This window comes from Carcharodon carcharias (genome assembly GCF_017639515.1).
Source record: "Carcharodon carcharias isolate sCarCar2 chromosome 29 unlocalized genomic scaffold, sCarCar2.pri SUPER_29_unloc_17, whole genome shotgun sequence".
Taxonomy (NCBI): domain Eukaryota; kingdom Metazoa; phylum Chordata; class Chondrichthyes; order Lamniformes; family Lamnidae; genus Carcharodon; species Carcharodon carcharias.
The window spans coordinates 229,948-374,126 of record NW_024470662.1 but is presented as its reverse complement, the minus strand read 5'-3'; the positions used below and the strand labels follow the sequence as shown (position 1 = coordinate 374,126).

Here is a 144,179-nt window from a genome sequence, read left to right as displayed (position 1 = left end):
ACAAGGACAATGCAGCCCCGAATTCTGTAACGGGGTAAGGAAAATGCAGCCCCGAATTCTGTAATGGGACAAGGACAATGCAGCCCCGAATTCTGTAATGGGGCAAGTTCCCTATCGACAATCGGTCCTGGGACAAGGACAATGCAGCCCCGAATTCTGTAAAGGTACAAGGACAATGCAGCCCCGAATTCTGTATTGGGACTAGGACCATGCAGCCCCGAATTCTGTAATGGGACAAGGCTAATGCAGCCCTGAATTCTGTAATGGGACAAGGACAATGCAGCCCCGAATTCTGTAATGGGACAAGGACAATGCAGCCTCGAATTCTGTAATGGGGTAAGGACAATGCAGCACCGAATTCTGTAATGGGACAAGGACAATGCAGCCCTGAATCCTGTAATGGGGTAAGGACAATGCAGCCCCGAATTCTGTAATGGGACAAGGACAATGCAGCCTCGAATTCTGTAATGGGACAAGGACAATGCAGCCCCGAATTCTGTAATCGGCCAAGTTCCCTAGCGACAATCCGTCCTGGGACAAGGACAATGCAGCCCCGAATTCTGTAATGGTACAAGGACAATGAAGCCCCGAATTCTGTAATGGGACTAGGACCATGCAGCCCCGAATTCTGTAATGGGGCAAGAACATTTCAGCCCCGAATTCTGTAATGGGTCAAGGACAATGCAGCCCCGAATTCCATTCTGGGGTAAGGACAATGCAGCCCCGACTTCTGTAATGTCACAAGTACAATGCGGCCGCGAATTCTGTAATGGGACAAGAACAATGCAGCCCGAATTCTGTAATGGGACAAGGAGAATGCAGCCCTGAATTCTGTAATGGGACAAGGCCAATGCAGCCCTGAATTCTGTAATTGGACAAGGACAATGCAGCCCCGAATTCTGTAATGGGACAAGGACAAGGCAGCCTCGAATTCTGTAATGGGGTAAGGACAATGCAGCCCCGAGTTCTGTAATGGGACAAGGACAATGCAGCCCTGAGTTCTGTAATGGGGTAAGGACAATGCAGCCCCGAATTCCATTCTGGGATAAGGACAATGCAGCCCCGAATTCTGTAATGGGACAAGGACAATGCACCCCCGACTTCTGTAATGGCGTAAAGACAATGCAGAACCGAATTCTGTAATGGGGTAAGGACAATGCAGCCCCGAATTATGTAATGGGTTAAGGACAATGCAGCCCCGAATTCTGTAATGGAACAAGGACAATGCAGCCCCGAATTCTGTAATGGGACAAGGACAATGCAGCCCCAAATTCTGTAATGGGGTAAGGACAATGCGACCCCGAATTCTGTAATGGGACAAGGACAATGCAGCCCCGAATTCAGTAATCGGGCAAGTTCCCTATCGAAAATCTGTCCTGGGACAAGGACAATGCAGCCCTGAATTCTGTACTGGTACAAGGACAATGCAGCCACGATTTCTGTAATGGGACTAGGACCATGTAGCCCCGAATTCTGTAATGGGGCAAGGAAATTTGAGACCCGAATTCTGTAATGGGTCAAGGACAATGCAGCCCCGAATTCTGTAATGGGACTAGGACCATGCCGCCCCGAATTCTGTAATGGGACAAGGCCAATGCAGCCCTGAATTCTGTAATGGGACAAGGACAATGCAGCCCCGAATTCTGTAATGGGACAAGGACAATGCAGCCCCGAATTCTGTAATGGGACAAGGCCAATGCAGCCCTGAATTCTGTAATGGGACAAGGACAATGCAGCCCCGAATTCTGTAATGGGACAAGGACAATGCAGCCCCGAATTCTGTAATGGGACAAGGACAATGCAGCCCCGAATTCTGTAATGGGGTAAAGACCATGCAGCCCCGCATTCTGTAATGGGGCAAGGACATTTCAGCCCCGAATTCTTTAATGGGTCAAGGACAATGCAGCCCCGAATTCTGTAATGGGGTAAGGGCAATGCGGCACCGAATTATTTAATGGGGTAAGGACAATGCTGCCCCGAATTCCATTCTGGGGTAAGGACAATGCAGCCCCGACTTCTGTAATGTCACAAGGACAATGCAGCCGCGAATTCTGTAATGGTACAAGAACAACGCAGCCCCGAATTCTGTAATGGGACAAGGACAATGCAGCCCCGAATTCTGTAATGGGACAAGGAAAATGCAGTTTCGAATTCTGTAATGGGACAAGGACAATGCAGCCCCAAATTCTGTAATGGGACAAGGAGAATGCAGCCCCGAATTCTGTAATGGGACAAGGCCAATGCAGCCCTGAATTCTGTAATTGGACAAGGACAATGCAGCCCGAATTCTGTAATGGGACAAGGACAATGCATCCTCGAATTCTGTAATGGGGTAAGGACAATGCAACCCCGAGTTCTGTAATGGGACAAGGACAATGCAGCCCTGAGTTCTGTAATAGGGTAAGGACAATGCATCCCTGAATTCTGTAATGGGGTAAGGACAATGCAGCCCCGAATTCTGTAATGGGACAAGGACAATGCAGCCCCGAATTCAGTAATCGGGCAAGTTCCCTATCGAAAATATGGCCTGGGACAAGGACAATGCAGCCCTGAATTCTGTAATGGTACAAGAACAATGCAGCCCCGAATTCTGTAATGGGACAAGGACAATTCAGCCTCGAATTCTGTAATGGGGTAAGGACAATGCAGCCCCGAATTCTGTAATGGGGTAAGGACAATGCAGCCCCGAATGCTGTAATGGGGTAAGGACAATGCAGCCTCGAATTCTGTAATGGGGTAAGGACAATGCAGCCCCGAATTCTGTAATGGGACAAGGACAATGTAGCCCCGAATTCAGTAATCGGGCAAGTTCCCTATCGAAAATCTGTCCTGGGACAAGGACAATGCAGCCCTGAATTCTGTAATGGTACAAGGACAATGCAGCCCCGAATTCTGTAATGGGACTAGGACCATGTAGCCCCAAATTCTGTAGTGGGGCAAGGAAATTTCAGCCCCGAATTCTGTAATGGGTCAAGGACAATGCAGCCCCGAATTCTGTAATGGCGTAAGGACAATGCGGCCCCGAATTATGTAATGGGGTAAGGACAATGCAGCCCTGAATTCTGTAATGGGACAAGGACAATGCAGCCCCGAATTCTGTAATGGGACAAGGACAATGCAGCCCCGAATTCTGTAATGGGACAAGGACAATGCAGCCCCGAATTCTGTAATTGGACAAGGACAATGCAGCCCCGAATTCCATTCTGGGGTAAGGACAATGCAGCCCCGAATTCCATTCTGGGGTAAGGACAATGCAGCCCCGAATTCTATAATGTCACAAGGACAATGCAGCCCCAAGTTCTGTAATGGGACAAGGACAATGCAGCCCCGAATTCTGTAATGGGACAAGGACAATGCGGCCCCGAATTCTGTAATGGGACAAGGACAATGCGGCCCCGAATTCTGTAATGGGACAAGGACAATTCAGCCTCGAATTCTGTAATGGGGTAAGGACAATGCAGCCCCGAATTCTGTAATGGGGTAAGGACAATGCAGCCCCGAATGCTGTAATGGGGTAAGGACAATGCAGCCTCGAATTCTGTAATGGGGTAAGGACAATGCAGCCCCGAATTCTGTAATGGGACAAGGACAATGTAGCCCCGAATTCAGTAATCGGGCAAGTTCCCTATCGAAAATCTGTCCTGGGACAAGGACAATGCAGCCCCGAATTCTGTAATGGGGTAAGGACAATGCAGCCCCGAATTCTGTAATGGGGTAAGGACAATGCAGCCCCGAATTCCATTCTGGGGTAAGGACAATGCAGCCCCAAATTCTGTAATGTCACAAGGACAATGCAGCCCCGAGTTCTGTAATGGGACAATGACAATGCAGCCCTGAATTCTGTAATGGGGTAAGGACAATGCAGCCCCGAATTCTGTAATGGGACAAGGAAAATGCAGCCCTGAATTCCTTAATGGGACAAGGACAATGCAGGCCCATATTCTGTAACGGGACAAGGAAAATGCAGCCCCGAATTCTGTAATGGGACAAGGACAATGCAGCCCCGAATTCTGTAATGGGACTAGGACCATGTAGCCCCGAATTCTGTGATGGGGCAAGGAAATTTCAGCCCCGAATTCTGTAATGGGTCAAGGACAATGCAGCCCCGAATTCTGTAATGGGGTAAGGACAATGCGGCCCCGAATTATGTAATGGGGTAAGGACAATGCGGCCCCGAATTCTGTAATGGGACAAGGACAATGCAGCCCCGAATTCTGTAATGGGAAAAGGACAATGCAGCCCCGAATTCCATTCTGGGGTAAGGACAATGCAGCCCCGAATTCTGTATTGTCACAATGACAATGCAGCCCCGATTTCTGTAATGGGACAAGGACAATTCAGCCCCGAATTCTGTAATGGGACAAGAACATTGCAGCCCTGAATTCTGTAATGGGGTAAGGACAATGCAGCCCCGAATTCTGTAATGGGACAAGGAAAATGCAGCCCCGAATTCTGTAATGGGACAAGGACAATGCAGGCCTATATTCTGTAATTGGACAAGGAGAATGCAGCCCCGAATTCTGTAATGGGACAAGGCCAATGCAGCCCTGAATTTTGTAATGGGACAAGGACAATGCAGCCCCGAATTCTGTAATGGGACAAGGACAATGCAGCCTCGAATTCTGTAATGGGGTAAGGACAATGCAGCCCCGAGTTCTGTAAAGGGACAAGGACAATGCAGCCCTGAGTTTTTTAAGTGGGTAAGGACAAAGCAGCCCCCAATTCCATTCTGGGGTAAGGAAAATACAGCCCTGAATTCTGTAATGGGACAAGTACAATGCAGTCCCGAATTCTGTAATGGGACAAGGACAATGCAGCCCCGAATTCTGTAATGGGACAAGGACAATGCAGCCCCGAATTCTGTAACGGGGTAAGGAAAATGCAGCCCCGAATTCTGTAATGGGACAAGGACAATGCAGCCCCGAATTCTGAAATGGGGCAAGTTCCCTATCGACAATCGGTCCTGGGACAAGGACAATGCAGCCCCGAATTCTGTAAAGGTACAAGGACAATGCAGCCCCGAATTCTGTATTGGGACTAGGACCATGCAGCCCCGAATTCTGTAATGGGACAAGGCCAATGCAGCCCTGAATTCTGTAATGGGACAAGGACAATGCAGCCCCGAATTCTGTAATGGGACAAGGACAATGCAGCCTCGAATTCTGTAATGGGGTAAGGACAATGCAGCCCCGAATTCTGTAATGGGACAAGGACAATGCAGCCCTGAGTCCTGTAATGGGGTAAGGACAATGCAGCCCCGAATTCTGTAATGGGACAAGGACAATGCAGCCTCGAATTCTGTAATGGGACAAGGAGAATGCAGCCCCGAATTCTGTAATCGGCCAAGTTCCCTAGCGACAATCCGTCCTGGGACAAGGACAATGCAGCCCCGAATTCTGTAATGGTACAAGGACAATGAAGCCCCGAATTCTGTAATGGGACTAGGACCATGCAGCCCCGAATTCTGTAATGGGGCAAGAACATTTCAGCCCCGAATTCTGTAATGGGTCAAGGACAATGCAGCCCCGAATTCTGTAATGGCACTAGGACCATGCAGCCCCGAATTCTGTAATGGGACAAGGCCAATGCAGCCCTGAATTCTGTAATGGGACAAGGACAATGCAGCCCCGAATTCTGAAATGGGACAAGGACAATGCAGCCCTGAGTCCTGTAATGGGGTGAGGACAATGCAGCACCAAATTCTGTAATGGGACAAGGACAATGCAGCCTCGAATTCTGTAATGGGACAAGGACAATGCAGCCCCGAATTCAGTAATCGGCCAAGTTCACTATCGACAATCCATCCTGGGACAAGGACAATGCAGCCCCGAATTCTATAATGGTACAAGGACAATTCAGCCCCGAATTCTGTAATGGGACTAGGACCCTGCAGCCCCGAATTCTGTAATGGGGCAAGGACATTTCAGCCCCGAATTCTGTAATGGGTCAAGGACAATGCAGCCCCGAATTCTGTAATGGGGTAAGGACAATACGGCCCCGAATTATTTAATGGTATAAGGACAATGCTGCCCCGAATTCCATTCTGGGGTAAGGACAATGCAGCCCCGACTTCTGTAATGTCACAAGTACAATGCGGCCACGAATTCTGTAATGGGACAAGAACAATGCAGCCCGAATTCTGTAATGGGACAAGGACAATGCAGCCCTGATTTCCGTAATGGGGTAAGGACAATACAGCCCCGAATTCTGTAATGGGACAAGGAAAATGCAGTTTCGAATTCTGTAATGGGACAAGGACAATGCAGCCCCAAATTCTGTAATGGGACAAGGAGAATGCAGCCCTGAATTCTGTAATGGGACAAGGCCAATGCAGCCCTGAATTCTGTAATTGGACAAGGACAATGCAGCCCCGAATTCTGTAATGGGACAAGGACAAGGCAGCCTCGAATTCTGTAATGGGGTAAGGACAATGCAGCCCCGAGTTCTGTAATGGGACAAGGACAATGCAGCCCTGAGTTCTGTAATGGGGTAAGGACAATGCAGCCCCGAATTCCATTCTGGGATAAGGACAATGCAGCCCCGAATTCTGTAATGGGACAAGGACAAGGCAGCCTCGAATTCTGTAATGGGGTAAGGACAATGCAGCCCCGAGTTCTGTAATGGGACAAGGACAATGCAGCCCCGAATTCTGTAATGGGACAAGGACAATGCAGCCCCGAATTCTGTAATGGGACAAGGCCAATGCAGCCCTGAATTCTGTAATGGGACAAGGAGAATGCAGCCCCGAATTCTGTAATGGGACAAGGACAATGCAGCCTCGAATTCTGTAATGGGACAAGGACAATGCAGCCCCGAATTCTGTAATGGGGTAAAGACCATGCAGCCCCGCATTCTGTAATGGGGCAAGGACATTTCAGCCCCGAATTCTTTAATGGGTCAAGGACAATGCAGCCCCGAATTCTGTAATGGGGTAAGGGCAATGCGGCACCGAATTATTTAATGGGGTAAGGACAATGCTGCCCCGAATTCCATTCTGGGGTAAGGACAATGCAGCCCCGACTTCTGTAATGTCACAAGGACAATGCAGCCGCGAATTCTGTAATGGTACAAGAACAACGCAGCCCCGAATTCTGTAATGGGACAAGGACAATGCAGCCCCGAATTCTGTAATGGGACAAGGAAAATGCAGTTTCGAATTCTGTAATGGGACAAGGACAATGCAGCCCCAAATTCTGTAATGGGACAAGGAGAATGCAGCCCCGAATTCTGTAATGGGACAAGGCCAATGCAGCCCTGAATTCTGTAATTGGACAAGGACAATGCAGCCCGAATTCTGTAATGGGACAAGGACAATGCATCCTCGAATTCTGTAATGGGGTAAGGACAATGCAACCCCGAGTTCTGTAATGGGACAAGGACAATGCAGCCCTGAGTTCTGTAATAGGGTAAGGACAATGCATCCCTGAATTCTGTAATGGGGTAAGGACAATGCAGCCCCGAATTCTGTAATGGGACAAGGACAATGCAGCCCCGAATTCAGTAATCGGGCAAGTTCCCTATCGAAAATATGGCCTGGGACAAGGACAATGCAGCCCTGAATTCTGTAATGGTACAAGAACAATGCAGCCCCGAATTCTGTAATGGGACAAGGACAATTCAGCCTCGAATTCTGTAATGGGGTAAGGACAATGCAGCCCCGAATTCTGTAATGGGGTAAGGACAATGCAGCCCCGAATGCTGTAATGGGGTAAGGACAATGCAGCCTCGAATTCTGTAATGGGGTAAGGACAATGCAGCCCCGAATTCTGTAATGGGACAAGGACAATGTAGCCCCGAATTCAGTAATCGGGCAAGTTCCCTATCGAAAATCTGTCCTGGGACAAGGACAATGCAGCCCTGAATTCTGTAATGGTACAAGGACAATGCAGCCCCGAATTCTGTAATGGGACTAGGACCATGTAGCCCCAAATTCTGTAGTGGGGCAAGGAAATTTCAGCCCCGAATTCTGTAATGGGTCAAGGACAATGCAGCCCCGAATTCTGTAATGGCGTAAGGACAATGCGGCCCCGAATTATGTAATGGGGTAAGGACAATGCAGCCCTGAATTCTGTAATGGGACAAGGACAATGCAGCCCCGAATTCTGTAATGGGACAAGGACAATGCAGCCCCGAATTCTGTAATGGGACAAGGACAATGCAGCCCCGAATTCTGTAATTGGACAAGGACAATGCAGCCCCGAATTCCATTCTGGGGTAAGGACAATGCAGCCCCGAATTCCATTCTGGGGTAAGGACAATGCAGCCCCGAATTCTATAATGTCACAAGGACAATGCAGCCCCAAGTTCTGTAATGGGACAAGGACAATGCAGCCCCGAATTCTGTAATGGGACAAGGACAATGCGGCCCCGAATTCTGTAATGGGACAAGGACAATGCGGCCCCGAATTCTGTAATGGGACAAGGACAATTCAGCCTCGAATTCTGTAATGGGGTAAGGACAATGCAGCCCCGAATTCTGTAATGGGGTAAGGACAATGCAGCCCCGAATGCTGTAATGGGGTAAGGACAATGCAGCCTCGAATTCTGTAATGGGGTAAGGACAATGCAGCCCCGAATTCTGTAATGGGACAAGGACAATGTAGCCCCGAATTCAGTAATCGGGCAAGTTCCCTATCGAAAATCTGTCCTGGGACAAGGACAATGCAGCCCCGAATTCTGTAATGGGGTAAGGACAATGCAGCCCCGAATTCTGTAATGGGGTAAGGACAATGCAGCCCCGAATTCCATTCTGGGGTAAGGACAATGCAGCCCCAAATTCTGTAATGTCACAAGGACAATGCAGCCCCGAGTTCTGTAATGGGACAATGACAATGCAGCCCTGAATTCTGTAATGGGGTAAGGACAATGCAGCCCCGAATTCTGTAATGGGACAAGGAAAATGCAGCCCTGAATTCCTTAATGGGACAAGGACAATGCAGGCCCATATTCTGTAACGGGACAAGGAAAATGCAGCCCCGAATTCTGTAATGGGACAAGGACAATGCAGCCCCGAATTCTGTAATGGGACTAGGACCATGTAGCCCCGAATTCTGTGATGGGGCAAGGAAATTTCAGCCCCGAATTCTGTAATGGGTCAAGGACAATGCAGCCCCGAATTCTGTAATGGGGTAAGGACAATGCGGCCCCGAATTATGTAATGGGGTAAGGACAATGCGGCCCCGAATTCTGTAATGGGACAAGGACAATGCAGCCCCGAATTCTGTAATGGGAAAAGGACAATGCAGCCCCGAATTCCATTCTGGGGTAAGGACAATGCAGCCCCGAATTCTGTATTGTCACAATGACAATGCAGCCCCGATTTCTGTAATGGGACAAGGACAATTCAGCCCCGAATTCTGTAATGGGACAAGAACATTGCAGCCCTGAATTCTGTAATGGGGTAAGGACAATGCAGCCCCGAATTCTGTAATGGGACAAGGAAAATGCAGCCCCGAATTCTGTAATGGGACAAGGACAATGCAGGCCTATATTCTGTAATTGGACAAGGAGAATGCAGCCCCGAATTCTGTAATGGGACAAGGACAATGCGGCCCCGAATTCTGTAATGGGACAAGGACAATGCGGCCCCGAATTCTGTAATGGGACAAGGACAATTCAGCCTCGAATTCTGTAATGGGGTAAGGACAATGCAGCCCCGAATTCTGTAATGGGGTAAGGACAATGCAGCCCCGAATGCTGTAATGGGGTAAGGACAATGCAGCCTCGAATTCTGTAATGGGGTAAGGACAATGCAGCCCCGAATTCTGTAATGGGACAAGGACAATGTAGCCCCGAATTCAGTAATCGGGCAAGTTCCCTATCGAAAATCTGTCCTGGGACAAGGACAATGCAGCCCCGAATTCTGTAATGGGGTAAGGACAATGCAGCCCCGAATTCTGTAATGGGGTAAGGACAATGCAGCCCCGAATTCCATTCTGGGGTAAGGACAATGCAGCCCCAAATTCTGTAATGTCACAAGGACAATGCAGCCCCGAGTTCTGTAATGGGACAATGACAATGCAGCCCTGAATTCTGTAATGGGGTAAGGACAATGCAGCCCCGAATTCTGTAATGGGACAAGGAAAATGCAGCCCTGAATTCCTTAATGGGACAAGGACAATGCAGGCCCATATTCTGTAACGGGACAAGGAAAATGCAGCCCCGAATTCTGTAATGGGACAAGGACAATGCAGCCCCGAATTCTGTAATGGGACTAGGACCATGTAGCCCCGAATTCTGTGATGGGGCAAGGAAATTTCAGCCCCGAATTCTGTAATGGGTCAAGGACAATGCAGCCCCGAATTCTGTAATGGGGTAAGGACAATGCGGCCCCGAATTATGTAATGGGGTAAGGACAATGCGGCCCCGAATTCTGTAATGGGACAAGGACAATGCAGCCCCGAATTCTGTAATGGGAAAAGGACAATGCAGCCCCGAATTCCATTCTGGGGTAAGGACAATGCAGCCCCGAATTCTGTATTGTCACAATGACAATGCAGCCCCGATTTCTGTAATGGGACAAGGACAATTCAGCCCCGAATTCTGTAATGGGACAAGAACATTGCAGCCCTGAATTCTGTAATGGGGTAAGGACAATGCAGCCCCGAATTCTGTAATGGGACAAGGAAAATGCAGCCCCGAATTCTGTAATGGGACAAGGACAATGCAGGCCTATATTCTGTAATTGGACAAGGAGAATGCAGCCCCGAATTCTGTAATGGGACAAGGCCAATGCAGCCCTGAATTTTGTAATGGGACAAGGACAATGCAGCCCCGAATTCTGTAATGGGACAAGGACAATGCAGCCTCGAATTCTGTAATGGGGTAAGGACAATGCAGCCCCGAGTTCTGTAAAGGGACAAGGACAATGCAGCCCTGAGTTTTTTAAGTGGGTAAGGACAAAGCAGCCCCCAATTCCATTCTGGGGTAAGGAAAATACAGCCCTGAATTCTGTAATGGGACAAGTACAATGCAGTCCCGAATTCTGTAATGGGACAAGGACAATGCAGCCCCGAATTCTGTAATGGGACAAGGACAATGCAGCCCCGAATTCTGTAACGGGGTAAGGAAAATGCAGCCCCGAATTCTGTAATGGGACAAGGACAATGCAGCCCCGAATTCTGTAATGGGGCAAGTTCCCTATCGACAATCGGTCCTGGGACAAGGACAATGCAGCCCCGAATTCTGTAAAGGTACAAGGACAATGCAGCCCCGAATTCTGTATTGGGACTAGGACCATGCAGCCCCGAATTCTGTAATGGGACAAGGCCAATGCAGCCCTGAATTCTGTAATGGGACAAGGACAATGCAGCCCCGAATTCTGTAATGGGACAAGGACAATGCAGCCTCGAATTCTGTAATGGGGTAAGGACAATGCAGCCCCGAATTCTGTAATGGGACAAGGACAATGCAGCCCTGAGTCCTGTAATGGGGTAAGGACAATGCAGCCCCGAATTCTGTAATGGGACAAGGACAATGCAGCCTCGAATTCTGTAATGGGACAAGGACAATGCAGCCCCGAATTCTGTAATCGGCCAAGTTCCCTAGCGACAATCCGTCCTGGGACAAGGACAATGCAGCCCCGAATTCTGTAATGGTACAAGGACAATGAAGCCCCGAATTCTGTAATGGGACTAGGACCATGCAGCCCCGAATTCTGTAATGGGGCAAGAACATTTCAGCCCCGAATTCTGTAATGGGTCAAGGACAATGCAGCCCCGAATTCTGTAATGGCACTAGGACCATGCAGCCCCGAATTCTGTAATGGGACAAGGCCAATGCAGCCCTGAATTCTGTAATGGGACAAGGACAATGCAGCCCCGAATTCTGAAATGGGACAAGGACAATGCAGCCCTGAGTCCTGTAATGGGGTGAGGACAATGCAGCACCAAATTCTGTAATGGGACAAGGACAATGCAGCCTCGAATTCTGTAATGGGACAAGGACAATGCAGCCCCGAATTCAGTAATCGGCCAAGTTCACTATCGACAATCCATCCTGGGACAAGGACAATGCAGCCCCGAATTCTATAATGGTACAAGGACAATTCAGCCCCGAATTCTGTAATGGGACTAGGACCCTGCAGCCCCGAATTCTGTAATGGGGCAAGGACATTTCAGCCCCGAATTCTGTAATGGGTCAAGGACAATGCAGCCCCGAATTCTGTAATGGGGTAAGGACAATACGGCCCCGAATTATTTAATGGTATAAGGACAATGCTGCCCCGAATTCCATTCTGGGGTAAGGACAATGCAGCCCCGACTTCTGTAATGTCACAAGTACAATGCGGCCACGAATTCTGTAATGGGACAAGAACAATGCAGCCCGAATTCTGTAATGGGACAAGGACAATGCAGCCCTGATTTCCGTAATGGGGTAAGGACAATACAGCCCCGAATTCTGTAATGGGACAAGGAAAATGCAGTTTCGAATTCTGTAATGGGACAAGGACAATGCAGCCCCAAATTCTGTAATGGGACAAGGAGAATGCAGCCCTGAATTCTGTAATGGGACAAGGCCAATGCAGCCCTGAATTCTGTAATTGGACAAGGACAATGCAGCCCCGAATTCTGTAATGGGACAAGGACAAGGCAGCCTCGAATTCTGTAATGGGGTAAGGACAATGCAGCCCCGAGTTCTGTAATGGGACAAGGACAATGCAGCCCTGAGTTCTGTAATGGGGTAAGGACAATGCAGCCCCGAATTCCATTCTGGGATAAGGACAATGCAGCCCCGAATTCTGTAATGGGACAAGGACAATGCACCCCCGACTTCTGTAATGGCGTAAAGACAATGCAGAACTGAATTCTGTAATGGGGTAAGGACAATGCAGCCCCGAATTATGTAATGGGTTAAGGACAATGCGGCCCCGAATTCTGTAATGGAACAAGGACAATGCAGCCCCGAATTCTGTAATGGGACAAGGACAATGCAGCCCCGAATTCTGTAATGGGGTAAGGACAATGCGACCCCGAATTCTGTAATGGGACAAGGACAATGCAGCCCCGAATTCAGTAATCGGGCAAGTTCCCTATCGAAAATCTGTCCTGGGACAAGGACAATGCAGCCCTGAATTCTGTACTGGTACAAGGACAATGCAGCCACGATTTCTGTAATGGGACTAGGACCATGTAGCCCCGAATTCTGTAATGGGGCAAGGAAATTTGAGACCCGAATTCTGTAATGGGTCAAGGACAATGCAGCCCCGAATTCTGTAATGGGGTAAGGACAATGCGGCCCCGAATTCTGTAATGGGACAAGGACAATGCAGCCCCGAATTCTGTAATGGGACAAGGAAAATGCAGCCCCGAATTCTGTAATGGGACAAGGACAATGCAGGCCCATATTCTGTAATGGGACAAGGAGAATGCAGCCCCGAATTCTGTAATGGGACAAGGCCAATGCAGCCCTGAATTCTGTAATGGGACAAGGACAATGCAGCCCCGAATTCTGTAATGGGACTAGGACCATGCCGCCCCGAATTCTGTAATGGGACAAGGCCAATGCAGCCCTGAATTCTGTAATGGGACAAGGACAATGCAGCCCCGAATTCTGTAATGGGACAAGGACAATGCAGCCCCGAATTCTGTAATGGGACAAGGCCAATGCAGCCCTGAATTCTGTAATGGGACAAGGACAATGCAGCCCCGAATTCTGTAATGGGACAAGGACAATGCAGCCTCGAATTCTGTAATGGGACAAGGACAATGCAGCCCCGAATTCTGTAATGGGGTAAAGACCATGCAGCCCCGCATTCTGTAATGGGCAAGGACATTTCAGCCCCGAATTCTTTAATGGGTCAAGGACAATGCAGCCCCGAATTCTGTAATGGGGTAAGGGCAATGCGGCACCGAATTATTTAATGGGGTAAGGACAATGCTGCCCCGAATTCCATTCTGGGGTAAGGACAATGCAGCCCCGACTTCTGTAATGTCACAATGACAATGCAGCCGCGAATTCTGTAATGGTACAAGAACAACGCAGCCCCGAATTCTGTAATGGGACAAGGACAATGCAGCCCCGAATTCTGTAATGGGACAAGGAAAATGCAGTTTCGAATTCTGTAATGGGACAAGGACAATGCAGCCCCAAATTCTGTAATGGGACAAGGAGAATGCAGCCCCGAATTCTGTAATGGGACAAGGCCAATGCAGCCCTGAATTCTGTAATTGGACAAGGACAATGCAGCCCGAATTCTGTAATGGGACAAGGACAATGCATCCTCGAATTCTGTAATGGGGTAAGGACAATGCAACCCCGAGTTCTGTAATGGGACAAGGACAATGCAGCCCTGAGTTCTGTAATGGGGTAAGGACAATGCAGCCCCGAATTCCATTCTGGGATAAGGACAATGCAGCCCCGAATTCTGTAATGGGACAAGGACAATGCACCCCCGACTTCTGTAATGGCGTAAAGACAATGCAGAACTGAATTCTGTAATGGGGTAAGGACAATGCAGCCCCGAATTATGTAATGGGTTAAGGACAATGCGGCCCCGAATTCTGTAATGGAACAAGGACAATGCAGCCCCGAATTCTGTAATGGGACAAGGACAATGCAGCCCCGAATTCTGTAATGGGGTAAGGACAATGCGACCCCGAATTCTGTAATGGGACAAGGACAATGCAGCCCCGAATTCAGTAATCGGGCAAGTTCCCTATCGAAAATCTGTCCTGGGACAAGGACAATGCAGCCCTGAATTCTGTACTGGTACAAGGACAATGCAGCCACGATTTCTGTAATGGGACTAGGACCATGTAGCCCCGAATTCTGTAATGGGGCAAGGAAATTTGAGACCCGAATTCTGTAATGGGTCAAGGACAATGCAGCCCCGAATTCTGTAATGGGGTAAGGACAATGCGGCCCCGAATTCTGTAATGGGACAAGGACAATGCAGCCCCGAATTCTGTAATGGGACAAGGAAAATGCAGCCCCGAATTCTGTAATGGGACAAGGACAATGCAGGCCCATATTCTGTAATGGGACAAGGAGAATGCAGCCCCGAATTCTGTAATGGGACAAGGCCAATGCAGCCCTGAATTCTGTAATGGGACAAGGACAATGCAGCCCCGAATTCTGTAATGGGACTAGGACCATGCCGCCCCGAATTCTGTAATGGGACAAGGCCAATGCAGCCCTGAATTCTGTAATGGGACAAGGACAATGCAGCCCCGAATTCTGTAATGGGACAAGGACAATGCAGCCCCGAATTCTGTAATGGGACAAGGCCAATGCAGCCCTGAATTCTGTAATGGGACAAGGACAATGCAGCCCCGAATTCTGTAATGGGACAAGGACAATGCAGACTCGAATTCTGTAATGGGACAAGGACAATGCAGCCTCGAATTCTGTAATGGGGTAAAGACCATGCAGCCCCGCATTCTGTAATGGGGCAAGGACATTTCCGCCCCGAATTCTTTAATGGGTCAAGGACAATGCAGCCCCGAATTCTGTAATGGGGTAAGGGCAATGCGGCACCGAATTATTTAATGGGGTAAGGACAATGCTGCCCCGAATTCCATTCTGGGGTAAGGACAATGCAGCCCCGACTTCTGTAATGTCACAATGACAATGCAGCCGCGAATTCTGTAATGGTACAAGAACAACGCAGCCCCGAATTCTGTAATGGGACAAGGACAATGCAGCCCCGAATTCTGTAATGGGACAAGGAAAATGCAGTTTCGAATTCTGTAATGGGACAAGGACAATGCAGCCCCAAATTCTGTAATGGGACAAGGAGAATGCAGCCCCGAATTCTGTAATGGGACAAGGCCAATGCAGCCCTGAATTCTGTAATTGGACAAGGACAATGCAGCCCGAATTCTGTAATGGGACAAGGACAATGCATCCTCGAATTCTGTAATGGGGTAAGGACAATGCAACCCCGAGTTCTGTAATGGGACAAGGACAATGCAGCCCTGAGTTCTGTAATAGGGTAAGGACAATGCATCCCTGAATTCTGTAATGGGGTAAGGACAATGCAGCCCCGAATTCTGTAATGGGACAAGGACAATGCAGCCCCGAATTCAGTAATCGGGCAAGTTCCCTATCGAAAATATGGCCTGGGACAAGGACAATGCAGCCCTGAATTCTGTAATGGTACAAGAACAATGCAGCCCCGAATTCTGTAATGGGACAAGGACAATTCAGCCTCGAATTCTGTAATGGGGTAAGGACAATGCAGCCCCGAATTCTGTAATGGGGTAAGGACAATGCAGCCCCGAATGCTGTAATGGGGTAAGGACAATGCAGCCTCGAATTCTGTAATGGGGTAAGGACAATGCAGCCCCGAATTCTGTAATGGGACAAGGACAATGTAGCCCCGAATTCAGTAATCGGGCAAGTTCCCTATCGAAAATCTGTCCTGGGACAAGGACAATGCAGCCCTGAATTCTGTAATGGTACAAGGACAATGCAGCCCCGAATTCTGTAATGGGACTAGGACCATGTAGCCCCAAATTCTGTAGTGGGGCAAGGAAATTTCAGCCCCGAATTCTGTAATGGGTCAAGGACAATGCAGCCCCGAATTCTGTAATGGCGTAAGGACAATGCGGCCCCGAATTATGTAATGGGGTAAGGACAATGCGGCCCTGAATTCTGTAATGGGACAAGGACAATGCAGCCCCGAATTCTGTAATGGGACAAGGACAATGCAGCCCCGAATTCTGTAATGGGACAAGGACAATGCAGCCCCGAATTCTGTAATGGGACAAGGACAATGCAGCCCCGAATTCCATTCTGGGGTAAGGACAATGCAGCCCCGAATTCCATTCTGGGGTAAGGACAATGCAGCCCCGAATTCTATAATGTCACAAGGACAATGCAGCCCCAAGTTCTGTAATGGGACAAGGACAATGCAGCCCCGAATTCTGTAATGGGACAAGGACAATGCGGCCCCGAATTCTGTAATGGGAGAAGGACAATGCGGCCCCGAATTCTGTAATGGGACAAGGACAATTCAGCCTCGAATTCTGTAATGGGGTAAGGACAATGCAGCCCCGAATTCTGTAATGGGGTAAGGACAATGCAGCCCCAAATGCTGTAATGGGGTAAGGACAATGCAGCCTCGAATTCTGTAATGGGGTAAGGACAATGCAGCCCCGAATTCTGTAATGGGACAAGGACAATGTAGCCCCGAATTCAGTAATCGGGCAAGTTCCCTATCGAAAATCTGTCCTGGGACAAGGACAATGCAGCCCTGAATTCTGTATTGGGTAAGGACAATGCGGCCCCGAATTCTGTAATGGGACAAGGACAATGCAGCCCCGAATTCTGTAATGGGACAAGGACAATGCAGCCCCGAATTCTGTAATGGGACAAGGACAATGCAGCCCCGAATTCCATTCTGGGGTAAGGACAATGCAGCCCCAAATTCTGTAATGTCACAAGGACAATGCAGCCCCGAGTTCTGTAATGGGACAATGACAATGCAGCCCTGAATTCTGTAATGGGGTAAGGACAATGCAGCCCCGAATTCTGTAATGGGACAAGGAAAATGCAGCCCCGAATTCCTTAATGGGACAAGGACAATGCAGGCCCATATTCTGTAACGGGACAAGGAAAATGCAGCCCCGAATTCTGTAATGGGACAAGGACAATGCGGCCCCGAATTATGTAATTGGGTAACGACAATGCGGCCCCGAATTCTGTAATGGGACAAGGACAATGCAGCCCCGAATTCTGTAATGGGACAAGGACAATGCAGCCCCGAATTCTGTAATGGGACAAGGACAATGCAGCCCCGAATTCCATTCTGGGGTAAGGACAATGCAGCCCCGAATTCTGTAATGTCACAAGGACAATGCAGCCCCGCGTTCTGTAATAGGACAGGGACAATGCAGCCCCGAATTTTGTAATGGGACAAGGACAATGCAGCCCTGAATTCTGTAATGGGGTAAGGACAATGCAGCCCCGAATTCTGTAATGGGACAAGGAAAATGCAGCCCCGAATTCTGTAATGGGACAAGGACAATGCAGGCCCATATTCTGTAACGGGACAAGGAGAATGCAGCCCCGAATTCTGTAATGGGACAAGGCCAATGGAGCCCTGAATTCTGTAATGGTACAAGGACAATGCAGCCCCGAATTCTGTAATGGGACAAAGACAATGCAGCCTCGAATTCTGTAATGGGGTAAGGACAATGCAGCCCCGAATTCTGTAATGGGACAAGGACAATGCAGCCCTGAGTTTTTTAAGTGGGTAAGGACAAAGCAGCCCCGAATTCCATTCTGGGCTAAGGACAATACAGCCCTGAATTCTGTAATGGGACAAGTACAATGCAGTCCTGAATTCTGTAATGGGGTAAGACAATGCAGCCCCGGTTTCTGTAATGGGGTAAGGATAATGCAGCCCCGACTTGTGTAATGGGAAAAGGACAATGCAGCCCCGAATTCTGTAATGGGACAAGGACAATGCAGCCCCGAATTCTGTAACGGGGTAAGGAAAATGCAGCCCCGAATTCTGTAATGGGACAAGGACAATGCAGCCCCGAATTCTGTAATGGGGCAAGTTCCCTATCGACAATCGGTCCTGGGACAAGGACGATGCAGCCCCGAATTCTGTAATGGTACAAGCACAATGCAGCCCCGAATTCTGTATTGGGACAAGGACAATGCAGCCCCGAATTCTGTAATGGGACTAGGACCATGCAGCCCCGAATTCTGTAATGGGACAAGGACAATGCAGCCCTGAATTCTGTAATGGGACAAGAACAATGCAGCCTCGAATTCTGTAATGGAACAAGGACAATGCAGCCCCGAATTCAGTAATCGGCCAAGTTCCCTATCGACAATCCGTCCTGGGACAAGGACAATGCAGCCCCGAATTCTGTAATGGTACAAGGAAAATGCAGCCCCGAATTCTGTAATGGGACTAGGACCATGAAGTCCCGAATTCTGTAATGGGGCAAGGACATTTCAGCCCCGAATTCTGTAATGGGTCAAGGACAATGCAGCCCCGAATTCTGTAATGGGGTAAGGACAATGCTGCCCCGAATTATTTAATGGCGTAAGGACATTGCTGCCCCGAATTCCATTCTGGGGTAAGGACAATGCAGCCCCGACTTCTGTAATGTCACAAGGACAATGCAGCCCCAAATTCTGAAATGGGACAAGGAGAATGCAGCCCTGAATTCTGTAATGGGACAAGGCCAATGCAGCCCTGAATTCTGTAATTGGACAAGGAAAATGCAGCCCCGAATTCTGTAATGGGGTAAGGACAATGCAGCACCGAATTCTGTAATGGGGTAAGGACAATGCAGCCCCGAATGCTGTAATGGGGTAAGGACAATGCAGCCTCGAATTCTGAAATGGGACAAGGACAATGCAGCCCTGAGTCCTGTAATGGGGTGAGGACAATGCAGCCCCAAATTCTGTAATGGTACAAGGACAATGCAGCCCCGAATTCTGTAATGGGACTAGGACCCTGCAGCCCCGAATTCTGTAATGGGGCAAGGACATTTCAGCCCCGAATTCTGTAATGGGTCAAGGACAATGCAGCCCCGAATTCTGTAATGGGGTAAGGACAATACGGCCCCGAATTATTTAATGGTATAAGGACAATGCTGCCCCGAATTCCATTCTGGGGTAAGGACAATGCAGCCCCGACTTCTGTAATGTCACAAGTACAATGCGGCCGCGAATTCTGTAATGGGACAAGAACAATGCAGCCCGAATTCTGTAATGGGACAAGGACAATGCAGCCCTGATTTCCGTAATGGGGTAAGGACAATACAGCCCCGAATTCTGTAATGGGACAAGGAAAATGCAGTTTCGAATTCTGTAATGGGACAAGGACAATGCAGCCCCAAATTCTGTAATGGGACAAGGAGAATGCAGCCCTGAATTCTGTAATGGGACAAGGCCAATGCAGCCCTGAATTCTGTAATTGGACAAGGACAATGCAGCCCCGAATTCTGTAATGGGACAAGGACAAGGCAGCCTCGAATTCTGTAATGGGGTAAGGACAATGCAGCCCCGAGTTCTGTAATGGGACAAGGACAATGCAGCCCTGAGTTCTGTAATGGGGTAAGGACAATGCAGCCCCGAATTCCATTCTGGGATAAGGACAATGCAGCCCCGAATTCTGTAATGGGACACGGACAATGCACCCCCGACTTCTGTAATGGCGTAAAGACAATGCAGAACCGAATTCTGTAATGGGGTAAGGACAATGCAGCCCCGAATTATGTAATGGAACAAGGACAATGCAGCCCCGAATTCTGTAATGGGACAAGGACAATGCAGCCCCGAATTCTGTAATGGGACATGGACAATGCAGCCCCGAATTCCATTCTGGGGTAAGGACAATGCAGCCCCGACTTCTGTAATGGGACAAGGACAATGCAGCCCTGAATTCTGTAATGGGGTAAGGACAATGCAGCCCCGAATTCTGTAATGAGGTCAAGGAAAATGCAGCCCCGAATTCTGTAATGGGACAAGGACAATGCAGCCCCGAATTCTGTAATGGGGTAAGGACAATGCAACCCCGAATTCTGTAATGGGACAAGGACAATGCAGCCCCGAATTCAGTAATCGGGCAAGTTCCCTATCGAAAATCTGTCCTGGGACAAGGACAATGCAGCCCTGAATTCTGTACTGGTACAAGGACAATGCAGCCACGATTTCTGTAATGGGACTAGGAACATGTAGCCCCGAATTCTGTAATGGGGCAAGGAAATTTGAGACCCGAATTCTGTAATGGGTCAAGGACAATGCAGCCCCGAATTCTGTAATGGGGTAAGGACAATGCGGCCCCGAATTCTGTAATGGGACAAGGACAATGCAGCCCCGAATTCTGTAATGGGACAAGGAAAATGCAGCCCCGAATTCTGTAATGGGAAAAGGACAATGCAGGCCCATATTCTGGAATGGGACAAGGAGAATGCAGCCCCGAATTCTGTAATGGGACAAGGCCAATGCAGCCCTGAATTCTGTAATGGGACAAGGACAATGCAGCCCCGAATTCTGTAATGGGACTAGGACCATGCCGCCCCGAATTCTGTAATGGGACAAGGCCAATGCAGCCCTGAATTCTGTAATGGGACAAGGACAATGCAGCCCCGAATTCTGTAATGGGACAAGGACAATGCAGCCCCGAATTCTGTAATGGGACAAGGCCAATGCAGCCCTGAATTCTGTAATGGGACAAGGACAATGCAGCCCCGAATTCTGTAATGGGACAAGGCCAATGCAACCCTGAATTCTGTAATTGGACAAGGAAAATGCAGCCCCGAATTCTGTAATGGGGTAAGGACAATGCAGCCCCGAATGCTGTAATGGGGTAAGGACAATGCAGCCTCGAATTCTGAAATGGGACAAGGACAATGCAGCCCTGAGTCCTGTAATGGGGTGAGGACAATGCAGCCCCAAATTCTGTAATGGGACAAGGACAATGCAGCCTCGAATTCTGTAATGGGACAAGGACAATGCAGCCCCGAATTCAGTAATCGGCCAAGTTCCCTATTGACAATCCATCCTGGGACAAGGACAATGCAGCCCCGAATTCTGTAATGGTACAAGGACAATGCAGCCCCGAATTCTGTAATGGGACTAGGACCCTGCAGCCCCGAATTCTGTAATGGGGCAAGGACATTTCAGCCCCGAATTCTGTAATGGGTCAAGGACAATGCAGCCCCGAATTCTGTAATGGGGTAAGGACAATACGGCCCCGAATTATTTAATGGTATAAGGACAATGCTGCCCTGAATTCCATTCTGGGGTAAGGACAATGCAGCCCCGACTTCTGTAATGTCACAAGTACAATGCGGCCGCGAATTCTGTAATGGGACAAGAACAATGCAGCCCGAATTCTGTAATGGGACAAGGACAATGCAGCGCTGATTTCCGTAATGGGGTAAGGACAATACAGCCCCGAATTCTGTAATGGGACAAGGAAAATGCAGTTTCGAATTCTGTAATGGGACAAGGACAATGCAGCCCCAAATTCTGTAATGGGACAAGGAGAATGCAGCCCTGAATTCTGTAATGGGACAAGGCCAATGCAGCCCTGAATTCTGTAATTGGACAAGGACAATGCAGCCCCGAATTCTGTAATGGGACAAGGACAAGGCAGCCTCGAATTCTGTAATGGGGTAAGGACAATGCAGCCCCGAGTTCTGTAATGGGACAAGGACAATGCAGCCCTGGGTTCTGTAATGGGGTAAGGACAATGCAGCCCCGAATTCCATTCTGGGATAAGGACAATGCAGCCCCGAATTCTGTAATGGGACAAGGACAATGCACCCCCGACTTCTGTAATGGCGTAAAGACAATGCAGAACCGAATTCTGTAATGGGGTAAGGACAATGCAGCCCCGAATTATGTAATGGAACAAGGACAATGCAGCCCCGAATTCTGTAATGGGACAAGGACAATGCAGCCCCGAATTCTGTAATGGGACATGGACAATGCAGCCCCGAATTCCATTCTGGGGTAAGGACAATGCAGCCCCGACTTCTGTAATGGGACAAGGACAATGCAGCCCTGAATTCTGTAATGGGGTAAGGACAATGCAGCCCCGAATTCTGTAATGAGGTCAAGGAAAATGCAGCCCCGAATTCTGTAATGGGACAAGGACAATGCAGCCCCGAATTCTGTAATGGGGTAAGGACAATGCAACCCCGAATTCTGTAATGGGACAAGGACAATGCAGCCCCGAATTCAGTAATCGGGCAAGTTCCCTATCGAAAATCTGTCCTGGGACAAGGACAATGCAGCCCTGAATTCTGTACTGGTACAAGGACAATGCAGCCACGATTTCTGTAATGGGACTAGGACCATGTAGCCCCGAATTCTGTAATGGGGCAAGGAAATTTGAGACCCGAATTCTGTAATGGGTCAAGGACAATGCAGCCCCGAATTCTGTAATGGGGTAAGGACAATGCGGCCCCGAATTCTGTAATGGGACAAGGACAATGCAGCCCCGAATTCTGTAATGGGACAAGGAAAATGCAGCCCCGAATTCTGTAATGGGACAAGGACAATGCAGGCCCATATTCTGTAATGGGACAAGGAGAATGCAGCCCCGAATTCTGTAATGGGACAAGGCCAATGCAGCCCTGAATTCTGTAATGGGACAAGGACAATGCAGCCCCGAATTCTGTAATGGGACTAGGACCATGCCGCCCCGAATTCTGTAATGGGACAAGGCCAATGCAGCCCTGAATTCTGTAATGGGACAAGGACAATGCAGCCCCGAATTCTGTAATGGGACAAGGACAATGCAGCCCCGAATTCTGTAATGGGACAAGGCCAATGCAGCCCTGAATTCTGTAATGGGACAAGGACAATGCAGCCCCGAATTCTGTAATGGGACAAGGACAATGCAGCCTCGAATTCTGTAATGGGACAAGGGCAATGCAGCCCCGAATTCTGTAATGGGGTAAAGACCATGCAGCCCCGCATTCTGTAATGGGGCAAGGACATTTCAGCCCCGAATTCTTTAATGGGTCAAGGACAATGCAGCCCCGAATTCTGTAATGGGGTAAGGACAATGCGGCACCGAATTATTTAATGGGGTAAGGACAATGCTGCCCCGAATTCCATTCTGGGGTAAGGACAATGCAGCCCCGACTTCTGGAATGTCACAAGGACAATGCAGCCGCGAATTCTGTAATGGTACAAGAACAACACAGCCCCGAATTCTGTAATGGGACAAGGACAATGCAGCCCCGAATTCTGTAATGGGACAAGGAAAATGCAGTTTCGAATTCTGTAATGGGACAAGGACAATGCAGCCCCAAATTCTGTAATGGGACAAGGAGAATGCAGCCCCGAATTCTGTAATGGGACAAGGCCAATGCAGCCCTGAATTCTGTAATTGGACAAGGACAATGCAGCCCGAATTCTGTAATGGGACAAGGACAATGCATCCTCGAATTCTGTAATGGGGTAAGGACAATGCAACCCCGAGTTCTGTAATGGGACAAGGACAATGCAGCCCTGAGTTCTGTAATAGGGTAAGGATAATGCATCCCTGAATTCTGTAATGGGGTAAGGACAATGCAGCCCCGAATTCTGTAATGGGACAAGGACAATGCAGCCCCGAATTCAGTAATCGGGCAAGTTCCCTATCGAAAATATGGCCTGGGACAAGGACAATGCAGCCCTGAATTCTGTAATGGTACAAGAACAATGCAGGCCCGAATTCTGTAATGGGACAAGGACAATTCAGCCTCGAATTCTGTAATGGGGTAAGGACAATGCAGCCCCGAATTCTGTAATGGGGTAAGGACAATGCAGCCCCGAATGCTGTAATGGGGTAAGGACAATGCAGCCTCGAATTCTGTAATGGGGTAAGGACAATGCAGCCCCGAATTCTGTAATGGGACAAGGACAATGTAGCCCCGAATTCAGTAATCGGGCAAGTTCCCTATCGAAAATCTGTCCTGGGACAAGGACAATGCAGCCCTGAATTCTGTAATGGTACAAGGACATTGCAGCCCCGAATTCTGTAATGGGACTAGGACCATGTAGCCCCAAATTCTGTAGTGGGGCAAGGAAATTTCAGCCCCGAATTCTGTAATGGGTCAAGGACAATGCAGCCCCGAATTCTGTAATGGCGTAAGGACAATGCGGCCCCGAATTATGTAATGGGACAAGGACAATGCTGCCCCGAATTCTGTAATGGGACAAGGACAATGCAGCCCCGAATTCTGTAATGGGACAAGGACAATGCAGCCCCGAATTCTGTAATGGGACAAGGACAATGCAGCCCCGAATTCTGTAATGGGACAAGGACAATGCAGCCCCGAATTCTGTAATGGGACAAGGACAATGCAGCCCCGAATTCTGTAATGGGACAAGGACAATGTAGCCCCGAATTCAGTAATCGGGCAAGTTCCCTATCGAAAATCTGTCCTGGGACAAGGACAATGCAGCCCCGAATTCTATAATGTCACAAGGACAATGCAGCCCCAAGTTCTGTAATGGGACAAGGACAATGCAGCCCCGAATTCTGTAATGGGACAAGGACAATGCGGCCCCGAATTCTGTAATGGGACAAGGACAATGCGGCCCCGAATTCTGTAATGGGACAAGAACAATTCAGCCTCGAATTCTGTAATGGGGTAAGGACAATGCAGCCCCGAATTCTGTAATGGGGTAAGGACAATGCAGCCCCGAATGCTGTAATGGGGTAAGGACAATGCAGCCCCGAATTCTGTAATGGGACAAGGACAATGTAGCCCCGAATTCAGTAATCGGGCAAGTTCCCTATCGAAAATCTGTCCTGGGACAAGGACAATGCAGCCCTGAATTCTGTAATGGTACAAGGACAATGCAGCCCCGAATTCTGTAATGGGACTAGGACCATGTAGCCCCAAATTCTGTAGTGGGGCAAGGAAATTTCAGCCCCGAATTCTGTAATGGGTCAAGGACAATGCAGCCCTGAATTCTGTAATGGCGTAAGGACAATACGGCCCCGAATTATGTAATGGGGTAAGGACAATGCGACCCTGAATTCTGTAATGGGACAAGGACAATGCAGCCCCGAATTCTGTAATGGGACAAGGACAATGCAGCCCCGAATTCTGTATTGGGACAAGGACAATGCAGCCCCGAATTCTGTAAAGCGGTAAGGACAATGCAGCCCCGAATTCTGTAATGGGACCAGGACAATGCAGCCCCGAATTCTGTAATGGGGCAAGTTCCCTATCGACAATCCATCCTGGGACAAGGACAATGCAGCCCCGAATTCTGTAATGGTACAAGGACAATGCAACCCCGAATTCTGTAATGGGGTAAGGACAATGCAGCCCCGAATTCTGTAATGGGACAAGGACAATGCAGCCCCGAATTCAGTAATCGGGCAAGTTCCCTATTGAAAATCTGTCCTGGGACAAGGACAATGCAGCCCTTAAATTCTGTAATGGTACAAGAACAATGCAGCCCCGAGTTCTGTAATGGGACAAGGACAATGCAGCCCTGAGTTCTGTAATGGGACAAGGACAATGCGGCCCCGAATTCTGTAATGGGACAAGGACAATGCAGCCCCGAATTCTGTAAAGCGGTAAGGACAATGCAGCCCCGAATTCTGTAATGGGACCAGGACAATGCAGCCCCGAATTCTGTAATGGGGCAAGGACAATGCGGCCCCGAATTCTGTAATGGGACAAGGACAATGCGTCCCCGAATTCTGTAATGGGGTAAGGACAATGCAGCCCCGAATTCTGTAATGGGACAAGGACAATGCGGCCCCGAATTCTATAATGGGACAAGGACAATGCGGCCCCGAATTCTGTAATGGGACAAGGACAATGCGGCCCCGAATTCTGTAATGGGGTAAGGACAATGCAGCCCCGAATTCTGTAATGGGACAAGGACAATGCGGCCCCGAATTCTGTAATGGGACAAGGACAATGCGGCCCCGAATTCTGTAATGGGACAAGGACAATGCGGCCCCGAATTCTGTAATGGGACAAGGACAATGCAGCCCCGAATTCTGTAATGGGACCAGGACAATGCAGCCCCGAATTCTGTAATGGGGCAAGTTCCCTATCGACAATCCGTCCTGGGACAAGGACAATGCAGCCCCGAATTCTGTAATGGTACAAGGACAATGCAACCCCGAATTCTGTAATGGGACAAGGACAATGCAGCCCCGAATTCTGTAATGGGACTAGGACCATGCAGCCCCGAATTCTGTAATGGGGCAAGTACATTTCAGCCCCGAATTCTGTAATGGGTCAAGGACAATGCAGCCCCGAATTCTGTAATGGGGTAAGGACAATGCAGCCCCGATTTCTGTAATGGGACAAGGACAATGCAGACCCGAATTCTGTAATAGGATAAAGACAATGCAGCACCGAGTTCTGTAATGGGACACACACAATGCAGCCCCAAATTCTGTAATGGGACAAGGACAATGCAGCCCCGAATTCTGTAATGGGACAAGGACAATGCAGCCCCGAATTCTGTAATGGGGTGAGGACAATGCAGCCCCGAATTCTGTAATGGGGTAAGGACAATTTAGCCCCGAATTCTGTAATGGCACAAGGACAATGCAGCCACGAATTCTATAATGGGACAAGGACAATGCAGCCCCGAGTTCTGTAAAGGGGTAAGGACAATGCAGCCCCGAATTCTGTAATGGGACAAGGACAATGCAACCCGTAATTCTGTAATGGGACAAGGACAATGCAGCCCCAAATTCTGTAATGTGACAAGGACAATGCAACCCCGAATTCTGTTCTGGGACAAGGCCAATCCAGCCCCGAATTCTGTTCTGGGACAAGGCCAATCCATCCCCGAATTCTGTTATGGGACAAGGACAATGCAGCCCCGAATTCTTTAATGGCACAAGGCTGCTGTCTAGGGTTCTGCAGCTTCTGAAATGCTGAAGATTCGGCCGCAGATTCTTTCCTGACTCGAAGGCCTAGTGGGGAGAAGACTTGCAGCTGGGCCTGAAGAATGGGCTTTCACGCTGGAAGGTACCAGCTGTTTGGTGTGTGACCCTCTGTGGACTCAGGCAGGCTCTCAGTGCAGAAGTCACTTCATGGACAACAGGAGATGAAGTGGACAATGCATTGTTTCTTTCGGAACTAACATCCGAATACTGCTCAGCCACTATAACCTCAGCTAACTCACCTCAAAAGACAGGAGAACTCCACGCATCAATGGGAAAGATGAATCACCCTCCGGGACCTCAGTCTCCAAGAGATCACTCGGTACTCCAAGGGATTCTTCCTCCTCACTATCTAGGAAGAGCCAATTCCGGTCCAGCAGGTCTTCATGTGGACCATCATCGTCTGCTGCTGTGGTTTCTGAATCTGCCACCTCTGGGAAGATCTGAGAGATTCCTAACTTCAATCTCTGCCCAGGGTCTAGTGGATGGTGGCTGTGTGACAGAGAGGGACTTACTGCTGAGTATATAAACTCCCTCAGCAGCAATAACCCTGCCTTTGATTGGAAGGTCTATGTCGCTTGGACCTTGGAGCTTGATGCCTGATGGATAAAGGCTATTGGCTGAAGCCAGGCGAGGTTGTCTGCTGAACTGTTAGCATCTCCAGTATCAATTTTAAAAGTATAATCAAAGCCTTGAACGTGGACTGTAACTGAGTAGCGGTCTGGATTAAGACCATCTCCTTCCGCCAGGAACCCTGTAATGTCATCTTTTCACTGCCTTTCTATTTCTCGGAAGGAATATGATTCTTAAACACTTTCTGGCCTTCGACTGTGATTAAAACTCTCGGATTTGCAGAAGTGTTTGAAGTGCCCAGTTTTGGCTTACAGGAGGCATCCAGTGCCCTCTGCTGGCCAGTCCTGGCACCGGCGCTGGGTTTTCGAGCCAAAATGCAAGTATCTCGAAAGGGCGGCCAGCACCAGGTTTCCTGCCCCCCCACCGCTTGGTTCCGAAGGCCTCCCTGTGGGTGGAGCCACTGCCTGTGGGCACAACCGACCTACAGAGTCACATGAAGCTTTGGAGTTGCCTTGAACTATAGCCCGATTCAAAGCTCTTAAACCGGGCCTGTTCTGCATACTGGACTGCTTGACCCCAACCTCAGATCATCTTTGCTCTGTGGAAAGTCGGAGCGTTTTTCACCCCTGGTACCCGCGTCTAATCACAAAATAGTTAGTCCTTCAGCGTCCAGCAACCACAAGGTGTAGCTGGGCAATATGTCAGTCAGAAATAATTCAATCCATTCCATTCCACAAGTCACTGCGGGCGCTGCTTAGAATATGCTCATTCCCTTCCTGAGTCTTGCTTTCAGGTAAAATATGTATCAAAGGCTGTAAGAAAGGACTCGAGGACCCCGGTGCTCTGCTACATCCCTTGTTTTGGAACAACATTATCTGCTACTGAACCTATTGCATTAGGAAAGGGATTAACTTGCAGCTTTTGTGTGGAAGCCAGAAGCTGCTGGTGCTGGGGACGATGTTCCATAAGCCGCACCGCTGGCCTTTCTGCTGAAGCTCATGGTGGGGTAAGGGCCGCCTCACCAGGCACAGTCATGGTTAAAAGCAAAGAAACTGCGGACGCTGGAAATCCAAAACAAAAACAAAAATAGCTGGAAAAACTCAGCTGGTCTGGCAGCATCTGCGGAGAGGGACACAGTTAACGTTTCGAGTCTGAATAACACTTCAACAGAACTAAGGAAAAATAGAAGAGAGGTGAAATATAAACTGGTTTAAAGGGAGGTGGGTAGAGCTGGATAGAGGGTCAGTGATAGGTGGAGATAGCCAAAAGATGTCACAGACAAAAGGACAAAGAGGTGTTGAAGGTGGTGATATTATCTAAGGAATGTGATAATTAAGTGCTGGTTACCTCTCTCCAATGCGCCTGCTCCCTATGACTGAAACCTCTAGAGCTGCCTTCAAAGGTTTCTTCACGCAGCGGTTCCAACAATAACACCAATCTGCCCTTTCCATCACTGTCACCATGTTCTGAGATTGGGTGCTGCTATCTTGGACTCGAGGAGTGGGACTAGGTTCCTAGGCAGACTGTAGACATACTCTGGTATCTGCTAAACACTTGATTATTAGTACGACATCTGAATAGGTTAAAGGGTAGGCACATTGATCCCAATCTCTATCTCGGAAGTCTAACAAATAATTGACTTTGAGTTCTGATGAAGAGTCATGCGGAGTCGAAACGTTAACTGTGTTCCTCTGGTGTCAGAGCTGCTGAGTTTTCCAGCTATTTTTGTTTTTGTTATATAACTGACTGATATCACTAGTATATAAACATCAATGTCATACAGTAGCTTATTCCATCAGTTAAAAATTGAGATTATCAAGCGGTTGAATGGAGTGTCATTTCCAACTGCAAAACTGATAGAGCAGTGCAGTGTCGGAGGATCAGTACTGAGGGAGTGCTGCACTGTTGGAGGGTCAGTACTGAGGGAGTGCTGCACTGTCAGAGGGTCAGTACTGAGGGTGTGCTGCACTGTCAGAGGGTCAGTACTGAGGGAGTGCTGCACTGTCAGAGGGTCAGTACTGAGGGTGTGCTGCACTGTCAGAGGGTCAGTACTGAGGGAGTGCTGCACTGTCAGAGGGTCAGTACTGAGGGAGTAATGCACTGTCGGAGGGTCAGTACTGAGAGAGTGCTACACTATTGGAGGGTCAGTGCTGAGGGATTGCTGCACTGTCAGAGGATCAGTACTGAGGGAGAGCTGCACTGTCAGATGGTCAGTACTGAGGGAGTGCTGCACTGTCAGAGGGTCAGTACTGAGGGAGAGCTGCACTGTCGGATGGTCAGTACTGAGGGAGTGCCGCACTGTCGGAGGGTCAGTACTGAGGGAGAGGTGAACTGTCAGGGGGTCAGTACTGAGGAGTGCTGCACTGTCAGAGGGGCTGTACTGAGGGAGTGCTGCACTGTCAGAGGGTCAGTAATGAGGGAGTGCTGCACTGTCGGAGGGTCAGTACTGAGGGAGTGCTGCAATGTCGGATGGTCAGTACTGAGGGAGAGCTGAACTGTCAGGGGGTCAGTACTGAGGGAGAACTGCACTGTTGGAGGGTCAGTACTGAGGGAGTGCTGCACTGTCGGAGGGTCAGTCATGAGCGAGTGCTGAACTGTCAGAGGTTCAATACTGAGGGAGTGCTGCACTGTCAGAGGGTCAGTACTGAGGGAGTGCTGCACTGTCAGAGGGTCAGTACTGAGGGAGCGCTGCACTGTCAGAGGGTCAGGACTGAGGGAGAGCTGCACTGTCAGAGGGTCAGTACTGAGGGAGTGCTGCACTGTCAGAGGGTCAGTACTGAGGGAGTGCTGCACTGTCAGAGGGTCAGTACTGAGGGAGTGCTGCACTGTCGGAGGGTCAGTGCTGAGGGAGTGCTGCACTGTCAGAGGGTCAGTACTGAGGGACTGCTGCACTGTTAGATGTTCAGTACTGAGGGAGTGCTGCACTGTCAGAAGGTCAGTAGAGAGGAAGTGCTGCACTGTCAGAAGGTCAGTAGAGAGGAAGTGCTGCACTGTCAGAGGGTCAGTCCTGAGGGAGTGCTGTACTGTTGGAGGGTCAGTACTGAGGGAGTGCGGCACTGTCGGAGGGTCAGTACATGAGGGAGTGCTGAACTATCGGAGGGTCAGTACTGAGGGAGCGCTGCACTGTCATAGGGTCAGTACTGAGGGAGTGCTGCACTGTCAGAGGGTCAGTACTGAGGGAGTGCTGCACTGTCAGAAGGTCAGTACTGTGGGAGTGCTGCTCTGTCGGAGGGTCAGTACTGAGGGAGTAATGCACTGTCAGAAGGTCAGTACTGTGGGAGTGCTGCTCTGTCGGAGGGTCAGTACTGAGGGAGTAATGCACTGTCGGAGGGTCAGTACTGAGGGAGTGCTGCTCTGTCGGAGGCTCAGTAGAGGGAGTGTTGCACTGTCAGAGGGTCTTAGCTGAGGGAGTGCTGCACTATCGGAGTGTGAATACTAGGGGAATGTTGCAATGTCAGACGGTCAGTACAGAGGGAGTGATCCACTTTCGGAAGTTCAGTACTGTGGGAGTGCTGCTCTGTCGGAGGGTCAGTACTGAGGGAGTAATGCACTGTCGGAGGGTCAGTACTGAGGGAGTGCTGCACTGTCGGAGGGTCAGTACAGAGGGAGTGCTGCACTGTCGGAGGGTCATGTACTGAGGGAGTGCTGCAATGTCAAAGGGTCAGTACTGAGCGAGCGCTGCACTGTCAGAAGGTCGGTACTGAGGGAGTGCTGCACTGTCGGAGGGTCAGTACTGAGGGAGTGCTGCACTGTTAAATGGTCATTACTGAGGGAGTGCTGCCATGTCGGAGGGTCAGAACTGAGCGAGCGCTGCACATTTAGAGGGTCAGTATTGAGGGAGTGCTGCATTGTCAGAGGGTCGGTACTGAGGGAGTGCTGCACTGTCAGAGTGTCAGTGCTGAGGGTGTGCTGCACTGTCAGAGGGTCAGTACTGAGGGTGTGCTGCACTGTCAGAGGGTCAGTATTGAGGGATTGCTGCACTGTCAGAGGGTCAGTACTGAGGGAGTGCTGCACTGTCGGAGGGTCAGTACTGAGGGCGTGCTGCACTGTTGGATGGTCAGTACTGAGGGAGTGCTGCACTGTCAGAGGGTCAGTACTGAGGGTGTGCTGCACTGTCAGAGGGTCAGTATTGAGGGATTGCTGCACTGTCAGAGGGTCAGTACTGAGGGAGGGCTGCACTGTCGGAGTGTCAGTACTGAGGGAGTGCTGCACTGTCGGAAGCTCAGTACTGAGGGAGTGCCGCACTGTTGGAGGGTCAGTACTGAGGGAGTGCTGCATGATCGGAGCGTCAGTACTGAGGGAGTGCTGCACTGTCAGAAGCTCAGTACTGAGGGAGTGCCGCACTGTCGGAGGGTCAGTACTGAGGGAGTGCTGCATGATCGGAGGGTCAGTACTGAGGGAGTGCTGCACGTTCGGAGGGTCAGTACTGAGGGACTGTTGCATTGTCAGAGGGTCAGCACTGAGGGGGAGCTGTACTATCAGAGGGTCAGTACTGAGGGAGTGCTGCACTGTCGGAGGGTCAGCACTGAGGGGGAGATGTACTATCAGAGGGTCACTACTGAGGGAGTGCTGCACTGTCGGAGGGTCACTAATGAGGGAGTGCTGCTCTGTCAAAGTGTCAGTAATAAGAGAAAGCGGGAGTGTCGGAGGGTCAGTACTGAGGGAGTGCTGCTCTGTCGGAGGCTCAGTACTGAGGGATTGTTGCACTGTCAGAGGGTCTTTACTGAGGGATTGCTGCATTATCGGAGTGTGAGTACTGGGGGAGTGTTGCAATGTCAGAAGGTCAGTACAGAGGGAGTGATCCACTGTCGGAAGGTCAGTCCTGAGGGAGTGCTGCACTGTCGGAGGGTCAGTACTGAGGGGATGCTGCACTGTCAGAGGGTCAGTACTGAGGGAGTGCTGCACTGTCAGAGGGTCTGTACTGGGGGACTGCTGCTCTGTCGGAGGGTCAGTACTGAGGGAGTGCTGCACTGTCGGAGGGTCAGTACTGAGGGAGGGCTGCAGTGTCGGAGTGTCAGTACTGAGGGAGTGCTGCACTGTCAGAGGGTCAGTACTGAGGGAGTGCTGCACAATCAGATGGTCAGTACTGAGGGAGTGCTGCACTGTCGGAGGCTCAGTACTGAGGGAGTGCCGCACTGTCGGAGGGTCAGTACTGAGGGAGTGCTGCATGATCGGAGGGTCAGTACTGAGGGAGTGCTGCACGTTCGGAGGGTCAGTACTGAGGGAGTGCTGCACTGTCAGAGGGTCAGTACTGAGGGAGTGCTGCACTGTCAGAGGGTCAGTACTGAGGGAGTGCTGCACTGTCAGAGGGTCAGTACTGGGGGACTGTTGCACTATCAGAGGGTCAGTACTGAGGGGGAGCTGTACTATCAGAGGGTCAGTACTGAGGGAGTGCTGCACGTTCGGAGGGTCAGTACTGAGGGAGTGCTGCACTGTCAGAGGGTCAGTACTGAGGGAGTGCTGCACAATCAGATGGTCAGTACTGAGGGAGTGCTGCACTGTCAGAGGGTCAGTACTGAGGGACTGCTGCACTGTCAGAGGGTCAGTACTGAGGGTGTGCTGCACTGTCAGAGGGTCAGTACTGAGGGAGTGCTGCATGATAGGAAGGTCAGTACTGAGGGAGTGCTGCATTGTCCGAGGGTCAGTACTGGGGGAGTGCTGCACTGTCAGAGGGTCAGTACTGAGGGGGAGCTGTACTATCAGAGGGTCTGTACTGGGGGACTGCTGCTCTGTCGGAGGGTCAGTACTGAGGGAGTGCTGCATGATCGGAGGGTTAGTACTGAGGGAGTGCTGCACGTTCGGAGGGTCAGTACTGAGGGAGTGCTGCACTGTCGGAGGGTCAGTACTGGGGGACTGTTGCACTGTCAGAGGGTCAGTACTGAGGGTGTGCTGCACTGTTGGAGGGTCAGTACTGAGGGAGTGCCGCACTGTCGGAGGGTCAGTACAGAGGGGGTGCTGCACTGTCAGAGGGTCAGTACTGAGGGAGTGCTGCACTGTCGGAGGGTCAGTACTGAGGGAGTGCCGCACTGTCGGAGGGTCAGTACTGAGGGAGTGCTGCACTGTCAGAGGGTCAGAACTGAGGGAGTGCTGCACTGTCAGAGGGTCAGAACTGAGGGAGTGCTGCACTGTCAGAGGTTCAGTACTGAGGGAGTGCTGCACTGTCAGAGGGTCAGAACTAAGGGAGTGCTGCACTGTCAGAGGTTCAGTACTGAGGGAGTGCTGCACTGTCAGAGGGTCAGAACTGAGGGAGTGCTGCACTGCCAGAGGGTCAGTACTGAAGGGGTGCTGCACCGTCAGAGGGTCAGTACTGAGGGAGTGCTGCTCTGTCAGAGGGTCAGTACTGAGGGAGTGCTGCACTGTCAGAGGGTCAGTACTGAGGGAGTGCTGCACTGTCAGAGGTTCAGTACTGAGGGAGCGCTGCACTGTCAGAGGGTCAGTACTGAGGGAGTTCTGCAATGTTGGAGCATCAGTAATGAGGGAGTGCTGCAATGTTGGAGGGTCCGTAATGAGGGAGTGCTGCACTGTCAAAGTGTCAGTAATAAGAGAAAGCTGGAGTGTCGGAGGGTCAGTACTGAGGGAGTGCTGCTCTGTCGGAGGCTCAGTACTGAGGGATTGTTGCACTGTCAGAGTGTATTTACTGAGGGATTGCTGCACTATCGGAGTGTGAGTACTGTGGGAGTGTTTCAATGTCAGACGGTCAGTACAGAGGGAGTGATCCACTGTCGGAAGGTCAGTACTGGCGGTGTGCTGCACTATTGGAGGGTCAGTACTGAGGGAGTGCTGCACTGTTGGAGGGTCAGTACTGATGGTGTGCTGCGCTATCAGAGGGTCAGTACTGAGGGAGTGCTGCACTGTTGGAGGGTCAGTACTGAGGGAGTGCCGCACTGTCGGAGGGTCAGTACTGAGGGAGTGCCGCACTGTCGGAGGGTCAGTAATGTGGGAGTGCTGCACTGTCAGAGGATCAGTACTGAGGGAGTGCTGCACTGTCAGAGGGTCAGTACTGAGGGAGTGCTGCACTGTCAGAGGTTCAGTGCTGAGGGAGTGCTGCACTGTCAGAGGCTCAGTACTGAGGGAGTGCTGCACTGTCAGAGGCTCAGTACTGAGGGAGTGCTGCACTGTCAGAGGTTCAGTACTGAGGGAGTGCTGCACTGTCAGAGGGTCAGTACTGAGGGAGTGCTGCACTGTCAGAGGGTCTGTACTGAGGGAGTGCTGCACTGTCGGAGGGTCAGTATTGAGGGAATGCTGCACTGTCGGAGCGTCAGTATTGAGAGAGTGCTGGACCATCAGAGGTTCAGTACTGAGGGAATGCTGCACTGTCAGAGTCTCAGTACTGAGGGAGTGCTGCAATGTCGGAGGGTCAGTACTGAGGGAGTGCTGCACTGTCGGAGGGTCAGTAATGAGGGAGTACTGCACTGTCAGAGGGTCAGTACTGAGGGTGTGCTGCACTGTCAGAGGGTCAGTACTGAGGGAGTGCTGCAATGTCAGAGGGTCAGTACTGAGGTAGTGCTGCACTGTCAGAGGGTCACTACTGAGGGAGTCCTGCACTGTCAGAGGGTCAGTACTGAGGGAATGCTGCACTGTCAGATTGTCAGTACTGAGGGAGTGCTGCACTATCGGAGTGTGAGTACTGTGGGAGTGTTTCAATGTCAGACGGTCAGTACAGAGGGAGTGATCCACTGTCGGAAGGTCAGTACTGGCGGTGTGCTGTACTATTGGAGGGTCAGTACTGAGGGAGTGCTGCACTATTGGAGTGTCAGTACTGAGGGAGTGCTGCACTGTTGGAGGGTCAGTACTGATGGTGTGCTGCACTGTCAGAGGGTCAGTACTGAGGGAGTGCCGCACTGTCGGATGGTCAGTACTGAGGGAGTGCCGCACTGTCGGAGGGTCAGTAATGTGGGAGTGCTGCACTGTCAGAGGTTCAGTACTGAGGGAGTGCTGCACTGTCAGAGGTTCAGTGCTGAGGGAGTGCTGCACTGTCAGAGGCTCAGTACTGAGGGAGTGCTGCACTGTCAGAGGTTCAGTACTGAGGGAGTGCTGCACTGTCAGAGGGTCTGTACTGAGGGAGTGCTGCACTGTTGGAGCATCAGTAATGAGGGAGTGCTGCAATGTTGGAGGGTCAGTACTGAGGGAGTGCTGCACTGTCGGAGGGTCAGTATTGAGGGAATGCTGCACTGTCGGAGGGTCAGTATTGAGAGAGTGCTGGACCGTCAGAGGTTCAGTACTGAGGGAGTGCTGCACTGTCAGAGGTTCAGTGCTGAGGGAATGCTGCACTGTCAGAGTCTCAGTACTGAGGGAGTGCTGCACTGTCGGAGGGTCAGTAATGAGGGAGTACTGCACTGTCAGAGGGTCAGTACTGAGGGTGTGCTGCACTGTCAGAGGGTCAGTACTGAGGGAGTGCGGCACTGTCGGAGGGTCAGTACTGAGGGTGTGCTGCACTGTTGGAGGGTCAGTACTGAGGGAGAGCCGCACTGTCGGAGGGTCAATACTGAGGGGGTGCTGCACTGTCAGAGGGTCAGTACTGAGGGAGTGCTGCACTGTCGGAGGGTCAGTACTGAGGGAGTGCCGCACTGTCGGAGGGTCAGTACTGAGGGGGTGCTGCACTGTCAGAGGGTCAGAACTGAGGGAGTGCTGCACTGTCAGAGGGTCAGTACTGAGGGAGTGCTGCACTGTCAGAGGTTCAGTACTGAGGGAGTGCTGCACTGTCAGAGGGTCAGAACTGAGGGAGTGCTGCACTATCAGAGGTTCAGTACTGAGGGAGTGCTGCACTGTCAGAGGGTCAGAACTGAGGGAGTGCTGCACTGCCAGAGGGTCAGTACTGAGCGAGTGCTGCTCTATGTGAGGGTCAGTACTGAGGGAGTGATGCACTGTCTGAGGGTCAGTACTGAGGGAGTGCTGCACTGTCAGAGGTTCAGTACTGAGGGAGTGCTGCACTGTCAGATGTTCAGTGCTGAGGGAGTGCTGCACTGTCAGAGGCTCAGTACTGAGGGAGTGCTGCACAGTCAGAGGTTCAGTACTGAGGGAGTGCTGCACTGTCAGAGGGTCAGTACTGAGGGAGTTCTGCACTGTTGGAGCATCAGTAATGAGGGAGTGCTGTAATGTTGGAGGGTCCGTAATGAGGGAGTGCTGCACTGTCAAAGTGTCAGTAATAAGAGAAAGCGGGAGTGTCGGAGGGTCAGTACTGAGGGAGTGCTGCTCTGTCGGAGGCTCAGAACTGAGGGATTGTTGCACTGTCAGAGTGTATTTACTTAGGGATTGCTGCACTATCGGAGTGTGAGTACTATGGGAGTGTTTCAATGTCAGACGGTCAGTACAGAGGGAGTGTTCCACTGTCGGAAGGTCAGTACTGGCGGTGTGCTGCACTATTGGAGGGTCAGTACTGAGGGAGTGCTGCACTATTGGAGGGTCAGTACTGAGGGAGTGCTGCACTGTCAGATGGTCAGTACTGATGTTGTGCTGCACTAATGGAGGGTCAGTGCAGAGCAGCGCCGCAATGTCAAAGGGTCAGTACTGAGGGAGTGCTGCAATGTCAGAGGGTGAGTACTGAGGTAGTGCTGCACTGTCAGAGGGTCACTACTGAGGGAGTCCTGCACTGTCAGAGGGTCAGTACTGAGGGAATGCTGCACTGTCAGATTGTCAGTACTGAGGGAGTGCTGCACTGTCAGAGGGTCAGTACTGAGGGAGTGCTGCACTGTCAGAGGGTCAGTACTGAGGGTGTGCTGCACTGTCTGAAGGTCAGTACTGAGGGTGTGCTGCACTGTCAGAGGGTCAGTACTGAGGGAGTGCTGCACTGTTGGAGGGTCAGTACTGATGCTGTGCTGCACTGTCAGAGGGTCAGTACTGAGGGTCTGCTGCACTGTCAGAGGGTCAGTACTGAGGGAGTGCTGCACTGTTGGAGGGTCAGTACTGAGGGAGTGCCGCACTGTCGGAGGGTCAGTACTGAGGGAGTGCCGCACTGTCGGAGGGTCAGTACTGAGGGAGTGCCGCACTGTCGGAGGGTCAGTAATGTGGGAGTGCTGCACTGTCAGAGGGTCAGTACTGAGGGAGTCCCGCTCTGTCGGAGTGTCAGTACTCATGGGGTGCTGCACTGTCTGATGTTCAGTACTGAGGGAGTGCTGCACGATCGGAGGGTCAGTACTGAGGGAGTGCTGCACTGTCAGTTGGTCAGTACTGAGGGAGTGCTGCACTGTCAGCGTGTCAGTACTGAGGGGGAGCTGCACTGTCAGAGGGTCAGAACTGAGGGAGTGCTGCACTGTCGGAGGGTCAGAACTGAGGGGGTGCTGCACTGTCAGAGGGTCAGAAATGAGGGAGTGCTGCACTGTCAGAGGGTCAGAACTGAGGGAGTGCTGCACTGTCAGAGGTTCAGTACTGAGGGAGTGCTGCACTGTCAGAGGGTCAGAACTGAGGGAGTGCTGCACTGTCAGAGGTTCAGTACTGAGGGAGTGCTGCACTGTCAGAGGGTCAGAACTGAGGGAGTGCTGCACTGCCAGAGGGTCAGTACTGAAGGGGTGCTGCACCGTCAGAGGGTCAGTACTGAGGGAGTGCTGCACTGTCAGAGGGTCAGAACTGAGGGAGTGCTGCACTGCCAGAGGGTCAGTACTGAAGGGGTGCTGCACCGTCAGAGGGTCAGTACTGAGGGAGTGCTGCACTGTCAGAGGGTCAGTACTGAGGGAGTGCTGCACTGTCAGAGGGTCAGTACTGAGGGAGTGCTGCTCTGTGTGAGGGTCAGTACTGAGGGAGTGATGCACTGTCTGAGGGTCAGAACTGAGGGAGTGCTGCACTGCCAGAGGGTCAGTACTGAAGGGGTGCTGCACCGTCAGAGGGTCAGTACTGAGGGAGTGCTGCACGTTCGGAGGGTCAGTACTGAGGGAGTGCTGCACTGTCAGAGGGTCAGTACTGAGGGAGTGCTGCTCTGTGTGAGGGTCAGTACTGAGGGAGTGATGCACTGTCTGAGGGTCAGTACTGAGGGAGTGCTGCACTGTCAGAGGTTCAGTACTGAGGGAGTACTGCACTGTCAGAGGGTCAGTACTGAGGGAGTGCTGCACTGTCGGAGGGTCAGTATTGAGGGAATGCTGCACTGTCGGAGGGTCAGTATTGAGAGAGTGCTGGACCGTCAGAGGTTCAGTACTGAGGGAGTGCCGCACTGTCGGAGGGTCAGTACTGAGGGGGTGCTGCACTGTCAGAGGGTCAGAACTGAGGGAGTGCTGCACTGTCAGAGGGTCAGAACTGAGGGAGTGCTGCACTGTCAGAGGTTCAGTACTGAGGGAGTGCTGCACTGTCAGAGGGTCAGAACTGAGGGAGTGCTGCACTGTCAGAGGTTCAGTACTGAGGGAGTGCTGCACTGTCAGAGGGTCAGAACTGAGGGAGTGCTGCACTGCCAGAGGGTCAGTACTGAAGGGGTGCTGCACCGTCAGAGGGTCAGTACTGAGGGAGTGCTGCTCTGTGTGAGGGTCAGTACTGAGGGAGTGATGCACTGTCTGAGGGTCAGTACTGAGGGAGTGCTGCACTGTCAGATGTTCAGTGCTGAGGGAGTGCTGCACTGTCAGAGGGTCAGTAGTGAGGGAGTGCTGCACTATCAGAGGCTCAGTACTGAGGGAGTGCTGCACTGTCAGAGGTTCAGTACTGAGGAAGAGCTGCACTGACTGAGGGTCAGTACTGAGGGAGTTCTGCACTGTTGGAGCATCAGTAATGAGGGAGTGCTGCAATGTTGGAGGGTCCGTAATGAGGGAGTGCTGCACTGTCAAAGTGTCAAAGTGTCAGAAAGCGGGAGTGTCGGAGGGTCAGTACTGAGGGAGTGCTGCTCTGTCGGAGGCTCAGTACTGAGGGATTGTTGCACTGTCAGAGTGTATTTACTGAGGGATTGCTGCACTATCGGAGTGTGAGTACTATGGGAGTGTTTCAATGTCAGACGGTCAGTACAGAGGGAGTGATTCACTGTCGGAAGGTCAGTACTGGCGGTGTGCTGCACTATTGGAGGGTCAGTACTGAGGGAGTGCTGCACTATTGGAGGGTCAGTACTGAGGGAGTGCTGCACTATTGGCGGGTCAGTACTGAGGGAGTGCTGCACTATTGGAGGGTCAGTACTGAGGGGGTGCTGCACTGTTGGAGGGTCAGTGCAGAGCAGCGCCGCAATGTCAAAGGGTCAGTACTGAGGGATCGCTGCAGTGTCAAAGGGTCAGTACTGAGGGAGTGCTGCAATGTCAGAGGGTCAGTACTGAGGTAGTGCTGCACTGTCAGAGGGTCACTACTGAGGGAGTGCTGCACTGTCAGAGGGTCAGTACTGAGGGAGTGCTGCACTGTCAGAGGGTCAGTACTGAGGGTGTGCTGCACTGTCAGAGGGTCAGTACTGAGGGAGTGCTGCACTGTTGGAGGGTCAGTACTGATGGTGTGCTGCACTGTCAGAGGGCCAGTATAGAGGGTCTGCAGCACTGTCAGAGGGTCAGTACTGAGGGAGTGCTGCACTGTTGGAGGGTCAGTACTGAGGGAGTGCCGCACTGTAGGAGGGTCAGTACTGAGGGAGTGCCGCACTGTCGGAGGGTCAGTACTGAGGGAGTGCCGCACTGTCGGAGGTTCAGTAATGTGGGAGTGCTGCACTGTCAGAGGGTTAGTACTGAGGGAGTCCCGCTCTGTCGGAGTGTCAGTACTCAGGGGGTGCTGCACTGTCAGAGGTTCAGTACTGAGGGAGTGCTGCACTGTCAGAGGGTCAGTACTGAGGGAGTGCTGCACTGTCAGAGGGTCAGTACTGAGGGAGTGCTGCACTGTCAGAGGGTCAGTACTGAGGGAGTGCTACACTGTCGGTGGGTCAGTACTGAGGTAATGCTGCACTGTCAGAGGGTCAGTACTGAGGGAGTGCTGCACTGTCGGAGGGTCAGTACTGAGGGAGTGCCGCACTGTCAAAGGGTCAGTACTGAGGTAATGCTGCACTGTCAGAGGGTCAGTACTGAGGGTGTGCTGCACTGTCAGAGGGTCGGTCCTGAGGGAGTGCTGCACTGTGTGAGGGTCAGTACTGAGGGAGCGCTGCACTGTCGGAAGGTCAGTACTGAGGGAGTGCTGCACTGTGTGAGGGTCAGTACTGAGGGAGTGATGCACTGTCGGAGGATCAGTACAGAGGGAGTGCTGCACTTTCACAGGGTCAGTACTGAGGGAGTGCTGCACTGTGTGAGGGTCAGTACTGAGGGAGAGATGCACTGTGTGTGGGTCAGTACTGAGGGAGTGATGCACTGTCTGAGGGTCAGTACTGAGGGAGTGCTGCACTGTCAGAGTTTCAGTACTGAGGGAGTACTGCACTGTCAGAGGGTCAGTACTGAGGGAGTGCTGCACTGTGTGAGGGTCAGTACTGAGGGAGTGATGCACTGTCTGAGGGTCAGTACTGAGGGAGTGCTGCACTGTCAGAGGTTCAGTACTGAGGGAGTGCTGCACTGTCAGAGGTTCAGTGCTGAGGGAGTGCTGCACTGTCAGAGGCTCAGTACTGAGGGAGTGCTGCACTGTCGGAGGGTCAGTACTGAGGGAGTGCTGCACTGTCAGAGGGTCAGTACTGAGGGTGTGCTGCACTGTCAGAGGGTCAGTGCTGAGGGTGTGCTGCACTGTCAGAGGGTCAGTACTGAGGGAGTGCTGCACTGTTGGAGGGTCAGTACTGATGGTGTGCTGCACTGTCAGTGGGTCAGTATTGAGGATCTGCCGCACTGTCGGAGGGTCAGTACTGAGGGAGTGCCGCACTGTCGGAGGGTCAGTACTGAGGGAGTTCCGCACTGTCGGAGGGTCAGTAATGTGGGACTGCTGCACTGTCAGAGGGTTAGTACTGAAGGAGCGCTGCACTATCGGAGGCTCAGTACTGGGGGTGAGCTGCACTGTCAGAGGGTCAGTACTGAGGGAGTCCCGCTCTGTCGGAGTGTCAGTACTCAGGGGGTGCTGCACTGTCAGAGGTTCAGTACTGAGGGAGTGCTGCACGATCGGAGTGTCAGTACTGATGGTGTGCTGCACTGTCAGTGGGTCAGTATTGAGGATCTGCCGCACTGTCGGAGGGTCAGTACTGAGGGAGTGCCGCACTGTCGGAGGGTCAGTACTGAGGGAGTTCCGCACTGTCGGAGGGTCAGTAATGTGGGAGTGCTGCACTGTCAGAGGGTTAGTACTGAAGGAGCGCTGCACTATCGGAGGCTCAGTACTGGGGGTGAGCTGCACTGTCAGAGGGTCAGTACTGAGGGAGTCCCGCTCTGTCGGAGTGTCAGTACTCAGGGGGTGCTGCACTGTCAGAGGTTCAGTACTGAGGGAGTGCTGCACGATCGGAGTGTCAGTACTGAGGGAGTGCTGCACTGTCAGTCGGTCAGTACTGAGGGAGTGGTGCACTGTCAGCGTGTCAGTACTGAGGGAGTGCTGCACTATTGGAGGGTCAGTACTGAGGGAGCGTTGCAATGTCAGAGGGTCAGTACTGAGGGAGTGCTGCACTGTCAGAGGGTCAGTACTGAGGGAGTGCTGCACTATCAGAGGGTCAGTACTGAGGGAGTGCTACACTGTCGGAGGGTCAGTACTGAGGTAATGCTGCACTGTCAGAGGGTCAGTACTGAGGGAGTGATGCACTGTCTGAGGGTCAGTACTGAGGGAGTGCTGCACTGTGTGAGGGTCAGTACTGAGGGAGTGATGCACTGTGTGTGGGTCAGTACTGAGGGAGTGATGCACTGTCTGAGGGTCAGTACTGAGGGAGTGCTGCACTGTCAGAGGTTCAGTACTGAGGGAGTACTGCACTGTCAGAGGGTCAGTATTGAGGTAGTGCTGCACTGTGTGAGGGTCAGTACTGAGGGAGTGATGCACTGTCTGAGGGTCAGTACTGAGGGAGTGCTGCACTGTCAGAGGTTCAGTACTGAGGGAGTGCTGCACTGTCAGAGGTTCAGTGCTGAGGGAGTGCTGCACTGTCAGAGGCTCAGTACTGAGGGAGTGCTGCACTGTCAGAGGTTCAGTACTGAGGGAGTGCTGCACTGTCAGAGGGTCAGTACTGAGGGAGTGCTGCTCTGTCAGAGGCTCAGTACTGAGGGAGTGCTGCACTGTCAGAGGTTCAGTACTGCGGGTATGCTGCACTGTCAGAGGGTCTGTACTGATGGAGTGCTGCACTGTTGGAGCATCAGTAATGAGGGAGTGCTGCAATGTTGGAGGGTCAGTAATGAGGGAGTGCTGCACTGTCAGAGGGTTGGTACTGAGGGAGTGCTGCACTGTCAGAGGGTTGGTACTGAGGGAGTGCTGCACTCTCAGAGGGTCACTACTGAGGGAGTGATGCACTGTGTGATGGTCAGTACTGAGGGAGTGAAGCACTGTCTGAGGATCAGTACTGAGGGAGTGCTGCACTGTCAGAGGGTCAGTACTGAGGGAGTGCTGCACTGTCAGAGGGTCAGTACTGAGGGAGTGCTGCACTGTCGGACGGTCAGTATTGAGGGAGTGCTGCACTGTCGGAGGGTCAGTACTGAAGGAGTGCTGCACGATCGAAGTGTCAGTGCTGAGGGAGTGCTGCACTGTCAGAGAATCAGTACTGAGGGAGTGCTGCACTGTCAGAGGGTCAGTATTGAGGGGGTGCTGCACTGTCAGAGGTTCAGTGCTGAGAGAATGCTGCACTGTCAGAGGCTCAATACTGAGGGAGTGCTGCACTGTCAGATGGTAAGTACTGAGGGAGTGCTGCACGATCGGAGTGTCAGTACTGAGGGAGTGATGCACGCTCGGTGGGTCAGTACTGTGGGAGTGCTGCACTATTGGAGGGTCAGTACTGAGGGAGTGCTGCACTGTCAGATGGTCAGTACTGAGGGAGCGCTGCAATGTCAAAGGATCAGTACTGAGGGAGCGCTGCAATGTCAAAGGGTCAGTACTGAGGGAGTGCTGCACTGTCGGAGGGTCAGTACTGAGGGAGTGCTGCAATGTCAAAGGGACCCCACTGAGGGAGCGCTGCAATGTCAAACGGCCAGTACTGACGGAGCGCTGCAATGTCAAAGGGCCAGTACTGAGCGAGCGCTGCACTGTTTGAGGGTCAGTACTGAGGGTGTGCTGCACTGTCAGAAGTCAGTAATGAGGGAATGCTATACTGTAGGAGGGTCAGTACTGAGGGAGTACCGCACTGTCGCAGGGTCAGTAATGAGGGAGTGCTGCACTGTCAGAAGTCAGTACTGAGGGAATGCAGTACTGTCGGAGGGTCAGTACTGAGGTAATGCTGCACTGTCGGAGGCCAGTACTGAGGGTGTGCTGCACTGTCAGAGGGTCACTACTGAGGGAGTGCTGAACTGTCAGAGGGTCAGTAATGAGGGAGAGCTGCACTGTCGGAGGGTCAGTACTGAGGGAGTGCTACACTGTCAGAGGGTCAGTACTGAGGGAGTGCTGCACTGTCGGAGGATCAGTACTGAGGGAATGCTACACTGTCAGAGGGTCAGTACTGTGGGAGTCCTGCAATGTCAGAGAGTCAGTACTGAGGGTGTGCTGCACTGTCAGAGGGTCAGTACTGAGGGAGTGCTGCACTGTTGGACGGTCAGTACTGAGGGAGTGCCGCACTGTCGGAGGGTCAGTACTGAGGGAGTGCCGCACTGTCGGAGGGTCAGTACTGAGGGAGTGCCGCACTGTCGGAGGGTCAGTAATGTGGGAGTGCTGCACTGTCAGAGGGTTAGTACTGAAGGAGCGCTGCACTATCGGAGGCTCAGTACTGGGGGTGTGCTGCACTGTCAGAGGGTCAGTACTGAGGGAGTCCCGCTCTGTCGGAGTGTCAGTACTCAGGGGGTGCTGCACTGTCAGAGGTTCAGTACTGAGGGAGTGCTGCACGATCGGAGTGTCAGTACTGAGGGAGTGCTGCACTGTCAGTCGGTCAGTACTGAGGGAGTGCTGCACTATTGGTGGGTCAGTACTGAGGGAGTGTTGCAATGTCAGAGGGTCAGTACTGAGGGAGTGCTGCACTGTCAGTGGGTCAGTACTGAGGGAGTGCTGCACTGTCAGAGGGTCAGTACTGAGGGAGTGCTACACTGTCGGAGGGTCAGTACTGAGGTAATGCTGCACTGTCAGAGGGTCAGTACTGAGGGAGTGCTGCACTGTCGGAGGGTCAGTACTGAGGGAGTGCCGCACTGTCAGAGGGTCAGTACTGAGGGGGTGCTGCACTGTCTGAGGGTCAGTACTGAGGGAGTGCTGCACTGTCAGAGGTTCAGTACTGAGGGAGTGCTGCACTGTCAGAGGGTCAGTACTGAGGGAGTGCTGCACTGTGTGAGGGTCAGTACTGAGGGAGTGATGCACTGTCTGAGGGTCAGTACTGAGGGAGTGATGCACTGTCTGAGGGTCAGTACTGAGGGAGTGCTGCACTGTCAGAGGTTCAGTACTGAGGGAGTACTGCACTGTCAGAGGGTCAGTACTGAGGGAGTGCTGCACTGTGTGAGGGTCAGTACTGAGGGAGTGATGCACTGTCTGAGGGTCAGTACTGAGGGAGTGCTGCACTGTCAGAGGGTCAGAACTGAGGGAGTGCTGCACTGCCAGAGGGTCAGTACTGAAGGGGTGCTGCACCGTCAGAGGGTCAGTACTGAGGGAGTGCTGCACTGTCAGAGGGTCAGTACTGAGGGAGTGCTGCACTGTCAGAGGGTCAGTACTGAGGGAGTGCTGCTCTGTGTGAGGGTCAGTACTGAGGGAGTGATGCACTGTCTGAGGGTCAGAACTGAGGGAGTGCTGCACTGCCAGAGGGTCAGTACTGAAGGGGTGCTGCACCGTCAGAGGGTCAGTACTGAGGGAGTGCTGCACGTTCGGAGGGTCAGTACTGAGGGAGTGCTGCACTGTCAGAGGGTCAGTACTGAGGGAGTGCTGCTCTGTGTGAGGGTCAGTACTGAGGGAGTGATGCACTGTCTGAGGGTCAGTACTGAGGGAGTGCTGCACTGTCAGAGGTTCAGTACTGAGGGAGTGCTGCACTGTCAGAGGTTCAGTACTGAGGGAGTACTGCACTGTCAGAGGGTCAGTACTGAGGGAGTGCTGCAATGTTGGAGGGTCAGTACTGAGGGAGTGCTGCACTGTCGGAGGGTCAGTATTGAGGGAATGCTGCACTGTCGGAGGGTCAGTATTGAGAGAGTGCTGGACCGTCAGAGGTTCAGTACTGAGGGAGTGCTGCACTGTCATAGGTTCCGTGCTGAGGGAATGCTGCACTGTCAGAGTCTCAGTACTGAGGGAGTGCTGCACTGTCGGAGGGTCAGTACTGAGGGGTTGCTGCACTGTCCGAGGGTCAGTACTGAGGGAGTGCTGCACTGTTGGAGGGTCAGGACTGAGGGAGTGCCGCACTGTCGGAGGGTCAGTACTGAGGGGGTGCTGCACTGTCAGAGGGTCAGTACTGAGGGAGTGTTGCACTGTCGGAGGGTCAGTACTGAGGGAGTGCCGCACTGTCGGAGGGTCAGTACTGAGGGGGTGCTGCACTGTCAGAGGGTCAGAACTGAGGGAGTGCTGCACTGTCAGAGGGTCAGAACTGAGGGAGTGCTGCACTGTCAGAGGTTCAGTACTGAGGGAGTGCTGCACTGTCAGAGGGTCAGAACTGAGGGAGTGCTGCACTGTCAGAGGTTCAGTACTGAGTGAGTGCTGCACTGTCAGAGGGTCAGAACTGAGGGAGTGCTGCACTGCCAGAGGGTCAGTACTGAAGGGGTGCTGCACCGTCAGAGGGTCAGTACTGAGGGAGTGCTGCTCTGTGTGAGGGTCAGTACTGAGGGAGTGATGCACTGTCTGAGGGTCAGTACTGAGGGAGTGCTGCACTGTCAGATGTTCAGTGCTGAGGGAGTGCTGCACTGTCAGAGGGTCAGTAGTGAGGGAGTGCTGCACTATCAGAGGCTCAGTACTGAGGGAGTGCTGCACTGTCAGAGGTTCAGTACTGAGGAAGAGCTGCACTGACTGAGGGTCAGTACTGAGGGAGTTCTGCACTGTTGGAGCATCAGTAATGAGGGAGTGCTGCAATGTTGGAGGGTCCGTAATGAGGGAGTGCTGCACTGTCAAAGTGTCAAAGTGTCAGAAAGCGGGAGTGTCGGAGGGTCAGTACTGAGGGAGTGCTGCTCTGTCGGAGGCTCAGTACTGAGGGATTGTTGCACTGTCAGAGTGTATTTACTGAGGGATTGCTGCACTATCGGAGTGTGAGTACTATGGGAGTGTTTCAATGTCAGACGGTCAGTACAGAGGGAGTGATTTACTGTCGGAAGGTCAGTACTGGCGGTGTGCTGCACTATTGGAGGATCAGTACTGAGGGAGTGCTGCACTATTGGAGGGTCAGTACTGAGGGAGTGCTGCACTGTCAGAGGGTCAGTACTGATGTTGTGCTGCACTAATGGAGGGTCAGTGCAGAGCAGCGCCGCAATGTCAAAGGGTCAGTACTGAGGGATCGCTGCAGTGTCAAAGGGTCAGTACTGAGGGAGTGCTGCAATGTCAGAGGGTCAGTACTGAGGTAGTGCTGCACTGTCAGAGGGTCACTACTGAGGGAGTGCTGCACTGTCAGAGGGTCAGTACTGAGGGAGTGCTGCACTGTCAGAGGGTCAGTACTGAGGGTGTGCTGCACTGTCAGAGGGTCAGTACTGAGGGAGTGCTGCACTGTTGGAGGGTCAGTACTGATGGTGTGCTGCACTGTCAGAGGGTCAGTATAGAGGGTCTGCAGCACTGTCAGAGGGTCAGTACTGAGGGAGTGCTGCACTGTTGGAGGGTCAGTACTGAGGGAGTGCCGCACTGTCGGAGGGTCAGTACTGAGGGAGTGCCGCACTGTCGGAGGGTCAGTACTGAGGGAGTGCCGCACTGTCGGAGGTTCAGTAATGTGGGAGTGCTGCACTGTCAGAGGGTTAGTACTGAAGGAGCGCTGCACTATCGGAGGCTCAGTACTGGGGGTGTGCTGCACTGTCAGAGGGTCAGTACTGAGGGAGTCCCGCTCTGTCGGAGTGTCAGTACTCAGGGGGTGCTGCACTGTCAGAGGTTCAGTACTGAGGGAGTGCTGCACTGTCAGAGGGTCAGTACTGAGGGAGTGCTGCACTGTCAGAGGGTCAGTACTGAGGGAGTGCCGCACTGTCAAAGGGTCAGTACTGAGGTAATGCTGCACTGTCAGAGGGTCAGTACTGAGGGTGTGCTGCACTGTCAGAGGGTCGGTCCTGAGGGAGTGCTGCACTGTGTGAGGGTCAGTACTGAGGGAGCGCTGCACTGTCGGAAGGTCAGTACTGAGGGAGTGCTGCACTGTGTGAGGGTCAGTACTGAGGGAGTGATGCACTGTCGGATGATCAGTACAGAGGGAGTGCTGCACTTTCACAGGGTCAGTACTGAGGGAGTGCTGCACTGTGTGAGGGTCAGTACTGAGGGAGTGATGCACTGTGTGTGGGTCAGTACTGAGGGAGTGATGCACTGTCTGAGGGTCAGTACTGAGGGAGTGCTGCACTGTCAGAGGTTCAGTACTGAGGGAGTACTGCACTGTCAGAGGGTCAGTACTGAGGGAGTGCTGCACTGTGTGAGGGTCAGTACTGAGGGAGTGATGCACTGTCTGAGGGTCAGTACTGAGGGAGTACTGCACTGTCAGAGGGTCAGTACTGAGGGAGTGCTGCACGATCGAAGTGTCAGTGCTGAGGGAGTGCTGCACTGTCAGAGAATCAGTACTGAGGGAGTGCTGCACTGTCAGAGGGTCAGTATTGAGGGGGTGCTGCACTGTCAGAGGTTCAGTGCTGAGAGAATGCTGCACTGTCAGAGGCTCAATACTGAGGGAGTGCTGCACTGTCAGATGGTAAGTACTGAGGGAGTGCTGCACGCTCGGAGTGTCAGTACTGAGGGAGTGATGCACGCTCGGTGGGTCAGTACTGTGGGAGTGCTGCACTATTGGAGGGTCAGTACTGAGGGAGTGCTGCACTGTCAGATGGTCAGTACTGAGGGAGCGCTGCAATGTCAAAGGATCAGTACTGAGGGAGCGCTGCAATGTCAAAGGGTCAGTACTGAGGGAGTGCTGCACTGTCGGAGGGTCAGTACTGAGGGAGTGCTGCAATGTCAAAGGGACCCCACTGAGGGAGCGCTGCAATGTCAAACGGCCAGTACTGACGGAGCGCTGCAATGTCAAAGGGCCAGTACTGAGCGAGCGCTGCACTGTTTGAGGGTCAGTACTGAGGGTGTGCTGCACTGTCAGAAGTCAGTAATGAGGGAATGCTATACTGTAGGAGGGTCAGTACTGAGGGAGTACCGCACTGTCGCAGGGTCAGTAATGAGGGAGTGCTGCACTGTCAGAAGTCAGTACTGAGGGAATGCAGTACTGTCGGAGGGTCAGTACTGAGGTAATGCTGCACAGTCGGAGGCCAGTACTGAGGGTGTGCTGCACTGTCAGAGGGTCACTACTGAGGGAGTGCTGAACTGTCAGAGGGTCAGTAATGAGGGAGAGCTGCACTGTCGGAGGGTCAGTACTGAGGGAGTGCTACACTGTCAGAGGGTCAGTACTGAGGGAGTGCTGCACTGTCGGAGGATCAGTACTGAGGGAATGCTACACTGTCAGAGGGTCAGTACTGAGGGAGTCCTGCAATGTCAGAGGGTCAGTACTGAGGGTGTGCTGCACTGTCAGAGGGTCAGTACTGAGGGAGTGCTGCACTGTTGGACGGTCAGTACTGAGGGAGTGCCGCACTGTCGGAGGGTCAGTACTGAGGGAGTGCCGCACTGTCGGAGGGTCAGTACTGAGGGAGTGCCGCACTGTCGGAGGGTCAGTAATGTGGGAGTGCTGCACTGTCAGAGGGTTAGTACTGAAGGAGCGCTGCACTATCGGAGGCTCAGTACTGGGGGTGTGCTGCACTGTCAGAGGGTCAGTACTGAGGGAGTCCCGCTCTGTCGGAGTGTCAGTACTCAGGGGGTGCTGCACTGTCAGAGGTTCAGTACTGAGGGAGTGCTGCACGATCGGAGGGTCAGTACTGAGGGAGTGCTGCACTGTCAGTCGGTCAGTACTGAGGGAGTGCTGCACTATTGGTGGGTCAGTACTGAGGGAGTGTTGCAATGTCAGAGGGTCAGTACTGAGGGAGTGCTGCACTGTCAGTGGGTCAGTACTGAGGGAGTGCTGCACTGTCAGAGGGTCAGTACTGAGGGAGTGCTACACTGTCGGAGGGTCAGTACTGAGGTAATGCTGCACTGTCAGAGGGTCAGTACTGAGGGAGTGCTGCACTGTCGGAGGGTCAGTACTGAGGGAGTGCCGCACTGTCAGAGGGTCAGTACTGAGGGGGTGCTGCACTGTCTGAGGGTCAGTACTGAGGGAGTGCTGCACTGTCAGAGGTTCAGTACTGAGGGAGTGCTGCACTGTCAGAGGGTCAGTACTGAGGGAGTGCTGCACTGTGTGAGGGTCAGTACTGAGGGAGTGATGCACTGTCTGAGGGTCAGTACTGAGGGAGTGATGCACTGTCTGAGGGTCAGTACTGAGGGAGTGCTGCACTGTCAGAGGTTCAGTACTGAGGGAGTACTGCACTGTCAGAGGGTCAGTACTGAGGGAGTGCTGCACTGTGTGAGGGTCAGTACTGAGGGAGTGATGCACTGTCTGACGGTCAGTACTGAGGGAGTGCTGCACTGTCAGAGGGTCAGTACTGAGGGTGTGCTGCACTGTCAGAGGGTCATACTGAGGGAGTGCTGCACTGTCGGAGGGTCAGTACTGAGGGAGTCCTGCACTGTCAGAGGCTCAGTAATGAGGGAGTGCTGCACTGTCGGATAGTCAGTACTGAGGTAATGCTGCACTGTCGGAGGTCACTACTGAGAGTGTGCTGCACTGTCAGAGGGTCACTACTGAGGGAGAGCTGCACTGTCAGAGGGTCAGTAATGAGGGAGTGCTGCACTGTCGGATGGTCAGTGCTGAGGGAGTGCTGCACTATTGGAGGGTCAGTACTGAGGGAATGCTGCACTGTCAGAGGGTCAGTACTGAGGGTGTGTGCAGTATTGGAGGGTCAGTACTGAGGGAGTGCTGCACTGTCAGAGGGTCAGTATTGAGGGAGTGCTGCACTATTGGAGGGTCAGTACTGAGGTTGTGCTGCACTAATGGAGGGTCAGTACTGAGGGAGTGCTGCACTGTTGGAGGGTCAGTACTGAGGGTGTGCTGCACTGCCAGAGGGTCGGTACTGAGGGAGTGCTGCACTGTCAGAGGGTCAGTACTGAGGGAGTGCTGCACTGTCGGACGGTCAGTATTGAGGGAGTTCTGCGCTGTTGGAGGGTCAGTACTGAGGGAATGCTGCACGATCGGAGTGTCAGTGCTGAGGGAGTGCTGCACTGTCAGAGGGTCAGTACTGAGGGAGTTCTGCACTGTCAGAGGGTCATTACTGAGGGAGTGCTGCACTGTCAGAGGGTCAGTACTGAGGGTGTGCTGCACTGTCAGAGGGTCAGTACTGAGGGAGTGCTGCACTGTCGGAGGGTCAGTATTGAGGGAGTGCTGCACTGTCAGAGGTTCAGTGCTGAGGGAGTGCTGTACCGTCAGAGGGTCAGTATTGAGGGAATGCTGCACTGTCAGAGGCTCAATACTGAGGGAGTGCTGCAAAGTCAGAGGGTCAGTACTGAGGTTGTGCTGCACTAATGGAAGGTCAGTGCAGTGGGAGCGCTGGAATGTCAAAGGGTCAGTACTGAGGGAGCGCTGCACTGTCAGAGGGTCAGTATTGAGGGAGTGATGCACTGTCTGATGATCAGTACTGAGGGAGTGATGCACTGTCTGAGGATCAGTACTGAGGGAGTGATGCACTGTCAGAGGGTCAGTACTGAGGGAGCGCTGCACTGTCGGACGGTCAGTATTGAGGGAGTGCTGCACTGTCGGAGGGTCAGTACTGAGGGAGTGCTGCACGATCGGAGTGTCAGTGCTGAGGGAGTGCTGCACTGTCAGAGGGTCAGTACTGAGGGAGTGCTGCACTGTCAGAGGGTCAGTATTGAGGGAGTGCTGCACTGTCAGAGGTTCAGTGCTGAGGGAATACTGCACTGTCTGAGGCTCAATACTGAGGGAGTGCTGCACTGTCGGTGGGTCAGTACTGAGGGAGTGCTGAATGATCGGAGTGTCAGTGCTGTGGGAGTGATGCACGGTCGGTGGTTCAGTACTGAGGGAGTGCTGCACAATTGGAGGGTCAGTACTGAGGTGGGCTGCACTGTCGGAGGGTCAGTACTGAAGGAGTGCTGCACTGTCAGAGGGTCAGTATTGAGGGAGTGATGCACTGTCTGAGGATCAGTACTGAGGGAGTGCTGCACTGTCGGACGGTCAGTATTGAGGGAGTGCTGCACTGTCGGAGGGTCAGTACTGAGGGAGTGCTGCACGATCGGAGTGTCAGTGCTGAGGGAGTGCTGCACTGTCAGAGGGTCAGTACTGAGGGAGTGCTGCACTGTCAGAGGGTCAGTACTGAGGGAGTGCTGCACTGTCAGAGGGTCAGTACTGAGGGAGTGCTGCACTGTCAGAGGGTCAGTATTGAGGGAGTGCTGCAGTGTCAGAGGCTCAATACTGAGGGAGTGCTGCACTGTCAGAGGGTCAGTACTGAGGGAGCGCTGCACGATCGGAGTGTCAGTACTGTGGGAGTGATGCACGCTCGTTGGGTCAGTACTGAGGGAGTGCTGTTCTATTGGAGTGTCAGTACTGAGGGAGTGCTGCACTGTCAGAGGGTCAGTACTGAGGGAGTGCTGCACTAATGGAGGGTCAGTGCAGTGGGAGCGCTGCAATGTCAAAGGGTCAGTACTGAGGGTGTGCTGCACTGTCAGAAGTCAGTAATGAGGGAATGCTATACTGTAGGAGGGTCAGTACTGAGGGAGTGCCGCGCTGTCGGAGGGTCAGTACTGAGGTAATGCTGCACTGTCAGAGGGTACCTACTGAGGGAGTGCTGCACTGTCAGAGGGTCAGTAATGAGGGAGTGCTGCACTGTCCGAAGTCAGTACTGAGGGAATGCAGTACTGTCGGAGGGTCAGTACTGAGGGAGTGCTGCACTGTCGGAGGGTCAGTATTGAGGGAGTGCTGCACTGTCAGAGAGTCAGTAATGAGGGTGTGCTGCACTGTCAGAGGGTCAGTACTGAGGGAGTGCTGCACTGTCGGAGGGTCAGTACTGAGGGAGTGCTACACTGTCAGAAGCCAGTAATGAGGGAATGCAGTACTGTCGGAGGCTCAGTTCTGAGGGTGTGCTGCTCTGTCAGAGGGTCAGTACTGAGGGAGTGCTGCACTGTCAGAGGGTCAGCACTGAGGGAGTGCTGCACTTTCGGAGGGTCGGTACTGAGGGAGTGCTGCACTGTCGGAGTGTCAGTACTGAGGGAGTGCTACACAGTCAGAGGGTCAGTACTGAGGGAGTCCTGCACTGTCAGAGGGTCAGTACTGAGGGTGTGCTGCACTGTCAGAGGGTGAGTCCTGAGGGAGTGCTGCACTGTTAGAGGGTCAGTACTGAGGGAGCGCTGCACTATCGGAGGCTCAGTACTGAGGATGTGCTGCACTGTCAGAGGGTCAGTACTGAGGGAGTTCTGCACGGTCAGAGGGGCAGTACTGAGGGAGTGCTGCACTGTCAGAGGGTCAGTACTGAGGGAGTGCTGCACTGTCAGAGGGTCAGTACTGAGGGAGTGCTGCACTGTCAGAGGGTCAGTACTGAGGGAGCGCTGCACTATCGGAGGCTCAGTACTGAGGGTCTGCTGCACTGTCAGAGCTTCAGTGCGAAGGGAATGCCGCACTGTCAGAGGGTCATTACTGAGGGAGCGCTGCACTATCGGAGGCTCAGTACTGAGGGTGTGCGGCACTGTCAGATGGTCAGTACTGAGGAAGTGCTGCACCGTCAGAGGATCAGTACTGAGGAAGTGCTGCACTGTCGGAGGGTCAGTACTGAGGGTGTGCTGCACTGTCAGAGGCTCAGTACTGAGGGAGTTCTGCACGGTCAGAGGGGCAGTACTGAGGGAGTGCTGCACTGTCAGAGGGTCAGTACTGAGGGAGTGCTGCACTGTCAGAGGGTCAGTACTGAGGGAGTGCTGCACTGTCAGAGGGTCAGTACTGAGGGAGCGCTGCACTATCGGAGGCTCAGTACTGAGGGAGTGCTGCACTGTCAGAGGGTCAGTACTGAGGGAGTGCTGCACTGTCAGAGGGTCAGTACTGAGGGTCTGCTGCACTGTCAGAGCTTCAGTGCGAAGGGAATGCCGCACTGTCAGAGGGTCAGTACTGAGGGAGCGCTGCACTATCGGAGGCTCAGTACTGAGGGTGTGCGGCACTGTCGGATGGTCAGTACTGAGGAAGTGCTGCACCGTCAGAGGATCAGTACTGAGGAAGTGCTGCACTGTCGGAGGGTCAGTACTGAGGGAGTGCTGCACTATCAGAGGGTCAGTACTGAGGGAGTGCTGGACTTTCGGAGGGTCAGTAGTGAGGGAGTGCTGCACTGTCGGAGGCTCAGTACTGAGGGATTGTTGCACTGAGGGTCTTTACTGAGGGATTGCTGCATTATCGGAGTGTGAGTACGAGGGGAGTGTTGCAAAGTCAGAGGGTCAGTACTGAGGGAGTGCTGCACTGTATGAGGGTTAGTACTGAGGGTCTGCTGCACTATTGGAGGGTCAGTACTGAGGGAGTGCTGCACTGTCAGAGGGGCAGTATTGAGGGAATGCTGCACTATTGGAGGGTCAGTACTGAGGTTGTGCTGCACTAATGGATGGTCAGTACTGAGGGAGAGCGGCACTGTCGGAGGGTCAGTACTGAGGGAGTGCTGCTCTGTCGGAGGCTCATTACTGAGGGATTGTTGCACTGTCAGAGGGTCTTTACTGAGGGATTGCCGCACTATCGGAGTGTGAGTACTGGGGGAGTGTTGCAATGTCAGACGGTCAGTACAGAGGGAGTGATCCACTCTCGGAAGGTCAGTGCTGAGGGAGTGCTGCACTATTGGAGGGTCAGTTTTGAGGTTGTGCTGCACTAATGGAGGTTCAGTGCAGACGGAGCGCAGCAATGTCAAAGGGTCAGTACTGAGGGAGCGCTGCAATGTCAAAGGGTCAGTACTGAGTGAGCGCTGTACTGTCGGAGGGTCAGTACTGAGGGAGTGCTGCAATGTCAAAGGGTCAGTACTGAGTGAGCGCTGTACTGTCGGAGGGTCAGTACTGAGGGAGTGCTGCAATGTCAAAGGGTCAGTCCTGAGCGAGCGCTGCACTGTCGGAGGGTCAGTACTGAGGGTCTGCTGCACTGTCAGAGGTCAATAGCGAGGGAGTGCTGCACTGTCAGAGGGTCAGTACTGAGGGAGTGCTGCACTATTGGAGGGTCAGTACTGAGGGAGTGCTGCACTAATGGATGGTCAGTACTGAGGGAGAACGGCACTGTCGGAGGGTCAGTAGTGAGGGACTGCTGCTCTGTCGGAGGCTCAGTACAGAGGGAGTGCTGCACTGTCGGAGGCTCATTACTGAGGGATTGTTGAACTGTCAGAGGGTCTTTACTGAGGGATTGCCGCACTATCGGAGTGTGAGTACTGGGGGAGTGTTGCAATGTCAGACGGTCAGTACAGAGGGAGTGATCCACTCTCGGAAGGTCAGTGCTGAGGGAGTGCTGTACTAATGGAGGGTCAGTACTGAGTGAGTGCTGCACTAATGGAGGGTCAGTGCAGACGGAGCACTGCAATGTCAAAGGGTCAGTACTGAGTGAGCGCTGCACTGTCAGAGGGTCAGTACTGAGGGTGTGCTGCACTGTCAGAGGTCAATAGCGAGGGAGTGCTGCACTGTCAGAAGTCAGTAATGAGGGAATGCTGCACTGTCAGAGGGTCAGTACTGAGGGAGTGCTGTACTGTAGGAGGGTTAGTACTGAGGGAGTGCCGCACTCTCGGAAGGTCAGTGCTGAGGGAGTGCTGCACTATTGGAGGGTCAGTTTTGAGGTTGTGCTGCACTAATGGAGGTTCAGTGCAGACGGAGCGCAGCAATGTCAAAGGGTCAGTACTGAGGGAGCGCTGCAATGTCAAAGGGTCAGTACTGAGTGAGCGCTGTACTGTCGGAGGGTCAGTACTGAGGGAGTGCTGCAATGTCAAAGGGTCAGTACTGAGTGAGCGCTGTACTGTCGGAGGGTCAGTACTGAGGGAGTGCTGCAATGTCAAAGGGTCAGTCCTGAGCGAGCGCTGCACTGTCGGAGGGTCAGTACTGAGGGTCTGCTGCACTGTCAGAGGTCAATAGCGAGGGAGTGCTGCACTGTCAGAGGGTCAGTACTGAGGGAGTGCTGCACTATTGGAGGGTCAGTACTGAGGGAGTGCTGCACTAATGGATGGTCAGTACTGAGGGAGAACGGCACTGTCGGAGGGTCAGTAGTGAGGGACTGCTGCTCTGTCGGAGGCTCAGTACAGAGGGAGTGCTGCACTGTCGGAGGCTCATTACTGAGGGATTGTTGAACTGTCAGAGGGTCTTTACTGAGGGATTGCCGCACTATCGGAGTGTGAGTACTGGGGGAGTGTTGCAATGTCAGACGGTCAGTACAGAGGGAGTGATCCACTCTCGGAAGGTCAGTGCTGAGGGAGTGCTGTACTAATGGAGGGTCAGTACTGAGTGAGTGCTGCACTAATGGAGGGTCAGTGCAGACGGAGCACTGCAATGTCAAAGGGTCAGTACTGAGTGAGCGCTGCACTGTCAGAGGGTCAGTACTGAGGGTGTGCTGCACTGTCAGAGGTCAATAGCGAGGGAGTGCTGCACTGTCAGAAGTCAGTAATGAGGGAATGCTGCACTGTCAGAGGGTCAGTACTGAGGGAGTGCTGTACTGTAGGAGGGTTAGTACTGAGGGAGTGCCGCACTGTCGGAGGGTCAGTAATGAGGGAGTGCTGCACTGTCAGAAGTCAGTACTGAGGGAATGCAGTACTGTCAGAGGGTCAGCACTGAGGGAGTGCTGCACTGTCGGAGGGTCGGTACTGAGGGAGTGCTGCACTGTCGGAGTGTCAGTACTGAGGGAGTGCTACACTGTCAGAGGGTCAGTACTGAGGGAGTCCTGCACTGTCAGAGGGTCAGTTCTGAGGGTGTGCTGCACTGTCAGAGGGTCAGTTCTGAGGGTGTGCTGCACTGTCAGGGGGTCAGTACTGAGGGACTGCTGCACTGTCAGAGGGTGAGTCCTGAGGGAGTGCTGTACTGTTGGAGGGTCAGTACTGAGGGAGTGCCGCACTGTCGGAGGGTCAGTACTGAGGGAGTGCTGCACTGTCAGAGGGTCAGTACTGAGGGAGCGCTGCACTATCGGAGGCTCAGTACTGAGGGTGTGCTGCACTGTCAGAGGGTCAGTACTGAGGGAGTTCTGCACGGTCAGAGGGGCAGTACTGAGGGAGTGGGGCACTGTCAGAGGGTCAGTACTGAGGGAGTGCTGCACTGTCAGAGGGTCAGTACTGAGGGAGTGCTGCACTGTCAGAGGGTCAGTACTGAGGGAGCGCTGCACTATCGGAGGCTCAGTACTGAGGGTCTGCTGCACTGTCAGAGCTTCAGTGCGAAGGGAATGCCGCACTGTCAGAGGGTCAGTACTGAGGAAGCGCTGCACTATCGGAGGCTCAGTACTGAGGGTGTGCGGCACTGTCGGATGGTCAGTACTGAGGAAGTGCTGCACCGTCAGAGGATCAGTACTGAGGAAGTGCTGCACTGTCGGAGGGTCAGTACTGAGGGAGTGCTGCACTGTCAGAGGGTCAGTACTGAGGGAGTGCTGCACTGTCGGAGGGTCAGTAGTGAGGGAGTGCTGCACTGTCGGAGGCTCAGTACTGAGGGATTGTTGCACTGTCAGAGGGTCTTTACTGAGGGATTGCTGCATTATCGGAGTGTGAGTACGAGGGGAGTGTTGCAAAGTCAGAGGGTCAGTACTGAGGGAGTGCTGCACTGTCAGAGGGTCAGTACTGAGAGTGTGCTGCACTATTGGAGGGTCAGTACTGAGGGAGTGCTGCACTGTCAGAGGGGCAGTATTGAGGGAATGCTGCACTATTGGAGGGTCAGTACTGAGGTTGTGCTGCACTAATGGATGGTCAGTACTGAGGGAGAGCGGCACTGTCGGAGGGTCAGTACTGAGGGAGTGCTGCTCTGTCGGAGGCTCATTACTGAGGGATCGTTGCACTGTCAGAGGGTCTTTACTGAGGGATTGCCGCACCATCGGAGTGTGAGTACTGGGGGAGTGTTGCAATGTCAGACGGTCAGTACAGAGGGAGTGATCCACTCTCGGAAGGTCAGTGCTGAGGGAGTGCTGCACTATTGGAGGGTCAGTGCAGACGGAGCGCAGCAATGTCAAAGGGTCAGTACTGAGGGAGTGCTGCAATGTCAGAGGGTCAGTACTGAGGGAGTGCTGCACTGTCAGAAGGTCAGTACTGAGGGTGTGCTGCACTGTCGGAGGGTCAGTACTGAGTGAGTGCTGCACTGTCGGAGGGTCAGTACTGTGGGAGTGCTGCACTGTCGGAGGGTCAGTACTGAGGGAGTGCTGCAATGTCAAAGGGTCAGTACTGAGCGAGCGCTGCACTGTCGGAGGGTCAGTACTGATGGTCTGCTGCACTGTCAGAGGTCAATAGCGAGGGAGTGCTGCACTGTCAGAAGTCAGTAATGAGGGAATGCTGTACTGTAGGAGGGTCAGTACTGAGGGAGTGCCGCACTGTCGGAGGGTCAGTAATGAGGGAGTGCTACACTGTCAGAAGTCAGTACTGAGGGAATGCAGTACCGTCGGACGGTCAGTACTGAGGTAATGCTGCACTGTCGGAGGTCAGTACTGAGGGTGTGCTGCACTGTCAGAGGGTAACTACTGAGGGAGTGCTGCACTCTCCGAAGTCAGTACTGAGGGAATGCAGTACTGTCGGAGGGTCAGTACTGAGGGTGTGCTGCACTGTCAGAGGGTCACTACTGAGGGAGTGCTGCACTGTCAGAGGGTCAGTAATGAGGGAGTGCTGCACTGTCGGAGGGTCAGTACTGAGGGAGTCCTGCACTGTCAGAGGGTCAGTACTGAGGGTGTGCTGCACTGTCAGAGGGTCAGTACTGAGGAAGTCCTGCACTGTCAGAGGGTCAGTACTGAGGGTGTGCTGCACTGTCAGAGGGTCAGTCCTGAGGGAGTGCTGCACTCTTGGAGGGTCAGTACTGAGAGTGTGCTGCACTGTCAGAGCTTCAGTGCCGGGGGAATGCCGCACTGTCAGAGGGTCAGTATTGAGTGAGTGCTGCACTGTCGGAGGGTCAGTACTGAGGAAGTGCTGCACTGTCAGAGGGTCAGTACTGAGGGAGTGCTGCACTGTCGGAGGGTCAGTACTGAGGGAGTGCTGCACTGTCAGAAGGTCAGTACTGAGGGAGTGCAGCACTGTCAGAGGGTCAGTACTGAGGGAGTGCTGCACCGTCAGAGGATCTGTACTGAGGGAGTGCTGCACTGTCGGAGGTCAGTGCTGAGGGAGTGCTGCACTGTCGGATGGTCAGTGCTGAGGGAGTGCTGCACTGTCGGAGGTCAGTAATGAGGGAGTGCTGCACTGTCGGATGGTCAGTACTGAGGGAGTATGCACTGTTGGAGGGTCAGTACTGAGGGATCGCTGCACTGTTGGAGGGTCAGTACTGAGGGAGTGCTGCACTGTCAGAGGGTCAGTACTGAGGGTGTGCTGCACTGTCGGAGGGTCAGTACTGAGGGAGTGCTGCTCTGTCGGAGGCTCAGTACTGAGGGATTGTTGCACTGTCAGAGGGTCTTTACTGAGGGAGTGCTGCACTGTCGGAGGCTCAGTACTGAGGGATTGTTGCACTGTCAGAGGGTCTTTACTGAGGGATTGCTGCATTATCGGAGTGTGAGTACGAGGGGAGTGTTGCAAAGTCAGACGGTCAGTACTGAGGGAGTGCTGCACTGTCAGAGGTCAATAGCGAGGGATTGCTGCACTGTCAGAGGGTCAGTACTGAGGGAGTGCTGCACTATTGGAGGGTCAGTACTGAGCGTCTGCTGCACTGTCAGAGGTCAATAGCGAGGGAGTGCTGCACTGTCAGAGGGTTAGTACTGAGGGAGTGCAGCTCTTTGGAGGGTCAGTACTGAGGGAGTGCTGCACTGTCAGAAGTCAGTAATGAGGGAATGCTGCACTGTCGGAGGGTCAGTACTGAGGGGGAGCTGTACTTTCGGAGGGTCAGTACTGAGGGAGTGCTGTACTGTCAGAATTCAGTACTGAGGGAATGCAGTACTGCCGGAGGGTCAGTACTGAGGGGGAGCTGTACTATCGGAGGGTCAGTAGTGAGGGATTGCTGCAGTGTCAGAGGGTCAGTATCGAGGGAGTGCTGCACTGTCAGAGGGTCAGTACTGAGGGAGTGCTGCACTGTCAGAGGGTCAGTACTGACAGTGTGCTGCACTGTCAGAGGGTCACTACTGAGGGAGTGCTGCACTGTTGGAGGGTCAGTACTGAGGGTGTGCTGCACTGTCAGAAGACAGTAATGAGGGAATGCTGTACTGTCAGAGGGTCAGTAATGAGGGAGTGCTGCACTGTCGGAGGGTCAGTAATGAGGGAGTGCTGCACTGTCAGAAGTCAGTACTGAGGTAATGCTGCACTGTCGGAGGTCAGTACTGAGAGTGTGCTGCACTGTCAGAGGGTCACTACTGAGGGAGAGCTGCACTGTCAGAGGGTCAGTACTGAGGGAATGCCGCACTGTCAGAGGGTCAGTACTGAGGGAGTGCTGCTCTGTCGGAGGCTCAGTACTGAGGGATTGTTGCACTTTGAGAGGGTCTTTACTGAGGGATTGCCGCACTATCGGAGTGTGAGTACTGGGGGAGTGTTGCAATGTCAGACGGTCAGTACAGAGGGAGTGATCCACTCTCGGAAGGTCAGTGCTGAGGGAGTGCTGCACTATTGGAGGGTCAGTACTGAGGGAGTGCTGCACTATTGGAGGGTCAGTACTGAGTGAGTGCTGCACTGTCAGGGGGTCAGTACTGAGGGAGTGCTGCACTATTGAAGGGTCAGTGCTGAGGGAGTGCTGCACTATTGGAGGGTCAGTACTGAGGGAGTGCCGCACTGTCGGAGGCTCAGTACTGAGGGAGTGCTGCACTGTCAGAGGGTCAGTATTGAGGGAGTGCTGAACTATTGGAGGGTCACTACTGAGGTTGTGCTGCACTAATGGATGGTCAGTAACTGAGGGAGTGCGGCACTGTCGGAGGGTCAGTAGTGAGGGAGTGCTGCTCTGTCGGACGCTCATTACTGAGGGATTGTTGCACTGTCAGAGGGTCTTTACTGAGGGATTGTTGCACTGTCAGAGGGTCTTTACTGAGGGATTGCCGCACTATCGGAGTGTGAATACTGGGGGAGTGTTGCAATGTCAGACAGTCAGTACAGAGGGAGTATTCCACTCTCGGAAGGTCAGTGCTGAGGGAGTGCTGCACTATTGGAGGGTCAGTACTGAGGTTGTGCTGCACTAATGGAGGGTCAGTACTGAGGGAGTGCTGCACTATTGGAGGGTCAGTACTGAGGTTGTGCTGCACTAATGGAGGGTCAGTGCAGACGGAGCGCTGAAATGTCAAAGGGTCAGTACTGAGCGAGCGCTGCACTGTCGGAGGGTCAGTACTGAGGGAGTGCTGCACTGTCAGAGGGTCAGTACTGAGCGAGCGCTGCACTGTCGGAGGGTCAGTACTGATGGTTTGCTGCACTGTCAGAGGTCAATAGCGAGGGAGTGCTGCACTGTCAGAAGTCAGTAATGAGGGAACGCTGTACTGTAGGAGGGTCAGTACTGAGGGAGTGCCGCACTGTCGGAGGGTCAGTAATGAGGGAGTGCTGTACTGTCAGAAGTCAGTACTGAGGGAATGCAGTACTGTCGGAGGGTCAGTACTGAGGGGGCGCTGTACTATCGGAGGGTCAGTAGTGAGGGATTGCTGCAGTGTCAGATGGTCAGTATCGAGGGAGTGCTGCACTGTCAGAGGGTCAGTACTGAGGGAGTGCTGCACTGTCAGAGGGTCAGTACTGAGGGAGGGCTGCACTGTCGGAGGGTCAGTACTGAGGGAGTGCTGCACTGTCAGATGGTCAGTACTAAGGGAGTTCTGCACGATCGGAGGGTCAGTACTGAGGGAGTGTTGCAATGTCAGAGGGTCAGTACTGAGGGAGTGCTGCACTGTCAGAGGTTCAGTACTGAGGGAGCGCTGCACTGTCAGAGGTTCAGTACTGAGGGAGCGCTGCACTGTCAGAGGGTCAGTACTGAGGGAGTGCTGCACTATTGGAGGGTCAGTACTGAGGTTGTGCGGCACTAATGGAGGGTCAATACTGAGGGAGTGCTGCACTGTTGGAGGGTCAGTACTGAGGGAGTGCTGCACTGTCAGAGGGTCAGTACTGAGTGAGTGCTGCACTGCCGGAGGGTCAGTACTGAGGGAGTGCTGCACTGTCAGAGGGACAGTACAGACGTGTGCTGCACTGTCAGAGGGTCAGTACTGAGGGAGTGCTGCACTGTCGGAGGTCAGTACTGAGGGTGTGCTGCACTGTCAGAGGGTCAGTACTGAGGGAGTGCTGCACTGTCAGAGGGTCAGTATTGAGGGAGTGCTGCACTATTGGAGGGTCAGTACTGAGGTTGTGCTGCACTAATGGAGGGTCAGTACTGAGGGGATGCTGCACTCTCAGAGGTTCAGTGCGGAGGGAGTGCTGCACTGTCTGCGGGTCAGTACTGAGGGAGTGCTACAATGTCGGAGGGTCACTACTGAGTGAGTGCTGCACTTTCAGAGGGTCACTACTGAGGGAGTGCTGCACTTTCAGAGGGTCACTACTGAGGGAGTGCTGCACTGTCGGGGGGTCAGTACTGAGGGAGTGCTGCACTGTCAGAGGATCAGTACTGAGTGAGTGCCGCACTGTCGGAGGGTCAGTACTGAGCGAGTGCCGCACTGTCGGAGGGTCAGTACTGAGGGAGTGCAGCACTGTCAGGGGGTCAGTACTGAGGGGGCGCCACACTGTCAGGGGGTCAGTACGGAGGGAGTGCGGCATTGTTGGAGGGTCAGTACTGAGGGAGTGCTGCACTGTCAGAGGGTCAGTACTGAGGGAGCGCTGCACTGTCAGAGAGTCAGTACTGAGGGAATGCTGCACTGTCGGGGGGTCAGTACTGAGGGAGTGCCGCACTGCCGGAGAGTTAGTACTGAGGGAGTGCCGCACTGTCAGAGGGTCGGTACTGAGGGCGTGTTGCACTATCGGAGCGTCAGTACTGAGGGAGTGCTGCACTGTCAGAGGGTCAGTACTGAGGGAGTGCTGCCGTGTCACTGGGTCAGTCCTGAGGGAGTGCTGCAGTGTCAGAGGGTCGGTAATGAGGGAGTGCCACACTGTCAGAGGGTCAGTACTGAGCGAGTGCTGCAGTGTCAGAGCATCTGTACTGAGAGAGTGCTGCACTGTCGGAGTGTCAGTACTGAGGGAGTGCTGCACTGTCGGAGTGTCAGTACTGAGGGAGTGCTGCACTTTCGGAGTGTCAGTGCTGAGGGAGTGCTGCACTATCGGAGTGTCAGTGCTGAGGGAGTGCTGCACTGTCAGAGGGTCAGTACTGAGGGAGTGCTGTAGTGTCAGAGCGTCTGTACTGAGGGAGTGCTGCACTGTCAGAGGGTCAGTACTGAGGGAGCGCTGCAGTGTCAGAGGGTCGGTAATGAGGGAGTGCTGCACTGTCGGAGTGTCAGTACTGAGGTAATGCTGCACTGTCGGAGTGTCAGTACTGAGGGAGTGCTGCACTGTCGGAGTGTCAGTACTGAGGGAGTGCTGCACTGTCGGAGTGTCAGTACTGAGGGAGTGCTGCACTGTCAGAGGGTCAGTACTGAGGGAGCGCTGCAGTGTCAGAGGGTCGGTAATGAGGGAGTGCTGCACTGTCGGAGTGTCAGTACTGAGGGAGTGCTGCACTGTCGGAGTGTCAGTACTGAGGGAGTGCTGCACTGTCGGAGTGTCAGTACTGAGGGAGTGCTGCACTGTCGGAGTGTCAGTACTGAGGGAGTGCTTTAGTGTCGGGCAATCAGTGCTGGGCCAGCGCTGCATTAGGACACAAATTATATTTTATGGCTTACTTTGAAAGGAGTTTGCTGTGCCGCTTTATATTCCTCACTCAGCTACGATCATCCAGAACTGATTCGCTCGCCTTGAATTTCATTACTGTGTGTAGAATCTTACTGTGCCCCTAATGGCTGCTGTATAACTCACTCCCGCTCTCAAATGCTCTTCATTTCATATGAAGCAGGCTTCATCTTCTCAGAATTGTGTTTAAGAAGTATTTTCACCCAGGATTCATACAATATTTGGACCAATATAGCGAAGGCTGAAGTGGAATAATATCCGACCTTGTCTTTCTTTTCAGATATATGAGTATGCTTTCCCAGATGTGGACATCGCATATGGTGCGTTTACCAATCGGATTCAGTGGTTAGGGAGCAAGGAGACAGAAGACATCCAGGAAGCCACAATAATTCTGCACAATGTGAGCTTCAGTGATGCTGGGACATACCGCTGCTTCTTCAACAGAACCTTTAACTACCGGAATGGAGAATTCATATTCTTCACTCAAATAAACAAAACCATCAAACTGGATGTGGTGGCCAAAGGTACCGGACGTGCAGCCTAACTGACTGATCTTTTTGTGGGACACTTGATTAATGTAGAGAGTCTCTCAGCACAATTCCAATTGGTAAAGCGAGTAACTATAATCCCACAGGCGGGGGAAAGGAGAGAGCAGGCTGAGCCTCTCAGGCACTGTGAAGGATAAAAGATGGGACCAGGAGAGAGGAGGTGGGGCCAGCAGGGAGGCTAGAGTCGATTGGGGATGGAGTTGGACGTTAGAACATCAGCCTCACCAATCGCTGATGGGGGAGCAGCCAGGACAAGACCCAGAATCGGAGTAAATTTGGGAACTGTCCGATGGGTAAACAGGACAATAAGATTCCAGAAGCAGCGACAGGCAGGGGAAGGTTGTGAGATCCAGAAATGCAGCAGAAAATGAAGGAGAGAAGATGGACGAAGAGATGTTGGTCCCGGAGAGAAGGAGGGATTTCTGTGACTCGCAGGAACAGGGGCTGGGACTGGAAGCTGGGATAGACTCCAGGGAATGTGGATCTTATCCGTCAACACTCCAACCCTCACCCTCAACACTCCAAACCCTCACCCTCAACACTCCAATCCTCACCCTCAACACTCCAACCCTTCACCCTCAACACTCCAAACCCTCACCCTCAACACTCCAACCCTCACCCTCAACACTCCAAACCCTCACCCTCAACACTCCAACCCCTCACCCTCAACACTCCAACCCCTCACCCTCAACACTCCAAACCCTCACCCTCAACACTCCAACCCCTCACCCTCAACACTCCAACCCTCACCCTCAACACTCCAACCCTCACCCTCAACACTCCAACCCCTCACCCTCAACACCCCAACCCTCACTCTCAACACTCCAACCCTTCACCCTCAACACTCCAAACCCTCACCCTCAACACTCCAATCCTCACCCTCAACACTCCAACCCTTCACCCTCAACACTCCAAACCCTCACCCTCAACACTCCAACCCCTCACCCTCAACACTCCAACCCCTCACCCTCAACACTCCAACCCCTCACCCTCAACACTCCAACCCTCACTCTCAACACTCCAACCCTCACCCTCAACACTCCAAACCCTCACCCTCAACACTCCAATCCTCACCCTCAACACTCCAACCCTTCACACTCAACACTCCAAACCCTCACCCTCAACACTCCAATCCTCACCCTCAACACTCCAACCCTTCACCCTCAACACCCCAAACCCTCACTCTCAACACTCCAACCCTCACCCTCAACACTCCAACCCCTCACCCTCAACACTCCAACCCTCACCCTCAACACTCCAACCCCTCACTCTCAACACCCCAACCCTCACTCTCAACACCCCAACCCTCACCCTCAACACTCCAAACCCTCACTCTCAACACCCCAACCCCTCACCCTCAACACTCCAACCCTCACTCTCAACACTCCAACCCTCACTCTCAACACTCCAAACCCTCACCCTCAACACTCCAATCCTCACCCTCAACACTCCAACCCTTCACCCTCAACACTCCAAACCCTCACTCTCAACACCCCAACCCTCACTCTCAACACACCAACCCTCACTCTCAACACCCCAACCCTCACCCTCAACACTCCAAACCCTCACTCTCAACACCCCAACCCCTCACCCTCAACACTCCAACCCTCACTCTCAACACTCCAACCCTCACTCTCAACACTCCAAACCCTCACCCTCAACACTCCAATCCTCACCCTCAACACTCCAACCCTTCACCCTCAACACTCCAAACCCTCACTCTCAACACCCCAACCCTCACTCTCAACACCCCAACCCTCACCCTCAACACTCCAAACCCTCACTCTCAACACCCCAACCCTCACCCTCAACACTCCAACCCTCACTCTCAACACTCCAACCCTACACCCTCAACACTCCAAACCCTCACACTCAACACTCCAACCCTCACTCTCAACACCCCAACCCTCACCCTCAACACTCCAAACCCTCAATCTCAACACTCCAACCCTCACCCTCAACACTCCAACCCCTCACCCTCAACACTCCAAACCCTCACCCTCAACACTCCAACCCTCACTCTCAACACTCCAAACCCTCACCCTCAACACTCCAACCCCTCACTCTCAACACTCCAACCCTCACCCTCAACACTCCAAACCCTCACTCTCAACACTCCAACCCTCACCCTCAACACTCCAAACCCTCACCCTCAACACTCCAACCCTCACTCTCAACACTCCAACCCTCACCCTCAACACTCCAAACCCTCACTCTCAACACTCCAACCCTCACCCTCAACACTCCAAACCCTCACCCTCAACACTCCAAACCCTCACCCTCAACACTCCAAACCCTCACCCTCAACACTCCAACCCTTCACCCTCAACACTCCAACCCTTCACCCTCAACACTCCAACCCTCACTCTCAACACTCCAAACCCTCACTCTCAACACGCCAACCCTCACCCTCAACAATCCAACCCTAACCCTCAACACCCCAAACCCTCACCCTCAACACTCCAACCCTCACTCTCAACACTCCAAACCATCACTCTCAACACTCCAACCCTCACCCTCAACACTCCAAACCCTCACCCTCAACACTCCAACCCTTCACCCTCAACACTCCAACCCTCACCCTCAACACTCCAAACCCTCACCCTCAACACTCCAAACCCTCACCCTCAACACTCCAATCCTCACCCTCAACACTCCAACCCTTCACCCTCAACACTCCAAACCCTCACTCTCAACACTCCAACCCTCACCCTCAACACTCCAACCCCTCACCCTCAACACTCCAACCCTCACCCTCAACACTCCAACCCCTCACTCTCAACACCCCAACCCTCACTCTCAACACCCCAACCCTCACCCTCAACACTCCAAACCCTCACTCTCAACACCCCAACCCCTCACCCTCAACACTCCAACCCTCACTCTCAACACTCCAACCCTCACTCTCAACACTCCAAACCCTCACCCTCAACACTCCAATCCTCACCCTCAACACTCCAACCCTTCACCCTCAACACTCCAAACCCTCACTCTCAACACCCCAACCCTCACTCTCAACACCCCAACCCTCACTCTCAACACCCCAACCCTCACCCTCAACACTCCAAACCCTCACTCTCAACACCCCAACCCCTCACCCTCAACACTCCAACCCTCACTCTCAACACTCCAACCCTCACTCTCAACACTCCAAACCCTCACCCTCAACACTCCAATCCTCACCCTCAACACTCCAACCCTTCACCCTCAACACTCCAAACCCTCACTCTCAACACCCCAACCCTCACTCTCAACACCCCAACCCTCACCCTCAACACTCCAAACCCTCACTCTCAACACCCCAACCCTCACCCTCAACACTCCAACCCTCACTCTCAACACTCCAACCCTACACCCTCAACACTCCAAACCCTCACTCTCAACACTCCAACCCTCACTCTCAACACCCCAACCCTCACCCTCAACACTCCAAACCCTCAATCTCAACACTCCAACCCTCACCCTCAACACTCCAACCCCTCACCCTCAACACTCCAAACCCTCACCCTCAACACTCCAACCCTCACTCTCAACACTCCAAACCCTCACCCTCAACACTCCAACCCCTCACTCTCAACACTCCAACCCTCACCCTCAACACTCCAAACCCTCACTCTCAACACTCCAACCCTCACCCTCAACACTCCAAACCCTCACCCTCAACACTCCAACCCTCACTCTCAACACTCCAACCCTCACCCTCAACACTCCAAACCCTCACTCTCAACACCCCAACCCTCACCCTCAACACTCCAAACCCTCACCCTCAACACTCCAAACCCTCACCCTCAACACTCCAAACCCTCACCCTCAACACTCCAACCCTTCACCCTCAACACTCCAACCCTTCACCCTCAACACTCCAACCCTCACTCTCAACACTCCAAACCCTCACTCTCAACACGCCAACCCTCACCCTCAACATTCCAACCCTAACCCTCAACACCCCAAACCCTCACCCTCAACACTCCAACCCTCACTCTCAACACTCCAAACCATCACTCTCAACACTCCAACCCTCACCCTCAACACTCCAAACCCTCACCCTCAACACTCCAACCCTTCACCCTCAACACTCCAACCCTCACCCTCAACACTCCAAACCCTCACCCTCAACACTCCAAACCCTCACCCTCAACACTCCAAACCCTCACCCTCAACACTCCAAACCCTCACCCTCAACACTCCAACCCTCACCCTCAACACTCCAACCCTTCACCCTCAACACTCCAAACCCTCACTCTCAACACCCCAAACCCTCACTCTCAACACTCCAACCCTCACCCTCAACACTCCAAACCCTCACCCTCAACACTCCAAACCCTCAAACTCAACACTCCAAACCCTCACCCTCAACACTCCAACCCTTCACCCTCAACACTCCAACCCTTCACCCTCAACACTCCAACCCTCACTCTCAACACTCCAAACCCTCACTCTCAACACGCCAACCCTCACCCTCAACATTCCAACCCTAACCCTCAACACCCCAAACCCTCACCCTCAACACTCCAAACCCTCACTCTCAACACCCCAAACCCTCACCCTCAACACTCCAACCCTCACCCTCAACACTCCAACCCTTCACCCTCAACACTCCAAACCCTCACTCTCAACACCCCAACCCTCACCCTCAACACTCCAAACCCTCACCCTCAGCACTCCAACCCTCACCCTCAACACTTCAAACCCTCACCCTCAACACTCCAACCCCTCACCCTCAACACCCCAAACCCTCACTCACAACACCCCAACCCTCACCCTCAACATTCCAACCCTCACACTCAAAACCCCAACCCTCACCCTCAACACTTCAAACCCTCACCCTCAACACTCCAACCCCTCACCCTCAACACTCCAAACCCTAACTCTCAACACTCCAAACCCTCACCCTCAACACTCCAACCCTTCATCCTCAACACTCCAACCCTCACTCTCAACACTCCAACCCCTCACTCTCAACACTCCAACCCTCACCCTCAACACTCCAAACCCTCACCCTCAACACTCCAAACCCTCACCCTCAACACTCCAAACCCTCACCCTCAACACTCCAACCCTTCACCCTCAACACTCCAACCCTTCACCCTCAACACTCCAACCCTCACTCTCAACACTCCAAACCCTCACTCTCAACACGCCAACCCTCACCCTCAACATTCCAACCCTAACCCTCAACACCCCAAACCCTCACCCTCAACACTCCAAACCCTCACCCTCAACACACCAAACCATCACTCTCAACACTCCAACCCTCACCCTCAACACTCCAAACCCTCACCCTCAACACTCCAACCCTTCACCCTCAACACTCCAACCCTCACCCTCAACACTCCAAACCCTCACCCTCAACACTCCAAACCCTCACCCTCAACACTCCAAACCCTCACCCTCAACACTCCAAACCCTCACCCTCAACACTCCAATCCTCACTCTCAACACTCCAAACCCTCACTCTCAACACACAAAAACCCTCACCCTCAACACTCCAAACCCTGACCCTCAACACTCCAACCCTCACCCTCAACACCCCAAACCCTCACCTTCAACACTCCAAACCCTCACCCTCAACACACCAACCCTCACCCTCAACACTCCAACCCCCACACTCAACACTCCAAACCCTCACCTTCAACACTCCAACCCTCACCCTCAACACCCCAAACTCTCACACTCAACACTCCAACCCTCACCCTCAACACCCCAAGCCCTCACCCTCAAAACTCCAAACCCTCACCCTCAACACTCCAAACCCTCACCCTCAACACTCCAAACCCTCACCCTCAACACTCCAAACCCTCACCCTCAACACTCCAGACCTAACCCTCAACACTCCAACCCTCACGCTCAACACCCCAAACACTGACCCTCAACACTCCAAACCCTCACTCTCAACACTTCAACCCTCACCCTCAACATTCTAACCCTCACCCTCAACACTCCAACCCTCACCCTCAACACTCCAACCCTCACCCTCAACTCTCCACCCTCAACACTCCAACCCTCACCCTCAACACCCCAAACCCTCACCCTCAACACACAAAAACCCTCACCATCAACACTCCAAACCCTGACCCTCAACACTCCAAACCCTGACCCTCAACACTCCAACCCTCACCCTCAACACTCCAAACCCTCACCCTCAACACTCCAACCCTCACCCTCAACACTCCAAACCCTCACCCTCAACACTCCAACCCTCACCCTCAACACTCCAAACCCTCACCCTCAACACTCCAACCCTCACCCTCAACACTCCAACCCTCACCCTCCAAACCTTCACCCTCAACACTCCAACCCTCACCCTCAACACTCCAACCCTCAACCTCAACACTCCAAAACTTGACTATCAACACTCCAACCCTGACCCTCAAAACTCCAAACCCTGACCCTCTACACTCCAACCCTGACCCTCAAAATCCAACCCCTAACCCTCAACACTCCCAACCCTGACCCTCAACACTCTAAACCCTGACCCTCAACACTCCAACCCTGACATTTCCCTCTCCAACCCTGACCCTCAATACTCCAACCCTGACCCTCAACACTCCAAACTATGACACTTAACACTCCAACCTAACCCTCAACACTCTAACCCTGACCCTCAACACTCCAGCCCTGACCCTCAACACTCCAACCCTGACCTTTAACACTCCAACCCTGACTCTCAATACTCCAACCTGACCCTCAATACTCCAACACTGACACTCAAAACTCCAGACACTGACCCTCAACACTCCAACCCTGATCCTCAACACTCCCAACCCGGACCCTCAAAACTCCAAACCCTGACCCTCTACACTCCAACCCTGACCCTCAAAATCCAACCCCTAACCCTCAACACTCCCAACCCTGACCCTCAACACTCTAAACCCTGACCCTCAACACTCCAACCCTGACATTTCCCTCTCCAACCCTGACCCTCAACACTCCAAACTATGACACTTGACACTCCAACCCTAACCCTCAACACTCTAACCCTGACCCTCAACACTCCAGCCCTGACCCTCAACACTCCAACCCTGACCCTCAACACTCTAAACCCTGACTCTCAATACTCCAACCTGACCCTCAATACTCCAACACTGACACTCAAAACTCCAAACACTGACCCTCAACACTGCAACCCTGATCCTCAACACTCCCAACCCGGACCCTCAACACTCTAAACCTGACCCTCAACACTCCAACACTGACACTCAAAACTCCAAACACTGACCCTCAACACTGCAACCCTGATCCTCAACACTCCCAACACGGACCCTCAACACTCTAACCCTGACCCTCAACACTCCAAACCCTGACCCTCAAAACACCAACCCTGACCCTCAAAACTCCAACCCTGACCCTCAAAACTCCAACCCTGACCCTCAACACTCCAACCCTGACCCTCAACACTCCAACTCTGATCCTCAACACTCCAACCCTGAACCTCAACACTCCAAACCTGACCCTCAACAATCCAACCCTCACCCTCAACAATCCAACCCTCACCCTCAACACTACAACCCTGCACCTCAAAACTCCAACCCTGATCATCATCACTCCAAACCCTGACCCTCAACACTCCAAACCTGACCCTGAACACTCCAACCCTGAACCTCAACACTCCAAACCTGACCCTCAACAATCCAACCCTCACCCTCAACACTACAACCCTGACCCTCAAAACTCCAACCCTGATCATCATCACTCCAAACCCTGACCCTCAACACTCCAACCCTGATCATCATCACTCCAAACCCTGAACCTCAACATGCCAACCCTGACCCTCAACGCTCCAACACTGACACTCAAAACTCCAAACATGACCCTCAACACTCCAAACCTGACCCTCAACAATCCAACCCTCACCCTCAACACTACAACCCTGCACCTCAAAACTCCAACCCTGATCATCATCACTCCAAACCCTGACCCTCAACACTCCAACCCTGACCCTCAACACTCCAACCCTGATCCTCAACACTCCAACACTGACACTCAAAACTCCAAACCCTGACCCTCAACACTCCAACCCTGACCCTCAAAATCCAACCCCTAACCCTCAACACTCCCAACCCTGACCCTCAACACTCTAAACCCTGACCCGCAACACTCCAACCCTGATCCTCAACACTCCAACCCTGATCCTCAACACTCCAACCCTGACCCTCAACACTCCAAACCCTGACCCTCAAAATTCCCACCCCTGACCCTCATCACTCCAACCCTGACCCTCAACATTCCCAACCCTGACCCTCAACACTCCAACCCTGACCCTCAACACACTCTCCCTCACCCTCAACATCTACCCTGACCCTCAACACCTACACTGACCCTCAGCAAGTACCCTGACCCTCAACATCTACCCTGAATCTTAACAGCCCCCCTGACCCTCAACACCTTCCCTGGCCCTCAACACCCACCCTGACCCTCAACACCTTCCCTGGCCCTCAACAGCCACCCTGACCCTCAACACTCCAACATTGACCCTCAGCAACAACCCTGACCCTCAACACCCACCCTGACCCTCAACATCTACCCTGACCCTCAACCCCCACCCAGACCCTCAGCACCCATCCTCACCCTGAAAACCTATCTTGACTCTCAGCACAGACCCTCACCCTCAACACCAGCCCTCACCCTCAGCAAGCACCCTGACCCTCAACACTCCAACACTGACCCTCAGCAACAACCCTGACCCTCAACACACACCCTGACCCTCCACACACACCCTGACCCTCAACATCTACCCTGACCCTCAACACACACCCTGACCCTCAACACACACCCTGACCCTCAACACCCACCCTGACCCTCAACATCTACCCTGACCCTCAACACATACCCTGACCCTCAACACACACCCTGACCCTCAACCCCCACCCTGACCCTCAACACCCACCCTGACCCTCAACATCTACCCTGACCCTCAACATCTACCCTGACCCTCAACACACACCCTGACCCTCAACACCCACCCTGACCCTCAACATCTACCCTGACCCTCAACACATACCCTGACCCTCAACACACACCCTGACCCTCAACCCCCACCCTGACCCTCAACACCCACCCTGACCCTCAACATCTACCCTGACCCTCAACACCTACACTGACCCTCAGCAAGTACCCTGACCCTCAACATCTACCCTGAATCTTAACAGCCCCCCTGACCCTCAACACCTTCCCTGGCCCTCAACACCCACCCTGACCCTCAACACCTTCCCTGGCCCTCAACAGCCACCCTGACCCTCAACACTCCAACATTGACCCTCAGCAACAACCCTGACCCTCAACACCCACCCTGACCCTCAACATCTACCCTGACCCTCAACCCCCACCCAGACCCTCAGCACCCATCCTCACCCTGAAAACCTATCTTGACTCTCAGCACAGACCCTCACCCTCAACAACAGCCCTCACCCTCAGCAAGCACCCTGACCCTCAACACTCCAACACTGACCCTCAGCAACAACCCTGACCCTCAACACACACCCTGACCCTCCACACACACCCTGACCCTCAACATCTACCCTGACCCTCAACACACACCCTGACCCTCAACACACACCCTGACCCTCAACACCCACCCTGACCCTCAACATCTACCCTGACCCTCAACACATACCCTGACCCTCAACACACACCCTGACCCTCAACCCCCACCCTGACCCTCAACACCCACCCTGACCCTCAACATCTACCCTGACCCTCAACATCTACCCTGACCCTCAACACACACCCTGACCCTCAACACCCACCCTGACCCTCAACACACAGCCTGAGCCTCAATAGCCACCCTGACCCTCAACACACACCCTGACCCTCAACACACACCCTGACCCTCAACAGCCACCCTGACCCTCAACACCCACCCTGACCCTCAGCACCCACCCTGACCCTCAACACCCACCCTGACCCTCAACACCCACCCTGACCCTCAACAGCCACCCTGACCCTCAACACCCACCCTGACCCTCAACATCTACCCTGACCCTCAACACCCACCCTGACCCTCAACACCCACCCTGACCCTCAACATCTACCCTGACCCTCAACAGCCACTCTGACCCTCAACAGCCACCCTGACCCTCAACACCCACCCTGACCCTCAACATCTGCCCTGACCCTCAACAGCCACCCTGACCCTCAACAGCCACCCTGACCCTCAACACCCACCCTGACCCTCAACATCTACCCTGACCCTCAACACCCACCCTGACCCTCAACACCCACCCTGACCCTCAGCACACATCCTGACCCTCAACACACACCCTGACCCTCAACACACACCCTGACCCTCAACACCCACCCTGACCCTCAACCCCCACCCTGACCCTCAACATCTACCCTGACCCTCAACACACACCCTGACCCTCAACACACACCCTGACCCTCAACATCTGCCCTGACCCTCAACACCCACCCTGACCCTCAACACCCACCCTGACCTCAACATCTGCCCTGACCCTCAACACCCACCCTGACCCTCAACACCCACCCTGACCCTCAACACACACCCTGACCCTCAACAGCCACCCTGACCCTCAACATCTACCCTGACCCTCAACCCCCACCCAGACCCTCAGCACCCATCCTCACCCTCAAAACCTATCCTGACTCTCAGCACAGACCCTCACCCTCAACACCAGCCCTGACCCTCAGCAAGCACCCTGACCCTCAACACTCCAACACTGACCCTCAGCAACAACCCTGACCCTCAACGCCCACCCTGACCCTCCACACTCCAACACTGACCCTCAGCAACAACCCTGACCCTCCACACTCCAACACTGACCCTCAGCAACAACCCTGACCCTCAACAGCCACCCTGACCCTCAACATTCCAATACTAACCCTCAACGCCCACCCTGACCCTCAACACTCCAACCCTGACCCTCAACAATCTCAACACTGACCCTCAGCGCCCACCCTGACCCTCAACACTCCAACACTGACCCTCAATGCCCACCCTGACCCTCAACACTCCAACCCTAACCCTCAACACTCCAACACTGACCCTCAACGCCCACCCTGACCCTCAACTCTCCAACACTGACCTTCAACGTCCACCCTGACCCTCAACACTCCAACACTGACCCTCAACACTCCAACGCTGCCCTCAACGCCCACCCTGACCCTCAACACTCCAACACTGACCCTCAACGCCCACCCTGACCCTCAACATCGAACCTGACCCTCCGTACCTGCTGCTGCTGATGGCCCACAGCACCTCATGGATGCCCAGTCTTGAGTTCTTAGATTTGTTTGAAATCTATCCCATTTAGCATGGTGGTAGCGCCACACAACACGATGGAGGGTATCCTCAATGTGAAGGTGGGACTTCGTCTCCACAATGACTGTGTGGTGGTCACTCCTACCGATACTGTCATGGACAGATGCTCTGTGTCAGGCAGGTTGGTGAGGTTGAGGTCAAGTATGTTTTTCCCTCTTGTTGGTTCCCCCACCACCTGCTGCAGACCCAGTCTAGCAGCTATGTCCTTTAGGGCTCGGTCAGCTCGGTCAGTAGTGGTGCGACCGAGCCGCTCTCAGTGATGGACATTGAAGTCCCCACCCAGAGTACATTCTGCCCCCTTGCCACCCTCAGTGCTTCCTCCAAGTGATGTTCAACATGCAGGAGCACTGATTCATCAGCTGAGGGAGGGCAGGACATGATCATCAGCAGGAGGTTTCCCTGCCCATGTTTGACCTGATGCCATGAGACTTCATGGGGTCCAGAGTGGATCTTGAGGACTCCCAGGGTAACTCCCTCCTGCCTGTATCCCACTGTGTCCCCACCTCTGCTGGGTCTGTCCTACTGGTGGGACAGGACATACCCAGGGATGGTGATGGTGGTGTCTGGGACATTGTCTGTAAGGGACATACCCAGAGACATACCCAGGGATGGTGATGGTGGTGTCTCGGACATTATCTGTAAGGGACATACCCAGGGATGGTGATGGTGGTGTCTGGGACATTGTCTGTAAGGGACATACCCAGGGATGGTGATGGTGGTGTCTGGGACATTGTCTGTAAGGGACATACCCAGGGATGGTGATGGTGGTGTCTGGGACATTGTCTGTAAGGGACATACCCAGGGACATACCCAGGGATGGTGATGGTGGTGATCGGACATTGTCTGTAAGGGACATACCCAGGGACATACCCAGGGATGGTGATGGTGGTGTCTGGGCCATTATCTGTAAGGGACATACCCAGAGACATACCCAGGGATGGTGATGGTGATGGTGGTGTCTCGGACATTGTCTGTAAGGGATATACCCAGAGACATACCCAGGGATGGTGATGGTGGTGTCTCGGACATTGTCTGTAAGGGATATACCCAGGGACATACCCAGGGATGGTGATGGTGGTGTCTGGGACATTGTCTGTAAGGGACATACCCAGGGATGGTGATGGTGGTGTCTGGGACATTGTCTGTAAGGGACATACCCAGGGACATACCCAGGGATGGTGATGGTGGTGTCTGGGACATTGTCTGTAAGGGACATACCCAGAGACATACCCAGGGATGGTGATGGTGGTGTCTCGGACATTATCTGTAAGGGACATACCCAGGGATGGTGATGGTGGTGTCTGGGACATTGTCTGTAAGGGACATACCCAGGGACATACCCAGGGATGGTGATGGTGGTGTCTGGGACATTGTCTGTAAGGGACATACCCAGAGACATACCCAGGGATGGTGATGGTGGTGTCTGGGACATTGTCTGTAAGGGACATACCCAGGGATGGTGATGGTGGTGTCTGGGACATTGTCTGTAAGAGACATACCCAGGGACATACCCAGGGATGGTGATGGTGGTGTCTGGGATATTGTCTGTAAGGGACATACCCAGGGACATACCCAGGGATGGTGATGGTGGTGATCGGACATTGTCTGTAAGGGACATACCCAGGGACATACCCGGGGATGGTGATGGTGGGCTCTGGGACATTGTCTGTAAGGGACATACCCAGGGACATACCCAGGGATGGTGATGGTGGTGTCTGGGCCATTATCTGTAAGGGACATACCCAGAGACATACCCAGGGTTGGTGATGGTGATGGTGGTGTCTCGGACATTGTCTGTAAGGGACATATGCAGAGACATACCCAGGGATGGTGATGGTGGTGTCTCGGACATTGTCTGTAAGGGATATACCCAGGGACATACCCAGGGACGGTGATGGTGGTGTCTGGGACATTGTCTGTAAGGGACATACCCAGGGATGGTGATGGTGGTGTCTCGGACATTGTCTGTAAGGGATATACCCAGGGACATACCCAGGGACGGTGATGGTGGTGTCTGGGACATTGTCTGTAAGGGACATACCCAGGGACATACCCAGGGATGGTCATGGTGGTGTCTGGGACATTGTCTGTAAGGGACATACCCAGGGATGGTGATGGTGGTGTCTGGGACATTGTCTGTAAGGGACATACCCAGGGATGGTGATGGTGGTGTCTGGGACATTGTCTGTAAGGGACATACCCAGAGACATACCCAGGGATGGTGATGGTGGTGTCTCGGACATTATCTGTAGGGGACATACCCAGGGATGGTGATGGTGGGCTCTGGGACATTGTCTGTAAGGGACATACCCAGAGACATACCCAGGGATGGTGATGGTGGTGTCTGGGACATTGTCTGTAAGGGACATACCCAGGGACATACCCAGGGATGGTGATGGTGGTGTCTGGGACATTGTCTGTAAGGGACATACCCAGGGATGGTGATGGTGGTGCCTGGGACATTGTCTGTAAGGGATATACCCAGGGTCATACCCGGGGATGGTGATGGTGGTGTTTGGGACATTGTCTGTAAGGTAAGATTCTGTGAGATGACTATGTCAGGCTGTTGCTTGACTAGTCTGTGAGACGCTCTCCCAATGTTGGCTCTAGCCCCCAGATGTTAGTAAGGAGGAGTTTGCAGGTTTGACAGGACTGAGGTCGCCATTGTCGTTTCCGGTGCCTAGGCCCTTTTAGGCTTTTTAGTGGTTTGATACAACTGAGTGACTTGCTAGGCCATTTCACAGGGCAGTTAAGAGTCAACCACATTGTTGTGGGTCTGGAGTGACATGTGGGCCAGACCAGGTAAGGACAGCAGATTTCCTTCTCTAAAGGGCATTAGTGACCCAAATGGGTTTTTATGATTTTTAATTCCCCGGTTTTTATTGAATTCAAATTTCACCATCTGCTGTGGCCGGATTCGAACCCAGGTCCCCACAGCATTACCCTGGGTCTCTGGGTTACCATCTCCCCCATTATAGCCCATCCCTAATTGCCCTTGAGAAGGTGGTGGTGAGCTGCCTTCTTGAGCCGCTGCAGTCCCTGTGGTGTAGGTACACCCACAGTGCTGTTAGGGAGGGAGTTCCAGGATTTTGTCCGTGTGGTGTAGGTACACCCACAGCGCTGTTAGGGAGGGAGTTCCAGGATTTTGTCCCCTGTGGTGTAGGTACACCCACAGCGCTGTTAGGGAGGGAGTTCCAGGATTTTGTCTGTGTGGTGTAGGTACACCCACAGCGCTGTTAGGGAGGGAGTTCCAGGATTTTGTCCGTGTGGTGTAGGTACACCCACAGTGCTGTTAGGGAGGGAGTTCCAGGATTTTGTCCCTGTGGTGTAGGTACATCCACAGCGCTGTTAGGGAGGGAGTTCCAGGATTTTGTCCGTGTGGTGTAGGTACACCCACAGCGCTGTTAGGGAGGGAGTTTCAGGATTTTGTCCCTGTGGTGTAGGTACACCCACAGTGCTGTTAGGGAGGGAGTTCCAGGATTTTGTCCGTGTGGTGTAGGTACACCCACAGTGCTGTTAGGGAGGGAGTTCCAGAATTTTGTCCCTGTGGTGTAGGTACACCCACAGCGCTGTTAGGGAGGGAGTTCCAGGATTTTGTCCGTGTGGTGTAGGTACACCCACAGCGCTGTTAGGGAGGGAGTTTCAGGATTTTGTCCCTGTGGTGTAGGTACACCCACAGCGCTGTTAGGGAGGGAGTTCCAGGATTTTGTTCCCCTGTGGTGTAGGTACACCCACAGTGCTGTTAGGGAGGGAGTTCCAGGATTTTGTCCGTGTGGTGTAGGTACATACACAGCGCTGTTAGGGAGGGAGTTTCAGGATTTTGTCCCTGTGGTGTAGGTACACCCACAGTGCTGTTAGGGAGGGAGTTCCAGGATTTTGTCCGTGTGGTGTAGGTACACCCACAGCGCTGTTAGGGAGGGAGTTCCAGGATTTTGTCCGTGTGGTGTAGGTACACCCACAGCGCTGTTAGGGAGGGAGTTTCAGGATTTTGTCCCTGTGGTGTAGGTACACCCACAGCGCTGTTAGGGAGGGAGTTCCAGGATTTTGTTCCCCTGTGGTGTAGGTACATCCACAGTGCTGTTAGGGAGGGAGTTCCAGGATTTTGTCCGTGTGGTGTAGGTACATACACAGCGCTGTTAGGTAGGGAGTTCCAGGATTTTGTCCGTGTGGTGTAGGTACACCCACAGTGCTGTTAGGGAGGGAGTTCCAGGATTTTGTCCATGTGGTGTAGGTACACCCACAGCGCTGTTCGGGAGGGAGTTCCAGGATTTTGTCCATGTGGTGTAGGTACACCCACAGTGCTGTTAGGGAGGGAGTTCCAGGGTTTTGACCCAGCGACAGTGAAGGAACGGCCGATATATTTCCAAGTCAGGATGGTGAGTGACTTGGAGGGGAACTCCCAGGTGGTGGTGTTCCCCATGTGTCTGCTGCCCTTGTCCTTCTAGATGGTAGTTGTTGTGGATTTGGAAGGTGCTGTCGAAGGAGCCTTGGTGAGTTTCTGCCACCTGTCTTAGGACATAGGAACATAGGAACGAGAAGGCCATTCAGCCCATCGAGCCTGCTCCACCATTCAATAAGACCATGGCTGATCACCCACTTCAATGCCTTTTCCCCCAACATTGTCCCCGTATCCCTTTCCGTCCTTGGTATTGAGGAACCTGTCAATCCCTGTTTTGAACACACTCAGTGACCGAACTCCCACAGTCTCTGGGACAGAGAATTCCAAAGATTCACAACCATCTGAGTGAAGACATTTCTCCCCCTCTCGGTCCTGAGTGTATTCCCCCTTATTTTGAAATTGTATCCCTGGTTCTAGGCTCACAACCCAGGGGGAAACATCTCACCTACACCCACCCTGTCAGTCCCTTTGAGGATTTTGTAGGTTTCAACGAGATCACCTCTCATTCTTCCAAACTCTAGAGAATCCAGGCCCAGTTTCCCCAAACTCTCTTCATAGGACAGTCCCAGCATCCCGGGAACACTGAGGGAGTGCTGCACTGTCAGAGGGTCAGTACTGAGGGAGTGCTGCACTGTCAGAGGGTCAGTACTGAGGGAGTGCTGCACTGTTGGAGGGTCAGTACTGAGGGAGTGCTGCACTGTTGGAGGGTCAGTACTGAGGGAGTGCTGCACTGTCAGAGGGTCAGTACTGAGGGAGTGTCGCACTGTCGGAGGGTCAGTACTGAGGGAGTGCCGAACTGTTGGAGGGTCAGTACTGAGGGAATGCTGCATTGTCGGAGGGTCAGTACTGAGGGAGTGCTGCGCTGTTGGAGGGTCAGTACTGAGGGAGCGCTGCACTGTCGGAGGGTCAGTACTGAGGGAGTGTCGCACTGTTGGAGGGTCAGTACTGAGGGAGTGTTGCACTGTCGGAGGGTCAGTACTGAGGGAGTGCGTCATTGTTGGAGGATCAGTACTGAGGGATCCCTGCATTGTCGGAGGGTCAGTACTGAGGGAGTGCTGCATTGTCGGAGGGTCAGTACTGAGGGAGTGCTGCATTGTCGGAGGGTCAGTACTGAGGGAGCGCTGCACTGTCGGAGGGTCAGCACTGAGAGAGTGCTGCACTGTCGGTGGGTCAGTATTGAGGGAGTGCTGCACTGTTGGAGGGTCAGTACTGAGGGAGTGCTGCACTGTTGGAGTGTCAGTACTGAGGGAGTGCCGAACTGTTGGAGGGTCAGTACTGAGGGAGTGTCGCACTGTTGGAGGGTCAGTACTGAGGGAGTGTCGCACTGTCGGAGGGTCAGTACTGAGGGAGAGCTGCACTGTCAGAGGGTCAATACTGAGGGAGTGCTGCACTGTCAGAGGGTCAGTACTGAGGGAGTGCTGCACTGTCAGAGGGTCAGTACTGAGGGAGTGCTGCACTGTCGGAGGGTCATTAATAAGGGAGTGCTGTATTGTTGGAGGGTCAGTACTAAGGGAGTGCTGTATTGTTGGAGGGTCAGTACTGAGGGAGTGCCAACCTGTCGGAGGGTCAGTGCTGAGGGAGTGCCCCACTGTGGGAGGGTCAGTGCTGAGGGAGTGCTGCACTGTCAGAGGGTCAGTACTGAGGGAGTGCAGCACTGTTGGAGGGTCAGTACTAGGGAGTGCTGCAGTTTTGGAGGGTCAGTACTGAGGGAGTGCTGCACTGTCAGAGGGTCAGTACTGAGGGAGAGCTGCACTGTCGGAGGGTCAGTACTGAGGGAGTGCTGTATTGTTGGAGGGTCAGTGCTGAGGGAGTACTGCACTGTCAGAGAGTCAGTACTGAGGGAGTGCTGCACTGTCAGAGGGTCAGTACTGAGGGAGTGTCGCACTGTCAGAGGGTCAGTTTTGAGGGAGTGCTGCACTGTCGGAGGGTCAGTACTGAGGGAGTGTCGCACTGTCGGAGGGTCAGTACCGAGGGAGTGTCGCACTGTTGGAGGGTCAGTACTGAGGGAGTGTTGCACTGTCGGAGGGTCAGTACTGAGGGAGTGCGTCATTGTTGGAGGATCAGTACTGAGGGATCCCTGCATTGTCGGAGGGTCAGTACTGAGGGAGTGCTGCATTGTCGGAGGGTCAGTACTGAGGGAGTGCTGCATTGTCGGAGGGTCAGTACTGAGGGAGCGCTGCACTGTCGGAGGGTCAGCACTGAGAGAGTGCTGCACTGTCGGTGGGTCAGTATTGAGGGAGTGCTGCACTGTTGGAGGGTCAGTACTGAGGGAGTGCTGCACTGTTGGAGTGTCAGTACTGAGGGAGTGCCGAACTGTTGGAGGGTCAGTACTGAGGGAGTGCTGCATTGTCGGAAGGTCAGTACTGAGGGAGTGTCGCACTGTTGGAGGGTCAGTACTGAGGGAGTGTCGCACTGTCGGAGGGTCAGTACTGAGGGAGAGCTGCACTGTCAGAGGGTCAATACTGAGGGAGTGCTGCACTGTCAGAGGGTCAGTACTGAGGGAGTGCTGCACTGTCGGAGGGTCATTAATAAGGGAGTGCTGTATTGTTGGAGGGTCAGTACTAAGGGAGTGCTGTATTGTTGGAGGGTCAGTACTGAGGGAGTGCCAACCTGTCGGAGGGTCAGTGCTGAGGGAGTGCCCCACTGTGGGAGGGTCAGTGCTGAGGGAGTGCTGCACTGTCAGAGGGTCAGTACTGAGGGAGTGCAGCACTGTTGGAGGGTCAGTACTAGGGAGTGCTGCAGTTTTGGAGGGTCAGTACTGAGGGAGTGCTGCACTGTCAGAGGGTCAGTACTGAGGGAGAGCTGCACTGTCGGAGGGTCAGTACTGAGGGAGTGCTGTATTGTTGGAGGGTCAGTGCTGAGGGAGTACTGCACTGTCAGAGGGTCAGTACTGAGGGAGTGCTGCACTGTCAGAGGGTCAGTACTGAGGGAGTGTCGCACTGTCAGAGGGTCAGTACTGAGGGAGTGCTGCACTGTCGGAGGGTCAGTACTGAGGGAGTGTCGCACTGTCGGAGGGTCAGTACCGAGGGAGTGTCGCACTGTTGGAGGGTCACTACTGAGGGAGCGCTGCACTGTCGGAGGGTCAGCACTGAGAGAGTGCTGCACTGTCGGTGGGTCAGTATTGAGGGATCCCTGCATTGTCGGAGGGTCAGTACTGAGGGAGTGCTGCTCTGTCGGAGGGTCAGTACTGAGGGAGTGCTGCACTGTCAGAGGGTCAGTACTGAGGGAGTGCTGCACTGTCAGAGGGTCAGTACTGAGGGGATGCTGCACTGTCAGATGGTCAGTATTGAGGGAGTGCTGCACTGTCAGAGGGTCAGTACTGAGGGAGTGCTGCACTGTCAGAGGGTCAGTACTGAGGGAGTGTCGCACTGTCGGAGGGTCAGTACCGAGGGAGTGTCGCACTGTTGGAGGGTCACTACTGAGGGAGCGCTGCACTGTCGGAGGGTCAGCACTGAGAGAGTGCTGCACTGTCGGTGGGTCAGTATTGAGGGAGTGCTGCACTGTTGGAGGATCAGTACTGAGGGAGTGCCGCCCTGTTGGAGGGTCAGTACTGAGGGAGTGCTGCACTGTTGGAGTGTCAGTACTGAGGGAGTGCCGAACTGTTGGAGGGTCAGTACTGAGGGAATGCTGCATTGTCGGAGGGTCAGTACTGAGGGAGTGCTGCGCTGTTGGAGGGTCAGTACTGAGGGAGCGCTGCACTGTCGGAGGGTCAGTACTGAGGTAGTGTCGCACTGTTGGAGGGTCAGTACAGAGGGAGTGCTGCACTGTCACAGGGTCAGTACTGAGGGAGTGCTGCACTGTCAGAGGGTCAGTACTGAGGGAATGCTGCACTGTCGGAGGGTCAGTACTGAGGGAGTGCGGCATTGTTGGAGGATCAGTACTGAGGGAGCCCTGCATTGTCGGAGGGTCAGTACTGAGGGAGTGCTGCATTGTCGGAGGGTCAGTACTGAGGGAGTGCTGCATTGTCGGAGGGTCAGTACTGAGGGAGTGCTGCATTGTCGGAGGGTCAGTACTGAGGGAGTGCTGCACAGTCAGCGGGTCTGTACTGAGGGATTGCTGCACTGTCGGAGCGTCAGCACTGAGGGAGTGCTGCACTGTCAGAGGGTCAGTACTGAGGGAGTGCTGCACTGTCAGAGGGTCACTACTGAGGGAGCGCTGCACTGTCGGAGGGTCAGCACTGAGAGAGTGCTGCACTGTCGGTGGGTCAGTATTGAGGGAGTGCTGCACTGTTGGAGGATCAGTACTGAGGGAGTGCCGCCCTGTTGGAGGGTCAGTACTGAGGGAGTGCTGCACTGTTGGAGTGTCAGTACTGAGGGAATGCTGCACTGTCGGAGGGTCAGTACTGAGGGAGTGCTGCACTGTCGGAGGGTCAGTACTGAGGGAGTGCTGCACTGTCGGAGGGTCAGTACTGAGAGAGTGCTGTATTGTCGGAGGGTCAGTACTGAGGGAGTGCTGTATTGTTGGAGGATCAGTCTCGCTATCCCGGGAACAAGTCTGGTGAAGCTTTGTTTCTCTCCCTCTTTGGCAATAATATCCTTTCTGCGGCAAGGGTTAAAACTGCCCTCAGTACTCCAGGTGTGGTCTAACCCAGCGTCTATACAACTGAAGCAAGACTTCACTCCTCCTGTGCTCAAATCCTCTTGTGATAAAGACTAACCTTCCATTAGCTTCCTAACTGCTGCTGCACCTGTATGTTAGCTTCAGGGACTTCTGGACAAGGACACCCGGGTCCCTTTGTACGTCCAGACTTTCCAATCCCTCACCATTTAGGAAATACTCTGCACATCTGTTCCATCTACCAAAGTGGATAACCTCACATTTGTCCACATTATATTCCATCTGCCATGTTCTTGCCCTCTCACTAAGTCTGTGCAAATCCTCCTGTAGCCGCTTTACATCTTCCTCACGACACACATTCGCTCCTGGCTTTGTACCATCCGGGAACTTGGAAATATGACATTTAACCCCCACATCCAGCTGATTGGTACAGATTGTGAACATCTGGAGCCTGAATACTGATCCTTGTGGTACCTGAGCAGTCACAGTCTGTCAACATGGGAATGAGCCGTTTATTCCTCCTCTCTGTTTTCTGCCTGTCGGCCAATCCTTAATCCAGGCCCATATATTGCCTCCGATCCCATGGGCTTTTATCTTGCTCATTAACCTCCTGTGGGGGGGTTTTACCAAAAGCCTCCTGAAAATCCCAAGTATATCACGTCCATCGAATCCCCTTTATCAGTTTTGTTAGCAACATCCTCAAAAAATTGTAACAGGTTCATCGAACCTGATCTCCCATTGGCAGATCCCCACGCCGACTCTGCCCAATCAGATCTACATTTGATTGTGGATGGTACAAAGCCAGGAGCGAATGTGTGTCGTGAGGCAGATGTAAAGCGGCTACAGGAGGATTTGGACAGATTTAGTGAGAGGGCAAGAACATAAGATGGAATATAAGGTGGAAAAATGTGAGGTTATCCACTTTGGTAGATGGAACAGATGTGCAGACTATTTCCTAAATGGAAAGGGATTAGAAAGTGAAGAGTATTATCCAAGGATTATCATATCCTTTCTAATAGATTCTAGCATTTTCCCTGTTACTACGATCTTGTAGATGGTACACACGCTGCTGCTACTGTGTGTCGGTGGTGGAGGGAGTGAATGTTTGTGGATGGGGTGCCGATCAAGCGGGGCTGCTTTGTCCTGGATGGTGTTGAGCTTCTCGAGTGTTGTGGGAGCTGCACTCATCCAGGCAAGTGGGGAGTATTCCATCACACTCCTGACTTGTGCCTTGTAGATGGTGGACAGGCTTTGGGGAGTCAGGAGGTGAGTTACTCACCGCAGGATTCCCAGCCTCTGAACTGCTCTTGTAGCCACAGTATTTATATGGCTGGTCCAGTTCAGTTTCTGGTCAATGGTAACCCCCAGGATGTTGATAGTGGGGGATTCAGTGATGGTAATGTCATTGAACATCAAGGGGCGATGATTAGATTCTCTCTTGTTGGAGATGGTCATTGCCTGACACTTGTGTGGTGTGAATGTTAGTTACCACTTGTCAGCCCAAGTCTGGATATTGTCCAGGTCTTGCTGCATTTGGACATGGACTGCTTCAGTACCTGAGGAGTCGCGAATGGTGCTGAACATTGTGCAACCATCAGCGAACATCCCCACTTCTGACCTTATGATGGAAGGAAGGTCATTGATGAAGCAGCTGAAGATGGTTGGGCCGAGGACACTACCCTGAGGAACTCCTGCAGTGATGTCCTGGAGCTGAGATGACTGACCTCCAACAACCACAACCATCTTCCTTTGTGCTGGGTATGACTCCAACCAGCGGAGAGATTTCCCCCTGATTCCCATTGACTCCAGTTTTGCTGGGGCTCCTTGATGCCACACTCGGTCAAATGCTGCCTTGATGTCAAGGGCAATCACTCTCACCTCACCTCGGGAGTTCAGCTCTTTTGTGCATGTTTGAACCAAGGCTGTAATGAGGTCAGGAGCTGAGTGGCTGTGGTGGGACCCAGACTGGGTGTCAGTGAGCAGGTTATTGCTAAGCAAGTGCTGCTTGATAGCACTGTCGATGTTCTCACTCCTATGCAAAAGTACCAATTCTCTTACCTTCTGCCAAAGTCTCAGTGTTTTATTTTCTGCTGCCTCATTTGAAGTTAGAATGGGTTTAGAGTAAGAAATGCTTTTTTTAAATTTGAGAGCAGTAAAGGATCAGGATTGGGGTTAGGATCAGGATTGGGTTTAGGATTTGGATTGGGATAGGATTCAGATTGGGGATAGGATTAGGATTGGGTTTAGGATTCGGTTTGGGGTTGGGATTCATATTGGGGTTAGGATTCAGATTGGGATTAGGATTCGGATTAGGGTTAGGATCAGGGTTGGCGTTAGGATCAGGATTGGGTTTAGGATTTGAATTGGGATTAGGATTAGGATTGGGTTTAGGATTCGTATTGGGATTAGGATTCGGATTGGGGTTAGGATTCAGAGTGGGTTTAGGATCAGGATTGGGGTTAAGATTCAGATTGGGGTTAAGATTCGGATTGAGGTTGGGATTCGGATTGGATTTAGGATTAGGATTGGGGTTAGGATTCGCGTTGGTTTTAGGATTAGGATTGGGTTCAGGATTAGGATTGGGTTTAGGATTCAGATTGGGATTAGGATTTGGATTGGGATAGGATTAGGATTGGGATTAGGATTCGGATTGGGATAGAATTCGGATTGGGTTAGTATTCAGGTTGGGTTTAGGATTAGGATTGGGTTTAGGATCAGGATTGGGATAGGATTCGGATTGGGGTTAGGATCCGGATTGGGGTTAGGATTTGGATTGGGGTTGGGATTCGGATTGGAGTTAGGATTCGGATTGGGTTTAGGATTCGGATTGAGGTTAAGATTAGAATTGGTTTTAGGATTAGGATTGGTTTTAGGATTCGGATTGGGTTTAGGATTCGGATTGGGTTTAGGATTGGCATTGCGTTTAGGATTCGGATTGTGGTTAGGATTAGGATTGGGGTTAGGATCAGGACTGGATTTAGGATTAGGATTGGGGTTAGGATTCGCATTGGTTTTAGGATTAGGATTGGGTTCAGGATTAGGATTGGGTTTAGGATTCAGATTGGGATTAGGATTCTGATTGGTGTTAGGATTCGGATTGGGGTTAAGATTAGAATTGGGTTTAGGATTAGGATTGGTTTTAGGATTAGGATTGGGTTTAGGATTAGGATTGGGTTTAGGATTAGGATTGGGTTTAGGATTAGGATTGGGTTTAGGATTAGGATTGGATTTGGGTTAGGATGGGTTTAGGATTAGGATTAGATTTAGGATTAGGATTGGATTTAGGATCAGGATTGGGTTTAGGAATTGAATTGAGTTTAGGATTAGGATTGGGTTTAGGATTCGGATTGGGATTAGGATTCGGATTGGGGTTAGGATTCATAGTGGGTTTAGGATCAGAATTGGGGTTAAGATTCGGATTGGGGTTAAGATTTGGATTGAGGTTGGGATTCGGATTGGGTTTAGGATTCGGTTTGGGGTTAGGATTCAGATTGGGATTAGGATTTGGATTGGGGTTAGGATCAGGATTGGGTTTAGGATTTGGATTGGGGTTAGGACCAGGATTGGGTTTAGGATTAGAATTGGGTTTAGGATCAGGATTGGGTTTAGGATTAGGATTGGGGTTAGGATTCGGATTGGAGTTAAGACTGGGATTGGGTTTAGGATCAGGATTGGGGTTAGGACTCAGATTGGGTAAGGATTAGGATTGGGTTTAGGATTCGGATTGGGATTAGGATTCGCATTGGGTTTAGGATTTGGATTGGGTTTAGGATTCAGATTTGGTTTAGGATTCGGATTGGGGTTAGGATTCAGATTGGGGTTAGGATTCAGATTGGGATAGGTTTCGGATTGGGATAGGATTAGGATTGGGATTAGGATTCGGATTGGATTTAGGATTAGGATTGGGGTTAGGATCAGGATTGGGGTTAGGATCTGGATTGGGGTTAGGATTCGGATTGGGTTTAGCATCAGGATTGGGATAGGATTCGGATTGGGGTTAGCAGTCGGATTGGGGTTAGGATTCGGATTGGGGTTGGGATTCGGATTGGTGTTAGGATTCGGATTGGGGTTAGGATTCGGATTGGGGTTAGGATTCGGATTGGGGTTGGGATTCGGATTGGGGTTAGGATTCGGATTGGTTTTGGGATTCGGATTATGTTTAGGATCCGGATTGGGTTTAGGATCATGATTGGGTTTAGGATTTGGATTGGGGTTAGGATTAGGATTGGCTTTAGGATCAGGATTGGGGTTAGGATTAGGTTCGGGTTAGGATTAGGATTTGTTTTAGGATTAAGATTGGGTTTAGGATTAGGATTGGGTTTAGGATTAGGATTGGGGTTAGAATTCGGATTGGAATAGGATTAGGATTGGGATTAGCATTCGGATTGGGATAGAATTCTGTTTGGGTTTAGTATTCAGGTTGGGTTGAGTATTAGGATTGGGTTTAGGATCAGGATTGGGGTTAGGATTCAGATTGGGGTTAGGATTCGGATTGGGGTTAGGTTTCGGATTGGGGTTGGGATTCGGATTGGAGTTAGGATTCGGATTGGGTTTAGGATTCGGATTGTGTTTAGGATTAGACCTGGGTTTCGTATTAGGGTTGGTTTTAGGATTAGGATTGGGTTTAGGATTCGGATTGGGTTTAGGATTCGCATTGCGTTTAGGATTTGGATTGGGGTTAGGATTAGGATTGGGGTTAGGATCAGGATTGGAGTTAGTATTAGGGTTGGGTTTAGGATTAGGATTGGTTTTAGGATTAGGATTGGGTTTAGGATTAGGATTGGGGTTAGGATTCAAGTTGGTTTTAGGATTAGGATTGGGTTCAGGATTAGGATTGGGTTTAGGATTCGCATTGGGTTTAGGTTTTGGATTGTGGTTAGGATTAGGATTGGGTTTAGGATTCGGATTGTGATAGGATTAGGATTGGGGTTTGGATTAGGATTCGGTTTAGGATTAGGATTGGTTTAGGATTAGGATTGGGTTTAGGATTCGGATTGGGATAGTATTAGGTTTGGGTTTAGGTGTAGGATTGGGTTTAGGATTAGGATTGGGTTTAGGATTAGGATTGGGTTTAGAATTAAGATTGGGTTTAGGACTAGGATTGAGTTTAGGATTAGGATTGGATTTAGGATTAGGATTGGATGTAGGATTAGGATGGGTTTAGGATTAGGATTGGATTTAGGATTAGGATTGGGTTTAGGATTAGGATTGGGTTTCGAATTAAGATTGGGTTTAGGATTCGGATTGGGTTTAAGATTCGGATTGGGATAGGATTGGGATTGGGGTTAGGATTCAGATTGCGTTTAGGATTTGGACTGGGATAGGATTCGGATTGGGTTTAGGATTCGGATTGTGGTTAGGATTCGGGTTGGGTTTAGGATTAGGATTGGGATTAGGATTAGGATTGGGTTTAGGATTTGGATTGGGTTTAGGAGTTGGATTGGGTTTAGGATTCGGATTGGGATAGGATTTGGATTGGGTTTAGGATTCAGATTGGGATAGGATTCGGATTGGGTTTGGGATTCGGATTGGGGTTAGGATTCGGATTGGGTTTAGGATTCGGATTGGGGTTAGGATTAGGATTGGGTTTAAGATTTGGATTGGGGTTAGGATTCGGATTGGCGTTAGGATTCAGATTGGGGTTAGGATTCGGATTGGGGTAGGATTCGGATTTGGTTTAGGATCAAGATTCGGGTTAGGATTCGGATTGGGTTTAGGATTTGGATTCGGGTTTAGGATTCAGAATGGGGTTAGGATTCGGATTGTGTTTAGGATTTGGATTATGGTTGGGATTCATATTGGGGTTAGGATTCAGATTGGGATTAGGATTCGGATTAGGGTTAGGATCAGGGTTGGCGTTAGGATTAGGATTTGTGTGAGGATTAGGATTGGTTTTAGGATTAGGATTGGGTTTAGGATTAGGATTGGGGTTAGGATTCACGTTGGCTTTAGGATTATGATTGGTTTCAGGATTAGGATTGGGTTTAGGATTCAGATTGGGATAGGCTTTGCATTGGGTTTAGGATTTGCATTGGGTTTAGGATTTGGATTGTGGTTAGGATTAGGATTGGGTTTAGGATTCGGATTGGGTTTAGGATTCGCATTATGTTAAGGATTTGGATTGTGGTTAGGATTAGGATTGGGTTTAGGATTCGGATTGTGATAGGATTAGGATTGGGATTTGGATTAGGATTGGGTTTTGGATTAGGATTGGGTTTAGGATTAGGATTGGTTTAGGATTAGGATTGGGTTTAGGACTAGGATTGGATTTGGGTTAGGATGGGTTTAGGATTAGGATTAGATTTAGGATTAGGATTGGATTTAGGATCAGGATTGGGTTTAGGATTTGAATTCGGGTTAGGATTAGGATTGGGTTTAGGATTCGGATTGGGATTAGGATTCGGATTGGGTTTAGGATTCAGAGTGGGTTTAGGATCAGGATTGGGGTTAAGATTCGGATTGGGGTTAAGATTTGGATTGAGGTTGGGATTCGGATTGGGTTTAGTATTCTGTTTGGGGTTAGGATTCAGATTGGGATTAGGATTTGGATTGGGGTTATGATCAGGATTGGGTTGAGGATTTGGATTGGGGTTAGGATCAGGATTGGGTTTAGGATTTGGATTGGGGATAGGATCAGGATTGGGTTTAGGATTTGGATTGGGGTTAGGATCAGGATTGGGTTTAGGATTTGGATTGGGGTTAGGATCAGGATTGGGTTTAGGATTAGAATTGGGGTTAGGATCAGGATTGGGTTTAGGATTAGGATTGGGGTTAGGATTTGGATTGGAGTTAGGATTAGGATTGGGTTTAGGATTTGGATTGGGATAGGATTCAGATTGAGGATAGGATTAGGATTGGGGTTAGGATTCGGATTGGGGATAGGATCAGGATTGGGTTTAGGATTCGGATTGGGGTTAGGATTCGGATTGGGTTTAGGATTCGGATTGGGTTTAGGATCAGGATTGGGTTTAGGATTCAGATTAGGGATAGGATTAGGATTGGGGTTAGGATTCAGATTGGGATTAGGATTCGGATTGGGGTTAGGATTAGGATTGGGGAGAGGATTAGGATTGGGGTTAGGATTCGGATTGGGTTTAGGATTCAGATTGGGGTTAGCATTTGGATTTGGGTTAGGATTCAGACTGGGGTTAGGATCAGGATTGGGTTTAGGATTAGGATTGGGGATAGGATCAGGATTGGGTTTAGGATTAGGATTGGGGATAGGATCAGGATTGGGTTTAGGATTAGGATTGGGGATAGGATCAGGATTGGGTTTAGGATTAGGATTGGGGATAGGATCAGGATTGGGTTTAGGATTAGGATTGGGGATAGGATTCAGATTGGGGTTAGGATTAGGATTGGGGTTAGGATTAGGATTGGGGTTAGGATTAGTTTTGGGGTTAGGATCAGGATTGGGTTTAGGATCAGGATTGGGTTTAGGATCAGGATTGGGTTTAGGTTCGGATTGGTGATAGGATTCAGATTGGGGTTAGGATTCGGATTAGGGTTAGGATTCGGATTGGGGTTAAGATCAGGATTGGGTTTAGGATTAGAATTGAGTTTAGGATTAGGATTGGGGTTAGGATTTAGATTGGGGTTAGGATCAGCATTGGGTTTAGGATTCGGATTGGGGTTAGGTTTAGGATTGGGGAGAGGATTAGGATTGGGGTTAGGATTCGGATTGGGTTTAGGATTCAGATTGGGGTTAGCATTTGGATTTGGGTTAGGATTCAGACTGGGGTTAGGATCAGGATTGGGTTATGATTCAGAGTGGGGTTAGGATCAGGGTTGGGTTTAGGATTAGGATTGGGGAAAGGATCAGGATTGGGTTTAGGATTCGGATTGGGGTTAGGATTCGGATTGGGTTTAGGATTCGGATTGGGTTTAGGATCAGGATTGGGTTTAGGATTAGGATTGGGGATAGGATCAGGATTGGGTTTAGGATTAGGATTGGGGATAGGATTCAGATTGGGGTTAGGATTAGGATTGGGGTTAGGATTAGTTTTGGGGTTAGGATCAGGATTGGGTTTAGGATTAGGATTGGGGATAGGATTCAGATTGGGGTTAGGATTAGGATTGGGGTTAGGATTAGTTTTGGGGTTAGGATCAGGATTGGGTTTAGGATCAGGATTGGGTTTAGGATCAGGATTGGGTTTAGGTTCGGATTGGTGATAGGATTCAGATTGGGGTTGGGATTCGGATTAGGGTTAGGATTCGGATTGGGGTTAAGATCAGGATTGGGTTTAGGATTAGAATTGAGTTTAGGATTAGGATTGGGGTTAGGATTTAGATTGGGGTTAGGATCAGCATTGGGTTTAGGATTCGGATTGGGGTTAGGTTTAGGATTGGGGAGAGGATTAGGATTGGGGTTAGGATTCGGATTGGGTTTAGGATTCAGATTGGGGTTAGCATTTGGAATTGGGTTAGGATTCAGACTGGGGTTAGGATCAGGATTGGGTTATGATTCAGAGTGGGGTTAGGATCAGGGTTGGGTTTAGGATTAGGATTGGGGAAAGGATCAGGATTGGGTTTAGGATTAGGATTGGGGATAGGATCAGGATTGGGTTTAGGATTAGGATTGGGGTTAGGATCAGGATTGGGTTTAGGATTAGGATTGGGGATAGCATCAGGATTGGGTTTAGGATTAGGATTGGGGTTAGGATTCAGATTGGGGTTAGGTTTCGGATTGGGGTTAAGATCAGGATTGCGTTTAGGATTAGTATTGGGGTCAGGATCAGGATTGGGTTTAGGATTCGGATTGGGTTTAGGATCAGGATTGGGTTTAGGTTCGGATTGGTGATAGGATTCAGATTGGGGTTAGGATTCGGATTAGGGTTAGGATTCGGATTGGGGTTAAGATCAGGATTGGGTTTAGGATTAGAATTGAGTTTAGGATTAGGATTGGGGTTAGGATTTAGATTGGGGTTAGGATCAGCATTGGGTTTAGGATTCGGATTGGGGTTAGGTTTAGGATTGGGGAGAGGATTAGGATTGGGGTTAGGATTCGGATTGGGTTTAGGATTCAGATTGGGGTTAGCATTTGGATTTGGGTTAGGATTCAGACTGGGGTTAGGATCAGGATTGGGTTATGATTCAGAGTGGGGTTAGGATCAGGGTTGGGTTTAGGATTAGGATTGGGGAAAGGATCAGGATTGGGTTTAGGATTCAGATTGGGGTTAGGATTCGGATTGGGTTTAGGATTCGGATTGTGGTTAGGATTCGGGTTGGGTTCAGGCTCAAGATTGGGATTAGGATTAGGATTGGGTTTAGGATTTGGATTGTGGTTAGGATTAGGATTGGGTTTAGGATTCGGATTGGGTTTAGGATTTGGATTGGGTTTAGGATTTGGATTGGGTTTAGGATTTGGATTGGGATAGGATTCGGATTGGGTTTAGGATTCGGATTGGGATAGGATTCGGATTGGGTTTTGGATTCGGATTGGCGTTAGGATTAGGATTGGGTTTAAGATTCGGATTGGGGTTAGGATTCGGATTGGGGTTAGGATTCGGATTGGGGTTAGGATTAGGATTGGGTTTAGGATTTGGATTCGGGTTTAGGATTCAGAATGGGTTTAGGATTTGGATTGGGTGTAGGATTCAGATTGGGATAGGATTCGGATTTGGTTTAGGATCAGGATTTGGGTTAGGATTCAGATTGGGGTTAGGATCAGGATTGGGGTTAGGATTCGGTTTGGGATAGGATTCGGATTGGGGTTAGGATTCAGATTGGGGTTAGGATTCGGAATGGGTTTAGGATTCGGATTGGGGTTGGGATTCATATTGGGGTTAGGATTCAGATTGGGATTAGGATTCGGATTAGGGTTCGGATCAGGGTTGGCGTTAGGATCAGGATTGGGTTTAGGATTTGAATTGGGATTAGGATTAGGATTGGGTTTAGGATTGTGATTGGGATTAGGAATCGGATTGGGGTTAGGATTCAGAGTGGGTTTAGGATCAGGATTGGGGTTAAGATTCGGATTGGGGTTTAGATTCGGATTAAGGTTGGGATTCGGATCGGGTTTAGGATTTGGATTGTGGTTAGGATCAGGATTGGATTTAGGATTAGGATTGGGGTTAGGATTCGCATTGGTTTTAGGATTAGGATTGGGTTCAGGATTAGGATTGGGTTTAGGATTCAGATTGGGATTAGGATTCGGATTGGGATAGGATTAGGATTGGGATTAGGATTCGGATTGGGATAGAATTCGGATTGGGTTTAGTATTCAGGTTGGGTTTAGGATTAGGATTGGGATTAGGATCAGGATTGGGATAGGATTCGGATTGGGGTTAGGATTCGGATTGGGGTTAAGATTAGAATTGGGTTTAGGATTAGGATTGGTTTTAGGATTAGGATTGGGTTTAGGATTCGGATTGGGTTTAGGATTCGGATTGTGATCAGATTAGGATTGGGGTTTGGATTAGGATTCGGTTTACGATTAGGATTGGTTTAGGATTAGGATTGAGTTTAGGATTCACATTGGGTTTAGGATTCGCATTGGGTTTTTAGGATTTCAATTGGGGTTAGGATTAGGATTTAGTTTAGGATTAGGATTGGGTTTAGGATTAGGATTGGTTTTAGGATAAGGATTGGGTTTAGGATTCGGATTGGGTTTAGGATTCGGATTGTGATAGGATTAGGATTGGGGTTTGGATTAGGATTCGGTTTAGGATTAGGATTGGTTTAGGATTAGGATTGGGTTTAGGATTCGGATTGGGATAGTATTAGGTTTGGGTTTAGGTTTAGGATTGGGTTTAGGATTAGGATTGGGTTTAGGATTAGGATTGGGTTTAGGATTAGGATTGGGTTTAGAATTAAGATTGGGTTTAGGACTAGGATTGAGTTTAGGATTAGGATTGGATTTAGGATTAGGATTGGATGTAGGATTAGGATGGGTTTAGGATTAGGATTGGATTTAGGATTAGGATTGGGTTTAGGATTAGGATTGGGTTTCGAATTAAGATTGGGTTTAGGATTCGGATTGGGTTTAAGATTCGGATTGGGATAGGATTGGGATTGGGGTTAGGATTCAGATTGCGTTTAGGATTTGGACTGGGATAGGATTCGGATTGGGTTTAGGATTCGGATTGTGGTTAGGATTCGGGTTGGGTTTAGGATTAGGATTGGGATTAGGATTAGGATTGGGTTTAGGATTTGGATTGGGTTTAGGAGTTGGATTGGGTTTAGGATTCGGATTGGGATAGGATTTGGATTGGGTTTAGGATTCAGATTGGGATAGGATTCGGATTGGGTTTGGGATTCGGATTGGGGTTAGGATTCGGTTTGGGTTTAGGATTCGGATTGGGGTTAGGATTAGGATTGGGTTTAAGATTTGGATTGGGGTTAGGATTCGGATTGGCGTTAGGATTCAGATTGGGGTTAGGATTCGGATTGGGGTAGGATTCGGATTTGGTTTAGGATCAAGATTCGGGTTAGGATTCGGATTGGGTTTAGGATTTGGATTCGGGTTTAGGATTCAGAATGGGGTTAGGATTCGGATTGTGTTTAGGATTTGGATTGTGGTTGGGATTCATATTGGGGTTAGGATTCAGATTGGGATTAGGATTCGGATTAGGGTTAGGATCAGGGTTGGCGTTAGGATTAGGATTTGTGTGAGGATTAGGATTGGTTTTAGGATTAGGATTGGGTTTAGGATTAGGATTGGGGTTAGGATTCACGTTGGCTTTAGGATTATGATTGGTTTCAGGATTAGGATTGGGTTTAGGATTCAGATTGGGATAGGCTTTGCATTGGGTTTAGGATTTGCATTGGGTTTAGGATTTGGATTGTGGTTAGGATTAGGATTGGGTTTAGGATTCGGATTGGGTTTAGGATTCGCATTATGTTAAGGATTTGGATTGTGGTTAGGATTAGGATTGGGTTTAGGATTCGGATTGTGATAGGATTAGGATTGGGATTTGGATTAGGATTGGGTTTTGGATTAGGATTGGGTTTAGGATTAGGATTGGTTTAGGATTAGGATTGGGTTTAGGATTAGGATTGGATTTGGGTTAGGATGGGTTTAGGATTAGGATTAGATTTAGGATTAGGATTGGATTTAGGATCAGGATTGGGTTTAGGATTTGAATTCGGGTTAGGATTAGGATTGGGTTTAGGATTCGGATTGGGATTAGGATTCGGATTGGGTTTAGGATTCAGAGTGGGTTTAGGATCAGGATTGGGGTTAAGATTCGGATTGGGGTTAAGATTTGGATTGAGGTTGGGATTCGGATTGGGTTTAGTATTCTGTTTGGGGTTAGGATTCAGATTGGGATTAGGATTTGGATTGGGGTTATGATCAGGATTGGGTTTAGGATTTGGATTGGGGTTAGGATCAGGATTGGGTTTAGGATTTGGATTGGGGATAGGATCAGGATTGGGTTTAGGATTTGGATTGGGGTTAGGATCAGGATTGGGTTTAGGATTTGGATTGGGGTTAGGATCAGGATTGGGTTTAGGATTAGAATTGGGGTTAGGATCAGGATTAGGTTTAGGATTAGGATTGGGGTTAGGATTTGGATTGGAGTTAGGATTAGGATTGGGTTTAGGATTTGGATTGGGATAGGATTCAGATTGGGGATAGGATTAGGATTGGGGTTAGGATTCGGATTGGGGATAGGATCAGGATTGGGTTTAGGATTCGTATTGGGGTTAGGATTCGGATTGGGTTTAGGATTCGGATTGGGTTTAGGATCAGGATTGGGTTTAGGATTCAGATTAGGGATAGGATTAGGATTGGGGTTAGGATTCAGATTGGGATTAGGATTCGGATTGGGGTTAGGATTAGGATTGGGGAGAGGATTAGGATTGGGGTTAGGATTCGGATTGGGTTTAGGATTCAGATTGGGTTTAGGATTTGGATTGGGTTTAGGATTCAGATTGGGGTTAGGATCAGGAGTGGGGTTAGGATTCGGTTTGGGATAGGATTCGGATTGGGGTTAGGATTCAGATTGGGGTTAGGATTCGGATTGGGTTTAGGATTCGGATTGGGGTTGGGATTCATATTGGGGTTAGGATTCAGATTGGGGTTAGGATTTGGATTAGGGTTAGGATCAGGGTTGGCGTTAGGATCAGGATTGGGTTTAGGATTTGAATTAGGATTAGGATTGGGTTTAGGATTCAGAGTGGGTTTAGGATCAGGATTGGGGTTAAGATTCGGATTGAGGTTGGGATTCGGATTGGGTTTAGGATTTGGATTGTGGTTAGGATCAGGATTGGATTTAGGATTAGGATTGGGGTTAGGATTCGCGTTGGTTTTAGGATTCGGATTGGGTTCAGGATTAGGATTGGGTTTAGGATTCAGATTGGGATTAAAATTCGGATTGGGATAGGATTAGGATCGGGATTAGGATTCGGATTGGGATAGAATTCAGATTGGGTTTAGTATTCAGGTTGGGTTTAGGATTAGGAATGGGTTTAGGATCAGGATTGGGAGAGGATTGGATTGGGGTTAGGATTCGAATTGGGGTTAGGATTCGGATTGGGGTTAGGATCAGGGTTGGCGTTAGGATCAGGATTGGGTTTAGGATTTGAATTGGGATTAGGATTAGGATTGGGTTTAGGATTCAGAGTGGGTTTAGGATCAGGATTGGGGTTAAGATTCGGATTGAGGTTGGGATTCGGATTGGGTTTAGGATTTGGATTGTGGTTAGGATCAGGATTGGATTTAGGATTAGGATTGGGGTTAGGATTCGCATTGGTTTTAGGATTCGGATTGGGTTCAGGATTAGGATTGGGTTTAGGATTCAGATTGGGATTAAAATTCGGATTGGGATAGGATTAGGATCGGGATTAGGATTCGGATTGGGATAGAATTCAGATTGGGTTTAGTATTCAGGTTGGGTTTAGGATTAGGAATGGGTTTAGGATCAGGATTGGGATAGGATTGGATTGGGGTTAGGATTTGAATTGGGGTTAGGATTCGGATTGGGGTTGGGATTCGGATGGGAGTTAGGATTCGGATTGGGTTTAAGATTCGGATTGGGGTTATGATTAGAATTGGGTTTAGGATTAGGATTGGTTTTAGGATTAGGATTGGGTTTAGGATTCGGATTGGGTTTAGGATTCGCATTGCGTTTAGGATTTGGATTGGGGGTAGGATTAGGATTGGGTTTAGGATCAGGATTGGGGTTAGAATTAGGATTGGGGTTAGGATTAGGATTGGTTTTAGGATTAGGATTGGGTTTAAGATTAGGATTGAGTTTAGGATTCAGATTGGGTTCAGGATTCGCATTGGATTTTTAGGATTTGGATTGGGGTTAGGATTAGGATTGGGTTTAGGATTCGGATTGTGATAGGATTAGGATTGGGGTTTGGATTAGGATTGGGGTTGGGATTCGGATTGGGGTTAGGATTCGGATTGTGGTTAGGATTCGGATTGGTTTTGGGTTTCGGATTATGTTTAGGATTCGGATTGGGTTTAGGATCAGGATTGGGTTCAGGATTCGGATTGGGGTTTAGGATTAGGATGGGGTTTAGGATTAGGATTGGTTTTAGGATTATGATTGGGTTTAGGATTCGTGTTGGGTTTAGGATTCGCATTGTGTTTAGGATTTGGATTGGGGTTAGGATTTGGATTTTGGTTAGGATTCGGACTGGGGTTGGGATTCGGATTGGGGTTAGGATTAGGATTGGGTTTAGGATCAGGTTTGGGGTTAGGATTAGGTTCGGTTTAGGATTAGGATTGGTTTTAGGATTAGGATTGTGTTTAGGATTAGGTTGGGTTTAGGATTAGGATTGGGGTTAGGATTCGGATTGGGATAGGATTAGGATTGGGATTTGGATTCGGATTGGGATAGAATTCTGTTTGGGTTTAGTATTCAGGTTGGGTTTAGGATTCGGATTGGGTTTAGGATCAGGATTGGAATAGGATACGGATTGGGGTTAGGATTCGGATTGGGGTTAGGATTCGGATTGGGGTTGGGATTCGGATTGGAGTTAGGATTCGGATTGGGATAGGATTAGGATTGGGATTTGGATTCGGATTGGGATAGAATTCTGTTTGGGTATAGTATTCAGGTTGGGTTTAGGATTAGGATTGGGTTTAGGATCAGGATTGGAATAGGATTCGGATTGGAATAGGATTCGGATTGGGGTTAGGATTCCGATTGGGTTTAGGATTCGGATTGTGGTTAGGATTAGACCTGGGTTTAGGATTAGGATTGGTTTTAGGATTAGGATTGGGTTTAGGATTCAGATTGGGTTTAGGATTTGCATTGTGTTTAGGATTTGGATTGGGGTTAGGATTAGGATTGGGGTTAGGATCAGGATTGGGGTTAGGATTAGGATTGGGGTTAGGATTAGGATTGGTTTTAGGATTAGGATTGGGTTTAGGATTAGGATTGAGTTTAGGATTCAGATTGGGTTTAGGATTCGCATTGGGTTTTTAAGATTTGGATTGGGGTTAGGGTTAGGATTGGGTTTAGGATTAGAATTGGGTTTAGGATTAGGATTGGGGTTAGGATTAGGATTGGGGTTAGGATTCACGTGGGTTTTAGGATTAGGATTGGGTTCAGGATTAGGATTGGGTTTAGGATTCGCATTGGGTTTAGGATTTGGATTGTGGTTAGGATTAGGATTGGGTTTAGGATTCGGATTGGGTTTAGGATTCGGATTGTGATAGGATTTGGATTGGGGTTTGGATTAGGATTGGGTTTAGGATTAGGATTGGTTTAGGATTAGGATTGGGTTTAGGATTAGGATTGGATGTAGGATTAAGATGGGTTTAGGATTAGGATTGGGTTTAGAATTTGGATTGGGTTTAAAATTTATATTGGGTTTAGGACTAGGATTGAGTTTAGGATTAGGATTGGATGTAGGATTAGGATGGGTTTAGAATTAGAATTGGGTTTAGGATTAGGATGGGTTTAGGATTAGGATTGGATTTAGGAATAAGATTGGATGTAGGATTAGGATGGGTTTAGGATTAGGATTGGATTTAGCCTTAGGATTGGCTTTAGTATTAGGATTGGGTTTAGGATTAGGATTGGGTTTAGGATTAGGACTGGATTTAGGATTAGCATGGGTTTAGGATTAGGATTGGGTTTAGTATTAGGATTGGATTTAGGATTAGGATGGGTTTAGGATTAGGATTGGATGTAGGATTAGGATTGGGTTTAGGATGAGGATGGTTTTAGGATTAGGATTGGTTTTAGTATTAGGATTGGGTTTAGGATTAGGATTGGGTTTAGGATTAGGATTGTTTTTAGGATTAGGGTGGGTTTAGGATTAGGGTGGGTTTAGGATTAGGATTGAGTTTAGGGTTAGGATTGGGTTAGGATTCGGATTGGGTTCGGATTTGGATAGGTTTAGGATTAGGATTGGATTTAGGATTAGGATGGGTTTAGGATTAGGATTGGGTTTAGAATTAGGATTGGATTTAGGATTAGGATTGGGTTTAGGATTAGGATTGGTTTAGGATTCGGATTGGGTTAGGATTTGGATAGGTTTAGGATTAGGATTGGATTTAGGATTAGGATGGGTTTAGGATTAGGATTGGGTTTAGAATTAGGATTGGATTTAGGATTAGGATTGGGTTTAGGATTAGGATTGGGTTTAGGATTAGGATTGGATGTAGGATTAGGATGGGTTTAGGATTAGGATTGGGTTTAGAATTAGGATTGTTTTTAGGATTAGGGTGGGTTTAGGATTAGGGTGGGTTTAGGATTAGGGTGGGTTTAGGATTAGGATTGGATGTAAGATTAGGATTGGATTTAGGATTAGGATTGAGTTTAGGGTTAGGATTGGTTTAGGATTCGGATTGGGTTAGGATTTGGATAGGTTTAGGATTAGGATTGGATTTAGGATTAGGATGGGTTTAGGATTAGGATTGGGTTTAGGATTAGGATTGGATTTAGGATTGGGACTGGGTTTAGGATTAGGATGGGTTTAGGATTTGGATTGGGTTTAGGATTCGGATTGGATTTAGGATTGGGACTGGGTTTAGGATTAGGATGGGTTTAGGATTGGGACTGGGTTTAGGATTAGGATGGGTTTAGGACAGGGATTGGGTTTAGGATTAGGATGGGTTTAGGATAGGGATTGGGTTTAGGTTTGGGATTGGGATAGGATTAGGATGGGTTTAGGATTAGGATTGGATTTAGGATTCGAAGGCAGCTCTACATGACCTTCTCAAGGGCCATTAGGGTTGGGTAATAATTGTTGGCCTAGCCAGCAATGCCCACATCCTGTTTGTAGATGCTGTGGGACACTCCCCAGTTTTTTCCCTTAGCTGATGTTAACCTTGTTGGAGATTCTGGTGATTTTTCTGGCCGCTTAAATGTTTGGTCATTTTTATTTGATACACCTTTTGTTTTTATCCAGAAAACAAAAAACTCGCGTCCATCATTGGAGAAATTATGATGTACTTTCTGAATGTAGTCCTGACGTTGTGGCTGTTTGCAGAGATGCTTTACTGTTATAAAAAGATTGCAGCAGCTGGGGAGGAAGCTATTCAAGAAAATGCGTGAGTATCAAAGTAACAGTGGAATTGGGAGCCATTGGAGCCAAGTTCAGTCTTGGCAATGGACGTGACAGATGTGGCTCAGGTCCATTGTTTACTGGGCAGTTTGATAGAATTCTCATCAGACATTGACATGCAGAAGTGTGGCAAATGAACTATGTATTAAATGTGTTGCTTCAGAATACAGGGGAGCACTGAAAGTGTCTTTAGTGTTTGTTGCTAACAGCTCAAAGATGCTTAATCCTATTGGCAATGATGTATAGCAGAAGCAGTTTGAAAAGAAACCTCAGATATTTTACCCTTACTGCAATTTAAGTTGCATATTGTGCTTTCAGAGTTTCCTATCTCTGTTCATTGCAAGAGTTACATCTGAAATATGTTTGTGACCAGCCTTTATATGAGTTGCCTCTGAATTGACAAGCTGGCTGTTATAATCGATGCAGTTGGTGAAGCGGAGTTATTTAGAAATCCCAGAGGGAAACTTTAAACAACTGTCATAACCTATCATTTTACATGTTATGCTTGAGATGTGACTCTAAGCTCAGGAATCAAAACACCATCTCTCGAGGCTTTATGTTAAACTAATTGAAACTTTTTATGAATTTACACAGGTTAAAATATGTATACACATGGCTACAAATTACTACTATCATAATTTTGAACAAATTTTCAAATTAATCTCTATTAAGGCAACAGCAACCCATAGACTTAGAAAACACCAGGGAAAGCATTTTCACCTGACAAATTCAAAATGAGGTTCTTTTCACTTTGGTTCCAGTGGAGCCAGTTGGAGGTTTACAGCTGCTCTTCATCTCACATTGCATCTGCCCTACACACTCAAAAACTGCTGAAGTTATACCAACCACTACCCATTGAATGTAAATTCCCATTGTATCAACAACCTCTGAACTAAACCTCTCTAACAATAAAACCCCTTTCACAGTACCAATTTGATTAGTAATACAAACAGATTGCTTGGTAGCTGCTAGATAGGTGTCCACTTTCACCCCACTTCTCGAATGCTCTATTCAAAAAATCCAAATGCACACTATCTCTCTTCCATATCAAAACTAGGACCCATCAAAACACCCAGACTCTCTGGCTTTAATCCAATTAAGACACACCTACAAACTAAATCTCTATTTTAAAAGAAAAATATTTTTCAATAATGTTACATAAAGTAATAGCTTCAGGACAGTGTCACCACCTGGCAACCAGGTTTCATCCACAAGACCATGTTTAGTAAGACCCTTGTTTGCGAGGACATTTTGAAGATTAAGGGGCAATCTAATTGAGGGGATTAAGATGATGAAAGGATTCAATAGGGTCGCTAGAGAGAAGCTATTTGCTTTGGGACTGGGGAAGGAGTGAGTCCAGGATAAGGGAGGAAAGGCCTTAAACTCAGACTGAAGTAATTCAGGGTTATGTCAGGAAAGACTCGTTCACGTCATGGGGTGTGCAAATCCGGAATATTCTCCCTCAAAAAGCTATCAGTGCTGGGAGGAGTCAATGGAAAATATGGAAACAAGATTGAAAGTTTTGTTCGGTAAGTTATTTTAATGGTCATGGAGCTAGATCTTTGAGAAGCCACTGAACAGGGGGAGGCTGAATTACCTCTTTCTGGTTTTGTCTTACCATTGGGATGTATTCTAATATTCTAATACCAATTCAGGATTTAAAGGATGTTAAACATTGTAACACTGCGCCGTTTTGGTTCCAGGAATACTTGAAAGTTATCTGCTGACCTTTGTTAACTTATAAGACAGACTTGTTATTTAGCTTGAGCATACAATCTGATATATCTATCTAACAAACTGGCCAGGTGCAATCTAGGGCCAACCCATATACCTTCTACTGTAATGTGGTGGGACAAGGGTATATTATCATCCCTGAAGGTTTGCCTTATTCACCACAGTGTTAAATTTAGCACACAAACTGAACAGGATGTAAGTGAAGTAGCTGCAATTGTGTGGGAGATGAATTTTAAAATTATTTTCTCATGGGATGTGTGCATCACTGGCATGGCCACATATATTGCCCATTCCTAACGGCCATTGAACTGAACGTCTTGCTGGGTCATTCTAGAATCAACCACATTGCTGCAGATCCGGAGTCACATGTAGGCCAGACTGGGTAAGGATGGTAGATTTCCCTCCCTAAAGAGTATTCGTGAACCAGATGAGTTCTTATGACAAATGATGAGTTTCATTGTCCCAATTCCAGCTACCACGAAGGGATTGAAGCCCATGTCCCCTGAATTACGAGTCCAGTGATATGAGCTCTAGGCTACCATCTCCCCCTGAGTAGGTTAAATCGATTTTGGAGATGGCCAAAATTGTAATGATTGTCGTATTGAAAAATACACCAGGAGAGCAGGTTTTTCAACCAATGGAGCCCACATAGCGAAGCAAATAAACAGGTGAATTTATTCTCTTCAAAACATGGGCCATTGGAAAAAGCAGAACCCCACAAGAAACAATTCACATTTACAGATCGATCTAAATCGCTGTGTTTGTGCTAAGTGTGACTCAATGGTAAGTGTTGGGTAATGTTTTGCTTTTCCGCACAGCTCGGATTACTTGGCCATTACATCAGAGAGTAAAGAGAACTGTACAGCAGTGCAGGTGGAGGAATAGCGTCAGCCAGACAACATCACCTTTTCTGAGGATCTTTAAACGTGGGTATGTAGTGGAAAATGCCACAATCCACAGAGTGTCCTTGTGTAATAGAAACATTCACTTCCAGAAGCTCACCACGCTTTTCGAGGATATGCTAAAAGTGTTTCCATTCAAAATGCTTTTCTCAAGTACACTTTGTGCTGTTATTTCAGCCCATTTGCTCACAGCAAAGTTCCACAAACAGTAACTGTGCAAAATGACCACGTGATCTGCTCTCGCTGGTGACTGAGGGGCTGTGCCTAGAGATTAGGGTATCACAGCTTCGTATCTGAAGTTTAGCACTTCAACAATGCAGCACTCCCTCAGAGGTTCCCTGTACATCAACGTAAATTCGAGCTGAGGAACTGGGGCTTGTCCCGGTTCTGAGATGAGAGGGGGGCAACAGTAGAACTTAAGATGCGATCTCATTTGTATCATGTACAGTAGGTGGTGTTAGCAGCAAGGAAGCAATAGTTAGAGGCCAAAGTGACCTAATTTCAACTGATCTCATCACTCGGCTATCAGAAAGTCTGAGTTTCATATTGTGTTCTGACATCGCAGCAATAATCGTCACAGAATCACGGAATTTTAACAGCACAGGAGGAGGCCATTCAGCCCATTGTGTCTGCACCAGCTCTCCATATGAGCATTATGACCTCGTGCCATTGCCCTGCCTTTTCCCTGTACCCCTGCACATTGTTTCTATACAAATAATCATCCACTGCTCTCTCGAGTGCCTCGATTGAACCTGCCTCCTCCACACTTACAGGCAGCGCATTCCAGACCCCAACCACTCGCTGTGTGAAAAAGATTTTTTTCACCTCACATTTGCTCCTTTTGCAAATCACTTTAAATCTGTGCCCTGTCGTTCCTGATCTTTTTACAAGCAGGAACAGCTTCTCCCTATCTACTCTGTCCAGCCCCCTCATGATTTTGAACATCTCTATCAAATCTCCTCTCAGCCTTCTCCTCTCCAAGGAGAACAGTCCCAACCTCTCCAATCTATCCTCATAGCTGAAGTTTCTCATCCCTGGGACCATTCTTGTAAACCTCTTCTGCGCTCTCTCCAATGTGTTCACATCCTTCCTATAATGTGGCACCCAGAACTGTACACAATACTCCAGCTGAGGTCTAACAAGTGTCTTATATAAATTCAGCATAACCTCCCTGCTCTTGTACTCTGTGTCCCTATTAATAAAGCCCAGGATGCTATATACTTTATTAACTGCTCTCTCCACCTGTCCTGCCAACTTCAATGATCTAAGCACATTTACCCCCAGCTCTTTCTGCTCCTGCAACCCCTTCAAAATATCACCCCTTATTTTATATTGTCTGTCCATGTTCTTCCTGCCAAAATGCATCAGCGCACACTTCCCCACATTGAACTCCATCAGCCACCTATCTGCCCTCTCCACCAACTTGTCTGTGTCCTATTGAAGTTCCACACTGTCCTCCTCACAGTTCACAACACTCCCAAGCTTTGTATCATCCACAAACTTTGAAATTGTCCCCTGCACACCAAGGTCTAGATCATTCATATATATCAGGAACAGCATGGGTCCCAATACTGACCCCTGGGGAACTCCACTACAAACCTCCCTCCAGCCCGAACAATACCCATTGACCATTACTCTCTGCTTCCTATTTTGTATCCACATCGCTAGTGCCCCTTTTATTCCATGGGGTATCTTCTAGTGACCTGATCAACGTTCCTTCATCAATCACAAAACAAAGTTCGACATCCTTCTTCCTGTTATTTGGAACTTTGTTCTCTGTCTGCCATCACAGTCAAACAATTATTGAAACTAATTCTGTATATTTGAAACATGTTCAGATGCACATTGCAAGTAGTTCTTTATTCTCAATCTCGATCTCTAGACCAAAGAGAATGGGTTGGATTTTTAGCTTTGATGTGGACACTGGAAGCTGAGAAAATTCCCACTTTAGCTCGTCCACCTCAGGAGAAACACCCACAACGGCTCGATCTTCATTGCTGGGGAGACAGCTGTGGCTGGAGCAGGACCAGCCAGGCTGAGAAGCAGCCACAGGGGCTGCCGGGTGGAGAGCGGACTCTGTAAAATGCTAACCTTGCTGCTGTGGGCCTTTATCTGATTATAATGGTCCTCCAGCCCTCACCACTCACATACTGCCCATGCCCAACACCATGTACCCACCTGCCCCCAATGGCCCCTCATCCCCCCATGCCAAGCTATGGCACCCCACCCACCCACCATGGTCCCTTATGCCCCCAATTTCAAGCAAAATCATAATAAAAGTGTCAATTATCCAGGACCTTTAAAGTATCAATAATAAACACTGAAAGCACTTGAAATTACTTAGTCCTGTATTATCTCTTTCTTCATTTCTCAGCATGTGGATATCACTGGCTGGGCCCAGCATTTATTGCCCATCCCTAATTGCCCCTTGAGAAGGTAGGTACACCCACAGCGCTGTTAGGGAGGGAGTTCCAGGATTTTGTCCCTGTGGTGTAGGTACACCCACAGTGCTGTTAGGGAGGGAGTTCCAGGATTTTGTCCGTGTGGTGTAGGTACACCCACAGCGCTGTTAGGGAGGGAGTTCCAGGATTTTGTCCCTGTGGTGCAGGTACACCCACAGTGCTGTTAGGGAGGGAGTTCCAGGATTTTGTCCGTGTGGTGTAGGTACACCCACAGTGCTGTTAGGGAGGGAGTTCCAGGATTTTGTCCGTGTGGTGTAGGTACACCCACAGCGCTGTTAGGGAGGGAGTTCCAGGATTTTGTCTGTGTGGTGTAGGTACACCCACAATGCTGTTAGGGCGGGAGTTCCAGGATTTTGTCCCGTGTGGTGTAGGTACACCCACAGCGCTGTTAGGGAGGGAGTTCCAGGATTTTGTCCGTGTGGTGTAGGTACACCCACAGCGCTGTTAGGGAGGGAGTTCCAGGATTTTGTCCCCTGTGGTGTAGGTACACCCACAGTGCTGTTAGGGAGGGAGTTCCAGGATTTTGACCCAGCGACAGTGAAGGAACGGCCGATATATTTCCAAGTCAGGATGGTGAGTGACTTGGAGGGGAACTCCCAGGTGGTGGTGTTCCCCATGTGTCTGCTGCCCTTGTCCTTCTAGATGGTAGTGATCGTGGGTTTGGAAGGTGCTGTCGAAGGAGCCTTGGTGTTTTCCTGCAGTGCATCTTGTAGATGGTACACACACTGCTGCTACTGTGTGTCAGTGGTGGAGAGAGTGAATGTTTGTGGATGGGGTGCCAATCAAGCGGCTGCTTTGTCCTGGATGGTGTCCAGCTTCTTGAGAGTTGTGGGAGCTGCACTCATCCAGGCAAGTGGGGAGTATTCCATCACACTCCTGACTTGTGCCTTGTAGATGGTGGACAAGCTTTGGGGAGTCAGGAGGTGAGTTACTCACCACAGGATTCCCAGCCTCTGACCTGCTCTTGTAGCCACAGGATTTATATGGCTGGTCCAGTTCAGTTTCTGGTCAATGGTAACCCCCAGGATGTTGATAGTGGGGGATTCAGTGATGGTAATGCCATTGAACATCAAGGGGCGATGGTTGGATTCTCTCTTATTGGAGATGGTCATTGCCTGTGATGTGAACGTTACTTGCCACTTGTCAGCCCAAGGTTGGATATTGTCCAGGTCTTGCTGCATTTGGACAAGGACTGCTTCAGTATCTGAGGAGTTGTGAATGGTGCTGAAGATTGTGCAATCATCAGCAAACATCCCCACTCCTGATCTTATGATGGAAGGAAGGTCATTGATGAAGCAGCTGAAGATGTGGGCCGAGGACACTACCCTGAGGAACTCCTGCAGTGATGTCCTGGAGCTGAGATGATTCACCTCCAACAACCACAACCATCTTCCTTTGTGCTGGGTATGACTCCAACCAGCGGAGAGTTTTCTCCCTGATTCCCATTGACTCCAGTTTTGCTGGGGCTCCTTGATGCCACACTCGGTCAAATGCTGCCTTGATGTCAAGGGCAATCACTCTCACCTCACCTCAGGAGTTCAGCTCTTTTGTGCATGTTTGAACCAAGGCTGTAATGAAGTCAGGAGCTGAGTGGCCCTGGTGGGACCCAGACTGGGCATCAGTGAGCAGGTTATTGCTAAGCAAGTGCAGCTTGATAGCACTGTCGATGACCCCTTCCATTACTGATGATGGAGAGTAGACTGATGGGGCAATAATTGTCCGGGTTGGATTTGTCCTGCTTTTTGTGTAAAAGACATAGCTGGACAATTTCCCACATAACCGGGTAGGTGCCAATGTTGTAGCTGTACTGTGTGAAGATGGATGTTACTTTCAAAAATATTTGTGGGAATCTGGAGGCATTCTGTAAAGAATGTTTGAGAGAGAGAGAGAGAGAGTGTGTTTGTGTGTGTGTGTGTGTGTGTGTGTGTCCATGGGTAATTAAATTGGGGGAAGGTTAGTAAGACAGCTTGTTTGAGGGAACTGGGAGAGGTAAGGTAAAGGCGCTAGATGCATGCATGTGTAATGAGAGGCTATGGTGAAGTTGGAATTAGAAATACATAAGTTGGGTTTTCAAATTTACATTAGTTGATAGGTAAGGTCTTGAGTTTTTAGTTGTCAACTTTCATAAGGAATTCAAGGGACTCTTACAGCTTACAAAAATTGCATAAGTAACAAGGGAAGCTTATTAACTTTTATTTGACCTGATGGTGGAGGCAAAAGGGAAACATGAAAGATTTTTATATTTTGGAAAATTTGAGTTCAAAGAGGACAATGGGGCCTAGGATGAAAGGGGAAAACAGGGAGATGTTTAATTGAGTTGAGGTGGCTGTACAGGTGGGATATTTAAGGGAGGTGTTCAGCTGAGTTGATGGGACTGTGTGTGGGAGATGTCCTGAAACCAGCGCTGTGCTGAGCAACGTTGTGATTTTGAAGCAGCCACTCAGTTCCAAGCCAGAAACATCGTTGTTTCCAGAAAGCAGCCTGTTTCTGAACTCCCTTCAGGTTTCCACAGCAGAGTGGAAGAGAGTGAGAAGTCGTGTGGTATACTTTATTAAAGCAGCCCCAGTTTTTTTGCTTTGGGTAATATTACTGGATTTTTAAGGTTAATAATCTTTAAGGGAGCTGTTACCATGTAGTTTACATGTGTGTTCTGACCACGTGTGTGTTTTGGGGGAATGTTTTGTAAGGCCATTTGAAATGTGTAATTTTAATCTTTGTGTGTTTAAGTTTTTTTTCTTCTTGTTAATAAATCTTTTACTTTTAAAACCCTAAGAGTGTTACTGGGTTTTTATGCTTTTGGGATCAGTAGTTTTCCTCTCATTTTCAAACAAAAAAGAGCTACGACCAGTAAGTCAAACCTCCTTCTGGGATTTGGCCGGCTCAGTGAATAACTCCAGCTGTGGGTGTAACAAATTCGGGGGCTCTTTGTGGGATTTAAAATTCCTTGGTTGAATTGGGTTTATGGATTTAAAGGATAACGAATATGAGGAGAGTTATCAGCTCAGGAGTTTTGTGTTGAGGGATTTTTTAAAGTGGTTGGACTGCAACACAGCTTTGGCAAGTGCCAAGGCTTTTCTGGGAATGGAAGGTGTGACTGTAGAGTGTTTGAAATCTCGGACTAAAACCTAGCAGAAAGAGCTAGCAGACGCAGTGCAGGTAGAAATCAAAGCAGACTTTCCTGAGGCTGATAGAGTTTAAGTACTGACTCAGCACTTACAGTTGGAGGAAGAGATACCTAGAACTATTCTCTCACAGCTGGGGCTAGGAAGACCTTAGTAGAAAATGAAGCAACTTGTTATCAAAAGTGACAGAGAAAGGCAGAAGTTTGAACTTGACAAAGAAATGGAACTGAAAAGATTTGAATTGGAAGAAAAGCAAAAAGGAAAATGGAAACAATTTGAAAGGAAAAGGATAGATTAAAGGAAATAGAAACAAAAAGCTTCAATGGGAAATGGACGAGTAGGAAAATGCTTTACCTAGTGATGGTGAGAGTGCTAGTAACAAGGACCCAGTTAACGTTGGAAAGGTAGAAGGTAGAGGTGAAGGAAGAAAGGTGAACAACGTTGGACATGCAAGATCAAACTGTTGGAGATTAAATGGGAAAGCAATTGCAGTGATAGAAACTCAGAAGAGTTCTGTAAGTAAAAGTGCTGTGGGTTCCGAGACCCAAGTACAGGACAAACCAGTCACCTTTGTACAGGTGAGAAAGGAAAAGTCAGTGTCAGCCAGGGAGGTGGGAACGTGTTTGCAAAGAAGTTCTGAAGGGCAAGTTTCAGAGATATTTAAAGATTTTCTACGCAAAACGAAAGATATTCCATGTCTTCCAGGAAGAGCAGGAAAGATTTTTAAGAGGGTCTAACTAGTCATTAATATTGTGAGATAGTGCCATCTGCTGCCCAGAAGTGTTATTGCAGGATAAATTGGTAGTGGAATTCATGGAGAGTTTAGGTCTATTTCATTATATAAATTTAAATTTAAGGAGTAATTTGAAAACAGAAGAGGTGATTGTTGGAGTGGTAGAGAAAGTTCCCATTTCAGGTGTTCAGTTTATCCTAGGGAATGAGAAAGCTGGATCACCAATATTGATGATGCCTCCTGTAGTAGAGGAATCAGTTGAGATACAATCAACAGAGGTTTTACAGAAAGAGCCCCCTGAATTGTTTCCAGATTGTGTGGTGACAAGATCACAGATGCACAAACTTCAAGAGGGTGAATTTATAAGACAAGGGGAGGATGCTGACCCTCAGCTGGCTGGATCTTTCTTTGAAAAGATTACTCAGAAAGAGAAGATCAGAGGGGATGAGGCTGTGGTGTTGAGTTCCTTGAAGTTAGTGGAGTTAGTGGAGTAGGATCCTGGCTTAAAGCAGTTATAGCAGGCAGCTCATCCCAAAACTGAGGCAGAATGCATTCCAGAGTGTTATCACATGAAGAACAATGCGTTAGTGAGGAAGTGGAGACTGCCTCATGTTTCAGTAGACGAAAAGTGGGTGATAGTGCACAAAGTAGTGATACCATCTGAGTACCAGAAGTACATTTTGAGAGTGGCTCATGAAATTCCAATGGCTGGATATATGAGAATTAGAAAAACTTAAACTAAGATACAAAATCATTTTTATTGGCTTGGGCTACATAAAGATAATAAATTGGGTTGAAATTTGCATTCGGTGATAAGTAAGGAATTGACTTTTCCGATGCCAATTTGCAAAGAGGGTTTAAGGGGCTTTTAAATCCTTCAAAGGTTTCATAAGTCCTGCACTGCAGGAATTCATTGAGGCTTCTTCAACAGCACCTTCCAAACCCATGACCACTACCATTTCGAAAGATAAGGACAAAGTCACTCATCCTCATGACTTGGAAATATATCACAGTTCCTTCACTGTCGCTGGGTCAAAATCCTGGAACTCCCTCCCTAACAGCACGGTGGGTGTACCTACACCACATGGACTGCAGCGGTTCAAGAAGGCAGCTCACCCCTACCTTCTCAAGCCTCCTCCCCCAGTGAGTTGTTTAATTGTTCACCACCATTCACAATGGATGTGGCAGGACTGCAGAGCTTAGATCTGATCCGTTGGTTGTGGGATCGCTTAGCTCTGTCTATCACTTGCTGCTTATGCTGTTTGGTATGCAAGTAGTCCTGTGTTATAGCTTCACCAGGTTGACACCTCATTTTTAGGTATGCCTGGTGCTGCTCCTGACATGTCCTCCTGCTCTCTTCATTGAACCAGGGTTGATCCCCTGACTTGATGGTAATGGTAGAGTGGGGATATGCTGGGCCATGAGGTTACAGATTGTGTTTGAGTAATAAACATTGTTACCTTGATGGCAGAGATCAGAGAGACAGAGCTGTCAAGCAAACAACGTTTTCTCTGGGACTCAGGTGCTGCAAGATGAGTAAGGGATTTCTGAGCTTTTGGGCAAGCATACATAATGAAGTCAGTGAGCATAGAAATGCCATAGCTTGGCATAAGGGGCATGAAGGGCCATGGGGGATGGGTGGGGGGTTCTACCCTTGGCATGGGGGTCATGAGGAGGACCTTTTGAACATTTTTAAATGGTCCTCTCATACAGACTAGTGTTCACAACTCCTCTGAGGGGCTGTGAATCATGACTCTTTAAAAACCTGGTCCGACTCAATGAAAATTGCAGAGCAGTAGGCAACGAGGACATAAGAGAAAGGAGCAGGAGCTATATACAGCTCATCAAGCCTGCTCCACCTTTCAATATGATCATGGCTGATCCTTGGGATTCAACTCCATTTGCCCCCACTCCACATGTCCCTTAATTCCCTGAGAGACCAACAATTTGTCTATTTCAACCTTAAATATATTCAATGATGGAGCATCAACAATCCTCTGGGGTAGAGAATTCCAAAGATCCACAATCCTTTGAGTGAAGAAATTTCTCCTCATCTCAGTCCTAAATGATCGGCCCCTTATGCTGAGACTGTGCCCCCCTGTTTTAGACTCCCCGACCTGCGGAGACAATCTCTCAGTGCCTATCAAACCCCTTCAGAATTTTATACGTTCCAATGAGATCGCCTCACATTCTCCTAAACCCCAGAGAACATGAGCCCAATTCATCAAAGGCCAACCCCCTCAGCCCAGCGACCAACCTGGTGATCCTTCACACTACCATCTCCAGTACAGATATATCCTTTCTTACATGTGGAGACCAAAACTGCACACGGTATTCCAGATGTGGCCTCACCAAACCCTGTACAACTGCAGCAAGATTTCTTTATTCATGTCCTCCAATCCCCTGCAGTAAAGGCCAACATGCCATTTGCCTTTGTAACTGCTTGCTGTACCTGTATGCTAACTTTCTGTGTTCCTTGTACCAGCACACCCAACATCAACATATTACAAGTTTCAAATCTTTAAAATAAATACTGATTTTCTATCCTTACAACCAAAGTGAGAAACTTCAGACTTCCCCACATTATACTCCATCTGCCACCCTGTTGCCCACTAACCTAACCTGTCTATATCTCTTTGCAGTCTCTCTGTGTCCTCCCCGCAGCTTACCTTCCCACCCAGCTTGCTATTATCAGCAAACTAAGATACAATACTCTCTGTCTCTTCATCCAGGTCATTAATATAACCTGAGGCCCCGGCACTGATCCTTGCGACACTCCACTATTCACTGCCTGCCACCTAGAGAAAGCCCTGTTTCTGCCCACTTTCTGCTTTCTCTCTGTTAACCAATCCTCTGTCCAGGCTAAAATATTGCCCCCAACTCCATGAGCCCTTCTCTTGCTGATTAACCTTTTGTGTGGCTGTGACACCTTATCAAATCCTTTTAGAAATCCAGGTATATTGCATCTACTGGTTCCCCATTATCTACCCTTGTAGTTACATCCTCAAAAGACTCTAATAAATTAGTCAGACAGAATTTCCCTTCAGTAAAACCATTTGTCCTAATCATACTTTGTGTTTCTGAGTGCATTGTGAAGACTTCCTCAATAATAGATTCTAGCATTTTCCCACCAACTGATATTAGGCTAATGGGCCTGGAGTTCCCTGTTTTCTCTCTTCCTTCTTTGGCAGTGGAACATTTGCCAACTTCCAATCGGATGGGACAGTTCCCGAATCTAAGGAAATTTGGAAAATCATAGCCAGCACATCCACTATCTCTGTAGCCCGAGGGTGTAGACCGGGCGATTGGTTGGATTTTAGTCCCTTAAATTTCTTCAAGACCTTTTCTCAGCTGATGTTAGTTTCCTTGATTTGCTCGCTCCATTTAAGCCCTAGGTTACCTTCCATTTCTGGTATGAAACTTGGGTCTCCTCCTGTGAAGACAGACACCAATATTTGTTTAGTATCTTTGTCATTTCCTCATTCCCCATAATAATTTCCCCCATGTCTGCTTCTAAGGGACTTTGTCTTTAGTGTCTCTTTTCCTTTTTATAGATTTATAAAAGCTCTTGCATTCTGATTTTATTTGCTTGGCTCCTTTACTCTCATGTTCTATCTTTTTCCCTTTTTATCAATTTTTGGTGGCCCTTTGCTGGTTTCTAAAACAGCCCCAATCCTCAGACCCGTTAATGTTCTTGCAACATTCTAATATTAATAATATAACCTCAGATTATCCTTAGGCCCTTCGTTGGGCCTTTCTCACTGAGATCTGTTTTTCAGTGGTTTGTATTTTTGTTGAACATTTTGAATTGTCTCTTTAAATGTTCCCCACTGTTCAATTTCCCTCCTTACCTTTTAGTCTATTTACTCAATTGCCCCTAACCAGTTTTCCCTTCAGACCGATGTAATTGGCTTTGTTTAAATTGAAGATTCGGCTGCGACGATCCCCACAATGGAGCCAGCGAGGTCTGGAGTGCTGAGGGCAGGCTACTTCTCCAAACCAGCTGGCACAATTTAAAGGCACAGCTGAACATCAGATTGGGATGGGTCGGGAATTCCTGAATTCCTGAAAAACCTGTCCGCCATTTTTAAAAGACTCCCAAGAACCCCCGGATGTGTGAAAATCCAGCCCAAACTGCTCCGTGGAAGTACATGAGGGGACTTGAGCCTCTCTAACATCTCATCCTCCTGCAGTAACATTAGCCCCTGATGTTTTGCTGCAGACAGAGAGAGAGAGAGGGCTTCGATTGCACCCTTGTGGCACTGAGAGACAGCTGAGTGTAACTTCAAACCTGGGCACAGTTTTTGACACAATCCTTCACCAACCCCTGGCAACACTGGCTCTGAAATTAAACTGGCCTGGATTTTGCTGTAGTAAAGATGGCGAGTCTGCCCTAACCAATAGAATGTACCATCCCATAGTGTCGTTACTATGGTAACCAATAGCGCGTTAACAGCCCACAGTAAAATTACTACAATAATCCTGATTATGTTAATGTCCTGCAATGTAATCCCCACTGTGACCAGTAATATGTTAATGTCCTGCAGTGTAATTACTACAAGCACCAATAATATGTTAATGTTCTGCAGTGTAATTACTACAAGCACCGGTCATATGTTAATGTCCTGCAGTGTAATTACTACAAGCACCAGTAATATGTTAATATCCTGCAGTGTAATTACTATAAGCACCAGTAATATGTTAATATCCTGCAGTGTAATTACTACAAGCACCAGTCATATGTTAATATCTTGCAGTGTAATTACTACAAGCACCAGTAATATGTTAATATCCTGCAGTGTAATTACTACAAGCACCAGTAATATGTTAATGTCCTGCAGTGTAATTACTACAAGCACCAGTCATATGTTAATATCCTGCAGTGTAATTACTACAAGCACCAGTAATATGTTAATATCCTGCAGTGTAATTACTACAAGCACCAGTAATATGTTAATATCCTGCAGTGTAATTACTACAAGCACCAGTCATATGTTAATATCCTGCAGTGTAATTACTACAAGCACCAGTAATATGTTAATATCCTGCAGTGTAATTACTACAAGCACCAGTAATATGTTAATGTCCTGCAGTGTAATTACTACAAGCACCAGTAATATGTTAATGTCCTGCAGTGTAGTTACTACAAGCACCGGTCATATGTTAATAGCCCACAGTGTAATAAATCCAGTAACCCACAGTGTAACGATTGCACTAATCAGTAAGATGGTTTGAGCGGAATCAGAGAGGGTTTAATGCCAGGCCAGAGACAATAGTGTCTAGAAGGCCCAAGTTAGCATTTTTATGTCCCAGTGGTGTAATATTTTCTATGTTTGGAGTTATCAGAGAGCATTGCAAGGATGATGAGTGTTTATTCGTTCCTTCTTTTGCAGATGTTGGGAATAAGAGAGAAAGGACTTGAAAAAGGAAATGACCTGTGGTGTGAGTGATCAGCTCCAGCTTCTGGGAGGAGCTAAATTTCATCATCTTGACTCTTTTATGCAACTCAAGTTTCACTTCCAAGAGAATGTTTAAGACATTAAAACAAGCATGTTCAAATGCACACAGCATTGCACTTGACAAGGTCTTCCTAATTTGCCAGCCTGACTAAGCTGTGGCCTTGGAACTGCACTACAGGGTAGCAATCTAGCAGCTGCCTTGCAATGCAAGTTTGATTTTCTTTTTAAAACTAATTGTTTATGCCACAAAAATGCTTGCAAAAATTTGGACAAAAAAAAGCTGCATTTGTTTTTTTTGGTGAAGTTGCCGGTTTAATTCACTGCAGAGTTTTAGGGTCTGTGCAATGTTCTTGTATAAAATGCATTCCTTGCTTGTTGTGTTAAAGACTTTCACATCATTCATTCATCTCTGTCTCTCTCTTCATTCCTCACTCTCCACAATCACAGGTGGGTTGTCTGGAATGAGATAGAAATGGTAAAGTAAAAAAAAAACCCAAAAAAACCTGTAAATCTGAAATAAACCCAAAGTCCCGGGAACACAAGACAGGTGGATGAGTATTGGTAAGAAGATATTCAAGAAAACGTTTGGCTTATTTCCACTCCTGAAACTCAGTTTTCCAGGATTAGGCCATTAATCTTTTCTCTGTATAATTCTGACAATTTATTTAAATTTCAGTTTATTCCAACTCTCCAATCAGAGAAACCTTCCAAATGTCGTCAGAGGCTTTTAGCAAACTATTTAACTTTTCACATGTAGTACTTCCCAAGGAAATAGGTTACACTCTCAATTAGCAGCTAATTAACACGCCACATCGATTCCTGCTCAGAAACAGTGGGACTGAACCAGGAAGGGGCAGAGCCACATACTGACCTGCAGCTAGCTGTCTGTGTCCCAGACACGGGGGAAAGGGATTGTCCCTTCAACAACAGCATCTTAATTGTTCCTGTACTAACTGATATATTTTGGAGTTATTGGTAATCCCCCATCCTCAAAGTGTATTAATGCCACTGATGACCCTCAGCATGGGCTCCATGAGTGTAACTTGCGTAAGCTACAAGCACAACTATGTTCCTTCGCACAGGCTCCTTGAGTCTGGTTTCAGGATCCAGAGATAGTCTGTCTCTTATCTTAGGTTGCCTATATTGTACACACAGATCCTACCCCGCTTGCTTAGTTATAAGTGCAGACTTGAGGTCCTGGTTGCATGCTCACACTCAGTCTCACTGTCTGGTTACAGGTGCTAGTCCTTTACCCGATTTCAGTCTGTGTTATAAATGGGCAGTTCTTTCAGGCCCAAAGCGACTTCTGGAACCTTCCCAGTCGACTAGCTGTACCACCATGTTTATGCCATGTCCCTTTTAACAGGAGTACATGCTGCCTCCCAGCCCAGTGCATGTGTTGTGATTCAGAAATCGGATTGTCCCCTACCCTAGAGTAAAGGTGTGAAAGGCTGGCAGTTTCTTCATATTATCCAATGGGCTATTGGCCAGAGGTGAAAGTTCAACGTCCCTTGTCCATGTCCTCCTGCACAACAAGCAATGGTTTAATCCGCAAAACAACAATGTTGAACTTCAAAACAAAAACAGAATTACCTGGAAAAACTCAGCAGGTCTGGCAGCATCGGCGGAGAAGAAAAGTTGAACTTCACTTCTTGTCTGAGTTGGCATCAGCGCTGCTACTTTCAGAAGCTATGTGCAGCTTCAAGGCTTGCGCTGTGCCGATATCTGAATTGGAGGCATGTTCTGTGCCTCACAGTTCTGTCCGTGAATTGTGTAGCTTCCCTGAAACGCAAAGGCATCTGGTAACAGCACCTCCGTGAGTGGTGCTTGTTTAGCCCACACAGGCAGCATGGTTTGATACGATTGTAAGACCCTGTTTCATTACAACCCTGGGCCTCAGAGCAAAGACATTTAATTTTCATAACAAAAATAAATGGTGTACGGTGCTCCTGTTATATCTTTATTTGAAGCAAACCATAAGGGGCAATGAAAACACGTTGGAGGCGAGAGCGAGGGACAGACAGAGTGAATGAGAGGATGAAGAAAAAGAAAGGGAAAGGGAGGAATAGTTATGAGAGTGAAATATGTGAGGAGTAGAGGAAGGGGCAAAGATGAGAAATAGACTGAAGAGTGACGGGGCTGGGTTAGAGACAGAGATTAACTGATCGAGGGTGAGAGACACAGAGGTAAGGGAGATGAAGGCAAAGAGAGGTATGGAGAGAGACAGGGAGAGAGAAAGGGAGACAAAGAGACAGGACATGCTAACAGTGGCCTGGTTCCCTCAGTCTCCGAGATGGACATATTTTCATGCACACTTTAGGGTGAGTCTTGCATCAAAGTTATCGAATAACCAAAGTTTGTGCGGACAGAGAAAAGGATGAGAGTGAGAGTCAAAGGTGGGAGGAAGAACAGGGACCAAGGTCACGGCTGACCTGACTGTGACCTTAACTCCACTTTCTGATCAGAACCCCCCATAACCCCTCCCTTGTCAATGAAAAATCTGTCTAACACAGCCTTGCAAATATTCACTGCTCCCTGGGGAAGAGAATTCCAGAGTGACCAACCTCTCAGAGAAGAATTTCCTCCCCATCTCAATCTTAACAGGGAGGCAGGTCCCTTATTTTTAAACCATGTCCCCTGGTTCTAGGCTCTTCCACAAGAGGAAACATCCTCTCAGCATTTACTCTGTCAAGTCCCCTCGGGATTTTATCTGTTTCAATAAGATCACCTCTCGTTCTTCTAAACTCCAGTGAATTGAGGCCCAACCTGTCCAACTTTCCTCAGAAGGCAAGGAATCAGCCCAGTGAACTGTCTCTGATCTTTTGCTAACACATTTATAGCCTTTCTTAAATAAGGAAACCGAAACTATACCCAGTTCTCCAGATGTGGTCACATCAATGCCCTTAACAGCTGCAGTAAAACATCTCTGCTTTTATATCCCTTACCGCTCGCAATAAACAGCAACAACCCAGTTCCCTATCTAACCACTTGCTGTACCCACGTACTAACTGTTAGTGATCCGTGTCCCAGGACACCCGGATCCCTCTGTATCACTGAGTTCTGCAGCCCCTGTCCATTTAAACAATATTCCACTCATCTCCAGCCCACCCACTCCTCACTACCCCCACCTCCTCACTCCCTCCACACTCGCTCCTCACTCCTCACTACAATTCAACCCCCACCTCCGCATTCCCTCCACACTGGCTCCTCATTCCCTCCTCACTCCCCACTACCATTCAACCCCCACCTCCACACTCGCTCCTCACTCCTCACTACAATTCAACCCCCACCTCCGCATTCCCTCCACACTGGCTCCTCACTCCCTCCTCACTCCCCACTACCATTCAACCCCCACCTCCACACTCGCTCCTCACTCCTCACTACAATTCAACCCCCACCTCCGCATTCCCTCCACACTGGCTCCTCACTCCCTCCTCACTCCCCACTACCATTCAACCCCCACCTCCTCACTCCCTCCTCACTCCCTCCTCACTCCTCACTACCATTCAACCCCCACCTCCTCACTCCCTCCTCACTCCCACCTCATTCCCTCCTCACTCCCCACTACCATTCAACCCCCACCTCCTCACTCCCTCCTCACTCCCACCCACTCCTCACTACCATTCAACCCGCACCTCCTCACTCCCTCCTCACTCCCTCCACACTCGCTCCTCACTCCTCACTACAATTCAACCCCCACCTCCGCATTCCCTCCACACTGGCTCCTCACTCCCCACTACCATTCAACCCCCACCTCCTCACTCCCTCCTCACTCCCACCTCATTCCCTCCTCACTCCCCACTACCATTCAACCCCCACCTCCTCACTCCCTCCTCACTCCCACCCACTCCTCACTACCATTCAACCCCCACTTCCTCACTCCCTCCTCACTCCCACCTCATTCCCTCCTCACTCCCCACTACCATTCAACCCCCACCTCCTCACTCCCTCCTCACTCCCTCCTCATTCCCTCCTCACTCCCCACTACCATTCAACCCCCACCTCCACACTCGCTCCTCACTCCTCACTACAATTCAACCCCCACCTCCGCATTCCCTCCACACTGGCTCCTCACTCCCCACTACCATTCAACCCCCACCTCCTCACTCCCTCCTCACTCCCTCCTCACTCCTCACTACCATTCAACCCCCACCTCCTCACTCCCTCCTCACTCCCTCCTCATTCCCTCCTCACTCCCTCCTCATTCCCTCCTCACTCCCCACTACCATTCAACCCCCACCTCCTCACTCCCTCCTCACTCCCTCCTCACTCCTCACTACCATTCAACCCCCACCTCCTCACTCCCTCCTCACTCCCACCTCATTCCCTCCTCACTCCCCACTACCATTCAACCCCCACCTCCTCACTCCCTCCTCACTCCCACCCACTCCCCACTACAATTCAACCCCCACCTCCTCACTCCCTCCTCACTCCCACCTCATTCCCTCCTCACTCCCCACTACCATTCAACCCCCACCTCCTCACTCCCTCCTCACTCCCCACTACCATTCAACCCCCACCTCCTCACTCCCTCCTCACTCCAACACACTCCTCACTACCATTCAACCCCCACCTCCTCACTCCCTCCTCACTCCCACCTCATTCCCACCCACTCCTCACTACCATTCAACCCCCACCTCCTCACTCCCTCCACACTCGCTCCTCACTCCCACCAACTCCCCACTACCATTCAACCTGCACCTCCTCACTCCCTCCTCACTCCCTCCTCACTCCTCACTACAATTCAACCCCCACCTCCTCACTCCCTCCTCACTCCCACCTCATTCCCTCCTCACTCCCCACTACCATTCAACCCCCACCTCCTCACTCCCTTCTCACTCCCACCTCATTCCCTCCTCACTCCCCACTACCATTCAACCCCCACCTCCTCACTCCCTCCTCACTCCCACACACTCCTCACTACAATTCAACCCCCACCTCCTCACTCCCTCCTCACTCCCACCAACTCCCCACTACCATTCAACCTGCACCTCCTCACTCCCTCCTCACTCCCTCCTCACTCCTCACTACAATTCAACCCCCACCTCCTCACTCCCTCCTCACTCCCACCTCATTCCCTCCTCACTCCCCACTACCATTCAACCCCCACCTCCTCACTCCCTCCTCACTCCCACCTCATTCCCTCCTCACTCCCCACTACCATTCAACCCCCACCTCCTCACTCCCTCGTCACACCAACCTCACTCCCCACTACCATTCAACCCCCACCTCCTCACTCCCTCCTCACTCCCACCTCATTCCCTCCTCACTCCCCACTACCATTCAACCCCCACCTCCTCACTCCCTCCTCACTCCCACCTCATTCCCTCCTCACTCCCCACTACCATTCAACCCCACCTCCTCACTCCCTCCTCACTCCCACCTCATTCCCTCCTCACTCCTCACTACCATTCAACCCCCACCTCCTCACTCCCTCCACACTCGCTCATCACTCCCACCCACTCCCCATTACCATTCAACCCCCACCTCCTCACTCCCTCCTCACTCCCACCTCATTCCCTCCTCACTCCCCACTACCATTCAACCCCCACCTCCTCACTCCCTCCTCACTCCCACACACTCCTCACTACCATTCAAACCCCACCTCCTCACTCCCTCCTCACTCCCACCTCATTCCCTCCTCAATCCCCACTACCATTCAACCCCCACCTCCTCACTCCCTCCACACTCGCTCCTCACTCCCACCCACTCCCCACTACCATTCAACCCCCACCTCCTCACTCCCTCCACATTCCCTCCTCACTCCCCACTACCATTCAACCCCCACCTCCTCACTCCCTCCTCACTCCCACCTCATTCCCTCCTCACTCCCCACTACCATTCAACCCCCACCTCCTCACTCCCTCCTCACTCCCACACACTCCTCACTACAATTCAACCCCCACCTCCTCACTCCCTCCTCACTCGCTCCTCACTCCCACCCACTCCCCATTACCATTCAACCCCCACCTCCTTACTCCCTCCTCATTCCCTCCTCACTCCCCACTACCATTCAACCCCCACCTCCTCACTCCCTCCTCACTCCCACCTCATTCCCTCCTCACTCCCCACTACCATTCAACCCCCACCTCCTCACTCCCTCCTCACTCCCACACACTCCCCACTACCATTCAACCCCCACCTCCTCACTCCCTCCTCACTCCCACACACTCCTCACTACAATTCAACCCCCACCTCCTCACTCCCTCCACACTCGCTCCTCACTCCCACCCACTCCCCATTACCATTCAACCCCCACCTCCTCACTCCCTCCTCACTCCCACCTCATTCCCTCCTCACTCCCCATTACCATTCAACCCCCACCTCCTCACTCCCTCCACACTCGCTCCTCACTCCCACCCACTCCCCATTACCATTCAACCCCCACCTCCTCACTCCCTCCTCACTCCCACCTCATTCCCTCCTCACTCCCCACTACCATTCAACCCCCACCTCCTCACTCCCTCGTCACACCAACCTCACTCCCCACTACCATTCAACCCCCACCTCCTCACTCCCTCCTCACTCCCACCTCATCCCTCCTCACTCCCCATTACCATTCAACCCCCACCTCCTCACTCCCTCCACACTCGCTCCTCACTCCCACCCACTCCCCATTAACATTCAACCCCCACCTCCGCATTCCCTCCACATTCCCTCCTCACTCCCCACTACCATTCAACCCCCACCTCCTCACTCCCTCCTCACTCCCACCCACTCCTCATTACCATTCAACCCCCACCTCCTCACTCCCTCCTCACACCCTCCTCATTCCCTCCTCACTCCCCACTACCATTCAAACCCCACCTCCTCACTCCCTCCTCACTCCCACCTCATTCCCTCCTCACTCCCCATTAACATTCAACCCCCACCTCCTCACTCCCTCCACACTCGCTCCTCACTCCCACCCACTCCCCATTACCATTCAACCCCCACCTCCTCACTCCCTCCTCACTCCCTCCTCACTCCCACCTCATTCCCTCCTCACTCTCCATTACCATTCAACCCCCACCTCCTCACTCCCTCCACACTCGCTCCTCACTCCCACCCACTCCTCACTACAATTCAACCCCCACCTCCGCATTCCCTCCACATTCGCTCCTCACTCCCCACTACCATTCAACCCCCACCTCCTCACTCCCTCCTCACTCCCACCCACTCCTCACTACAATTCAACCCCCACCTCCTCACTCCCTCCTCACACCCTCCTCATTCCCTCCTCACTCCCCACTACCATTCAACCCCCACCTCCTCACTCCCTCATCACTCCCACCTCACTCCCTCCTCACTCCCTCCACACTCGCTCCTCACTCCCACCCACTCCCCATTACCATTCAACCCCCACCTCCTCACTCCCTCCACACTCGCTCCTCACTCCCACCCACTCCCCATTACCATTCAACCCCCACCTCCTCACTCCCTCCTCACTCCCACCTCATTCCCTCCTCACTCCCCATTACCATTCAACCCCCACCTCCTCACTCCCTCCACACTCGCTCCTCACTCCCACCCACTCCTCACTACAATTCAACCCCCACCTCCGCATTCCCTCCACATTCCCTCCTCACTCCCCACTACCATTCAACCCCCACCTCCTCACTCCCTCCTCACTCCCACCTCATTCCCTCCTCACTCCCACCCACTCCCCATTACCATTCAACCCCCACCTCCTCACTCCCTCCTCACTCCCACCTCATTCCCTCCTCACTCCCCATTACCATTCAACCCCCACCTCCTCACTCCCTCCACACTCGCTCCTCACTCCCACCCACTCCTCACTACAATTCAACCCCCACCTCCGCATTCCCTCCACATTCCCTCCTCACTCCCCACTACCATTCAACCCCCACCTCCTCACTCCCTCCTCACTCCCACACACTCCCCACTACCATTCAACCCCCACCTCCTCACTCCCTCCTCACTCCCACCCACTCCTCACTACAATTCAACCCCCACCTCCTCACTCCCTCCACACTCCCACCTCATTCCCTCCTCACTCCCCACTACCATTCAACCCCCACCTCCTCACTCCCTCCACACTCGCTCCTCACTCCCACCCACTCCCCATTACCATTCAACCCCCACCTCCTCACTCCCTCCTCACTCCCACCTCATTCCCTCCTCACTCCCCACTACCATTCAACCCCCACCTCCTCACTCCCTCCACACTCGCTCCTCACTCCCACCCACTCCTCACTACCATTCAACCCCCACCTCCTCACTCCCTCCTCACTCCCACACACTCCCAACCATCACCCCACTACCATCAACCCCCACCTCCGCACTCCTCCACATTCCCTCCTCACTCCCCACTACCATTCAACCCCCACCTCCTCACTCCCTCGTCACACCAACCTCACTCCCACCCACTCCCCACTACCATTCAACCCCCACCTCCCTCACTCCCACCCTCACTCCCACACACTCCCACTACCATTCAACCCCCACCTCCTCACTCCCTCCTCACTCCCACCTCATTCCCTCCTCACTCCCCCACTACCATTCAACCCCACCTCCTCAGTCCCTCCACACTCCCACCTCATTCCCACCTCACTCCCCACTACCATTTCAACCCCCACCTCCTCACTCCCTCCTCACTCCCACCCACTCCCGATTACCATTCAACCCGCACGTCCTCACTCCCTCCTCACTCCCACCTCATTCCCCTCCTCACTCCCCACTACATTCAACCCCACCTCCTCACTCCCTCTCACACCAACCTCACTCCCCACTACCATTCAATCCCCCACCGTCCTCACTCCCTCCACACTCGCTCCTCACTCCACCCACTTCCCATTACCATTCAACCCCCACCTCCTCACTCCCTCCTCACTCCCTCCTCATTCCCTCCTCACTCCCCACTACCATTCAACCTCCACCTCCTCACTCCCTCCTCACTCCCTCCTCACTCCCACCCACTCCCCACTACCATTCAACCCCCACCTCCGCATTCCCTCCACATTCCCTCCTCACTCCCCACTACCATTCAACCCGCACCTCCTCACTCCCTCCTCACTCCCACACACTCCCCACTACCATTCAACCCCCACCTCCTCACTCCCTCCTCACTCCCACACACTCCCCACTACCATTCAACCCCCACCTCCTCACTCCCTCCTCACTCCCACCTCATTCCCTCCTCACTCCCCACTACCATTCAAACCCCACCTCCTCACTCCCTCCTCACTCCCACCTCATTCCCTCCTCACTCCCCACTACCATTCAACCCCCACCTCCTCACTCCCTACTCATTCCCTCCTCACTCCCCACTACCATTCAACCCCCACCTCCTCACTCCCACCTCATTCCCTCCTCACTCCCCACTACCATTCAACCCCCACCTCCTCACTCCCTCCTCACTCCCACCTCATTCCCTCCTCACTCCCCACTACCATTCAACCCCCACCTCCTCAGTCCCTCCTCACTCCCACCTCATTCCCTCCTCACTCCCCACTACCATTCAACCCCCACCTCCTCACTCCCTACTCATTCCCTCCTCACTCCCCACTACCATTCAACCCCCACCTCCTCACTCCCACCTCATTCTCTCCTCACTCCCCACTACCATTCAACCCCCACATCCTCACTCCCTCCTCACTCCCACCTCATTTCCTCCTCACTCTCTCCTCACATGCACCCACTTCCCAATACCATTCAACTCCCACCTCCTCAATCCCTCCTCACTCCCACCTCATTTGCTCCTCACTCTCTCCTCACATGCACCCACTTCCCAATACCATTCAACTCCCACCTCCTCACTCCCTCCTCACTCCCACCAATCCCCACTACCATTAAACCCTCACCTCCTCACTCCCTCCTCACTCCCACCAATCCCCACTACCATTAAACCCTCACCTCCTCACTCTCTCCTCACTCCCTCCTCACTCCCACCCACTCCCCACTACCATTCAACCCCCAACTCCTCACTCCCTCCTCACTCCCTCCTCACTCCCTTCTCACTACCTCCTCACTCCCTCCTCACTCCCCACTACCATTCAACCCCCACCTCCTCACTCCCTCCTCATTCACTCCTCATTCCCTCCTCACTCCCCACTACCATTCAACTTCCACCTCCTAACTCCCTCCTCACTCCCTCCTCACTCCCACCTCATTGCCTCCTCACTCACCACTACCATTCAACCCCCACCTCCTCACTCCCTCATCACTCCCACCTCATTCCCTCCTCACTCCCTCCTCACTCCCACCCACTCCCCAATAGCATTCAACTCCCACATCCTCACCCCCTCCTCACTCCCACCCACTCCCCACTACCATTCAACTCCCACCTCCTCACTCACTCGTCACTCCCACCTCATTCCTTCCTCACTCCCCACTACCATTCAATCCCCCACCTTCTCATTCCCTCCTCACTCCCACCTCATTCCCTTCTCACTCCCAACCACTCCGCACTACCATTCAACCCCCTCCTCCTCACTCCCTGCTCATTCCCTCCTCGCTCCCCACTACCATTCAACTCCCACCTCCTCATTCCCTCCTCATTCACTCCTCACTGACACCTCATTCGCTCCTCATTCCCTCCTCACTCCCCACTACCATTCAACTCCCACCTCCTCATTCCCTCCTCATTCACTCCTCACTCCCACCTCATTCCCTCCTTACTCCCACCCACTTCCCACTACCATTCAACACCCACCTCCTCACTCCCTCCTCATTCCCCCTTCACTCCCCACTAGGATTCAACTCCCACCTCCTCATTCCCTCCTCAATCACAACTCATTCCCTCGTCAAACCTACCCACTCCCCACTTCCATTCAGCCCCCACCTCCTCACTCCCTCCTCACTCCCACCTCCTCATTCCCTCCTAACTCCCACCGACTCCCCACCACCATTCAACCCGCACGTCCTCATTCCCTCCTCACTCCAACCCACTCCCCACTACCATTCAACTCCCACCTCCTCATTCCCTCCTCACTCCCTCCTCATTCCCACCTCATTCCCTCCTCACTCCCAACTCATTTCCTCCTCACTCCCTCCACACTCCAACCTCATTCCCTCCTCACTCCCTCCTCACTCCCCACTATCATTCAACCCCCACCTCCTCACTCCCTCCTCACTCCCTCCTCATTCCCACCTCACTCCCCACGACCATTCAACCCCTACTTCCGCACTCCCTCCTCACTCCAACCTCACTCCCTCCTCACTCCCCACTACCATTCAAACCCCACCTTTCACTCCCTCGTCACTCCGACCTCATTCCCTCCTCACTCCCTACTACCATTCAACCCCCACCTCCTCACTCCCTCATCACTCCCACCTCATTCCCTCCTCACTCCCTCCTCACTCCCACCCACTCCCCAATAGCATTCAACTCCCACATCCTCACCCCCTCCTCAATCCTACCCACTCCCCACTACCATTCAACCCCCACCTCATCACTCCCTCCTCACTCACACCCACTCTCCACTAACATTCAACTCCCACCTCCTCACTCCCTCCTCACTCCCACCCACTCTCCACTAACATTCAACTCCCACCTCCTCACTCACTCGTCACTCCCACCTCATTCCTTCCTCACTCCCCACTACCATTCAACCCCCACCTCCTCACTCCCTCCTCACTCCCACCTCATTCCCTTCTCACTCCCACCCACTCCCCACTACCATTCAACCCCCACCTTCTCATTCCCTCCTCACTCCCACCTCATTCCCTTCTCACTCCCACCCACTCCCCACTACCATTCAACCCCCACCTTCTCATTCCCTCCTCACTCCCACCTCATTCCCTTCTCACTCCCACCCACTCCCCACTACCATTCAACCCCACCTTCTCATTCCCTCCTCAGTCCCACCTCACTTCCTCCTCACTCCACACTACCATTCAACCCCCACCTCCTCACTCCCACCTCATTCCCTCCTCACTCCCCACTACCATTCAACCCCCACCTTCTCATTCCCTCCTCACTCCCACCTCATTCCCTTCTCACTCCCACCCACTCCCCACTACCATTCAACCCCCACCTCCTCACTCCCACCTCATTCCCTCCTCACTCCCAACCACTCCGCACTACCATTCAACCACCTCCTCCTCACACCCTCCTCCTTCCCTCCTCGCTCCACACTACCATTCAACTCCCACCTCCTCATTCCCTCCTCATTCCCTCCTCATTCCCACCTCATTCCCTCCTCACTCCCACCCACTCCCCACTACCATTCAACACCCACCTCCTCACTCCCTCCTCATTCCCTCCTCACTCCCCACTAGGATTCAACACCCAACTCCTCATTCCCTCCTCAATCACAACTCATTCCCTCGTCAAACCTACACACTCCCCACTTCCATTCAACCCCCACCTCCTCACTCCCTCCTCACTCCCACCTCACTCGCTCCTCACTCCCAGCCACTCCCCACTACCATTCAACTCCCACCTCCTCATTCCCTCCTCACTCCCACCCACTCCCCACTACCATTCAACTCCCACCTCCTCACTCACTTGTCACTCCCACCTCATTCCCTCTTCACTCCCAACTACCATTCAACCCCCACCTCCTCAATCCCTCCTCACTCCAACCTCACGCCCTCCTCACTCCCCACTACCATTCAAACCCCACCTCCTCTCTCCCTCATCACTCCCACCTCATTCCCTCCTCCCTTACCACTACCATTCAACTCCCACCTCCTCACTCCCTCCTCACTACCACGTCATTCGCTCCTCACTCCCACATCACTTCCTCCTCACTCCCCACTCCCATTCAACCCCCACCTCCTCACTCCCTCCTCACTCCCACCTCATTCGCTCCTCACTCCCACCTCACTTCCTCCTCACTCCCCACTACCATTCAAAACCCACCTCCTCACTCCCTCCTCACTCCCACCGACTCCCCACTAACATTCAACCCACACCTCCTCACTCCCTCCTCATTTCCTCCTCACTCCCCACTACCATTCAATTCCCACCTCCTCATTCCCTCCTCATTCACTCCTCACTCCGACCTCATTCCCTCCTCACTCCCCACTACCATTCAACACCCACCTCCTCACTCCCTCCTCATTCCCTCCTCACTCCCCACTAGGATTCAACTCCCACCTCCTCATTCCCTCCTCAATCACAACTCATTCCCTCGTCAAACCTACACACTCCCCACTTCCATTCAACCCCCACCTCCTCACTCCCTCCTCACTCCCACCCACTCCCCACTACCATTCAACCCGCACGTCCTCACTCCAACCTCACGCCCTCCTCACTCCCCACTACCATTCAACCCTAACACCCTCACTCCCTCATCACTCCCACCTCATTCCCTCCCTTACCACTACCATTCAACCCCCACCTCCTCACTCCCACGTCATTCGCTCCTCACTCCCACATCACTTCCTCCTCACTCCCCACTCCCATTCAACCCCCACCTCCTCACTCCCTCCTCACTCCTACGTCATTCGCTCCTCACTCCCACCTCACTTCCTCCTCACTCCTCACTACCATTCAAAACCCACCTCCGCACTCCCTCCTCACTCCCACCGACTCACCACTAACATTCCACCCACACCTCCTCACTCCCTCCTCATTCCCTCCTCACTCCCCACTACCATTCGACTCCCACCTCCTCATTCCCTCCTCATTCCCTCCTCACTCCCACCTCATTTCCTCCTCACTCCCCCCCACTCGCCACTACCATTCAACTCCCCCCTCCTCACTCCCTTCTCATTCCCTCCTCACTCCCCACTACCATTCAACTCCCACCTCATCATTCCCTCCTTACTACCACCTCATTTCCTCCTCACTCCCACCCATTCCCCACTACCATTCAACCCCCACCTCCTCACTCCCTCCTCACTCACAACTCATTCCCTCCTCACTCCCCACTACCATTCAAACCCCACCTCCTCATTCCCTCCTCACTCCCACCTCATTTTGTCCTCACTCCCTTCTACCATTCAAACCGCACCTCCTCATTCCCTCCTCACTCTCACCTCATTCCCTCCTCACTCCCACCCACTCCCCACTTCTATTCAACTCCCACATCCTCATCCTCTCCTCACTCCCACCTCATTCCCTCCTCACTCCCTACTACAAATCAACTCCCACCTCCTCATTCCCTCCTCTCTCCCACCTCCTCATTCCCTCCTCACTCACAACTCACTCCCTCCTCACTCCCACCTCATTCGCTCCTCACTCCCACCTCACTTCCTCCTCACTCCCCACTACCATTCAAAACCCACCTCCTCACTCCCTCCTCACTCCCACCCACTCCCCACTACCATTCAACTTCCAACTCCTCATTCCCTCCTCATTCCCACCTCATTCCCTCCTCACTCCCACCCACTCCCCACTACCATTCAACTCCCACCTCCTCATTCCCTCCTCATTCCCACCTCATTCCCTCCTCACTCCCACCCACTCCCCACTACCATTCAACTCCCACCTCCTCACTCCCTCCTCATTCCCACCTCATTCCCTCCTCACTCCCACCCACTCCCCACTACCATTTAACTCCCACTTCCTCATTCCCTCCTCACTCCCTCCTCATTCCCTCCTCACTCCAACCCACTCCCCACTACCATTCAACTCCCACCTCCTCATTCCCTCCTCACTCCCTCCTCATTCCACCTCATTCCCTCCTCACTCCCAACTCATTTCCTCCTCACTCCCTCCTCACTCCAACCTCATTCCCTCCTCACTCCCTCCTCACTCCCCACTATCATTCAACCTCCACCTCCTCACTCCCTCCTCACTCCCTCCTCATTCCCACCTCACTCCCCACGACCATTCAACCCCGACTTCCGCACTCCCTCCTCACTCCAACCTCACTCCCTCTTCACTCCCCACTACCATTCAAACCCCACCTCCTCACTCCCTCGTCACTCCGACCTCATTCCCTCCTCACTCCCCACTACCATTCATCCCCCACCTCCTCACTCCTTCCTCACTCCCACCTCATTGCCTCCTCACTCCCCACTACCATTCAACTCCCACCTCCTCATTCCCTCCTCATTCACTGCTCACTCCCACCTCATTCCCTCCTTACTCCCACCCACTACCCACTACCATTCAACCCCCTCCTCCTCACTCCCTCCTCATTCCCTCCTCACTCCCCACTTGGATTCAGCTCCCACCTCCTCATTCCCTCCTCAATCACAACTCATTCCCTCGTCAAACCTACCCACTCCCCACTTCCATTCTCCCCCCACCTCCTCACGCCCTCCTCACTCCCACCTCACTCCCTGCTCATTCCCTCCTCACTCCCCACTACCATTCAACTACCACCTCCTCATTCCCTCCTCATTCCCTCCTCACTCCCCCCCACTCGCCACTACCATTCAACTCCCCCCTCCTCACTCAATTCTCATTCCCTCCTCACTCCCCTCTACCATTCAACTCCCACCTCATCATTCCCTCCTCACTACCACCTCATTTCCTCCTTACTCCCCAGTACCATTCAACCCCCACCTCCTCATTCCCTCCTCACTCCCTCCTCATTCCCTCCTCACTCCCACCCATTCCCCACTACCATTCAACCCCCACCTCCTCACTCCCTCCTCACTCCCACCTCATTCCCTCCTCACTCCCCACTACCATTCAAACCCCACCTCCTCATTCCATCCTCACTCCCACCTCATTTTGTCCTCACTCCCCACTACCATTCAAACCCCACCTCCTCATTCCCTCCTCACTCTCACCTCATTCCCTCCTGACTCCCACCCACTCCCCACTTCTAATCAACTCCCACATCCTCATTCCCTCCTCATTCCCTCCTCATTCCAACTCATTCCCTCCTAACTCCTCCCACTCCCCACTACCATTCAAACCCCACCACCTCATTCCATCCTCACACACAACTCATTCCTTCCTCACTCACCTCTACCATTCAACTCCCACCTCCTCATTCCCTCCTCACTCCCACCTCATTCCCTCCTCACTCCCTACTACAAATCAACTCCCACCTCCTCATTCCCTCCTCTCTCCCACCTCATTCCCTGCTCACTCCCACCCACTCCCCACTACCATAAAACACCCAGCTCCTCATTCCCTCATCACTCCCACCTCCTCATTCCCTCCTCACTCACAACTCACGCCCTCCTCACTCCCACCTCATTCGCTCCTCACTCCCAAGTCACTTCCTCCTCACTCCCCACTACCATTCAAAACCCACCTCCTCACTCCCTCCTCACTCCCACCCACTCCCCACTACCATTCAACTTCCAACTCCTGATTCCCTCCTCATTCCCACCTCATTCCCTCCTCACTCCCACCCACTCCCCACTACCATTCAACTCCCACCTCCTCATTCCCTCCTCATTCCCACCTCATTCCCTCCTCACTCCCACCCACTCCCCACTACCATTCAACTCCCACCTCCTCATTCCCTCCTCATTCCCACCTCATTCCCTCCTCACTCCCACCCACTCCCCACTACCATTCAACTCCCACCTCCTCATTCCATCCTCACTCCCTCCTCATTCCCTCCTCACTCCAAAACACTCCCCACTACCATTCAACTCCCACCTCCTCATTCCCTCCTCACTCCCTCCTCATTCCCACCTCATTCCCTCCTCACTCCCAACTCATTTCCTCCTCACTCCCTCCTCACTCCAACCTCATTCCCTCCTCACTCCCTCCTCACTCCCCACTATCATTCAACCCCCACCTCCTCACTCCCTCCTCACTCCCTCCTCATTCCCACCTCACTCCCCACGACCATTCAACCCCGACTTCTGCACTCCCTCCTCACTCCAACCTCACTCCCTCTTCACTCCCCACTACCATTCAAACCCCACCTCCTCACTCCCTCGTCACTCCGACCTCATTCCCTCCTCACTCCCCACTACCATTCATCCCCCACCTCCTCACTCCTTCCTCACTCCCACCTCATTCCCTCCTCACTCCCCACTACCATTCAACTCCCACCTCCTCATTCCCTCCTCATTCACTGCTCACTCCCACCTCATTCCCTCCTTACTCCCACCCTCTACCCACTACCATTCAACCCCCTCCTCCTCACTCCCTCCTCATTCCCTCCTCACCCCCCACTTGGATTCAGCTCCCACCTCCTCATTCCCTCCTCAATCACAATTCATTCCCTCGTCAAACCTACCCACTCCCCACTTCCATTCTCCCACCACCTCCTCACACCCTCCTCACTCCCACCTCACTCCTTGCTCATTCCCTCCTCACTCACCACTACCATTCAACTACCACCTCCTCATTCCCTCCTCATTCTCTCCTCACTCCCACCTCATTTCCTCCTCACTCCCCCCCACTCGCCGCTACCATTCAACTCCCCCCTCCTCACTCAATTCTCATTCCCTCCTCACTCCCCACTACCATTCAACTCCCACCTCATCATTCCCTCCTCACTACCACCTCATTTCCTCCTCACTCCCCAGTACCATTCAACCCCCACCTCCTCATTCCCTCCTCACTCCCTCCTCATTCCCTCCTCACTCCCTCCTCACTCCCACCCATTCCCCACTACCATTCAACCCCCACCTCCTCACTCCCTCCTCACTCCCACCTCATTCCCTCCTCACTCCCCACTACCATTCAACCCCCACCTCCTCATTCCCTCCTCACTCCCTCCTCATTCCCTCCTCACTCCCACCCATTCCCCACTACCATTCAACCCCCACCTCCTCACTCCCTCCTCACTCCCACCTCATTTCCTCCTCACTCCCCACTACCATTCAAACCCCACCTCCTCATTCCCTCCTCACTCCCACCTCATTTTGTCCTCACTCCCCTCTACCATTCAAACCCCACCTCCTCATTCCCTCCTGACTCCCACCCACTCCCCACTTCTATTCAACTCCCACATCCTCATTCCCTCCTCATTCCCTCCTCATTCCAACTCATTCCCTCCTAACTCCTCCCACTCCCCACTACCATTCAAACCCCACCACCTCATTCCATCCTCACACACAACTCATTCCTTCCTCACTCACCTCTACCATTCAACTCCCACCTCCTCATTCCCTCCTCACTCCCACCTCATTCCCTCCTCACTCCCTACTACAAATCAACTCCCACCTCCTCATTCCCTCCTCTCTCCCACCTCATTCCCTGCTCACTCCCACACACTCCCCACTACCATTAAACACCCAGCTCCTCATTCCCTCATCACTCCCACCTCCTCACTCCCTCCTCACTCCCACCCACTCCCCACTACCATTCAACTTCCAACTCCTCATTCCCTCCTCATTCCCACCTCATTCCCTCCTCACTCCCACCCACTCCCCACTACCATTCAACTCCCACCTCCTCATTCCCTCCTCATTCCCACCTCATTCCCTCCTCACTCCCACCCACTCCCCACTACCATTCAACTCCCACCTCCTCATTCCCTCCTCATTCCCACCTCATTCCCTCCTCACTCCCACCCACTCCCCACTACCATTCAACTCCCACCTCCTCATTCCCTCCTCACTCCCACCTCATTCCCTCCTCACTCCCTACTACAAATCAACTCCCACCTCCTCATTCCCTCCTCTCTCCCACCTCATTCCCTGCTCACTCCCACACACTCCCCACTACCATTAAACACCCAGCTCCTCATTCCCTCATCACTCCCACCTCCTCATTCCCTCCTCACTCACAACTCACTCTCTCCTCATTCCCACCTCATTCCCTCCTCACTCCCAACTCATTTCCTCCTCACTCCCTCCTCACTCCAACCTCATTCCCTCCTCACTCCCTCCTCACTCCCCACTATCATTCAACCCCCACCTCCTCACTCCCTCCTCACTCCCTCCTCATTCCCACCTCACTCCCCACGACCATTCAACCCCGACTTCTGCACTCCCTCCTCACTCCAACCTCACTCCCTCCTCACTCCCCACTACCATTCAAACCCCACCTCCTCACTCCCTCGTCACTCCGACCTCATTCCCTCCTCACTCCCCACTACCATTCATCCCCCACCTGCTCACTCCTTCCTCACTCCCACCTCATTGCCTCCTCACTCCCCACTACCATTCAACCCCCACCTCCTCACTCCCTCATCACTCCCACCTCATTCCCTCCTCACTCCCTCCTCACTCCCACCCACTCCCCAATAGCATTCAACTCCCACCTCCTCACTCCCTCCTCAATCCTACCCACTCCCCACTACCATTCAACTCCCACCTCCTCACTCACTCGTCACTCCCACCTCATTCCCTTCTCACTCCCAACCACTCCGCACTACCATTCAAACCCCTCCTCCTCACTCCCTCCTCATTCCCTCCTTGCTCCCCACTACCATTCAGCTCCCACCTCCTCATTCCCTCCTCATTCACTCCTCACTCCCACCTCATTCCCTCCTTACTCCCTCATCATTTGCACCTCATTCCCTCCTCACTCCCACCCACTCCCCAGTACCATTCACCCCCCACCTCCTCATTCCCTCCTCACTCCCACCTCATTCCTTCCTCATGCCCACTCACTCCCCACTACCATTCAAGTCCCACCTCCTCATTCACTCCTCACTCCCACCTCATTCCCTCCTCACTCCCCTCTACCATTCAACACCCACCTCCTCAATCCCTCCTCACTCCCACCTCATTCCCTCCTCACTTCCAACCACTGCCCACTACCATTTAACCCCCACCTCCTCATTCACTACTCACTCCCACCTCATTCCCTCCTCACTCCACACTAACATTCAACTCCCACCTCCTCATTCACTCCTCGCTCCCACCTCATTCCCTGCTCACTCCCCACTACCATTCAATTCCAACCTCCTCATTCCCTCCTCACTCCCTCCTCATTCCCTCCTCACTCCCACCCACTCCCCACTACCTTTCAACTCCCAGCTCCTGATTCCTTCCTCACTACCACCCACTCCCCACTGCCATTCAACTCCCACCTCATCATTCCCTCCTCACTCCCTCCTCATTCCCACCTCATTCCCTCCTCACTCCCACCTCATTTCCTCCTCACTCCCTCCTCACTCCCTCCTCACTCCCACCTCATTCCCTCCTCACTCCCACCCACTCCCCACTACCATTCAACTCCCACCTCCTCATTCCCTCCTCATTCCCACCTCATTCCCTCCTCACTCCCACCCACTCCCCAATACCTTTCAACTCCCACCTCCTCATTCCCTCCTCATTCCCACCTCATTCCCTCCTCACTCACTCATCATTTGCACCTCATTCCCTCCTCACTCCCTCCTCACTCCCACCTCATTCCCTCCTCACTCCCTCCTCACTCCCACCTCATTCCCTCCTCACTCCCACCCACTCCCCACTACCATTCAACTCCCACCTCCTCATTCCCTCCTCACTCCCTCCTCATTCCCTCCTCACTCCGCAATACCATTCAACTCCCACATCCTCATTCCCTCCTCACTCCCGCCTCATTCCCTCCTCACTCCTGACTACCATTCAACTCCCACCTCCTCATTCCCTCCTCACTCACATCCACTCCCCACTACCATTCAACTCCCACCTCTTCATTCCCTCCTCATTCCCACCTCATTCCCTCCTCATTCCCTCCTCACTCCCACCTCGTTTCCTCCTCACTCCCTCCTCACTCCAACCTCATTCCCTCCTCACTCCCACCCACTCCCCACTACCATTCAACTCCCACCTCCTCATTCCCTCCTCATTCCCACCTCATTCCCTCCTCACTCCCACCCACTCCCCACTACCATTCAACTCCCACCTCCTCATTCCGTCCTCACTTCCTCCTCATTCCCTCCTCACTCCCTCGTCATTTGCACCTCATTCCCTCCTCACTCCCACCCACTCCCCAGTACCATTCAACCCCCACCTCCTCATTCCCTCCTCACTCCCACCTCATTCCCTCCTCACGCCCACTCACTCCCCACTACCATTCAACTCCCACCTCCTCATTCCCTCCTCACTCCCACCCTCTCCCCACTACCATTCAAGTCCCACCTCCTCATTCCCTCCTCACTCCCACCTCATTCCCTCCTCACTCCCCTCTTCCATTCAACTCCCACCTCCTCATTCTCACCTCACTCCCACCTCATTCCCTCCTCACTCTCACCCACTCCCCACTACTATTCAACCCCCACCTCCTCATTCCCTCCTCACTCCCACTTCATTCCCTCCTCACTCCCACCCACTCCCCACTACCATTCAACTCCCACCTCCTCATTCCCTCCTCACTCCCTCCTCATTTCCTCCTCATCCGCAATACCATTCAACTCCCACATCCTCATTCCCTCCTCACTCCCGCCTCACTCCCTCCTCACTCGCCACTACCATTCAACTCCCACCTCCTCATTCCCTCCTCACTCACACACACACCCCACTACCATTCAACTCCCACCTCCTCATTCCCTCCTCATTCCTACCTCATTCCCTCCTCACACCCACCCACTCTCCACTACCATTCAACTTCCACCTCCTCATTCCCTCTTCACTCCTACTTCATTCCCTCCTCACTTCCACCCACTCCCCACTACCATTCAACTCCCACCTCCTCATTCCCTCCTCACTCCCACCTCTTTCCCTACTCACTCCCATCCACTCCCCACTACCATTCAACCTCCACCTCCTCATTCCCTACTCACTCTCTCCGCATTCCCTCCACTCCCCACTATCCTGCAACTCCCACCTCCTCATTCCCTCCTCACTCCCTCCTCATTCCCTCCTCACTCCCCACAACCATTCAACTCCCACCTCCTCATTCCCTCTTCACTCCTACCTCATTCCCTCCTCACTTCCACCCACTCCCCACTACCATTCAACCCCCACCTCCTCACTCCCTCCACACTCGCTCCTCACTCCCACCCACTCCCCACTACCATTCAACCCCCACCTCCTCACTCCCTCCTCATTCCATCCTCACTCCCCACTACCATTCAACCCGCACCTCCTCACTCCCTCCTCACTCCCTCCTCACTCCCCACTACCATTCAACCCCCACCTCCTCACTCCCTCCTCACTCCCTCCTCATTCCCTCCTCACTCCCCACTACCATTCAACCTCCACCTCCTCACTCCCTCCTCACTCCCTCCTCACTCCCACCCACTCCCCACTACCATTCAACCCCCACCTCCGCATTCCCTCCACATTCCCTCCTCACTCCCCACTACCATTCAACCCCCACCTCCTCACTCCCTCCTCACTCCCACACACTCCCCACTACCATTCAACCCCCACCTCCTCACTCCCTCCTCACTCCCACCTCATTCCCTCCTCACTCCCCACTACCATTCAAACCCCACCTCCTCACTCCCTCCTCACTCCCACCTCATTCCCTCCTCACTCCCCACTACCATTCAACCCCCACCTCCTCACTCCCTACTCATTCCCTCCTCACTCCCCACTACCATTCAACCCCCACCTCCTCACTCCCACCTCATTCTCTCCTCACTCCCCACTACCATTCAACCCCCACATCCTCACACCCTCCTCACTCCCACCTCATTTCCTCCTCACTCTCTCCTCACATGCACCCACTTCCCAATACCATTCAACTCCCACCTCCTCAATCCCTCCTCACTCCCACCTCATTTCCTCCTCACTCTCTCCTCACATGCACCCACTTCCCAATACCATTCAACTCCCACCTCCTCACTCCCTCCTCACTCCCACCAATCCCCACTACCATTAAACCCTCACCTCCTCACTCCCTCCTCACTCCCACCAATCCCCACTACCATTAAACCCTCACCTCCTCACTCTCTCCTCACTCCCTCCTCACTCCCACCCACTCCCCACTACCATTCAACCCCCAACTCCTCACTCCCTCCTCACTCCCTCCTCACTCCCTTCTCACTACCTCCTCACTCCCTCCTCACTCCCCACTACCATTCAACCCCCACCTCCTCACTCCCTCCTCATTCACTCCTCATTCCCTCCTCACTCCCCACTACCATTCAACTTCCACCTCCTAACTCCCTCCTCACTCCCTCCTCACTCCCACCTCATTGCCTCCTCACTCACCACTACCATTCAACCCCCACCTCCTCACTCCCTCATCACTCCCACCTCATTCCCTCCTCACTCCCTCCTCACTCCCACCCACTCCCCAATAGCATTCAACTCCCACATCCTCACCCCCTCCTCACTCCCACCCACTCCCCACTACCATTCAACTCCCACCTCCTCACTCACTCGTCACTCCCACCTCATTCCTTCCTCACTCCCCACTACCATTCAATCCCCCACCTTCTCATTCCCTCCTCACTCCCACCTCATTCCCTTCTCACTCCCAACCACTCCGCACTACCATTCAACCCCCTCCTCCTCACTCCCTGCTCATTCCCTCCTCGCTCCCCACTACCATTCAACTCCCACCTCCTCATTCCCTCCTCATTCACTCCTCACTGACACCTCATTCGCTCCTCATTCCCTCCTCACTCCCCACTACCATTCAACTCCCACCTTCTCATTCCCTCCTCATTCACTCCTCACTCCCACCTCATTCCCTCCTTACTCCCACCCACTTCCCACTACCATTCAACACCCACCTCCTCACTCCCTCCTCATTCCCCCTTCACTCCCCACTAGGATTCAACTCCCACCTCCTCATTCCCTCCTCAATCACAACTCATTCCCTCGTCAAACCTACCCACTCCCCACTTCCATTCAGCCCCCACCTCCTCACTCCCTCCTCACTCCCACCTCCTCATTCCCTCCTAACTCCCACCGACTCCCCACCACCATTCAACCCGCACGTCCTCATTCCCTCCTCACTCCAACCCACTCCCCACTACCATTCAACTCCCACCTCCTCATTCCCTCCTCACTCCCTCCTCATTCCCACCTCATTCCCTCCTCACTCCCAACTCATTTCCTCCTCACTCCCTCCACACTCCAACCTCATTCCCTCCTCACTCCCTCCTCACTCCCCACTATCATTCAACCCCCACCTCCTCACTCCCTCCTCACTCCCTCCTCATTCCCACCTCACTCCCCACGACCATTCAACCCCTACTTCCGCACTCCCTCCTCACTCCAACCTCACTCCCTCCTCACTCCCCACTACCATTCAAACCCCACCTTTCACTCCCTCGTCACTCCGACCTCATTCCCTCCTCACTCCCCACTACCATTCAACCCCCACCTCCTCACTCCCTCATCACTCCCACCTCATTCCCTCCTCACTCCCTCCTCACTCCCACCCACTCCCCAATAGCATTCAACTCCCACATCCTCACCCCCTCCTCAATCCTACCCACTCCCCACTACCATTCAACCCCCACCTCATCACTCCCTCCTCACTCACACCCACTCTCCACTAACATTCAACTCCCACCTCCTCACTCCCTCCTCACTCCCACCCACTCTCCACTAACATTCAACTCCCACCTCCTCACTCACTCGTCACTCCCACCTCATTCCTTCCTCACTCCCCACTACCATTCAACCCCCACCTTCTCATTCCCTCCTCACTCCCACCTCATTCCCTTCTCACTCCCACCCACTCCCCACTACCATTCAACCCCCACCTTCTCATTCCCTCCTCAGTCCCACCTCACTTCCTCCTCACTCCACACTACCATTCAACCCCCACCTCCTCACTCCCACCTCATTCCCTCCTCACTCCCCACTACCATTCAACCCCCACCTTCTCATTCCCTCCTCACTCCCACCTCATTCCCTTCTCACTCCCACCCACTCCCCACTACCATTCAACCCCCACCTCCTCACTCCCACCTCATTCCCTCCTCACTCCCAACCACTCCGCACTACCATTCAACCACCTCCTCCTCACACCCTCCTCCTTCCCTCCTCGCTCCACACTACCATTCAACTCCCACCTCCTCATTCCCTCCTCATTCCCTCCTCATTCCCACCTCATTCCCTCCTCACTCCCACCCACTCCCCACTACCATTCAACACCCACCTCCTCACTCCCTCCTCATTCCCTCCTCACTCCCCACTAGGATTCAACACCCAACTCCTCATTCCCTCCTCAATCACAACTCATTCCCTCGTCAAACCTACACACTCCCCACTTCCATTCAACCCCCACCTCCTCACTCCCTCCTCACTCCCACCTCACTCGCTCCTCACTCCCAGCCACTCCCCACTACCATTCAACTCCCACCTCCTCATTCCCTCCTCACTCCCACCCACTCCCCACTACCATTCAACTCCCACCTCCTCACTCACTTGTCACTCCCACCTCATTCCCTCTTCACTCCCAACTACCATTCAACCCCCACCTCCTCAATCCCTCCTCACTCCAACCTCACGCCCTCCTCACTCCCCACTACCATTCAAACCCCACCTCCTCTCTCCCTCATCACTCCCACCTCATTCCCTCCTCCCTTACCACTACCATTCAACTCCCACCTCCTCATTCCCTCCTCACTCCCACCTCATTCCCTCCTCACTCCCTACTACAAATCAACTCCCACCTCCTCATTCCCTCCTCTCTCCCACCTCATTCCCTGCTCACTCCCACACACTCCCCACTACCATTAAACACCCAGCTCCTCATTCCCTCATCACTCCCACCTCCTCACTCCCTCCTCACTCCCACCCACTCCCCACTACCATTCAACTTCCAACTCCTCATTCCCTCCTCATTCCCACCTCATTCCCTCCTCACTCCCACCCACTCCCCACTACCATTCAACTCCCACCTCCTCATTCCCTCCTCATTCCCACCTCATTCCCTCCTCACTCCCACCCACTCCCCACTACCATTCAACTCCCACCTCCTCATTCCCTCCTCATTCCCACCTCATTCCCTCCTCACTCCCACCCACTCCCCACTACCATTCAACTCCCACCTCCTCATTCCCTCCTCACTCCCACCTCATTCCCTCCTCACTCCCTACTACAAATCAACTCCCACCTCCTCATTCCCTCCTCTCTCCCACCTCATTCCCTGCTCACTCCCACACACTCCCCACTACCATTAAACACCCAGCTCCTCATTCCCTCATCACTCCCACCTCCTCATTCCCTCCTCACTCACAACTCACTCTCTCCTCATTCCCACCTCATTCCCTCCTCACTCCCAACTCATTTCCTCCTCACTCCCTCCTCACTCCAACCTCATTCCCTCCTCACTCCCTCCTCACTCCCCACTATCATTCAACCCCCACCTCCTCACTCCCTCCTCACTCCCTCCTCATTCCCACCTCACTCCCCACGACCATTCAACCCCGACTTCTGCACTCCCTCCTCACTCCAACCTCACTCCCTCCTCACTCCCCACTACCATTCAAACCCCACCTCCTCACTCCCTCGTCACTCCGACCTCATTCCCTCCTCACTCCCCACTACCATTCATCCCCCACCTGCTCACTCCTTCCTCACTCCCACCTCATTGCCTCCTCACTCCCCACTACCATTCAACCCCCACCTCCTCACTCCCTCATCACTCCCACCTCATTCCCTCCTCACTCCCTCCTCACTCCCACCCACTCCCCAATAGCATTCAACTCCCACCTCCTCACTCCCTCCTCAATCCTACCCACTCCCCACTACCATTCAACTCCCACCTCCTCACTCACTCGTCACTCCCACCTCATTCCCTTCTCACTCCCAACCACTCCGCACTACCATTCAAACCCCTCCTCCTCACTCCCTCCTCATTCCCTCCTTGCTCCCCACTACCATTCAGCTCCCACCTCCTCATTCCCTCCTCATTCACTCCTCACTCCCACCTCATTCCCTCCTTACTCCCTCATCATTTGCACCTCATTCCCTCCTCACTCCCACCCACTCCCCAGTACCATTCACCCCCCACCTCCTCATTCCCTCCTCACTCCCACCTCATTCCTTCCTCATGCCCACTCACTCCCCACTACCATTCAAGTCCCACCTCCTCATTCACTCCTCACTCCCACCTCATTCCCTCCTCACTCCCCTCTACCATTCAACACCCACCTCCTCAATCCCTCCTCACTCCCACCTCATTCCCTCCTCACTTCCAACCACTGCCCACTACCATTTAACCCCCACCTCCTCATTCACTACTCACTCCCACCTCATTCCCTCCTCACTCCACACTAACATTCAACTCCCACCTCCTCATTCACTCCTCACTCCCTCCTCATTCCCTCCTTGCTCCCCACTACCATTCAACTCCCACCTCCTCATTCCCTCCTCACTCACACACACTCCCCACTTCCATTCAACCCCCACCTCCTCACTCCCTCCTCACTCCCACCTCACTCGCTCCTCACTCCCAGCCACTCCCCACTACCATTCAACTCCCACCTCCTCATTCCCTCCTCACTCCCACCCACTCCCCACTACCATTCAACTCCCACCTCCTCACTCACTTGTCACTCCCACCTCATTCCCTCTTCACTCCCAACTACCATTCAACCCCCACCTCCTCAATCCCTCCTCACTCCAACCTCACGCCCTCCTCACTCCCCACTACCATTCAAACCCCACCTCCTCTCTCCCTCATCACTCCCACCTCATTCCCTCCTCCCTTACCACTACCATTCAACTCCCACCTCCTCACTCCCTCCTCACTACCACGTCATTCGCTCCTCACTCCCACATCACTTCCTCCTCACTCCCCACTCCCATTCAACCCCCACCTCCTCACTCCCTCCTCACTCCCACCTCATTCGCTCCTCACTCCCACCTCACTTCCTCCTCACTCCCCACTACCATTCAAAACCCACCTCCTCACTCCCTCCTCACTCCCACCGACTCCCCACTAACATTCAACCCACACCTCCTCACTCCCTCCTCATTTCCTCCTCACTCCCCACTACCATTCAATTCCCACCTCCTCATTCCCTCCTCATTCACTCCTCACTCCGACCTCATTCCCTCCTCACTCCCCACTACCATTCAACACCCACCTCCTCACTCCCTCCTCATTCCCTCCTCACTCCCCACTAGGATTCAA

General features: G+C 51.5%; 1 protein-coding gene across 1 annotated transcript; it reads left to right on the top strand.

Annotated features, from left to right (window-relative positions):
- Positions 1-28,198: 28,198 nt before the first annotated feature.
- LOC121274011 (sodium channel subunit beta-1-like) lies at positions 28,199-116,832 on the top strand (the record flags this gene model as incomplete). Its single annotated transcript, XM_041181140.1, has 6 exons — positions 28,199-28,323; positions 28,710-28,922; positions 64,043-64,286; positions 101,867-102,008; positions 104,575-104,686; positions 116,369-116,832. Coding segments are annotated over 5 exons (791 nt in total), but the record flags the coding sequence as incomplete, so codon positions are not given.
- Between the last annotated feature and the right edge of the window lie 27,347 nt (positions 116,833-144,179).